At 46.7% G+C, this 132,092-nt stretch overlaps 4 protein-coding genes, 1 non-coding gene and 1 pseudogene across 10 annotated transcripts in view; 5 read left to right on the top strand and 1 right to left on the bottom strand.

Annotated features, from left to right (window-relative positions):
- Bmp1 (bone morphogenetic protein 1) overlaps window positions 1-22,711 on the top strand; it is a 49,841-nt gene extending 27,130 nt beyond the window's left edge. For 3 of the 4 annotated variants that reach the window (XM_029469021.2, XM_021181280.2, XM_021181281.3), the window contains 12 exons: window positions 2,466-2,568; window positions 4,478-4,594; window positions 4,830-4,975; window positions 5,109-5,304; window positions 5,910-6,035; window positions 6,678-6,838; window positions 7,188-7,368; window positions 11,111-11,236; window positions 17,028-17,155; window positions 17,528-17,741; window positions 19,211-19,461; window positions 22,020-22,711. In XM_029469021.2, the coding sequence (XP_029324881.1) occupies window positions 2,466-2,568; window positions 4,478-4,594; window positions 4,830-4,975; window positions 5,109-5,304; window positions 5,910-6,035; window positions 6,678-6,838; window positions 7,188-7,368; window positions 11,111-11,236; window positions 17,028-17,155; window positions 17,528-17,741; window positions 19,211-19,461; window positions 22,020-22,154 (1,884 nt within the window). In that variant the 3' untranslated portion in view covers window positions 22,155-22,711. Of the gene's footprint in view, window positions 1-2,465; window positions 2,569-4,477; window positions 4,595-4,829; window positions 4,976-5,108; window positions 5,305-5,909; window positions 6,036-6,677; window positions 6,839-7,187; window positions 7,369-10,452; window positions 10,777-11,110; window positions 11,237-17,027; window positions 17,156-17,527; window positions 17,742-19,210; window positions 19,462-22,019 lie in introns of those variants that run through there. The other variant, XM_085828749.1, reaches the window with a different exon arrangement.
- Window positions 22,712-28,458: 5,747 nt separating this feature from the next.
- Phyhip (phytanoyl-CoA 2-hydroxylase interacting protein) lies at window positions 28,459-54,122 on the bottom strand. 2 transcript variants are annotated; one of them, XM_085828748.1, is made up of 7 exons: window positions 53,899-54,122; window positions 46,265-46,495; window positions 42,315-42,413; window positions 35,439-35,623; window positions 33,916-34,090; window positions 31,679-31,796; window positions 28,459-30,469 (listed from the first exon to the last, which is right to left on the bottom strand). In XM_085828748.1, exons 2-7 carry the CDS (start codon window positions 46,335-46,337, stop codon window positions 29,935-29,937), a joined length of 1,185 nt encoding a protein of 394 aa, XP_085684874.1. In that variant the 5' UTR covers window positions 46,338-46,495; window positions 53,899-54,122; the 3' UTR covers window positions 28,459-29,934. The 2 variants fall into 2 exon arrangements, with proteins under 2 accessions (XP_085684874.1, XP_021037939.1); XM_021182280.3 differs by lacking the exons at window positions 42,315-42,413; window positions 46,265-46,495; window positions 53,899-54,122 and adding an exon at window positions 39,477-40,023.
- Polr3d (RNA polymerase III subunit D) lies at window positions 54,090-58,780 on the top strand. Of its 2 annotated transcripts, none has more exons than XM_021181858.3 (9): window positions 54,090-54,226; window positions 54,438-54,607; window positions 55,167-55,210; window positions 56,098-56,249; window positions 56,392-56,516; window positions 56,785-56,953; window positions 57,266-57,531; window positions 57,675-57,827; window positions 57,965-58,780. In XM_021181858.3, exons 2-9 carry the CDS (start codon window positions 54,443-54,445, stop codon window positions 58,085-58,087), a joined length of 1,197 nt encoding a protein of 398 aa, XP_021037517.1. In that variant the 5' UTR covers window positions 54,090-54,226; window positions 54,438-54,442; the 3' UTR covers window positions 58,088-58,780. The 2 variants fall into 2 exon arrangements, with proteins under 2 accessions (XP_021037517.1, XP_021037519.1); XM_021181860.3 differs by having other exon boundaries at window positions 54,125-54,253.
- Window positions 58,781-68,620: 9,840 nt separating this feature from the next.
- Piwil2 (piwi like RNA-mediated gene silencing 2) lies at window positions 68,621-126,007 on the top strand. The gene is made up of 23 exons (XM_021182115.3): window positions 68,621-68,760; window positions 70,959-71,195; window positions 74,440-74,527; window positions 74,656-74,794; window positions 75,770-75,976; window positions 76,683-76,793; window positions 87,396-87,513; window positions 88,139-88,263; window positions 89,264-89,344; window positions 89,623-89,736; window positions 96,844-97,032; window positions 97,536-97,620; window positions 99,197-99,286; window positions 100,746-100,886; window positions 103,050-103,163; window positions 104,307-104,495; window positions 105,926-106,027; window positions 107,070-107,186; window positions 107,719-107,807; window positions 108,334-108,439; window positions 120,347-120,600; window positions 121,414-121,521; window positions 123,783-126,007. Exons 2-23 carry the CDS (start codon window positions 71,004-71,006, stop codon window positions 123,937-123,939), a joined length of 2,916 nt encoding a protein of 971 aa, XP_021037774.1. The 5' UTR covers window positions 68,621-68,760; window positions 70,959-71,003; the 3' UTR covers window positions 123,940-126,007.
- On the top strand, window positions 69,107-69,285 carry LOC115029289 (U11 spliceosomal RNA). Its single transcript, XR_003834864.1, has one exon. It is a non-coding gene; the product is annotated as a U11 spliceosomal RNA (small nuclear RNA).
- LOC115029278 (small nucleolar RNA SNORA70) lies at window positions 75,140-75,252 on the top strand (annotated as a pseudogene).
- Window positions 126,008-132,092: the final 6,085 nt, after the last annotated feature.

Below are 132,092 nucleotides of genomic sequence, written 5' to 3'. Positions count from 1 at the left end.
TTTTGGTTTTGGTTTTTTGAGACAGGGTTTCTCTGTATAGCTCTGGCTGTCCTGGAACACACTTTGTAGACCAGGCTGTCCTGGAACTCAGAAATCCGCCTGTCTCTGCCTCCCGAGTGCTGGGATTAAAGGCTTGCGCCACCACTGCCCGGCAGCAGCTTCACTTCTCAAAAATGCCGATGTTAGTAGTGATAGCAATAACTTTCCATAATAATGAAGGATAATTTTGCACACATACAATTCACTTCAAAAATAAAGTTCATTCCGATGCATCTGAAGTTACTACAATTGACAAAACTTACATGAATACAGTAAGAAACAATAGTGAGTAGAGACTGTGGACCAAGGATCGGGCAAGGAGGAGTGATAGAAACATCTTAGTCTTGTTTGGTCACGGTGGGAACTTCTGGCAGGGTAAGCTAGGAAAGATGGAGAGCTGAGATGGGAGCAGGGTCCTAGGAGTGGAGACTATGGAAGGAGTGTGTGCTCATGAATGAGCCTAGGGCATGGTGTGCTGGGGTGTGGTCCAGAGGGACACAGAGACTAGGACAGATGCCATGGAATGAGAGGCCTGGCAAAAGGGCTGAGTAGGTGATGATTAAAAGCACTCAGTAGGGCTAGCAAAATGACTTTACACCAAGTTTGTCAACTTGAGTTTGATACTCGGAACCCATATGATGGAACAAGAGAACTGACTCCTGAGAGCTGTCCTCTGACCTCCACATGCCTGTGTGTATGCACACTAAAGAAATAAAAAAAACCCAACATACATCCAGACCCAGCACTGACAAAGCTGGCTCAGGAGAGCATCCAGGGACCAGTCCTGTTGACGGTGATGCAGACCTTGGGTCCTAATGCTTGCCTTGGAATCTGTCTTATTCTATCCTCTGCTGATGCACTCAGCATTTAGCTTTCCACTGAAGCCCGGGGCGGGGGCAGCAGGGTGTGTGTGGCTCTGTCCCTTCTTTAGCAGGAAAGGCCACTAGCTGAGTATCCAACCACACATACCCCACAGGTCACAACAACCTGACCCTGGAACCTTTCAGGAACTCTGACAGCACAGGGGCCTTAGGGATCCCTCTGGATATTTCCAAGCAAGCTCATTCCCTTATAGGGAAAGCCTCTGCCTTTTAAAAATCCATTGTCCTGGGGCTGGAGAGATAGCTCAGCACTTAGGAGACCCAAGTTTGATTCACAGTACCCGCATGAGTTGGCTCACAACCACCTGTAATTCTAGTTTGAGGGACTCATGCCTTCTTCTGGCCACTGCAGGCAATTCACAAACATGTGATACATACACATATACTCAGGTACACACAGGTACACATAAACTAAACTTGATTTTTATATATTATCTCTCTGTGTATTCCCACCTGCCCTAGAACTCAATATGTAGACCAGGCTGGCCTCATACTCACGGATATCCTCCTGCCTCTGCCTCTCCAGTTCTGAGACTAAAGGCATGCGCTACTATGCTCAGCTCTAAAGTAAAATCTTTTTTAAAAAGTTCTTGGCAGCTGGGCATGATGGCACACACCTTTAATTCCAGCACTTGGGAGGCAGAGGCAGGTGAATTTCTGAGTTCAAGGACAGCTTGGTCTATAGAGTGAGTTCCAGGACAGTCAGGGCTACACAGAGAAACCCTGTCTCAAAAAACCAAAAAAAAAAAAAAAAAAAAAACCCAAAAAGAACAAAACAAAGCAAAACAGTTCTTGGTTATGGTTATGGAGCCTTGAGACTTACCAAAGGGCTATGGCCATTGTCAGGATGGTGGTAGGATTCTTTCTGTCTCCAGGGAATACTGTGGTGTCAAAGGCTATCGTGGGAGCTGGCTGACCCTAGGGCTTAAAAGGAAATATAGGGCTGATTCAAACCAAGGCCCTTGGGCTGGAGTTTACATTTTTTTTTTCCGTACAGTCGTCATACTTATGTACTCCTGTTCATATGCTCCATAAGGACAGAGATATATATTAAACCCATTCCCCAGAAGGACTGTGATCTGACATTAGTCCCTGCAGATACCATGCTCCTTCTAGAAATCAGGGCCCAGGGAATTTGTATGACTGGTGTCTCAACTTTTGTCCTGGCCCCTTCTTTCCCATCTCAGTACCCTCACACTCTTCTGAGCCCTTCCTGGCCCTGCTCTCTTCCCTAAGGACATTATTATTAATATTGACTGTGAGGAAACCTGACTGGCTATTTAAGCCAGCACAGTAGCTCTATACTGGGGAGGGGAGTGCAAGGCAGTGGAAGCCCTGAGCCCCCATGGTGTTTGGTAATGGGAACGGCAGACAGGTGTTTTCAGTTAGTCTGATGAGGGCCGTATGTGTACAATGCTGTCCGTGGCTGGTGATGGCCAACTTTCCCTCCTGCTAGGCAGTGGACATGAACCTGACTGACCCCAGGGGCAGGCACAGAGTGGGAGCCATGTAACCTTCTCTCCTCACCCTTTATTCTTCCCCTAGATTATTCTAAACTTCACATCCATGGACCTGTACCGTAGCCGCCTGTGCTGGTATGACTATGTGGAGGTGCGGGATGGCTTCTGGAGAAAGGCGCCCCTCCGAGGTAAAGGGCCCCTTAGCCTCTTCAGCCACCTGGTTCTTTGTTGGAACCCATTGGGGCTCAATACTCTAAGCAGGGTGACATCCCCATATGAGATCTACAAACTCTGATGTAGTTTGTCCCAGCTAGTCCCAACACTAATTAGTGCCGTGACAGTGGGCGAATTCTGTTTGGGATGCCACAGGCTTTCAGTTCTTGGTGCTGGCTTTAGGTCTACCCTCTGGAAATGTTCTTTCACTGTTAGGGTTGGGGAGTCAAAGGAATATACAAAGATGTCTGGCAGGCTGCTCTTCACATCCTGTAGCTCTAGGCTCACACCCTCACTGGGATTTCCTTGATCTATAAGGTCCAACTTTTGGGTGTCCATGATAATGGCCTGGCTTTTAACCTACTATGGCTGGCCCCTTAACTCACCTTGATAACTACAGGCCTGGAACAGTGGCCTGGCTCTGTTTGTTCAAGATACTTTGTCACTAATTGTGTATGTGTTTGCACACACACACACACACACACACACACACACACACACACATGAATGAAGTAAGTGGGATAGAGATTGTGCAAAACCACAGGGCAAAGCAAGGCGTAGTAGTGTCGTACTTCTAACTCTGGGGAAGCCAGAAGCAGAATGATCCTGAGTTTGAGGATAGCCTGGGCTACATAGCAAGATCCTATCTTAACAAGAATGAAATCTAAAGCACCATTGGACACAAAGGCAGCCCAGTGGACATAAAATTAGAGCAAAGAAAACATCTGCATCAAGCCTGAAGTATTGTGTGACGCTGCCCATTGTTCTGTCTGTAGTCAGAAGTGATTGGGGGCTACCTACCCACCTCAGCATCTTTGTCCCATTGTCTGGGAGAAGCAGCCACATGCTTTCGGATGGTTATCCCCTCACTTCTGCTTCTGATATCCTAGTAGACCTGTTAGTCACCCAAAGCAACTGAGGTGACATCTCCTCTGCTGTGTGTTAGGTCTCTGAGATTACAATTTCTTTCTCATAACTGACATCCCTAGGCCAGCACCCACTTTCTGTCCCTTGCTTGAAATGTGAGAAAGCACTGTCTTTCGGGAACACACAAATCATCTCCAATTAGTTCTTGACTGCAAAGAATTTTACAGATAACAAGCCTCACCCCTCGTGTTGATTCTTATTGAGTTTGATTTGCACGGGATTGCCTTCTGGTCCTGTCCAAAGATTCTGGAGTTTGGGCTCCAAAGGCATTCCCTGGATTTGGTCCAGTGGTGTCATGCCTGGAAGAGCATGCTATGACATTACCTGAAGAGAAAGCTGTCTCTTATTTCCCTCTCATTTCTTCTTTGCATGGAGGTCTCATAAAGATCAGTAACGATGGTAAATTTACTTTAAAAATGTCAGTAATGCCGGGCAGTGGTGGCACACGCCTTTAATCCCAGCACTCAGGAGGGAGGCGAATCTCTGTGAATTTGAGGCCAGCCAAGGCTACACGGAGAAACTCTGTCTTGAAAAACCAAAATAAATAAGTAAACAAACAAAAAAATAGGTCAATAAAACTTTAATCCAGGACTTTGGAGGCTGAGACCAGAAGTTCAAGGCCAGGGTCTAGAGTGTGGCTCATCTGATAGAGTATTTGCACAAAGCCATGCTTCAGTTAAGTTGCTGAGGTCTATAATCTCAGCACTGGGGAGGCTGAAGCCTTGAGCTTTTGATTCAAGGCTAGCCTGGCCAAAACAGTGAGACCTTTTCTAAAACAAACAACAAAAATATCCTCCAAACACCCACCCCCCCATACCAACACAAAGCAAACCAGTAAAACATGTCCTTCAGCTCCTGCCCTGTCTCTTAAAGGGTTTCTGAGTCTTTCTCCTAGAAAGTTGGGGCTTATCTGAGGATACCTGGAACTCGAGCATCATTTGTTTTTACTGTCTGCAGGTCGGTTCTGTGGGGGCAAACTCCCTGAGCCCATCGTTTCCACTGACAGCCGCCTCTGGGTGGAATTCCGAAGCAGCAGCAACTGGGTTGGAAAGGGCTTCTTTGCTGTCTATGAAGGTACTGAGGGAGAGGAAGGGGGCCCTTGGACATTCCAGAGCCACTCCCTCCTGTTGCCTCCAGGGCCCCTGCTGGGGGTTCTCCAGCAGGGACGGCGGGGGGGGGGGGGGGTAGGGGGGGAGCAAGTGGGGTTACGTTGGGAGAGTGGGGAAGGGGCCCTTAGGCACGAGTGAGCCTGCTGACCACCATTATCCTGCGCTCCATCTCATTGCCACCCTATCCTGTGTTCCCATAGCCATTTGCGGTGGCGATGTGAAAAAGGATAATGGCCATATCCAGTCACCCAATTACCCAGACGATTACCGGCCCAGCAAAGTCTGCATCTGGCGGATCCAGGTGTCTGAGGGTTTCCACGTGGGCCTCACGTTCCAGTCCTTTGAGGTAGCCACGGACCCTTTAATCCACTCTACCATGCCTATGTTGGTTTCCAGGACAGTCTACCTTCCTGAAGGCTCTAGGGATGGGGGTCCTGGAAACCAGAGCCCCTTTCCCTGACAGAGCCCCTGACTCCTAGATTGAGCGTCACGACAGTTGTGCCTATGACTACCTGGAAGTCCGTGATGGGCACAGCGAGAGCAGCAACCTCATTGGGCGCTACTGTGGCTATGAGAAGCCTGATGACATCAAAAGCACATCCAGTCGGCTCTGGCTCAAGTTCGTCTCTGACGGGTCCATTAACAAAGCGGGCTTCGCCGTCAACTTTTTCAAAGGTACTCCCTCCCCTGTCCCACGTTCTCCTTCTGTGGATGCTCAGTCCCTTATCTCTTTATTCTTCACTCATTCAATGTGAAGACACCGTGAGAGAGAGATAGGTGCAGGGATACTGTTAAAACCCTGTGGATAAACGCTAGCAAAGGTCACAGGTTATCCCCGTGAGGCCCAGCACTGTGGAGGGAAAGAGCAGGACAGGAGTATGTTTTTAAACCGATGTGGCCTAGGCCATTCTATTTCTTCAAGCCTCAACTCTTCGCCTGTACAGTGGATACAGTAGCTACCCTTATACTAGGCGTCATGAAGTTAATGAAGGAGAAACGAGAGGGCAGTACTTTGGTGGGACTGGTACATAGGAGGTGAGATGGCTGCCAGCTAGCCTGAATGATCGGAAGAGGGTTCTGTAGGATTCCCTTGTGGGTTCTCAGCTGCCACCGAAATAGTGGGGTAGCTAAGGGCTAAACAGACAAGTAAGGCTTTTTGGTTCACTCCTCTCTGCAACATGGGGAGAGGGGTCACAGGAACTTGAACCTCAAGCTCAGAGCAGGAGGAAGGAGTGAAGTCCAGCCTGTGGTTGGTGACACCCGTTCTCTCTTCCCCATAGAGGTGGATGAGTGTTCAAGACCCAACCGTGGGGGCTGTGAGCAGCGGTGCCTGAATACCCTGGGCAGCTACAAGTGCAGCTGTGACCCTGGCTATGAGCTGGCCCCAGACAAGCGTCGGTGTGAGGGTGAGTGCCCCACTATCCAGAGCTATTGGCTTCTTTCCTGTATCCTTGGTCAAGCAAAGTTCAGGACAAGCTAGAGAGGTTCTCTAGTGCCATTCTCAGCCATGAATGAGAAAGATGTCCTACACGCCAGCCCCCAGAACACTGGCAGGGTGTGATACACACTGGCGTTAGGGGCTTTCATTCTGACTGCTTTGTTAATATTGATCTTGACCTGGTAATTGATGTCACCATCTTGCAAAAGGGTCGTGAGCCACAGTTTAATGCCACTGTTTGCAGAGTCTCAGCCTGTATGCTAGTGGCAACACTTCAGGATAGCAATTCCAGATCAGGCTGGTCTTACTGCCTTGGGCCAGCTCCTCTGGATGCCTCCCAGGACTGCCCATTTATACACATTTTCCAGGCCCTTCTGTGTCCCCTCCCATCAGATTCCTGGCCCATCTTCCAGAAGAGGAAGTAGAAATGATTATATACACACACCCTCTGCTCTTAAAATTTGGGCTCACCTTCCAAGGCCCCTACTATCTGCCCCATGCCTCCGAATTGTGGTCCCACAGACTCACATCTCCCCCTGACGGCTACCCAACCTTGGGCCCCTAGAGTGGGGACTCTTGGTGGGTGATGCCACCTCCCTTGTCCCTCCAGCTGCCTGTGGTGGATTCCTCACCAAGCTCAATGGCTCCATCACCAGCCCCGGTTGGCCCAAAGAGTACCCTCCCAACAAAAACTGCATCTGGCAGTTGGTGGCCCCCACCCAGTACCGTATCTCCCTGCAATTTGACTTCTTCGAGACTGAGGGCAATGATGTAAGTGCCTCTGGAGCCAAGGTGGGTAGGAAGGTGGGGTGTAGGGGCTTGGCTCAGTGCCTGCCTCCTACCATTGGGAGAATTAGATAATAGGGCTCTGAGAACAGAAACTTCCCAGTACACAGAAGCCCAGAGGGCTTGCGGGGTCGCAAAGGAGGATCTGCAGATGAGGATGGACGTTAGTTGGAAGCCTGTGGAATGAGGAAGGGTTGGGGCCAGCTGCCCTGGGGCTCTGCAGTACACACAGCAGTGTTTTGTTGGGGAGCGCAGATGCTTAGCCTGACACTTTCCCAGGGAGGGAGTGAGTAGTCCAGAGAGAGGCAGCCTCCAGAGCTAGGCTCTCCTGCAGGTGTGCAAGTATGACTTCGTGGAGGTGCGCAGTGGACTCACGGCGGACTCTAAGCTGCATGGCAAGTTCTGCGGCTCCGAGAAGCCAGAGGTCATCACTTCCCAGTACAACAATATGCGTGTGGAGTTCAAGTCTGACAATACTGTGTCCAAAAAGGGCTTCAAGGCCCACTTCTTTTCAGGTAACTCTGGAGTCCTTGCTCTCTAGCCCCGCCTCCCCAAAACTCCCCCGCCTTCCCTGGTCTCCTAAGCCCCCTGTCTCCCCAACTTATTATCCTCCATCAGTACAGCCCCTGGGGCATCTGAATATCTTTATTGGGTAGCCCTTAGAATCTTAGTTATGCCAGGCCTAGGGAGGGGCAGAGCATTTAAGTGCAGAAATGAGGAGGCTGGCAAGCCAAGGCCTGAAAGGGGAGGTCCTAGGACAGGGAGTTCAATTGCCTGAGAATGCGGGGATAGAGAAGAGGGAGGTGTCTGCCTTGGACTGTGTTGGGCAGTTCATCTTGCTGCAGCTGCACTTCTAATCAGGCCCCGCCCACCCAAGCCCACTGGGTTCATGCCAGGCCCTCCCAAAAGAGGAGTTGCCTCTGCCCTTTCATAACAAAACTGCCCATTCCCCTGCCCGTGGAAGGCCTGGCTTCATCCATCCCTTAGCTTTATCTGGCCCTCTTGCAGTCCCTCTCTGGGTGGTCCAAACCCAGCCTTCCCAAGCTGGACCTCTGGGGTCTTGGGAGACCTCTCCCCTGCTCTAAGAATCCCTAAGTCTTTGGCCCCTCAGGCCAGTAGGAGGTCAGGAGCAAAAGGGCCCAGACTCAGCAGTGAATGGTGGAAATGCTCTCCAGTGGGGTGTGGAAAGAGCAGGAAGCCACTGGGCAGGCTGGAGCAGGTGGCTTGTGGAAGGGTGGGTTAGGGACCTTCAGCCTGACTTCTCCTGGCGGGGTGGACATAGGGTGGGCAGGACCAGGAAGCCCATGACTTCGTCCATGCTGCCTCCCTTCTCCCCTCCTTACCCAGGGTCCTGCATCCTTCAGCCCCCTATGTGGCTGCCCTGCACCCTTGCCTGTCCCACCCAGATGCCATGCACCTGTCCCCGTGCACTGGTTCCCTGCTTGGCACTGCCAGCTGCCCTGCTCTGCTTAACATGTTCTGTTGAGCCAATGACCCCAGTCCCCTGCCCCACCGCTTGCTAAGACCCTCTCCGTGTAACACCAAGCCCATCCTTCCCTAGGCCCACTTAGACCAAAAGAAAAAGTCCTTTCCGGAGGGCTGAGGGGATAGAACACCTGCCAGGGTGGCCTTCTTAGAGAGACCATTACCTGCTTACTCTTGTCTGTCTCTGCCCTTCTGCTGCTCCAGTCTTGGAGAGGATATGGGGGATACCCGTGTTTGTTTGGAGCCTCTGCCTTGTCTTCCTACCACATAGTACTCAACACCATGCAAGGGATGTACATGCATGTACATGTGCTCACACCATATGCATACACACATGCACACACACACGTGCACACAATATGCATTGCTCCTTGCACAAGAAACCTGCAGAGGACTCTCATCGATGGGCATCAGAGTTCAGCCTCGGGGCCTGGGGCATGTGACTCTGGCCCCCAGGAGGGGGCTGTGTGGACTATTGGGACACCCATCGAGGAGACCCTAAGACAAGAAGGAGAAGCAAGACCCTGAAGACCTTCAGTCTGACCCCAGCACCTCCAGGGCATTTGGGCACTGTAGGGTGAGTGCCATCTCCTTGTTGGGGTCTGTGCCACCTCCCTTGCCCCGATCCCCTGCAATGTCTTCTCCAGTCACAGAATGGGCCGTCCACTCTTCAGGGTGGGCCAGAGCCCTATCCCAGATGTTCAGGCAGCCATCCACAGAACTGACATCCCTACACATTACTTTAGTCTTTCACTTACCCATCCATTCATTGGCTTAACAGTTTTCTTTTGCCCCACCTGTGTCCCAAGCGCTGGACTAGATATTTGGGGGAGCATACGTGAAGAAGGCACGAGGGTCCAAACATACTAGGGAAGCCATGGCTTACTTCGTGAGCTGAGCTCCCTGGAGCTCCTACCAGAGTCCCAGGAGAGGCACCACACACACCTTAGGGCCTGTCTCATGGATGGGAACAATGGCAGCTCTCTTGGCCAGGCTCTGCTCTCCTGAGGAGGCGCCTCTGGCAAGGGGCTTGACAACTCTACAAGTCTAGCCCACCTGAGCATGAAATAGGGCCTTCTGGGAGTCAGGGCTGCAGCCCTCAGGGTCCTGCCCTCAGCTTAAGAACTGTCCACTTACCACAAAGCTGCCTTGTCAGTGGAATGCCAACAGCCATCTTCCCACTTTATGGCTCATCTCTGGAATTCTGGGTGTAATTGGGATCCACACACTTGTCCTGAGTGCCTGCTCCTATGCTAGGCACATGGGCTTAGAACAATGGTGTGGCACACAGAAGTCTGTAACTGTGTGCCTGTGTGTGCCTGTCAGCAAGCGAGCAGCTCTACGTGTAAATGCCCACATGATGGGCTTGAACACACTCTGCATGTATGTGTGTCTGTATTCACATTGGGTCCTTGTGTCGCCGTGTATGCAGGTTTGTCCATCTTCCTATATGTGCCTGCTCCTGCTCGTGCGTTTCTCTCTCTGTATGCTTCCACACACATATAGAATAGGTCACATGGGTCTTGTGTCTACACCCACACACAGATGGTTGTGTGTGCATGACTATGGCTTTGTGTCTGAGCCTTCGTGGTATACTATAGGTGTCTGCCTCTGTGTGTGTGTGTGTGTGTGTGTGTGTGTGTGATACCTAACATGTGTACATGTTTACCTGTGTTTCCATGTTTGTACAGCAGACCTTTCATGCACAGGGCTGTGTTTACGGTTGTGTTCTTGGGTGTGCATGTCTGTGTCTCACACACTCTGTAGGCAGCTGTCACAAGGAGGGTGAGCAGTGAGCCCTTTCCACCGCTCCCCTCTACCAGCGACTCTGAGTTTCTCTTCCCCCGTGTGCACACCTCAGAGTGTGCCATCCCTCCAGCCCTACTTCTTGCCACAGCCTCAGTCTTGTCCCCTGTTGCTGTGCCTCCTGCTAACCCAGCTGTAGTGACATGGCCGTTCTGCATGTGGGTCTGCCTGCCCTCCTGCCCTCTTCCCTGTCCGCCTGTCTGGAGACCCTGGGTCTAGTTTTTATTGATTTCCTTCCCTGGTTCCTGCCCTCCACCCTCGTCACCCCCACTCCTTTGTCCCTTTTCTCCTTCTCTCTCTCATTTCAGAAAAGAGGCCAGCTCTGCAGCCCCCTCGGGGACGCCCCCACCAGCTCAAATTCCGAGTGCAGAAAAGAAACCGGACCCCCCAATGAGGCCTGCCAGGCCCCCAGACCCTTCATTACTCAGGAAGCTCACCTCGGACGGAGTGGGCTGGGGGCTTCGGAGCCCACCCGTTCCCTGCCTCCACTCTGCCATTCCGGCCGCCTCCTTTGGCTGGACAGAACTGGTGCTCTCCTCTTCCCCCCGCCCCCTCCCATTTTGATGGTGTCTGTGACATTTCCTGTTGTGAAGTAAAAGAGGGACCCCTGCGTCCTGCTCCTTTCTCTTGCAGTCTGCTTGTCCCTGTGTCTGTTTTTCCACTTGTCCGTCTGTCCAGTAAGCAGGTAATGGTAGAGGTTCCCATGCTGGTCAGCTCCAGACCCCAGCCCTCCCTCCACCCTTCTGCCCACCTCTACCTTCTCTGCCCAGAGCGGAGGCCCACCCAGCTGGCCCCACTGAAGCAGTGACCAGAGCTCCATCGTCACCCTCACCTCCCACTCTGCACCCAGCTCCCCTGTGCGAGCACACCCTCCCACAGGAGGAAGCCCCAGCAGGCCTCCCACTTCCCCTGGGGTGAGCAGACCTCAGCCCACACAGACCCACTGCTCTTGTTTGCACCCTACAGACAAGGATGAATGTTCCAAGGACAATGGTGGCTGCCAGCAAGACTGTGTGAACACATTCGGCAGCTACGAGTGTCAGTGCCGCAGTGGCTTCGTCCTTCACGACAACAAACATGACTGTAAAGAAGGTAAGACCTGCGTAGAGGGCGAGGAGGATGGCTTGCTGGGCACCTCACACTGCCCAGAGACTTCCCCATCCTGAGCAAGGGAAAGCTAGCACCTCCCGTGTGGTGCACGGACCACCCTCCCTCACTGTGGTACCCTGGTCACATGCACAGGTCCTCTCCCCTGGTCCACATCAGGAGAAGAGTCTTACGGACGCTGAAGGTCCGTTTCTAGGATTCTTAAAACCTGAATCTAGCCTGGGTGTGGTGGCACGTGTCTCTAATCCCAGCACTTGGTAGGCAGAGATTGATGGATCTCTGTGAGTTCGAGGCCAACCTGGTCTACATAGTTCCAGGACAGCCAGAGCTACACAGAGAAACCCTATCTTGAACCCTGCCCCCTCAAAAAGATAAAAAACAAAACAGAAAAACCCTGAATCCAAGACTTCCTGTTTGTTATGGCCTCCTCTGACACACAGCACAGATAAGATAACAGCTAAGAACACAGACTCTGAGGCTAGGCGGCCTGGCCTGGATCTGTCACTTGGGTAACTGTGTGTGTGCTCTTGAGTGGCCTGCTGTGCAAAATGAAGATCATGCTCATTCCTAAAAGAGAGCGGCGAGTGGGGCTGGGAAGTTTTGGAGTTGTCCCAGCCACACAGTTAAGTGGATTGCCATCACCCGCCGGCCACACTTTTCACCCTGGGGACTCCGAGCTGGGCTGCCACTTTCCGATGAGCACTGATCCTGAATATACATGATAAGCACCCCAACCTGAATATTCAAAATCCAGAATGTTCTAAAAATCTGACCCTTTTTGAACACTATCATGTTACTACAAATAGGAGATTCTACCCCTAACCTCATGCGATTGGTTGTAATCAAATCACAGGCACACAAAAATATGATGGAAAATACCTTCATTCAGAGATTGGCAAGATGGCTCAGCCTGAGTTCATCCCTAGAAACCTGCATAAGGTAGAAGCAGAGAACCAACTCCATAGAATTGCCCTCGATGATGATGATGATATTATTATTATTTTTTTTATTTTATTTTTAATTGGGGGGGCATGCATGTGCACATGACTGCAGTTACCAGTGGAGGCCAGAAGAGGGCATTGGATTCTCCTGAAGCTGGAAACGATGTGGATGCTGGGAGCTGAACTTTGACCCTCTGGAAGAGCAGTATGTGTTCTTAGCCAATAAGCCATCTCTTTAGCCCCAAATTTTACAAAGTTAAGAAGTAGCTTCAGGCTGTGTTCATAGGGTAGATATGAAATGTGAATGAATTTAGTTGAGACTTGAGTGCCGTCCTTATTGCTCGTTACCTACTCCCCTCCACTGCAAACCCTTCTAGTCACAAGCATTTTGCATAAGGGATGTTCAGACTATTTAAAGGCATCTCCCCTCCCAACACACAAAGCACCCCGTGCCTCTTTGGACATGATACAATACTACTGTTCTGACTCCTAAGTTCTGTGCCCTGTACTGGTAGGCTTGAGCAATTGCAATCCCAACAGCCTAACACCCTGTCTCCACCACTGAATGTGTGACTCCGAGGGGTGAATCATTTAACCCCTCAGAGGCTGTTTCTTCATTCACTGCACGATAAACAAACAAAAACCCTGCTCTTCCGAGCCCTGAGCCGTATAGCTATTATTATTCTGCTCACTTTGGTGGTCGCTAACAAAGGACTCTTCGCTATCATTAAGTGAACAGCCCAAGTATAAATAAAGGCACGTCTGAGCAGAATTAAGAGAACTGAAGCACCCGATGGTGAAGCTGGGTGAAGTTCAGAGCTTCCACCAAGCACGGAGGGTGCCCGGGTCTGGAACTTCTGACTCACAGAGCACCCGCTGCTCTAAGTGAACCCAGTCCTCTGCATTTCTAAACCACGTTCTCCTCCTACAGTTTAGATAGAAAGGGATGGTGGCTTGCTTCTCAGTGCACCTTCTGGCACACTCAGAAACACTCACGCTTCCTCCCTTGGAGGTAGGCTAATGCAGATCAGATCTCATGCCTGGCCCCCATGGAAGAACTAATTCTGCTAAAGGTTCTTTTGGGGCTTGTGCACAGAGATCGCACCCAGCCTGAGAAGAAATGTGAGCACGCAAGGGAGGTAGAACAGGAAAGCCCGTGTAGAGGTGGGGTGGACAGAGTGGCCACCAGAAGCTGCAGGTGAGTGGTGGGGACAGCCCCCCCCCCAACAGCAAAGAGTCAGGTTCTACACACACACACACACACACACACACACTCACATACAGAGAGAGAGAGAGAGAGAGAGAGAGAATGATTAGAGGACTTAAGAGTTAGATGAACCTCGACTCTGGTCTCCATGTGTAGCCTGGGTCTACCTGTCTCTTTTCCCTTGACAACCCCACCACACATTGATGGATTGCTTTCTGCATCTAGCTTTGTATCACTCAAAAACTATCTGAAGAAAAGAACTTAAAGAGGGCAAGTTTTATCTTGGCTCAGGAAAGGTTTGGTCCATAGATAGTCCCTTGGCTCCATCACTTTGAACTTCAGGCAAGGCCAAAACCATGGCAAGAAGTTCATGATGGAGCAAGGAGCAAAGCTGCTCAACTTATGGTGACCCAGAAGGGTATGGGGGAGCAGAGAGGCAGAAAGAGGCATCAGTGGCCAGGAACAAGGTATGAGTCCTTCAAGGACACATCCTTACAAGGATGCTTTCTCCAGGCTCCACCCCCAAGAGTTTTCAATCCCCTTCCCACCCAACTGTTTGGTTATAAACACATCAGTGGATCAATCCATTGAGGAGATCAGATTCCCTCACGATCCAGTGACAGTACAAAAGTCATATTGCTGCCCTGGGTACAAAACCTTTATCTCTAGAGTATATAGGGGACATTTAGATCTGAATCATACACTTGCCTCTAAGGGTTCCGCCACTCTATGTTCATGAATAGATCTGATCATTGGCTTTTGCTTTGTTTTGGGATGGGGCCTCACACCATGGTCTAGGCCAGCCTTTACCTGACCTTGCGGCAGTGAGCATTGGCTTTTAAATGTGTGTTTGGGAGGCTGCCGTGCTTTGTGTGGATGTAGATAGAGGAGGTATAGGTGAGGAGCTTGTGATGGTGGGGAGATACTGGGGAGAGCAGCCGGGAAGAAAAAAGCAAGAGACATGGGACAGTGACTTCAGGAGTTCACGGTCTCCAGAAGTGGGAGGAGGTGATCCTCTTTGTGTAAGTGTTCCCTGGCTACTGACAACAGTGAACCCCAGCTTCCAAAAGGACAGTCCATTTCCATTGAGAGGTGGACTCTCAGAGGCCCCAGGATAGGAGGAAAGAAGAGTCAAGGAGGGCTCTCATCTGAGGGCCTCGTTTCTTCATGCCTCAGGAGGGAGACTGACCCGCTGCTAGGAGGGAAGGTACTGGAGACGGTAGATTGATCAGGCTGGAGGTTTGGGACAGTTGCTGATAGATGGACTTAGTGTGGGACTGATGTATCTAATGATCTGGGGGCCCTGGTGAGACAGGACACCACAAATGGCCTTTCTATTTCTTTATTTATTTTGTCTGTGTATGTGTTCAAGTGTGTGTGTGTGTGTGTGTTTGCATGTGGATGCCACAGGTTGACATCAGGAGCCTCCCTCAATCACTCTCCACCATATTTTTTGAGATAGGGTCTTTTTTTTTTTTAAAGGTTTATTTATTTTATGTATGTGAGTACACTGTAGCTGTCTTTAGACACACCAGAAGAGGGCATCAGACCCCATTACAGATGGTTGTGAGCCACCATGTGGTTGCTGGAATTTAACTCAGGACCTCAGTAGTCAGTGCTCTTAACCACTGAGCCATCTCTCCAGCCCCCGAGACAGGGTCTTTTACTGAGCCTGGGGTCCAATGATTTGGCTAGACTAGATGGCCAGCAAGTTCCAGGGACCCTCCTGTCCATGCCACACCAGTGTTGAGATTTTAGATGTGTGATATCACACCTGGCTTTTATGTTGGGTGCTGGGGATTGAACTCTAGTATTTATATGGCAAACATGTATTTGTTTGTTTTTGGCTTTTTTTTTTTTTTTTGCCTTCAAGACAGGATTTCTCTGTATAGCCTTGGCTGTCCTGGAACTCACTCTGTAGACCAGGCTGGCCTCGAACTCAGAAATCCACCTGCCTCTGCCTCCCGAGTGCTGGGATTAAAGGCGTGCATCACCACTGCGTGGCTGGTGAGCACTTTATTAACTGAGCCACCCCTCTAGAATCCTCTTGCTTATTTGTGCATTTGCTTTGTATTGAAGATTGAACTTAGGGCCTTACACATCCCAGGCGAGTGTTCTACCACTGAGCTCCATTCCCAGGTCTCTTTTTGTTTTTTATTTTGAGGGAAACGTCTTGCTGAACTGCCTGATCTGGCTTTTAACTTACTCTGTAACTAGCTGGACTTGTGATCCTTCCTTCTTGACCTCCCTTGTAGCTGGATACAGCATATGCTGCCACCAGGCTAGCTGAATGGGCTCTCTAGCATGTCAGCTTTTTGGTGATCAGCCATGTAGTTCAGCTGCAGAGGGCAGCCAACTGGTCTATATACTACGGTGGAAGACAGACTTCTAGGTGATGGGTCTGTGCCCTGAATTCAAGCAACCTCTATCTGAAAATATAGTTAGTCCCATGATGGGTCCATCTGTATTAATGTGGCTCAGATTTTTTTTTCTTGTCATTATTCCTCTAACAGTGCAGTAAATTGCTGAATGTGGTGGTCCACAGCTGTAACCTCAGTGCTCAGGAGCCAAAAGGATTATGAGTTCGAGCCTTGTGTGAGCTATGTAGAAAGACCCCTAGCTAAACAAACAAATGAATAACCCATTTACATTATGTTAAATATGATATAAGGACCCCCAAGATTTAAAGTGCATAGAATGGGCTGAGAATATAGCTCAAAGTTTTTGCCCAGCACGCACAATGCCCTGGGTTTGATTCTCAGAACCATATAAACTGGTCATGATGGTCACCTGCCAACAATCCCGGCACTTAGGAGATGGAGGCAGGGACATTAGAAGTTCAAGAACATCCTGATCTATGTGAGACTGATAGGGTTGGAGGAGGGAGGAAAGGAAGAAGGGAGGGAGAGAGGGAGAGAGAGAGAGGAAAATTATGGGAAGGTATGTGTGGGGGTCTCTGCAAATATTACACCATTTTATGATAGACACTTGAGGTGGATTTTGGTAGTCGTGAGGGGTTCTAGATCAAATCCCGTGTGGAGAGAGGGACCTCTAAGCATGCTGGAAAAAAGAAAAACGCAAGAGGGTGATACATACTGGAAAAACCTAGAGTGAGGTTGTAAGGAGAGATAAGAACCAGAAAAACTGAGAAAATCAGAAGTCAGAGAGGCCATGATGGGTGGCATCACTTGTCCGTTGCTGTCACCTGTGATGGAAGTGGGAGTGGAGTTTGGGGATGACTGAGTCAGGTGCCAAAGTCGCTGGTGACTGTGGAGGTCACTGGGGCCCAAAAGATGACAGGTCCTCACAGTGCACCTAGGTTCCCAGGTTGCTGAGCGGAGAAAGAGTGTGACAGTTGGGCAGAAGTGGTGTGGCCAGGAGGTCACAAAAGGGTAGTGGACCTCTCTGCTGACCTTAGGGTCAACTAAGACTTCATTAGAAACCAAGTCATTAAATTCCTCCAAGGGGTAACTGAATGGAGAAGAAATGGTGTGCATCTTCAGTCCGTTTTGTGAATGGAGGAGAAGAGGCAAAACCCCGGAGTGGACAGGAGGGGTGCCCCTTCTTCATAGGAGGCACCGGGGTGGGAGGTCCCTTGTCATCCCCTTGTGTCACTCACACCTTTCAGCTGGCTGTGAACACAAGGTGACATCCACCAGTGGCACCATCACCAGCCCCAACTGGCCTGACAAGTACCCCAGCAAGAAGGAGTGTACGTGGGCTATCTCCAGCACCCCTGGGCACCGGGTAAAGCTGGTAAGATACCACTTGACACCCTGTATGGACACCTTGACCCCCATGCCATGTGGCCATTTGCTTCTGCCATCTACAAAGACTTGTGTGAGTCCAAGGTATTGGCTGTACAGGGGGGCCTGGCAAAGCCTAGGGACATTCCCAACTATAGGGAAACAAGTCTTTTGGAATAGGAGCCCTCTTTCTTCTGAATAATATATTAGGGTGTCTCTGACACTGCCCATTCCTGAGTCCTCCCTCACCATCATCCCACAGCCCTTATTTCAACCATGGTTGTGTATGAGCTGGAGGCCAGAGGTGCAGAGATCTGAGGACTCCTCCCCACCAGCTGCCCTGGCCATGCCGCTCTCTAATCTGGACTCTTGTATCCTCCAGACTTTCGTGGAGATGGATATTGAGTCTCAGCCCGAGTGTGCTTATGACCACCTGGAGGTGTTCGATGGACGTGATGCCAAGGCGCCAGTCCTTGGCCGATTCTGTGGCAGTAAGAAGCCCGAGCCAGTCCTGGCTACAGGCAACCGCATGTTCTTGCGCTTCTACTCAGACAACTCAGTACAGAGGAAAGGTTTCCAGGCATCCCACTCCACAGGTGAGGCCAGCCTTGGGCTAGGCGACGCCCACCCCTACACTGCTGTTTGCTCTGGGTACACTGCTGACTCTGGTTGCCAACCTTGGCCTTGAGTTTACAAAAAAGGGCCTTTGTGGGTCCATAGAGCAGAGCCCTGTAGCCCCAGGACCGGTATTGTGTTCTGAGGACGAGATCATCGGATCATCGGAGTGAACACTCAGGGGCTGAGAAGAAGTTGTAGGGATTACAAAAGTCATTAAATAGAGTTCTGCAACAGCAATCAGAGGAACCTAGGAGCGAGGAGAGCATCATTCTAAGTACAGGTCAGAAAATGAGCCTAGCAGGAGCCAATCCCAGCCCGGGAGGAGCTTGCCCTGCTTTTGTCTGTTTGACCAAGTGTCAGTCAATGAACCGCCACCCACCCCAGGAACTCCCAGTCTAGCAGAGAGATAAGCCAGGCACTGATGATTATAGTCTAAGACAAAGCATGACGAGGGTAAAAAGAAACAGGAAAAAAAAAAAAAAAAAAAAAACCCGACCTCAGAGAGCTGGTTAGAGTCATTCCACATGGTGGGGGAGAGGATGCAGAGTTCCAGCGGGGCTCAGGGTACACACAGGTGGGCAGCAAGTCACCTGGTCTGACTAGAGCAGAGAGGGTGTGGGGTGACAGTGGGGATGCAGAGAGAAGCTAGGGACCAGTCCTGGGGTGGGGGGCCAGAAGGCAGGCCAAGGATATCCGTATTAGATTTCCTTGTCTACTGGTGGGTCCTTGGCATCCCAGAACTGATAGGTCCACAGGCACACACCCCCCACCGTTCTCTGTGCCTCTTTCAAGGCTCCCTTTCCACCTCTCCCACAGAAACGGAGCCTAGTGTGTAAGAGGAAGTTCAGGGACACACAGGGGAGAGTGGCTGCTGTGATCAGGCCTTGCTTACTATTTGCCTTGCCCAGCACAAGTTCACAAACCAGAGGCTGGAACTCCATCTGGCTTGCAAACTTCAGCGTTTGAGCTGCCGTGGAGGAGTTGGGTTTATTTGTTTGTTGTTGTTGTTTGGTTGATGTGTGTTTTGTTTGTTTGTTTAAACTTGAGCCAACCCTTAAAGACCAGTTCACACACCAAACCCAAAGGCATAGCTTTTCTTTTCCATGCTAGCCCTCAGCTAGAACACAGAAGCAGTTTCTTCTCAAGTAAAGCCAGCCTCTCCCGACACCACTGCTTGACGCTACCTCTCACTTAGGGTCCCACCCTAGAGTGTCCCCTAGCCTCCTCCTTGGGTTTCCATCCAGAGGTGGCATAGCAAGGGCATTTGCTTGAGGCTAAGCCAGATCCCACCCAGCACTGGCCACATGGCCTCCTGTAGTGGGAACCTGTCTCTGTAGTTTGGGATGGTACTGCACAGGACTGGGAATGTGGTGGTCAGCCTTGTGACCAATCATCACACACTGATCGGTCATTAGTGGTGATCAATCTTGTCATCCACTCCCTGCAGAGTGTGGGGGCCAAGTGCGGGCAGATGTGAAGACCAAAGACCTTTATTCCCATGCCCAGTTCGGCGATAACAACTACCCTGGAGGGGTGGACTGCGAGTGGGTCATCGTGGCCGAGGAAGGCTATGGCGTGGAGCTGGTGTTCCAGACCTTCGAGGTGGAGGAGGAGACTGACTGTGGCTATGACTACATAGAGCTCTTTGATGGCTACGACAGCACAGCTCCCAGACTGGGGCGCTACTGTGGTTCTGGGGTGAGCACCCTTCTCACCCCATATTGCCTTTGAACCCTCACCCAAACCCCCAGCACGGATGCAGCTAGCATCCCTGGAGACCTAGGTACTAGGCTGAGTAGAGGGGCTTGCCTATCCCTCTGAGAAGCTAATAGGCAAAACCTGGGGCCACTCACAGAGACACCTGGGCATCCTTACCCAGGAAACCAGGGTCCTTTCGGGGTAGTGTAAAGGTTTCTACCAACTCCTGGCCTGGGCCCCACCCAGACCTAGACTCCAATGGGACCAGTTTGGTCTGACTTGCAGAACTGCATGAATCTGGAAATGGGGGTGATAGGGTTCTTCCTGAACCACTCAACCCTTGACCCCATCGCCACCACTTCCCTGGGCTGAACTGGTTGGGGGATGAAGGACAGAGGTTAGGGCCGGAACCAGAAGCAGGGGCCCTGAGCTAGGCCACACCATTGTGTCTTTCCCATGGTGAGAGCCTATTGTGTCCTAAAGCCTTTGCTGCTGCTATTCTAGCAGGGCCCTAGGGGTTGCTTCTGAGTCTGTCTAGAGAGGGTCTGCTGAAGCTATGTGCACAATCACTTTGGCAGGTTTGTAAGAAAGACCAGGCCCAGCCCATGGATACATTTATCTTCCTCCTAGTAACAGATTAGGGTCTCTGTCTCTGTTTCTGTCTCTCTCTCTGTTTTCTTCCCTCCCTCCCCTTCCCTTCCCTCCTTCCTCCCGCCATCCTTCACCACTTCCCTCACATGTATCCATGCTCCCTGTCCCCTGCCCCTCTCTCCTCTCATTTGCTGCCCCAAGAAAGGCTAAACTTCCCTGGCACAGTCTCAGCTGCCAGACCCAGCCCTGGCTGGACCTCCCCTTAGGGGCTGAGCTGCAGCCTAGCATGAGCAGCAGAGACTGGGCCAAAGAAGAACAGGCTGTGGGGGGGCGGGCGGGGGGGAAGAGAGGCTATCCATGTACAGCTGTCAGCCCACCTATGTCTCTGGCATCTCTGGCTGCCAAATTAGTGCTTCCTACCTGCATAGACATACAACAAATGAAATGTCTCCAGGGGGACTCTTCCAGGGACATCCCCAGGCTTGGGCCAGCAGAGGGGATGTGGGAGAGGAACTCAGGCAGGGCTTCTTCTTGGCACAGTTCCTGGAAATGTCTTCAAGGCTGTGGAGAATGGCTCCTTCTATGATTGGAGGGCCAAGGCATAAAGTCACTTCAGAAGGACATTGCCTGTCTCCCTCAGTCCCTGGCCCTTGACTTGAGGCAACTCTTCAGGATCTGGAGTCAGAGCAAACATTGGGTCTAGAGCCATAACTGGGGCAGGAGTGGAATGAAGTCAAGGACAGCAGAGCCCATACTTGGGATCCCTGCCTAGCCTGATAGACAGAGAAGGGGTGACCCATCCTCTTTGAGTGGCATGTGCTTGGAATCCCAGAACCAGAGAGGCAGAAACAGGCAGACCCCTGGGGCTCACTGGTCAACCACTACGTGGCAAGTTCCAGGCCAGTGGAATCCTATCTCACTAATTAATTAATTATGATTGGCACCTGAGGATAGAGGTTACCCTCTAACCCTCTACACACACAGAGTGAGAGAGAGACACAGAGACAGAGAGACAGAGAGAATACGTAAGTAAATAAATGAATAAATAAATAAAAGCAATGGCTGGCTCTGAGCTTAGCTTGGTGAGTTGGTTTTGTTTTGAGGCAGGGTGTCACTATGTAAACCTGGCTGGACTTAAACTTATTATGTAGACCAGGCTGACCTTGAACGTACAGAGATCTGCCTGCCTCTGCTTCCTAAGCGTCCCAAATGCAGAGATAAAGGCCACTGCACCTGCCCAGCTCTGATTCTGATCTTCAAACAAGCTACCATCTTCCAGATTTCACCTTAAAATCCTGGTAGCATGAAACTGCTTCATTTAAAAAGAATATTTTTAATTGTGTGGGTGGGGCCGGGGAGGGGCACTTGTGCAGTACCTGAAAAGGCTAGACAGAGGCACCGGATCCTCGAGAACTAGAGTTATAGGTGGTTGTGAGCCACCCATTGTGGGAACTGAACTCAGGGTCTCTAGAGATAAGGAAGTACTCTTAACTACTGAGCCATCCCTTCAGCCCTACATTCATCAATCTTGATTTCTTTTCTTTTTTTCTCTTCTCTTCTCTTCTCTTCTCTTCTCTTCTCTTCTCTTCTCTTCTCTTCTCTTCTCTTCTCTCCTCTCCTCTCCTCTCCTCTCCTCTCCTCTCCTCTCCTCTCCTCTCCTCTCCTCTCCTCTCCCCTCCCCTCCCCTTCCCTTTTCTTGCTTCCTTCCTTCCTTCCTTCCTTCCTTCCTTCTTTCTTTCTCCCATCCTAACACACGCACACACACACACACACACACACACACACACACAAGTGGTCTCATTCTCACTGGAGAGCCCAGACTGTTCTCCAGAATGTCTTGAGTGCTGGGATTGCAGGCAAGCACCACCTGCTTCATGGGGAATCTTGAGACATCCAGGACCTCAGGGAGGGAAGCCACCAAGCACAGTCCCATCCCAACTCCTCATGTCCATCCTTCTCCCTGGCAGCCTCCCGAGGAAGTGTACTCGGCGGGAGATTCTGTCCTGGTGAAGTTCCACTCTGACGACACCATCTCCAAGAAAGGCTTCCACCTGCGGTACACAAGCACCAAGTTCCAGGACACACTCCACAGCAGGAAGTGACCTCTGCCCCTGCTTGGTAGCGGGAACTGGAGTCCTGCTTCCCTCAATCACCCAGACTGGACAGCAGGGGTGACAGGCAGATGGTGACACATTGTCCCTCACCCCCAGGCACCAGGGCCAGTGGGCCAGGTGTCAACAGGAGGCAGGGGACTTGGACTCCCTGTAAGCCAGTTCCCCACGTCCTCCCGTCAGTGGGGCTGGGGAACCTGAGCTTTCACTGAGACACTTGAAGTGACCATTCCTCCTTGGGACCCTGCCTGGGGTAAGACAGTCTCTGTGCAGGACCCTGTGGGCTTCTCTGCCGTCTCTACACACTGTATTGTGTATAGCCGGTGTCCCTAATCTTTATTGTAACGTACATTTCCTGCCCCTTCTCCAGCCTCGATTTGGTTTTATTTTGACCCACCACTTCTATGCTTCCTGGGTATCCCCTGGGAGCCGTGATGGGGAGCTAGAGAAGAGGGAGTGGATGAATAAGACAGGGCTTCTCTTAGGCCCACTGGCTCATCAGCCACACCAGGGCACCCCAGCCAATAAACAGAAAGTGTTACAGCCAATATCCTGTGCCAGATGCTGTCTATGATGCGGGGGCATGGTGGTTTCTTCCAGATGTTCTAGCTTTCTGGGTGTCTGAAGACAGTATGGAGCCAAAACACCTGGTTTTGCTGGCTGCCCTTCCCTCTCAACATTCCAGAACTCCTAAGGGTGTGATTTCGCACTGGGGTGGACACACACACGCGCACACACATACACACACACACACACACACTGCTTATAGTTCTCCCACACAACAGGAGTAGAACATTCTATAAAGAGGCTGTCTGGAGGAGGGAGGAGGCATATAAAAGAGGCTTAGGGTATGTTTGTCCATCTGGCTCTTCTGGCTCTTGGTCTGGGGAGGGAGGGAAGAGGGGGTGAGAATGTCTAGCTGGCGAGCCCACTAGAAGTGGAAGGTCTACATCAGCTAAGACAGGTCCGTTCCTGACCCGCAGATGCTGAGTGCCAGCTGGAGAGAGAGTAGCCAGGACGGTTCAGCAGTCACTGAGTAAACATTCCAGCTTGGGCCCCTCTCCCCAGGCGACAAAGGGTGCTGTCCTGTCCAGTCTCCTCCTCCCTGCTGTTGCCAACAGTGAGGCCCAGACTGGAGCCTGGAGAAGCCAGAAGAGAACCCTGCCCCCTCCTTTCCCAGGAGGCTCCCCCTAGGATTTTCACAGGGAAAAGAAAGTGGGACAAGGCTTGACTCCCCCTATTCTCGCTATACCCTGATGCTGGAGGAAGCCAGGGGATGGCCCCGAGGCAGAACTCCCTGAGAGGCTAGGATTCTTCCATCAGTCCCAAGCTCCACCCTGTGGCAGATGTAGGCACTCTACCAGGCCATCTGGACCATCCCTAGGGAGCAGCACAGCGCAGTGGACCTCATATAGGCCTTTAATGCAGAAAGCAGAGGTGGAAAGTAGACAGTACACCCGGGTCCTTCCAAAACACCAAATGCTTCCTGCCAGCCTGAAGCCATCCCCCCTAGACACCTATAGATGAGGAGGCTCTGGAGACCTGCATGTATACAGGAGATGCCCAGAGGTGCAATCGCTTATCCTTAATCCCCGTCCTGTGGCAGGAATGCTCAACACAGCCTGTAGGGCCACAAGCAGAAGTCAAGGATTCCTGAATGATAGGAGTCAAGTCACTTGGCATCTCCCATAGCCTCTGATCACCTACTGACTCCTTCAGGAAAGAATATGTGGTCAGTGGTCACAGTCCTCCTTACCAGCTTTTCAGGTTCTTATAAAATTCCAGCTCTCAAGGCCTATGCCCAGAGGAGCCAAGAAGTCACAGCCTTGTCTAAACCCAGAGGCTGCCAGCCACTGAGATGCACGTGTTCTTCCACTCTGGGGCTGGGGGAGGGAATGGGCGTGGGTTCTCATGAATAACAACAATAGCATGGCTAGAGGCAGATGACTTCCCAGGCACGTGTCCTAAAACTCCAGCACCCAAGAAGACTAGTGTTCCTCTGAGGACTCCAGCATGAGCCTCCAGACCTTTTCTGGGCCCATCAGAGACTGCCAGTGGGGCTATCGCGTCTCAGTTCCGGGAAATGACCAACAGGGGATGTTGTACCAATAATAGAAGGTGCAGATCATCATGGAGACCTACGTAGCTTCTGTGTAGGACCAGAGCCACACAGTATGGGTTCCCAATCAAGTGTGTGGAATAGATATGAAGTAAAGAGCACAGAGTAGGTCCTTGGAGCTGGTTCAAGGGTCTCTGTCACTGTTGCCGTCTGGCAATGGTATACCAAAGCATGGGTGAGGAGCAGACAGTGATGGTGAGGGAGGAGAAGGAGGAAGAGGAGGGGGAAGAGGGGGAGCAGGAGGAGGAGGAGGGGGAGCAGGAGGAGGAGGAGCAGGAGGAGGAGTGGGGAGAGGAGGAAGAGGAGGACTTTAAGGACACTATAGCAGAGTAAGAAGATGGTAGAGAAGGATGCAGGGCAGTGTTCTCCTCCTTAGGGAACTATTCCAAGCTGACTGCAGGATGTGGAAACTTTTGTTTAAAAAAATAAGTTAGGGTTTTTTTTTAAAAAGATTTATTTATTTTATGCATATGAGTACACTGCAGCTATCTTCAGACACACCAGAAGAGGGCATCAGTTCCCATTACAGATGGTTGGGAGCTACCATGTGATTGGTGGGAATTGAACTCAGGACCTCTGCAAGAGCAGTCAGCGCTCTTAACTGAAGCCAGTTCTCCAGCCCCATAGAAATGTTGTTTTAGGAGTTGAGTAAATCCTGGTGCTCCCCAGGACCAGCCCATTACCCATAAATACCTAAAATCCCAACTGGGTCAACTCCAGTGCAATACCTGTGATGCCACGGCTGAGGAAGGCCCAGTGGCTCCTTTACTGTCTCCACGAGTGTCCCAAGGACCTACATACCCAGCTATGGAAAAGCCAGGAAGGAGCTCCACCACACCTTCAGTCCCAGAGTCAGGAGGAGAGAAGTCAGCCACAGAGCCTCCCAACTGTGCTGTCTGGGAGCCGCAGCAATCCTTGGCAGTGAGGCCAACACACCCTAAAGAAGATAACCTCTGTGACACTGACCAGGTGACCCACTTCTGGAAGTAGAAAGGTCCCAAGCTTCAACACCACCAGCACATTGTCGGACCCTAGTTCTATTTCTGGGTGCTGTGTAATGTTGGGTGATGACTCGTTTAACCTCTCTGAGACTGGGTCGTGTCATACCATCATGCTAATGGCAGGAACACCTGAAGTGGTAATGGAGAAGGAAGGAAGAGTTCTCTGAAGACAGCCTGTCACCCTGTCTGGCCAATAGTAGGCTCTTAATGATCAGGCTTTCTCTGGCAAGTAGGTGCTCATTCGCCCTTCTCTCTATTCCTGCTCTGAATACACACCTCCGGGTGCACTGGTTTCTGCCAGGGTGGGAGGATACCTATCCTGTAGCAAGGAGGTGCCTGTGGGGCAGCAAGGACATATTTCTAGCCAGCTGGTAGCCTTTCTGGGTACCTCCCAAGTTCCATCCTGTGCCTGATTGTCCCTACGCGCAAAGTGGATTCTAGAATCTGTGAAAAGTTTGGCTGCTCCAGTTTGCAAAAACAGTGGCGCCTGCCTTGGAGAAATGGGGGGAAGAGGGCAGCCAGGTGTTCTCCCCAGAGTGACACGCGCTACACCACTGCTCCCCACACACACACAACCCAGCCTCCTCCTGACCAGAACGCTGTTCCTGCCTGCCGCTCTCCCTGCCCCCAATCCTGGAACATCTGGTTCCAATCTTCTCCAGATGCTGTGGCCACACTTTTATGGGCAATCACCTCAGCTCAGCTTCCTAAATCAGGCCTCCCTGCATTTCAGGGTATAGTCCCTCTTTGTCCCTTTCCTTGGGACCTCCAGCTACCTCTTTCCCTAACATCAGAGAAGCCACAAACAGAAGGCAGAGGAAATTCTGAAGCCCTTGAAACCGGTCTTCTGTTCCTCTGCTTTAACAGTCAGAACTCTTTTCCACCGAGAACTAAAAGCATAGATACTGGCCAGGCAGGAAAGAGGAGGTAGAGAAGTTGGACTCACAGCAGTGCAGAGAATGTGGGGGTCGTATTGCTTTGGAGGGAAAGGGGTATGGCCACGTGTGTGTGTGTGTGTGTGTGCCTGCACAATGGGAACAGCCACCTACATCCCTGAGATTAGCCTTTAGTTCCCTTTATAATCAGCGCTGGAGACAAACTCAGGTCCCTCAGCTGCAGTCCACCTTGGGCCTTACCTTGAGTTTCCTATGCTTCTTCCAAGGACATCCCAAGGAAGGTGTGTATGTTCCTAGATGGATGGTGTGTGTGTAGTATGCAACCCCTTCTACTGGGTCGATTTAGACCCTAAGCTAGAAAGAATGCCAGCGCAGACTGTAGTGGATCCTCTGACACTTTCTTCTCTGCTGGTACTGAGTGGCCAGTCATCCAGATGGAGAAAGAAGCAGGCTTACTTCTGTTCTCCACCCTCGTCCCCTGGAATAAGGACTGAAAGCCAGTCCCTCTTTCCAAGAGACCCAGAAGGGTGTTCAAACGGAAGACAGAAGCCCACCCTTCTTAAGGACTCTGAGAATCCACACTGCCCAGAGGCAAAAGAATCCACTCCCCATCCTTCAATCCTGAGCTCACGGCTACCCACGCCTTTAAAATAAGCCTCTGTGACATTTGTGACTCTATAGCGCCCCCTGGTGTCATTCTGGGTTAGCTGAAAGAGCAGGCGAAAGGGCCACTATGTGGGAGATTAGGACCTGCCTGGTTCTAACTGTCTCATAAACTCTAAAGGAGGCAGCCACAGGGGTTGATGAATGTAAGATCCCAGTTTCTGAACTGGCACAGTCATGTACAAGCCTCTAAGTTTTGTGCCTCAGTTTCTTATTTGTGAGGTCGGCATAATGCCGGGTCATGTAGACAAGCCCACTTGCTGTGTGGAAGGAGCAACACGTTTGCCAGCCCAGGCTCTCAGCTGAGGTGAACTGCCCTTCAGTTTTTCTTTATCTCAAGGTGGCCATGCCCCATGATGTATGTAAACCTGGCCCTGACTCAGGCGGTGTTGTTAAGGTGCCTCTGACAGTTCTGGAACATTTCCACTGCAGCCGAGAACCATTTTAATAAGCCTATAATAATAGGCACAGAGGTGACTCAGATCTGCAACCGAGGAGTCCTGCCAGGGAGGAGGGGACACAGAGCTCTTGGGAGAGGGAAATTCAGTGGCACCTGGGTCTGAGTGGTGGCAGGCTGGGACTGCAGAGAGGACTCCATCAGGGGCCCAGGGGTTTTAGGCACACTCCCCTAAGAGGCTTCCCTAGATATCTCCCTGCAGTATCTGGGAAGTACAGGGTGAGACCACATGATCTCCAGTCTCTTCCACGGGTAAAGCTGTGCCCCTGTATTCTCAGCTCTGCCACCCACTGTAAGGATGCTACTGGGTTTGCTATTGGGGCATGCCCATGTGGCTTCAGGTGGCATCCCTATGTGAGCTCTCTGGTGAACAGAGCAACTCAGCCACTCCATCCACTTCTCAGGCTCAGAGGCACTGCTGTGATTGCCCTGCGTATGCCCGAACCCAAAGCTCATGTCAAAACTCAACGTCCATGGTGATGGGTTCAGGAGGCTTTGCCTTCCTTAAGGGTGGGGCCTTGTGAATGAGATTAGTGCCCTTACAAAAGAAGCTGGGTGCTTGAGGGTGGGGGTGGAGGTGAGGGGGGAGGGGAGGCTGAGATGTGGCTCAGCAGAATGCTTGTCTAGTATGCAAAAATCCCTGGATTCAGTCTCAGCTTCTTATAAACCAGATGTGGCGGCACATGCCTGGAACCCCAGCACTGTAGGGGCAGAAAAAGTACAAGTGCATCTCACATAGGGAGTTGGACACTAACTTGGTTAGAAACCCTATCTTTTAAAAAGAGGGCCTGCTGGAGAGATGGCTCAGCATTTAAGGGCACTGGCTACTCTTCCAGAGGACCCAGGTTCAAATCCCAGCACTTACATGGTGGTTTACAGTCCTCAGGGCCTTCTTTTGGCCAGGTACCAGGCATGGACACAGTATACTGACGTGTTCATAAAATGAAAAACGAAATTTAAGGCTAGGGAAACGTATTCACCCCTTCCATCCTAGTGGGGGTGTAGGGCACACAGAAATGAGGCAAAGATGGCTGTCTATGATCAGAAAGCAGGATCTTCCCAGACATCACATCTGAAGACACCGTGGTTTTTAGAATTCTCAGTTTCTAGAATGGTGAGAGTTTGCAAGTCTGTGACATTTCATTGTAGCCGCCTAAATGGACCAAGACAGACGGAGCCCTTGGGCCATTGTGGTTTATTGATGCTCATGGCAAGCACAGCACAGAAGGGTGTGCCCCACCCGGGGAAAGAAGACAAGGCAGCAGGCCACGACCACAACAATGCTGTCAGCAGAGGGGAAGGGCGCGGTTCCCAGGATCCCAGATCTCTTGGCCCATCCCATGAGGTACCTGACTGTCTACCAGCCCTGTCTCTGGTAGCCAGTCATTCACCGGTCCCTCAGAGGTGTGACCCTGTGGGTCTGCCAGCTCCTCTGTTCTTCACAGAAGTCCAGCTGCCTGTGTATCATCTCTGTCACCTCGGAAAATGTTACTGTGACAATCCCTCCCTCTAATCTGTCTCCACCTGCTTGTCCTGTTTCAGGGAGTCCACCCTCCCCGCCCTCCTGATCCAAACAACAGTAAGAACAAAATGAAAACACAGGGAGCTGGGGGGGGGGATTCATCAGGAACTCCCCAGGGGATCAGCCCAGAGAGCAAGGGGTGGTGTGATAGAGAGCCGAAGATCTGGCTCACATGGCACAGAACAGTCATGACTCTCAGGCAGAGCTGGCGGGCGGGCGGGCGGGCGTGTGAGCGAGCAAAGTGCACAGCTGGGCAGGGTGCCAGGGCCCTGTGGTCACACTCAGTTCTCTCACTCTGTCAGACCCATCAAGACATGAGGTGACCCGCTTCTGGCTGAGGAACAGGTCTCAGGGGTCTCCTTCCCCCTCCTCGACCCCAGCGCTGTTTTGTGCCTACCTGGGTGCTCTCTGAGCGAGGGAGAAGATTTGCTGAGGAATGTATCATCCCTGGATAGAAGAAAGGAAAATCTCAAGAAACCAGCGCGAGCCCTCCAAACTAGAAAACGAGAGAGGGTACTTTTCCAGAGAGTGGGAGGGCATCTCAAGTGGGTCAGTGACAGTGACAGAAGGTATGGACGGTTCTCCCATGCGGGAATTGGGCTCTGGGGGGATCAGGGGCAGCCAGGGCAAGACAGCAGTGCAGGAGGTTATTTATAGAGAGAGGAGTCTGGCACGGAGGAGTCAAAGCCCTCAGGCCCAGCTGAGTGAGAAGGGGGCTGTCTGGGGTAGCCCTGAGTGGGGTGGGTGGGGCTAGGAAGGAGGAACCCCACAGCTTTCTGCATCTATATGGAGGCCAGGCTACACATGGGCATTGGCCCGAGAGGCAGGGAGGACTCTGGGAGATGCCCGAGGACTCAGAGAGGCCTGCTTGAGGTCAAAAACCAGAAGAGGGAAACAGAAAAAGAGGTTATCACCTGCTGAGAAGCCCCCCCTATCTCCAGGTCCACCAGGCCCGGACTGTGCCATGCTAAGACCTTCCGTTGTCTCCAACGTAGGGGGGAGGGGGGAGTGGACAGAGTGGAGAGAGCAGGGAGAGGGGAGAGAAAGCCAGGTCCCCAAACCTAAGCCACACATCACGCCCCACCCTCCTGCCCTCCGGCTCCCCAGGAGTCCCTAGCGGCCCACGCTGATGTTGCAGGTCTTGCAGCTGGGATCTTTCTTGGCGTCCGCAGTGGACAGGCTCATGAGCTGGTGCCCGCTGATCTCTCCCAGGGTGCCCAGGGACAGGTCGACAGGCTCGGTGTAGATGATCTCCAGGATGAGGTCCTGAGCGTGGCGGAAGATCAGCTCTCCATCCTCCACACTGCAGGTCAGGAACTTGTTGCAGGCAATGTCCAGGAGGGGCAGCCGGTCACGACAGAAGCGGTCCCCCAGGGAGCCTTTGGGTGCCAGCACCAGGATGGCATAGTGGTAGGCTGTGTACATACAGTAGAAGTCCGCAAAGTAGAGGTTGGTGCTGGGGTTGAAGAGGCGCTGGGCAGGGATCTGGAAGCGCCAGCGGCCGTAAGGGGAGTCCTGTGGGGGCTGGCCTGTGTTGAACTCCGTGTTGCAGCTGAAGAAGACCCCGTGCAGCATGCCGCTGGTGGGGGAGCCGTGGCTGCCACTGTTGTCCTTCAGGTAAGGCTGCAGTACGTTCCCACAGTGGGTCCTGCCCAGCAGGGAGGAACACCAAAGAAAGGGGGAAATGCCACGGGTTAGCACTCTGGAGTTAAGAAGATAGTGAACCAACCCAACTCCCAGCATTCCTGCTAGCTCGCAGCCTCCACAACTCGCAGCTGTCTCCCTGACTAGACTCTGAGGATGAAAGTAGCCTCTGCCTTACTCTTGTGTGCAGCCACCTAATAGGGAGCCTGGCACGGGGTGGAGGTGGGGTGGGTAGGGGTGGGGTGGGTGCACTTTGTCTCTCATTCTGAAGAAAAAAAAAAAACACCCAAAAGGAGCCTAAACAGGACCCTTGCCTCTTTAATACAAATACCAAAGATTCCAGTTCTTTGCTGCTTTCTTAGGGCAAGTGGGGAACGCCCCACCCCAGCTGCCAGTAATGATAAAGACAGTAACAGTGGCAGATTGCCCTGACCTAGCTTAGAAGGACGTGGACGTGAAGCAGCCATGGGGGAGGGTAGACAAGCCCTGGCCCAGTCTCACGCTGGCATGGTCCTGGCTGTCCTGAGACAAGTGACTTGCTGGCCTTTGGTGCCTTGAGCTCAACATCAGAAGGCTGAAGTACTAGACCTGCTCTGTCTGTCTGTCTTTCTGTCTGTCTGTCTCTCTCCCCTGCTCCCTTTCTCTCCTCCCAAGGAAACCATAGACATGTGGGCAAATAAGACTGGGGCTACTGTGGTTGGACCATGTGTGTGGGACCCTCCAAGCCCTATCCTTTGGCTTCCTCATACCCGATTCTCATCCGTATCCTAAAAGATTTGCCCCAGAGACTCCTCTGTACTCAACTTGGAAGCTAAAAAACTGAGATTCCCCCAGAGCCTTCCATGCTCAAGAGTTTTTCATTTTGCCCCCTGCCCCACTCCTCTGTGCTCCTGGGTCCTGTGATGGAGAGATAACTAACAGTGTGTGACAGACCCCGGCAAAGGAACTGTCCCAGAAGGCAGGGTCACACCCAGAATGTATTATGTGATCCTGCCTTGCCAGCGGGGGTCCTCTGCCAGGAAGCCCTACTTCAATGTCCTTGACCTTTCTTTAGTCTCAACCCCAAAGTAGCAGTCACTTAAAAAAATTATTTTTTTAATAAAAAATTATTAAGTAGCCCAGGCTAGCCCCAAACTTGCTAGCTATACTTTTGCCTCAGCATTCTGGGGTGGAGGAGGATCTGGAAGGATCTAGCAGTTCTGACTTGCCCTACCTGGCATGCTGGAAGTACTCCTTGTGATGGTTGCGGTAGAACACAGAGAAGCGGAGCATGCGGCCAGCGATCTGCTCAGCCTTCTCCTGCAGCTGGGCAAGGTGTTCCTTGGCATAGTCTGTAAGAGTCCAGGCAGAGTGAGGAGAGCGAACGATCAGCTGGCTACAGAATCACAACCTCTTTCTCCTTACACCGCCCACTGAGCCTGCAGGCAGCCTCACCCTCACCAAGACGGGGAGCTTCTGACACAGCCTGGACTCAGGGGCAACAGGTCAACTGGCCTTCGCTGTGAACATGAAGAACTGCTTGCTGGTCTCCTCACTACAGTGACAGCGTTGCCAGAGGCCCAGGGCCCTCTGAGTCCAGAAAAGGACTGAGGACTGCCTGTTATCATGCTAGGGGCTCTAAGACTGTCATCCCAGGACACCCTTATGTGAAAAGAGGGCCGATAGGAAACATAAAGACTCAAGAAGGAGAATACAAGGTCCTTTGGGGGGAGGGGAAGGCCCTTAAATACAGGAGGTGAGAGCCTGTCCCACAACTAATATGGTGGCTAAGTGTAACCATGAGTGGGAGTTAATGATGAATCAAAGGACAAAGTCTAGATTTGGTGAGTGTTTACGTAGAAGAAGGACTGAGGCACTAGCTGTCTACTTGAGCTCTCTATTTGGGAGAAATAAAGAAGACTGATACCAGGACAGGAAATATGCCTGACCCCCTCAACCCCCATACCATGGAAGCTGAGCCTAGGGCCTTGGGATCAGATGTAGACAGTGCCTTGAAACAAAGCCCTCTGCTTGTTGCAGCCACTACATTTCCATTTGCTTGGTCTCTGGAAAAAGGAAGGTGGACCCAGCTATAGCATTTTCAGATCCCCAATTTAAATAAAACACTCACTGTGTATTCAGTTCTGTGGGGCAGGGTGGGGCGAACCAAGATACCTCTCCTTCAAAGCACACAAGGCACCTCTCTAGTAGAGAAAGGTATATCTGCAACTCAAGGAGACTGGGGGCACAGCTTTTGGCAGAGGACGGAGCCAGCAGCCTTGGAGGCCCCAGGGCAAAGAATGTTCCCTGCCCCTTCCCTGTGACAGAGAGCAATCTGGAGCAGATCTCACATGGACACCGAAGGGATAGAACATTTGGGGGCAGCTCCTTGGCTATCGGCAACAAGCATACGCAAAGTGGCTTTCGTCCATGCTAGAATTTGCAAGTTATGCTCCACCTAAGAGACCTTACAAGGCCATCAGATGGGACCATTTTTCCAGGTTAAGGGGAGACTTAGGACAAACAACATGTCATCGCCCTACCAAATGATCACTGGTAGACTACTGAAAAACAACAAAAAAGTGATCTATCCAATGCAACAAAATACTGCTTACCCTTAAGTGAGAGGGAAACGCTGACAAATGATACCTATGGCTATTACTGATCATCTGGTAAAGGGAATGAGCGGAAGCTGGTCACCAGAGGACAAACACTTGATTTCACTCATGGGTCACCTTACATAGTCAAAGACCAGAAAGACAGAAAGAATAGAGGTAGGGATGGATGGCCCAGAGGACAGAAAATGGGAAGCGACGGCTCTGAGAGCGTACTGTTCCAGCTTTGCAAGATGGAGACGTTCAGACAATAGGTTGTACAATAACAGTATAAACCGCTCACGACCTCCATATTTAGAAATGGTTCGGATGGTCAGCTTGATGTTACACCTATTTCCCACAATTACAAATATATATTCTCGGAGCTAACGAGGACTTAGCGGTTAGGAGCTCCTGCTGCTCTTGCAGAGGACCAGAGTCCAATTCCCAGCACCAATGTGGGGTAGCTCACAACCACCTGTAACCCTAGCTCCAAGGGACCCAACACCCTCATCTGGTCTCTGTGGGGACACAGATGTACAATGTGTGCGTACCCACACAGATGCATGTAAATAAAAACAAAGTGACTTTTAAAATGTACGGGTATGTAATTTGTTCCCCCTTTGGCCCAGGCCAGAAAAGTAGGTGGTATTGCCAACGTGCAGAGTGTCTATCTGTCTAGGCAGGCTCTGTATCTTCCCTCTGGGCCTAAACATAGCACCCAGAGTACAGCAGGTATCTCTGAGTATGCTGGGCTGCGATGAAGAGCTCCCCCTTACTTGCCCTCAATAACCCAACCAAGTATGGAGATGGGTATTAACATCATCTTACCCCCAGAGTAGATGTGTTATGGAGATGGGTATTAGCACAGCCTTACCCCCAGTGCAGAACTCCACAGTCTCACTCCAGCCGGACACTAGGTACTCTCCGTCACTCTGCTTCACCGCAGTCTGCACTGCCACACTGTACTCTGTCCGGGGACTCAGAAACCAGTGGCCTCTCACCGTCATGGGCAGAGGCACGGCCTTGGCCACAAGCTTGGTGGGGACATCCTAAGAAGTGAGGTACAGACGGAGAACCAAGCATCAGTCTTGAAGTCACACCTGATCTTGGCCTCATTCCAGGTCTCCCCTCTTCCTCCCAAGGAGGCTCAGAGTTTCAGAGACTCCACAGCTCTATATCCCAGGTACCATTTCACTACAGAAGCAAGCAGTGGCTTGGGGGGAACCTCCTTCAAGCCCCCGGATGCCCCATTTTCTTGAGAACTAGTGGGAAAGGCCAACTGGGAGGAGAGCCCCAAAGTTGAAGGTGGCAAGACCTTCATTTTTGAGGGAGACTTCGAGAAATCTGCACACTGCAGTGCTGTCTCCACAGCAACAGCAAATGCTGGGAAGCCAGGGAGGAAGAGAAAAATATGCCTTATTCTCTGGGGGGAGGGCCAAGGGGGTGGTGCTGAACATTCACGTCACCGTGGCAACTGGCCTGCCAAAAGACTCCCAGATCTAGGGAGCCAGATCCAGAGAGAGAGAGGGAGAAGGAGAGAGAGGAAGGGAGGGAGGGAGGGAGGTAGAGAGGGAGAGGAAGAGAAAGGGAGAGAGGGAGAGAGGGAGGGAGGGAGAGATGGAGAGAGGGAGAGGGAGGGAGGGAGAGAGGGAGAGAAAGAAAATGGAAAAGAGAGAGGGAGGGAGGGAAGGAGAGAGAGAGAGAGAGAGAGAGAGAGAGAGCACCCACACCAAGGCTGTCACCCTGGGAGCCAGCTTCTTTGCACTGAACTCTTCCCAGCTTCTGCATGCAGCTGGAGGAGAGGTTTCCTCCCACCTGCTCCTATGGTGGCTTTTAACCTGGGGAAAGGACACACTGAGGAGAGACTTCCTCCATGCCTTTTCTATCCCCAGGAAACAGACCAGTGGGCAGAGAAGGAGCAGAGAATCCCTAGGACTGTGTACAGCATCCTATGCCCAGCTAAAGGGGGTTATATTGCCTGCCCGCCCAACCACAACTCCTGGGCTTTATCAAGGTTTGGAACTCTATCTGTGAGGTCGTGGGTTCTGCCCACACATCCATGTGCTCTGTTCCTGTCTGAAGTTCTAGCCACGGAGAGAAGAACAGCATTGGAGCTGTGCGATCGGAGCTGTGCCAGGCATTGGACCAAAGAGTACGAAAACATCTCTCGTGGAATCTTTTCCACAGCTCTACAAGGGGTGGTGTGATCATTCCATTTTTACCAAGGAAGACGGGAAGGCTCTGAATGGTTCGATCACTTTGGCAGGATGACCCTGTGAGAAGGATCTGAACTCTGGCCAGGCCTCTGCCTCTTCCCGATCTGTCTAGGGAGACCATCAATTCGCTCCCTTATAGAACAGGGGCTGGGGGAGAGGGGCCAGGTCGTCCCTTACTCACTCGGTGCTTGAACTTGTTGGAATTCTTATTCTCCTTCTTGTTCAGGTCAATAAAATAATGGGTGACCCTCTCCAGGTCACTGTCCTCCATGGCCCAGGAGATACGGAAAGAGTCACAGGTGATATTGTTGATCTCGATGCTGTGGGGGGTAGACAGAAGCTCCATGTTCCCCTCTGGTTTGGCTCCTGTGGGGATCGAGGGCCAGAGGACAGATCAGCACCTCCGGCCCATCACGGAGCTTTCTAGAATGTGGTGCCCCCCCCCACACACACACCATGCTTTGGTGAGGTGGAAACCCATCAAATACCGCAGCCTCATAAATGCTATAGAAAAGCTTGAAGTGGGTCTAGACTGGATAGGAGGGACCCAAGGTAAGATGGGGTATCCTCGGGAGGGACCTCTTGGCTCTCCGTACAGGGTCCTCAGAGCAGCCGGCCCCTGACAGGTGGCCGAGGCAGTGGGAATGTTGCAAACACTGGGCAGAGGGACAGATTTGCAGCAGATGGAGCTGAGGAGGGAGGGGCCCTCAGCCAGCAGGCGTGAAAAGAGAAAGGGTGGGAGGGGAGAGGATGGGGAGGAGGAGGCACAGAGGAAGCACCTGCTGAGGGGCTGAAACCTGAGGACTGGGGCAGGTGGCAGGTCAGGGGCAGCCAAGAGTCCACAGGTGCCAAGACCCTGGGCCCACTCAGGCCTCTCTCCTCCCTGGGAGTGACTGGAGGGAGCAGTGAGGGGCTCTGCTGTGCAGGGACAAATGCTGTGCATATATCTTTGGTGGGTCGGGGTGGTATGGGTCACAGCCTGCTTTAAGCTCTTCTTTGCCCATTACTTTAACATATAGTTTCTGTTTTCACAGTTTTCAGCTGAATTTTCTTTCTCCTGTCTTTTAATCTTATATCTTTCTTTCCCGAGATGTGTGCAGCCCCTGGCTCCAAACTCATTATCCTCCTGCCTCAGCCACCCAAGTGCTAAGATGACAGTGTGTGCTCACTTTGCTCTTTTAAAGAACTACTTTTGGTCTTTTTTTGGGGGGAAGGGGGGGTCAAAACAGGTGTTTTCCTGGCTGTCCTGGAACTTGATCTTTAGACCAGGCTGGCCTCAAACTCACAGAGATTCTCCTATCTCTGAGTCTGGAGTGCTGGGATTAAAGGTTTACATCACCACAGTCCAGGTCACTTTTGGTCTCTTTGAGACAGGGTTTCTCTGTGTAGCTTTAGCTGTCCTGGAACCCTGTAGATCAGGCTGGTCTCCAACTCAGAGATCTGCCTCTCCCTCCCGAGTATGGGATTGAAGGTGTGTACCACCATGCTCAGCTTAAAGAATTACTTTAACACTGACACCTATCGGGGGCCGACATAAACTAATGACATCTCACACAAGACTGGTGATATACAGGTACTATTATTCTCCTTATTTTATTTTACAGACAGGTAACCAAAGTTGGGGATGCTGACATAGCCAAGGGCGCACAGCCAGCAAATTACTTACACTCTGAGGCTGAGTTCTTTATTATGGACTAAGATTGTGTGCGTGTGCATGTGTGTGTGTGCATGCGTGTGTGCGTGTGCATGTGTGCGTGTGTGCGTGTGTGCACGAACACGCATGTGTAGTGTCCACATGACATATGGCTGTTCCTGTTGTTTACTTATCTCTTCTTCCTGTCAGTGTTTTTCAAGCGACTGAATTTTCCCTAGCCTTCTACTGCCATTCCCTTAGCTCTGGTCTGACTTGGTGCCATCTAGTCATGAAAGGACTACGCCATTATTTCTCTTGACTGTGCTTAGCTGCACTAGAGTTAGTTGGTCTTGTCTATGGCCTGGTTCTCCCAGGAATGGGGAGCCTGGGGGTGGGGGGAGATACACAGCTATGGATGGACTCACTCAGGGCCCTTCCTGGCTTCTCTCTTACAGCTCATCTCGTACCAACTCCTTCCCTGCTTTCTCTCTCCCTTTCCCTCTCCCTCTCTTCCTCTTTTTCTTCTCCTTCCCTTGCCCAGGAGCTAGGGTGAGGGCACCTTGTGCCTACAAAATCAGGTACTTTTATTTATAGCTCCCAGAAAATCCAACCCACATTTTCCTGTCAATTAAGCATGCTTCAGTGCCTGGCACCACTACATTAACCTGTGGCCTGCCTGGGTGGTAGAACAGAGAGAAGTGAGGGGACCGTTGATGACCTTACCTGCCCAGGTGGTCCTCAAAGTCCACTATTAACTCAGCTTCCCACCCTGTAGCCCAATGTCTCTGGTTTCATGCACAGGAAATCTATAGTCAGAGGATCATGGGAGTCTTACCAGGTCTTCACCAAACTGAGACAAATGGGATTGGCTATGTGGAAACAACCCCACAACAAGCAATCCTACCGTATAAAATTTGGGGAAGAGGTGTGGAGCAGCAAGGAGTTAACAAAGCCCTGGATACCGACAAGACACTTCGGAGAGAGCTTTTTTGCACCCACGAACATGAACGCATACTCCCACTTGAGGACTTGAGAGTGGTTCCCACCCACATCCAGCCTACACCTGCCCCGAGCAGACACCTGTCCTGCCTTGATCCCTCCTTACTTCTGAGTCTTCCTAGAGGCCGGGGTAGCTCTGGTGGTGGGTGGGTGGAGACTCCAGGCCAGGCCCTCACTCATCTCTTCTTCTCTCCCTTTTTGGGAGAGCTGCTCTCCACACCCTAGCCTAAGGTCTGTGAGAGTGGGGGCAGCTGGCACTACAAGGGCAGCCAGCCAGCATGGACGAAGGGTGGGTGTCAACCCAGCTTCTCTACACCCAGATGCCTAGGGAAGGGCAGCCGGTGAGGGACAGGTTGAGGCAGCACCCTAGGAACACCCACACTGCCATGTGAATCCACCCTAAGCAAGCATGTACACACCCCCACGCAGGCAGGCATGCACACATACACATGCGCAAGGGGTGCCCACATACCTCAGCATATGCCTTCATAGACATCCTCATTCCTCCACACTCACCTACGCATAGATGTGCCCCCCCTCCACCTTGCACATTCTAAGAATGCCCCAGTATTTCCCCTGCGAGAGCTGTTGCCTTCATGCCAACCCACCCGTGCTCTCGTCCATACATACCCACATGCATGTGTCCCTCATTGTCACAAGCCATATTTGAGGAAACGAGGAAGCCATGGGCACCAACACATATGCATGCCACTTCCCGCAAGAGGACAGGCAACCCACACGGCTGCCTGTGCACACATGTATATCTGAGTGCCCGTCAATCCTTGCCTGGATTCTGGTATTCTCTCCATGGAGCCTTTTTGTAGGTTCCAAGACACAGACTTTGAAAACATGTTTGCTCCTGGCCACACTGGGTCAGCCTGATTCTTCGCAGGCCAACAGGTTTGCACACCTACTCAAGTCTACCCACAGCTAGAGGTCTGTGCCCACACTTCCCACCTACCTACCTCCTACTGCTTCGAATTGCCCCTCCCCACATAGAAACAGCCTGGTTGCTACAGTACTCCCTCAACATGTACTCCCACCCACATGACAAGTGACATGTCCACCCCCTAAAAATACTGCCTCTTGGGGCCCCTACCACATATACCCACAGGCTACTCAGATAAATGCTGCCCCCGCACACATGCACCTCACGCGGAAAAATGTTCTGAAACATGCTACAAGCCGGTCAGAAACCCCAAAGGAATCTAACTGCGTGGAGACAGACCTATCTACGCAAGCTAGCCTCCAGCCTCCTCCCAACCATGCAGACACGTTGTACACACCGGGCCCCCTTCCCCAAGCCCATTTCAAAAAGCTACTGGCATGCCAGAGGGAAGGCTCCCCCACCCGGCTGAACCTTTTGGCTTTGCCGACTGCGCAGAATGGTCACGGGGTAACTAACTGTGTCGCCCCGGAGACCAGATCCAGCTGTTAAGCTCTTTGCCAAGGACTTAGGGGAAAGGGGACAAGGTCGCCAGGCCTGGCAACCCAGGTGGACAGCCAGGACAGTAGCGAGACCCTGGTGGCCGCAGCTCTTAACCTCCCAGAATAGGCAGGATGGTTTGGGGGGAGAAGCGCACTTACCTGGCTTCAGCCGGCCCTGCAGAGGGATACTTGGAAGAGAAGGAAGAGAGAGACTCTGTGTAGATGATGATCTCTCAGGCAGGGGACAGCAGCCTGACGCCTGGGGTCACAGGCAGCGGGGCTCGCTCGCTCCTCTCTGGGCTACTGGGAAGTCGGCTTCCATGCCCCACAGGCAGCGCCTGTCTGGCTCTGCAGCTATAGCTACTGCTCCCGGCAAGAAAACGGCGGCGTTGCTGGGAACCCAGCGAGTGAGCGCGCAAGAAGAGAGGCAGGAGCGAAATCAAAGCAGCGTGGAGGAGAGAGAGAGGCAGAGAAGGAACAGGAGAGCCAGACCGAATCTGGCTCCACCAATGGGATCAGTGGCTGCTCAGCGTCAGGTGATAACAAGCAAGCTTGGTCCCTGCTCGCCCAGGCTTGTGGGAGGGGGAAAGGGCAGAGGGTCCCCTGGGAGCTATACAGATGTCCTTGGAGGCAGCAGCTGTAGCTTCTGCCACCTTTCCCCCATTCTTCCAGGACAAGATGCCTCCTGAAGTCCGTTCAACACACCTCCTACTTGGAAATCTCGGGCTTGAATTCAGCCCCCAAACTTTAAGGTGCTCAGAGAGGGGTGGAGCTTAACCCACGGGCTCAGGAGGCTGAGTAAGGGAAGGGTCTCAAAAGAAGTGTCAGAGCTGGGGTTGGTGGGACCTTATCCTCAGTCTAGGTGGTCTCCTAGGAGACCTTCACTGATGCACGGCACAATTTTCTTACCAACTCTTATCAAGAGAAACCAGCCCAACAGCTTTAGAGACTCTGGAGTGTCCAAGGAGAATCTTCTAGCAGCTTAAGTGTCCCTAAGTAAAGGAGTGGGAGAGAGGCAGGCGTTGTAAAATAGGGAGGGATGCACAGAGGCAAGAATGTGGAGGGTGGAAGGATACACAGAGCTTTGAGTGTTCTCATTCCAACCACCCTCCAGGCTCAGGCCAGCAAAGCCCTGAGATTGCAGTCAGAAAGGACCATCAGCCGGAGGCTTGTCTATAACCTAGAACTGAGGGTGGTTGGAGTCCCCCCACCCCCCTCCCCCCAAAAAAAACACTCAAGGGAATTTGACGGAAGCAACAGTGACCAAGAGACGATACAATGATGAAAAGGACAGGTTTTGTAATCTGATGGAGATAGGAACAATTTCATCTCTATAGTTTTCCAGCTAGGTGACCTCGGTCGGCGGCTGTCTCATTTGTGAAGTGGGCTGATAATACAAATTTATTGTTATCGTGGAATGAGATCATTATGTAAATCACTTAGCTCTGGGCTTGGCACCTGAGAAATGTCAGGCAAGTAGTGAGAGTTGCTATCTTTCTCATGGTGACAGTCTCTGCCCCTGCAAAGAGTCTGCAGGCTTCTAAGGAGTAGGAGAGGCACTTGCAGGATACACGGAAGAGAATAAGGAGCGTCTGGTTGACCCCTCTGTACCTACTGATACAACCAAGGACCACAAATATGTCTTAGGGGCTGGGGAGATGGCTCAGAAGAACACTTGCAAAGAACTCAAGTTCTAGTCCCAGCTCAGGACCATCTTTAACTCCAGCTCCAGGGCATCCCATTGTCCCCTTCTGGTCCCTGCTGACACTGTACTCATGTGGTGCTGTTGTATAATAGTTTCCTCCAGGATTGAAACATTCTACCCTGCAGGGAAGCTCCTTAAGCAGGAAGGTGACCAACTCAAAATAGATTCAGGAAGTCCCTGAAACTGACCAGAATCACTGGGCCCCCTTGACCAGAATCACCCTCTCTACCAGAGTAAGCAATAATAGCCTGAGACTTCCTCTCAGAGGAGCAAGGCTGAGCTGCAAAGAAGACTCTCTGACAAACCAAGAGGACTCTGAAACCAAATCAGTTCCCTGGGGAAAACAAAAACAGAAACTAGCTGGACAGCTGGGAAGAGGTTTAGACCAACTGAGAAACGTGGAAAAGATACCCTCTAACCTGCTGGGCAGTCTGCAGGCTGTGCAGTGTGCTCCAGGTTCCTGGCTTTGAGATCTGTCACCCATGTTGGGGGTGGGCTTTCTGTTGGGGTGGGCTTTGGAGATGCAGCAGTCTTTGAGTCTTTTCTGCTCCATTAAGTAAGCCCTCACCCATAGTCCTGTAAGTAGCCCCAGTAAAACTCATTGCTTTACCAAGTTGGGCTTTGGAGGCTTCTGTACCTTGGTCTATCATGGGCTCCCTATCTAGGGTAAGAAAATGTGTGTGTTCTCTCTCTCCAAGAAAAGTTTTGTCACACAACATGTGCATCGACATACATGCAGGCAAAACACCCATACACACACAATAAAATAAAATTTAGAACTTTTTCTTCTGATGGACAGTGGTAGCACACATTTGTGATCCCAGCACTTGGGAGGAAGAGGCAGCCCAGTCACTGAGTTTGAGTCTAGCCTGGTATATAGAACAAGTTCTAGGACAGCCAGGGATACACAGAGAGACCCTATCTTGAAACAAACAAACAAACAACAAAACCTTTTTTTTTTCCATATTGAATTTGTGGTGATAGGGATTTTGCTCAGTTGGCAGAGTACTTGAACACTGCACAGAATATACAAAGTTCACACCAGGAGTGGCACTGCATGCACGTAATCTAGTGCTAGGGAGGTAGAGACAGAAGAAAATCAAGAAATTCAAGATTATCCTTAGCTACATAGGGAGTTTGAAGCTAGCCTGAGCTATGTAAAATTTAATTGTGTTTGTGTTAAACATGTACAGACTTTTAGTTTTATTTCTTAAACCTCATGTAGTTTTTAGATTGTATTAGGTATTAGTAAATTATGGAAGATAGACATAAGCTGCATACAGATTCCATACCGGTTGTTGTATAAAGTACTTGAATATCCTCTGGGTTGGTATCTGTGGAGATGTTGAATCCAAGCCCATCGGTGCTTAGAGATGGCGTCCGGCAAAGTTCTGGGGACAGAGCAGGAAGAGAGGTCAGCACCCACAGAGGAGATGGCAAAGGAGAAGGGGTAAGGGATGGAGAGGGGGTGATGTGGGACAGTGGATGACAGGACTGAGGACCTCAATGCAGAAAGCATGAGCTGTGCATCAAGGGACTTGTATGGAGAGCAACGTGGGGTCTGTGGATCCTGGCAGTGTCGATGACAAGCAGAAGCCAGCCTGCCTTAAATGGGCGTGAGAACCTGAGCGAGTCTGGTCAGATCATGAACCACAGAATGTGGAGTGGTGTGTCACACAGGCAGGATTAAGCACCCCTTCGGCCAAACGCAAGGGCCCGGCCCCTCACACACCCACACTGAGATGTTGAAACTCAGAGGAGATTTGAGACATCACCGCCCAGTTAGGAACAGTTTCAGTTGTCTAGCCTAAAACCCTAAGACCAGTCTGAAGGGCAGCACGGGGGAAAGGGAAGATTCTCTGTGACTTAGTTTCTCTTCCTGAAACAGGAAGAGTCCTGAACTATCTATGCTTCTCACCCTTTCAAGGTGGCACCTGAAGTCCGCCTGGGATCATGAGCTACGGTGGGGGATGGGGTGGGTTAGCAGCCGCATGAATGACCCTTTGTGCAGATCTGTGCCCGTGAGCCAGACGAGCAGGTGAGGACACAACCCCTGTGTCATGCCTCTTCTTGCCTCAAAGGACTCCTCTCAGAACAGGAGGGAAACTCACGGTCAGAACAAAGCAAAGCCAAGTGTAACCAGCTACACACAGAAAAACGATCAGCCAACCAAGTGTATGCCCCGCTACGTTGGTTCTGTTTGGTCTTCTTGTTGTTTTTAGACAAGGTTTCACTATGAAGCCTATGCCTGGCCTGGAACTCATTATATAGGCTTTGACCTCACAGAGATCTGCCTGTCTCTGCTTCCAGACTGCTGGGATTAAAGATGTGCGCCACCCTGCCTAGCCAACTATGTTGGGTTAGTAATCTTTCCTTACACAAGTCACACATGGACACTGTAGAAGGATTTAGGCACTTCACTGTAAAAAATTAAGAGGGAATTAAAGTCACGAGTTTCCCCGCCTTTCAGAGATAGGTATATGATATGTGCGTGTGATTTGTTACCAAAAGTGGAAGGGTTATAACCTGCTTTTCTGATTTAACAATGCCATTTGATTTATGATACGGTCTAAATTGCTGTCTTGGGTTCCACTGTCAGGTCCTTTTTGGAAGCAACTCTCTACTCTTCTGTCTCTCTCTCTCTCTCTCTCTGTGTTTCTAAACAATACTAAACTGAACATGTTTATAACAAAATTTCTTCTCATGCCTCAATCACACTTTTAATAAATATGAAAATTTAAGTATGATATCAAAATGCAGATTTAATAAACTTTTTTTTTTTTTTTTAAAATATCAGACAGTTGTGATGGCCCAGACCTCCAGCACTTGTGAGACTTCAACAGAAGAATTGGCTTGAGTTCTATCCAGGTCAGCCTGGGCTACAAGGTGAGATTATGTCCATTAAAAAAAAAAAGTCAGAATCAAACCAAAGCAAACAGAACAAAATCACTACCCATACTAAACAACCCATTTATGTGACAATTGAAGGGACTGACATTTTTTGTTTGCTGTTTGTTTGTTTGTTTGTTTGAGACAGGGTTTCTTTGTGTAGCCCCGGCTGTCTTGGAACTCACTGGGTAGCTCAAGCTGGCTTTGAACTCAGAGATCTCTCTGCCTTTGCCTCCCGAATGTTGAGATTAAAGGGGTTCGTCACCTCCACCGGACTAAAGTCCTTATTCTTTAGAAACATATGTTGTAATACTTATAAATTAATAACATAATACATATGATTTGTTTCAAAATGATCTTTTGGGTGGTGACTGAGTGGATAATTACTATTAAAACCAGGCTCTTGGAGATCTAATGAGCTATTTTCCTCTACTTTTGTGCATTGCTGGATGTTTCCACATTAAACATTATACCTAAGCCAAGACTGCAACAACAACAAAGGCTCTTATTAAGCACCAAGACACCGTGCCATGCATGGGATTCGGAAGGCAGACATGAGAGGCTGCTTTGTCAACCTCATAATCGAAAGGCTAATGGAAAGCAGGCCCAGCCCCAAAGTTATAAAACCAGCATGAGGTTTCAGATCTCAATGCAAAGACTCTATTCTACATAGTAGTGACCAGCAAATGCAGTTTGATACACTATAGAAAGAGCCTTAAAAAATAAACCATAGATTTTATTAATTTTATGAGTGTTTTGCCAGCATGTATGGATGTGCATCCTACAAGTGGTTGGGAGCCACCACGTGTGTGCTAGGAACTAAACCTGGGTTTTCTCCAAGAACAGCAAGCAGTCTTAACTGCTAAGCTGTATAACCAGCTCCAGCCTTAATACTGCTTATGCACTTTGTAAAATCAAAAACGTAGATCTTCTTTCTAGGTGAGCTGAGTATGGAGATCCCAAGAGCCAACAAAGCACACACAACCCCTTGGTCCCTTCACTTGGGCTCACAGTGAAAGGCAGGAGGAACGGCTGGCTAGGAGTAGCGCAGGAGTCCACACCACTGACTTACATTTACCCTCTGAGGCTGCATTTGGATATCTTGCAGCTTTCAGTGACTGTGCTTTTCATGATCTAGAGAGAAAATCAAGGAGTTGAGCCTAGTGTGGTACAGCTAATTTAGAGGATGAAGCTAGAAGATCACCAATTTGATGCTAACCTGGGCAGTTAAAAAAAAAAATCCTGCCTCTGTGTGGTGGTTTCACTTTTAATGTGGTCTAATCTGCCCTACATCTGCATCACCAAAGTAGAGAAAAAGCCTGCCATTGATGACACCATGCACTTAGGACATGGGACTCAGAGGACCCGGGCTGGACCTGACCTGAAAGCCTCCTCCCTGAGGACTAGCCTCCATGGTACCTGAAGGCAATGAGAGGGGAGCAGCCAGCACTATACTGCTCTGCTATGAGGTCTGTCAAGTACAAGATCAGCATGGCACAAGAGGAATGCTAAGGGTGGGGTAGTTGATGCTCACACTTGGGTGGCAACTAACAGCTCTCTAGTTGGATCTAAGGCTCACTCAACAAGAGAGAACCCATACCTGGTACTGGAAATCTGCCAACTATTTGAAGCTAGTGAAGTCATAGGTCTTGGAGAAGAGTCTACAACCACCAAACTACTAAACCAGCATAATCCCTGTTTTAGTCAGGGTTTCTATTCCTGTACAAACATCATGACCAAGAAGCAAGTTGGGGAGGAAAGGGTTTATTCGGCTTACACTTCCATACTGCTGTTCATCACCAAAGGAAGTCAGGACTGGAACTCAAGCAGGTCAGAAAGCAGGAGCTGATGCAGAGGCCATGGAGGGATGTTCTTTACTGGCTTGCCTCCCCTGGCTTGCTCAGCCTGCTCTCTTATAGAACCCAAGACTACCAGCCCAGGGATGGTCCCACCCACAAGGGGCCTTTCCCCCTTGATCACTAATTGAGGAAATGCCTTACAGTTGGATCTCATGGAGGCATTTCCTCAACTGAAGCTCCTTTCTCTGTGATAACTCCAGCTGTGTCAAGTTGACAAAAAAATAGCCAGTACAACCCCTAACTACATTCTAATTATTTATCCTAATGCCTATAGATTAACTATAGTTCTAACCCCTCATCAATGTAACTTCTCTTTACAATAGATGGGGACCATTCAGAAACTCACAACTGATTAAAATACAGTCGTGGAGTCTAACATCAGTTGATACATCCACAGCACAGCGCCTGCACCTAAGACTCAGGGATCGTTGCAGAAGAGGAGGCAGAAAGACTGTAAGAGCCAGAGGACCAGGGAGTTTAGTGTGAGGTCGTACCTCCTAGGCAAGTCCATGAAGTCTCACCAACAGACTTGTTCCTTGGTCTCAGCACCAACTGGAATCCATCCATTCCAGTTTAAAAGGTCTGTTGGGAACTCATTATGTAGCAGACACTGTTTCAGGTAGGATCGAATAGATGATGAACATCTATCCCACAACCAAGATACTCTTCTCATGGGGCTGATGTCCCAGTAGGAAGTGGACACAGAAACAAGCAGATGCTATAGCCTGTTTGGTGGGATAGAGAAAAATAAGTCAGGAAATAGAAGGAGTCAGGGGAGAGTTGTTTTGGGTTGGATTTTACAATTTTAAATAAGAGCCAGGGAATGGTGGCACATGCAGGCAGATCACTTGAGTTTGAGGTCAACCTGGTCTACAGAGTGAGTTCCAGGACATCCAGAGCTACACAGAGAAACCCTATCTTGAAAAAAAATAAAAAAATAAAAAGGCCAGCAGAGAAGGCTTCTGTGCGATGGTAACTGGGGGATCAAGGAAGGAAGAGGCCATGTAGCATTCTAAGAGAAAAGAGAGTTCCAAGCAGCAGGTTTGGGAGCCCTGAAGCAGCAGTGGGCCTGGAGTAAGAGGGACAGTCTGTGAGGCCAAAGAGAACATGTGGCTGCATGGCCAGATGATGTGGAGCCAGGGAGGCCACCCTAGGTCTGTTCTTCTGAAACAGACATCCATTGGGAGGTATAAGCACAGATGTGACCTGATGGGGACTATCTCACTTGTGCTGTTGAGACTAGACCACAGAGGCCCACCTGGAAGGGAGTCCAGGCAGGAGCTTATTATAAGAGGAGTCACCAAAAGTGAAGGTGGCCTGCACCAGAAAGGTGGTAGCTGTGTGGTAAGATTCTGGAAAATCTAGAAAAGCTGGCCTGGTGTGGGAGTCTGCAAGAGAAGGGGTTTTCCATTGAGCTGGAAATACAGCTAGCCTAGTGTGTCCAGCATGCTTCATGCCCTGGCTTTAATCCCCACTGTGGGCTTGGAGGGCAGATTTTTGCTATAACAACTAGAGGAACATAGGTGCTGTTCAGTAAAATGGGGCCTCTTTGTTGTCGTTTCAGGAATACCTAAAAACCTGTATGTGGACCTCGGTTTTAGATGGCTGCAGACACCCAAGTGGCAGTGTGGACAGACCAGGATACATAGGTGAGGCAAGGAGACATCTCTACTAGAGCCCCGAGGAATGCATCCAGTATCTGTTTTGAAACCGATCAATGGAGGAAAGTGAGCCACCTGAGTTCTCGGAACTGACTGTAAAGAGAACAAGTTGTCCTCTGACCTTCACACTCAGGCTGTGACACTCATGTGCCCAGACTTACACAGTGATGATCAATTTTAAAAATTAGAGTAATACAAATATGAAACAGATTAATTAGACAATGGTAATAAAGGACATACAGGGTAAAGGGGGGGGCAGGGAGACCCTGAGAACTAAATGTCTAGAAGTCCAGGCACACGAGGAGGGACCAGATCTCTAATCACCTGCAAGGGAAAGCAAACGAATTAGGATAAATAACACATGGGAAATGAGAGACAGCCTGAACTCAGGCAGCATTCCCTACCACACATTCCTTTTATTTTAAGGCGAAGTATTTAAAGATTTCTTACTTGGTATTTCTGATGCCCGTTAAGAATTCACAGCCATGTGGTTTTTACAGAATCTGGTTATAATGTCCTAAGCCAACCTACAGTCAGACTCCTCAAATGATGGCTGAGTTTGTTAGTTACATATCAGTAAGCATGATGACTATACTGACGATGACATTCATGAGCATAACATGCAAGAAGAGGTTATTAATAACAAAATTAGGTCTCCTAGGATCACATCCATGATGCAGGATTCAGCTAAAAATACTTTACAAGGTTCCGCTGAGGCTAGATGAAAGAATCCAAGCCCTCAATCTTTGGGAGAAAATAGAGAGAGGGATGGGAACAAAGTATTCAAAGTCTATAGTTTAATTAAAGGAAAACTGGAGAATGTCCCTAGACAGATTATAATAACCACTGCTAGGAAGTTAATTTCTAAAATGTCAAAAAAAATATGGCTGGGGATGTTGTTCAGTTGGTAAGGATACTTGCCAAGTACACCCAACATCCTGGGTCCCATTTCTATAAACTAAGCATGGTGGCTGCCATGGCTAGTTTTATGTTAACCTGAAACAAGCTAAAGTCATCGGAGGAGAGAACCTCAACTGAAAAAAATGCCTCCATAAGATCAGGCTGTAGGCAAGCCTATGGGGCATTTTCTTAATTAGTGATAGACAAGAGAGGGCTCCAGCCTATTTCGGATAGGGATACCCCTGGGCTGGTGGTCTTGGGTTCTATATGAAAACAGGCTGAGCAATCCAAGAGAAGCAAGCACTGCCTCTCTGTGGCCTCTGTATCAGCTCCTGCCTACAGGATCTTGCCCTATTTAAGTTACTGTGTTGGCTTCCCTCAATGGACTGTAATTTAGGGGTACGTAAGCCAAACAAACCATTTCCTCTCTAAGTTACTTTTGATCATAATGTTTCATCACAGCGGTAAAAAAATAACTAAAGTACATACCTATAATCCCAGGTATTCAGGAGGTAGAGACGACAGGATCATAAGTTCAAGGTCATAAATGGCTACTTAACAAGTTAGAGATCAGTTTGGAAACAAAAGAACCTATCTAAACAAATAAACAGTACATGAAATATCTGATTTAAGTTTTCTTTCTAGAAATTCCATAAGCATTGCCAGAGATTTGATCATACATTTTGATCACAGTCATTTCCCCCATCCCATTTGTCCCACTCTCTGTCTGTCTTAGGGTTACTAGTGCTGTGACGGAACACCATGAACAAAGAAACTTGAGGAGAGAAGGGATTCTCAGCTTATGCTTTCACATCACAGTTCCGCATCAAAGGAAGTTAGGACAGGAACTCAAGCAGGGCAGGAACCAGAGGGAGGCAGGAACTGATGCAGAAGCCATAGAGGGGTACTGCTTACTGGCTTGCTCCTCATGATTTGCTCAACATTTCTTATAGAGCCCAGGACCTCCATCCTAGGGATGGCACCACCCACAACAGGCTGTTTCCCACCCCCATCACTAATTAAGGAAATGCCCCAGAGGCTGGCCTACAGCTTGATCTTATAGAGGCATTTTTCTCATCTGAGGTGCCCTCTTCTCCAATGCCTCTATCTTGTGTCACGTTGACATTAAAACTAGCCAGGATGGGCTGGAAAGATGGCTCAGCGGTTAAGAGCACCCACTGGTCTTCCAGAGGTCCTGAGTTCAATTCCCAGCAACCACCCGGTGGCTCACAAACATAGGTAAAGGGAGTCAATGCCCTCTTCTGGTGTGTCTGAAGACAGCTACATTTTACTCCTATACATAAAATAAATAAATCTTAAACAAACAAACAAAAAACCGACAACAACTAGCCAGGACTCTGGCCCACTATTCTTCTTCCCAGCCAGTTGCCATTCTTCTATTTCTGTGTGTGGTTCAACGAGCGTCACTGGGGCTGTGCAAAAGAACATGAACATCTTACCAATGGCTACACCACTGAAAGAACATGTCTTACCTTTCCTCCCTTCAACTTTTAACCACCTGGAAAGTCTTCAGAGAGGAGTGGAGATCTATCAGGCTCTTCCTCTATTTCTATTTCCCCCACACCCCGGACCCCATCCCCATTCACTCCAGCCCTGCTCTGGCCATATTTATTTCATATATGTGGGTACACTGTCACTGTCTTCAGACACAGCAGAAGATGGCTTCAGGTGCCCATTACAGATGGCTATGAGCCACCATGTGGTTGCTGGGAATTGAACTCAGGACCTCTGGAAGAGCAGTCATGGTCTTAACTGCTGAGCCATCTCTCCAGCCCCCTCTATTTTTATTCTTACATTTTTAGTAGTCATACATCTTAGCACAGTATTATTTATTTATTTATTTATTTATTTATTTTCTGAGACAGGGTTTCTTTGTGTAGCCCTTGCTGTCCTGAACTCTCTCTGTAGACCAGTCTGGCCTCGAACTCAGAAATCTGCCTGCCTCTGCCTCCCGAGTGCTGCGATTAAAGGTGTGCACCACTACGGCTGGCTTAACTCAGTACTTTTTTAAAGGGGGATTTATTTGTTCTGAGTTCTACGTGCATAAATGATTTTTGCCTGCATGTGTGCCTGTGCATTGTGAGCTTGCCTGGTGCCCTTGGAGGCTGAAAGAGGGCACCAAATCCCCTGACACTGGAATTATAGACAGCTGAGAGCCACTACGTGCAAGCTGGGAATAAGGGCAGCAAGTCTCTTAACCACTCGGGCATCTCCAGTGCTCTAGCATAAGCACTTCTTGAAAACAATTTAGTAGCGTTGATAATGAACCACAAAATACTCTTCGAAAATAGTCTAGCCACTGCAAAAGCCGGTTTGTTGTTCTTGTTTCCAAGATTAATCATACAGTCATACCTACCAACAGGTGCACTCATTCCAGAGACGTGGACATTTGTATTGACACAAAGAGCTGCACATTTATCCACAGCAACTTTATTCACAATAGACACAAACTAAGCAACCCAGATGTCTTTCAAAGGATGACTAAATAAACCATAGAAATGCAGTAGGAAAAGGAATAAACTAATGATATGTACCACTTGGATAGTAGCCACAAAATTATGGGGATAAAAGAGTAGCCACTCCAGAAGATGTCCCAACCGGTAAAAAGGACACATGCTCCACTATGTTCATAGCAGCCCTATTTATAATAGCCAGAAGCTGGAAAGAACCCAGATGTCCCTCAACAGAGGAATGGATACAGAAATTATGGTACATTTACACAATGGAGTACTACTCAGCTATTAAAAAGAATGAATTTATGAAATTCCTAGCCAAATGGATGGACCTGGAGGGCATCATCTTGAGTGAAATCACACAATCACAAAAGAACTCACACAATATGTATTCACTGATAAGTGGATATTAGCCCAAAACTTAGGATACCCAAGATATAAGATACAATTTGATAAATGCATGAAACTCAAGAAGAATGAAGACCAAAGTGTGGACACTGTGCACCTTCTTAGAATTGGGAACAAAACACCCAGGGAAGGAGTTACAGAGACAAAGTTCGTAGCTGTGATGAAAGGATGGACCATTTAGAGACTGCCGTATCCAGGGATCCATCCCATAATCAGCTTCTAAACGCTGACACCATTGCATACACTAGCAAGATTTTGCTGAAAGGACCCAAATATAGCTGTCTCTTGTGAGACGATGCCGGGGCCTAGCAAACACAGGAGTGGATGTTCACAGTCAGCTATTGGATGTATCACAGGGCTCCCAATGGAGAAGCTAGAGAAAGTACCCAAGGAGCTAAAGGGATCTGCAACCCTATTGTTGGAACAACATGATGTACTAACCAGAACCCCGGAGCTCTTGTCTCTAGCTGCATATGTATCGAAAGATGGCCTAGTCGGCCATCAATGGAAAGAGAGGCCCATTGGACTTGCAAACTTTATATGCCCCAATATAGGGGAATGCCAGGGCCAAAAGAATGGGAATGGGTGGGTAGGGAAGTGGGGGGCGCTATGGGGGACTTTTGGGATAGCATTGGAAATGTAATTGAGGAAAATATGTAATAAAAATATTAAAAAAAAAAAAAAAGAGTAGCCACAAGGGCTGGAGAGATAAGAGCACGGACTGCTCTTCCAAAGGTCCTGAGTTCAAATCCCAGCAACCACATGGTGGCTTACAACCATCTGTAATGAGATCTGATGCCCTCTTCTGGTGTGTCTGAAGAAAGCTATAGTGTACTCGTCATATACATGAAATAAATAAAATCTAAAATAAATTAAATAAATTTTAAAAAAAGTAGCCACAGAAGCTGGGCACGAGGGCACATTCCCTCAATCCTAGCACTGCCGAGGCAGACACTTTCCTGAGTGTTTGAAGTCAAGTCTTGTCTCTACGGTGAGTTTCAGGTCAACTAGAGGTATATAACAAGATGACTCCGTCTCTTCAACAACAATTCAAGTCACATACCATATGAGTCCATCTTTAGAATACTTTTGAAATAACAACAGTTTAGAAACGGAGAACAGATTAGTGGGGGGAGGAGTGGGAGGAAGAGAAGGCTCAGCAGTAAGGGAGGCTGTATCTGAAAGGGCGGCTTCAGGGATTCCTGTCATGCTGAAATGTCTTGTACCATGACTGCAAAAATGTCAATATTCTGGCTTTGATATAAGTGCTAGATCTTACTATTTCGGAAAACAAAGTAAACAGAATTGGGGCTCTGCTGAATCATTATCATCATCATCATCATCACCATCAGTGTCTCACTTTGTAGTCCAAGCTGGTGTAAACTCAGAGACCTGTCTGCTCTTTCCTCCCAAGTTCTGGGTTTATAGGCATGCACCAACATGCCTAGCTTGTCACACAATTTTTCCTTTTTTTTTTAATAACTGCATATGTATGACATCAAAATGAAGTTTATTTATTTATTATTTTATTTTACTTATTTATTTTGGTTTTTCGAGACAGGGTTTCTCTGTGTAGCCCTGGCTGTCCTGGAACTCACTCTGTAGACCAGGCTGGCCTCAAACTCAGAAATCCACCTGCCTCTGCCTCCCGAGTGCTGGGATTAAAGGCATGTGCCACTGCCCAGCAAAGTTTACTTTTAATATGTACATTTTCTGAAACTCTTTCCCAGGGATATAATCTACAAGAAAACAAAAAGGTTAGATGTATCAAATGTACACTAGCTATTTCTAACAATACACCTATTTAAATTAAGTGCCCCATTAAGGAAACAAATTACGATATATACATATAAATATGCACATATATATCCTCCCATTGGTCATTTGTCTCCGACAAAGAATACAGTATTGTGTGGCACAATATTACAGTACATCACAAATATTTTAATGCTAGCAGCCTATGGAATTCCAGCATATTGGTTCCTTCCCTAGAATTACATACCTTTTTTATTTGTATTGGGGTCGCTGTGGTGTAACATTAAATGACTCCCCCCCCCCCAGATTAGATTGCAACCATCCATTACAATAAAAAAATTTTTCAGCTGGGATTGGTGGTGCACATCTGTAATCCCTACAACTGAGGGATGAGTGAAGAGACAGGACTGCTGCAAATTCGAGGCCAGCCTGGTCTACTTAAGTTCCAGACTAGATAGGGTTACAGAGCAGGGTTGTCTTAAAAATACCCCCGCCTCCCAACCAAAAAAAAAAAAAAAAAAAAAAAAAAAAAAACCAAAAAAACAAAAAACAAAAACCCTTCCAGTTGAAGAGTAAACTTCAGTTCCAAAGGCTTCCCAGATTTGACTAAGCAGTCATGGGCCCAGGTAGGTGAGAAGAGCTATTGGCTGCTCTGTCCAAACTGCGTTAAGGGTGACACCCCAAGACTCCAGGGACCGGCAAGGGAAGGCGCACGCGAGCAAAGGGTCGAGCCCGAAGGTGCAATGACCACGCCAAGGTCAACGCAGGGAGGCTGCTGCCAGCCTCGGCCTCTGGGTTCTAAGCTCCCTATGTCCGGAGCCCCATCCCGAGCGGCGACCCCACTGCTCCCATAGGCTGCGCAGTGTGGACTCCACATACAGCAGGTAGGCGACCTTGGAGCCCCTCCACCCCGGACCCCGAGGACCGCACCTCTACTCCCTGCCAGGGGCCGAGACACGCCCCCACGAGTCACACCCCGGCACAGCTCACAGTCCATCCCCCACATCCTTTTTCGCCCTCTCAACCCAGCTTTTCCCGACTCCGGGAAGAACCGGGAAGAGAAGGCGGAGGGCGGCGAGGCACCGTCGGATAAATACTATGGTCAGATCACGCCCCCTTGATGTCACTTCCGCCCCAGGGTAAGATGGCAGCGCCCGGTCCTTGCCACGCAGACTTCCGCCCTGCCCGGAGCTCCGCGGCCTGTGGTTGCTCTCGTCGGAGATGAGGTTGTGATACTCGGCGCAGAGCCTCCACGCAGGTGCGTCACGCAGTCCCCGGGGAAAGGGTAGGTGACGGAGTCCAAGGCTAGGGGCGGGGCGCTCCGGGAAGCCTCGCCACGTGGGACGGGGAGGAGCTGAGCTGCAGCGAGAGCGACGCAGGGCGGGGGGCGGGAGGCCACGTGGGTGCGGTTCCGCCCAGGGTCCTCGCGTCCAGCCCTTGGAGTCACTTTGTTGCCTACTTTCTTCCAGGAACCATGTCGGAAGGAAACGCGGCGGGCGAGCCCAGCAATCCTGGAGGGCCGCGACCCCTTCTCTCTGGGGGCCGGGGGCTGATCGGCCGGCGGCCCGCACCCCCGCTTACGCCGGGTCGCCTTCCCTCCATCCGCTCCCGGGACCTCACCCTTGGCGGAGTCAAGAAGGTACCTGCGAGCGCATTTGTATAGAAACCCAAATACCCTGAGTTCCAGGCCGTAGGGAGGCAACTGGTGATGTTCATTCATGCACGGCCTTGGGCCCCTGGTGGGATGTCAGCCTTTAGAGAGACCTGCAAGCCTAGGTGCTGATACAGGACACTGACAGGGTCTCCTAGGCAATTAAAAGACAGTGAACCTAGTTGATTCAAGACATCCGGAAGTGCTTATTATGTTCTGGGCTCCTTACAAAATCCCTTGAAAGCCAGACAAAATTGCTTTACTTACAATTTTGAGTGTTCATAACTCTGTGGATGTCAGTATTGAAAACTAATAATCTAGTATGTGATGAATGTTAGGCATGCCGGTAACTGCTCTTTGTCCCCTCCTGTTATGTGTGTAACAGTAGATGTAACTCTGTAACGAGTAGCTCTGAAAAGGAATAGCAAACACAGGATAAAACATTTTAGCTTTGCCTTGGGGGCTACTGATGATAGTCTACCTGTCTCTCTAAGCCATCCCAGGACTGTCGGATATTGAAAATATAGTACTGTGTTTTACTTTTCAGAAAACCTTCACCCCAAATATCATCAGTCGGAAGATCAAAGAAGAGTAAGTAATGAATGGACACTACTCACCCCGGTTAGCTCTGAATTTGGGGACATAATTAGGTTGTGTGGCCTAGAGATTTTAACTTACGCTATTAGCTTATTCACCAGTGGTTCTCATCCTTCAATCCCAAGTTATGTAGGGGCATGTTTCTTTTTGAGACAGTGTCTCGCTACATGGCCTTGCATGTCCTGGAACTCACTATGTAGGTTGCTGGCCTAGAACTCCCAGAGATGTGCTTGCCTCTCAGACCTGTGTCCTGAGCGCTGGGATTGAGATGTGTATGCAACTCCACGCTTAGCTCCAGGGCACTTTGCATTAGAGGGTCTTTTTGTTTTGTTTTGTTTTCTGTAATAAATAGCTGAGATAATTGACTTACAGAAAGGGACATTTTGTTTTGGAGATTTTAGTCCATGATCAGGTGGTTCTTGCTTTTGGGTGGATGGTATGGCAATGAATGCAGTCAGAATACCCGAGGGAAGAAGGAAATTAAGGAGAGGAAAGGGCTGAGTTTCTATTCTCCTTCAGGAGCTGGGCAACCACCCAGTAGGCTCCATCTCTTACAGTTTCAGCTACCGTCTGTTTCTGCCGAGGTGGGGCTGAACTCTCCATATTTTGCCTTAAGTTCCTCTGCTCTCCAGCCTTTCTACTTTTAGGGGGTTAAAAAAAACCAACAAACAAAACAAAAAGCCCACATTTTGACAAGACAGTAAAGTAAAAGGAAATTAAGGGCCGTGCTTTATGGGAGATGTCAAAGGTATAGCGAAGGGCTGGGTGCCGATTCTCGTAGTGTACTTACTGGCTCACAAGCTCTGCTCAGCGGGCTGAAAGGGGCAGGCGAGGAGGCTCCATTTCCTGAGGCAGACCCTTTTGTCTGTCCTCATTCCCAGGCCAAAAGAAGAAGTAACTATGAAGAAGGAAAAGCGTGAACGGGACAGGGACCGCCAGCGTGAGGGTCACGGACGGGGACGTGGCCGCCCGGAAGTGATCCAGTCCCATTCTATCTTCGAGCAGGGTCCAGCAGAAATGATGAAAAAAAAAGGTACCAGGAAGGGATCTGGTCTGGATTGCCGTTCAGACTGCCTGAGAAGGCAGAGCGTGGGAGTCTCCATTCCAAGTTTGGCTTTCCTCGCTGTGGGCAGTCTTCCTTATTGAACCCTAGTGAACAGCATGATTTTCCGCAGGGAACTGGGATAAGACCGTGGATATGTCCGACATGGGACCTTCTCATATCATCAACATCAAAAAAGAGAAGAGAGAAACGGACGAAGAGACCAAGCAAATCCTGCGCATGCTGGAGAAGGATGACGTAGGTGCCAGGAGTCTAGGGGACAGGTTCCTTTGTAGCTGCTAAAGAGGGCTTTGAGGGAGCCAGGCCAGGGACATGTTCAAGCTTTTGGCTACAGGAGCACTAAAGAGGGGCTGGGGGTGCAGCTCAGTGGAGAGAGTGCTTGCCTCCGTGTGTGAGATGTACATATATGCAAAGAAAAGAGAGAGGAACAAGTCCCAAAATGGGCTGTGATGTAAGCACACGTGCTGACATTTCATGTGATCCCCACCCCCCAACTCTTTGGCAGTTCATCGATGACCCGGGGCTAAAGAACGACACACGAAACATGCCAGTGCAGCTGCCACTGGCTCATTCAGGGTGGCTTTTTAAGGAGGAGAGTGAAGAGCCAGAGGCTAAGCCTTTTTCGGCTGGCCCCAAGGAAGAAGACATGGAGGTGGACGTGCCTGCTGTAAAAGGTAACCTGTGTCAGCCAACTTCCCTTCTTCCCTAGCTCTCCCCAGAAGCCCTCAGCAGTGTCTCCTTCCCCTTCCCACTCAAAAGTACAGGCACAGAATCAAGACATAAGTTTCTGCCTCAGACCACATGTCTGTGTGCCAGTACGCCCGGCCTCAGAGAAGTCGCTCTTGAATTTCTTTGCTGTTCCTCTATGTAACTTCTGGCTCAGCAACAGTGGAGCCCACGGATATGAAGGATTGGGAATAGAGAATTGACTTAGTGGGTAGGGCTACTTATACTTGCTGTTGTTTGCTCTTTCTCACTTTGGGCAGTGAAAGAGGAGCCACGAGATGAGGAAGAGGAGGCCAAGGTGAAAGCCCCTCCAAGAGCAGCCCGGAAGACTCCTGGCCTCCCAAAGGACGTGTCGGTGGCAGAGCTGCTCAGAGAATTGAGCCTCATGAAGGATGAGGAGCTGCTGTTCCTTCAGCTGCCTGACACCCTCCCCGGGCAGCCACCCACTCAGGACATCAAGCCTGTCAAGACGGAGGTTCAGGGCGAGGATGGACAGATGGTAGTCATAAAGCAGGAAAAAGACCGGGTATGCTCAAGAGCGAGGTCTGGGGAAATTCTAGGCTGATAGCTCCAGGATTTCTGCTGCTGCTGCAGTTCTCCCTGGGAAACAGAAATGGAGTCATTCATGAAAGCTGTTGCCTAGTAACCACCTGTGGCTTCTCTCCCCAGGAAGCCAGGCTAGCGGAGAATGCTTGTACCTTGGCTGACCTGACAGAGGGTCAAGTGGGCAAACTGCTCATCCGTAAGTCAGGGAAGGTGCAACTCCTCCTGGGCAAGGTGACTCTGGATGTGACCATGGGAACGACCTGTTCTTTCCTGCAGGTACGACCCCGATGGGCCAGGGAGAGGCTTAGGGAAATATTAAACAGCCTGTGCTGAGGTGGAGGAGCTTCTGGGTCACTGCACTGAGGACTAGATGTGGGTGTGTGCTTCTCACTGATGTCTCTGTTGAATGGCAGGAACTGGTGTCTGTGGGCCTCGGAGACAGCAGAACAGGGGAGATGACAGTCCTGGGACATGTGAAGCACAAACTTGTATGTTCTCCTGATTTTGAATCTCTCTTGGACCACAAACACCGGTGAAATGGACAGATGGAGGAGCACGGTGACTGTGCCCACGACCGCACATGTTCTCAAATACATGCAGCCCAGAAGGGCCTCTTTAGCCCACCCGTTGCAGCCTTTGGCTGTAGTCCCAGTTTCCCCCGACTAGGGCCATGCTGCCCCTCACCCCAGCTGTGAATGGGACCTCACACGGTCTGGGTATGGAAGGCACATCCTCACCTCTGGGAACGTGACCCTGCTATTTATTTTTTATTTATGTCTTAATCCTCAACTGACTGCATTCTCCCAGAGTAGGATGGGGCAGGTTTCTTTTTGGGGAGCCGTGGGCTACGGGGATAGGAAGGGAAGGGGCTCAGGCAGGTAAGAAAGAACAGGGATGTGAAGGAACTGAAGGCTTAAAACTCAGCCCCAGCTCCCTGGTTTCTAGCTCTGTGTCCTTAAACTATCTAATCTTTCTGAGCCTCATATTCCTCACCCGACAAACATGAGGACAATACCTACCTCGCAGGGTTGGTGTGAGCAGCACAGGGAATGTTGTAGATGGGAACTCCTTGCACAAGACTGGATATACATTATATAAGGGGTGTGTGTATGTATACACATGCATACACATATATGTGTATATATATATATATGTGTATATATATATATATATATACATGTGTACATAACTATAGGCGCTCAATAAATGTTAGTTTTCCTTTCCTTTGAGTCTATTTCCAAATAAATGAACTTTATACTCGGAAGAAGTAAGTGGTTCTGCTCACGTCCCTACTTTTGTGACTCCATTGTTTTTTAATTTTTAACTCTTTTCAGTGCTGAGCCTGAGACCTGGAGCATGCTAGGCAAGTGCCCTACCACTGAGCCATAAGCCCCAGCTCTCCTTCATCCTTACTCTGCACCCATCCCACCCTGGGCTGATGGAGTGAATGAATGTCCATGTCAGCTCTTCTGTAGCTTCTATCCCCTGCTGTCTTAGCCACTTGCTTCCCCTTGGAGTTTCTGTTAGAAGAAGTTGGAGGAGCCTTAAGGCACCCTGCAGGGGCCTTTAGGTGATGTGGTAGGAGGACTGCTTACTCTGCACCCTCTCCTGCAGAAAGTGTCTCGTAGACTAACTCCCATAAAGATATGGGTCAAGAGAAACATCTGGCCAGAATTCTCACTACACCTCATCCAATGGTGCTTAAAAGAGCAAAGCTGCCTTGGTGAGATTGGGGTTGGCACTTAGAGGCTTGGTGTTTGAGCTGTTCTCTTCTGCCTCCTAGCGTCACCAGGTCAGCCTGTCATGCCTGCTTCCCACTGCCATGCCTATGCTGCCTCCCCTGCTTCCTTCGCTGGGGTCATTGTGCTGCCTGTGCTGCCTGGGAGAACATCTGCTTGCTTGTCAGCAGGGCTGAGACATTTTCATGTTGGAGCAAAGACACTCCCAGCATTAGCATCTACAGGGATGAAGCCCAGACTCAGTACTGACTGCCAGCTGGCTCTGGATCAGTTAGGTACTTCTTGTAATCTCTCTTCCCTTTCTCCTCTGGTCTGTGGTTTATTGAGCACCACCGGGGCCTTTCCTGCAGAGCCTCTTGGGCTACCTAACCAGCTACCGGGAAGAGATGGAATAGTAACTGCATTGTCTTGGAACCAAAAGCTCACACTCGCTCTGTCAGGTGGTGGTATTTGTCTAGTTCATCAAGAACAGGAGAGGAAGGGGCTCCCTGGGAGTGTATGCCGTGTAGACCATGGAAATCCTGCCTGCTCTAAGGAGCTGTGGTGAGCTCTGGGCTCCTGCCCTTTGTGCTTTTAAATAGCTGATGACTGCGCTTGGGTGTCAGTGGGATCCTCTGTTCTCATCCAGAACCTCCTGCTTTTCTTGGTTTTCCCCCCTTTCTTTTTGGAGTAACCTAATGGTCTTGGGTCTGAAGATGTTTGGTATTTTGCAATCCATAGTTCTTTGGGATTTTTAAGTGTTTTTTTGCTGTTTTTGTTTTTTGGGTTTTTGTTGTATTTAAGTGAGATAATATCTCTACATAGTTCATTCTGGCCTCAAAGTTTCAACCCTGCCTTGGCCCTCTGAGTGCTTTAATTATAGGCATGCACCAACCATGGACCGTTGGTTTTTTTTGTTTTGGTTTTTTTTTTTTTTTTTTTTGGTTTTTGGTTTTTTTGAGACAGGGTTTCTCTGTATAGCCCTGGCTGTCCTGGAACTCACTTTGCAGACCAGGCTGGCCTCGAACTCATTAATCCGCCTGCCTCTGCCTCCCAAGTGCTGGGATCCACTGCCCGGCAACCCTTGGGTTCTTTGAGTCTTCCAAGAAGATGGTGTATGGCCTCCTCCGTTCACGGTCTGAAGTGCCTGTACAGCAAAGCTTCCCACTGTGTTAGTTCTCACCACCTGTCTCTAGGTCCCAGATGCACAAGTTAGAGAGCTGTCAGTAGGAGGCTGGGAAGTGAGACCAGGCTGCTTTCCTGGCTGAGCCTCTGAAGGGAAGCATCCATTTCTACCAACAAATATGTGCAAATAACGGGAGGGGGGGCAGTTGATACAGGGTGCAAATGAATGCAAATGTATTACTACCTGCATCTGTGTGTATGTATTTTGTGTTAGAAACAGAAAGAACTAAAGACTTGTTCATTTCTTTGTGTAAAGTGGCTCTGTAGGCTTCAGTCAGCCTTGGGATTGGCTTCAATTCCACAAGTAACCTTGGAGAGAAAAAAAAGTCACTTGTCTTCCCTCAGTTTATTTTTCTTAATTTTTTTTTAAACAGAAGAATGTTATCACCATAGCTCTTTTTGCACAGTGTTGTTTTTTTTTTAATTAAAATGGTTACTTTGCATGAGTTGGGGGTACGTAGATGTGGAGATCAATTTTTAGGAGTCAGCTCTCAACTTTATGCCCTGTTGATACAGGATCTCTTGTTTCTGCTGCTGCTTTGAATGTGGGGTTCAAGTTACCAAGTGCAGCCAAGGACTTTTACCCACTGAACCAGTTTTCTAGTTTGCTTTTATTTTTTTATAAAAAGATTTGAGTGTTTGAGTAATTTGCCTGTATGTATGTGTGTGTGCTAAGTGTTTGCCTGGTGTCTGGAGGTTAAAAGAGGACATTCGATTTCCTGGAACTTCAGTTATGGATGGTTGGGAGCTACCACATGGATACTGGGAACCCAAACCAGGTCTGCTGCAAGAATACGTGCTCTTAATCTGAGCCATCTCTCTAGTCCCTGTCCCTTCCCCTTTTACTTTTAAATTAGACTGAATGTAAAGACTTTATTGAGTATCAGATAAGTCCAGTAAGAGACATGTGTGACCAGCAAGCTTTTATTAAGCCAATATGTGTTGTTTATGCTTTATAAAGCATAGAACCCTTCTGTGATTTCTGCATCTTTTCCCAGCCACACAGACCTTGCTGCCCTGTCACAGTGGGCAAGCTGCACCCTTCCCCCACCCCGTGTCCTTTCCCTCAGGTCTAGACTCAACTTTATCCAGATGTTTCTAGGTCTTACTTCTGAAATCCTTCAGTTCTCTGAGATTCCCTGGCCACTCTACATAAATTAACTAACTCAGGTGCAGTGTGCTCCGCTTGTTGCCAGCACTTAGGATGCTATAGCCAGCGGGTATGAGTTTGAGGCTAGCCTGTGTTACAGAGTCAGGGCCAGGTAAATCTAAAACTCACCCCTCTGGTGCTTTTTGCTCCTCTTCACTGTTTCCCTTCTCTCCACAGCATTTGTCATCCTTTCATTTCTTATCTGAGATTCCCACTGATAGTCTGTGACCATAGACTGAGTCTTAGGTGAGTCTTAGGCATGAACTATATTTTAGTACATAAAATAGTTCCTTGAACATGATGGATGCAGTAAGTTGTGGTTAAAAGAATAAAGAAATGTGCAAATCGCATGTGTTTTGGTCAACACCTACAATACTAAACAAATATGTGAGAAAATCAGTCCAACTGAAATGCCCCTCCCTCTTCTAGAAAGAAGAAAGGATCAGGCCAACCTTGTGGGTTGGGCTTTGAGCAGGTTCGGCCCTTGTGACTTTGCCTTGTAGGTGTATTGTGTTTTACTTTAATGTGCCATATGAGCTCATGATCGCAAAGTGATTGTGGCAGGTGGGAATTGTATTTGCATCCTTGGGACCTCACAACCAGTTCAGTTAGTAACTGAACTAAGTCTTTGGTTGGCCCTTTGCTGCCTATAGCACGGTTAAAGGCAGGTAGCCTCCATAGGGTGGTGGTTCTATGATGGTGTTGGGATTTGCTGCCTCTCTGATGAGAATAAGAAGTACTTCTTTTTTTTTTTTTTTTCTTCTTTGTCTTTTGAAACAGAATTTCATGTAGCTCAGACTTGCTTTGAACTTGTTATGTAGAAGAAGCTGGCCTTGAACTCCTGATCATCCTCACTTTGCCTCAAAGTGCTAGCATTAGAGGCATTGTACCACCACACCCAGCTGACATAATCCATTTGGAAACAACTCTTTAAGATTGCTTCTAGGTTCTCATTAAAATTTAACACTTAGGGTCAGGGCAGTGCTGCGCTTCAGTGGGTAAAGGTACCTCTTGCCTAGTCTAAAGCCTAAATTTAATTCCTGGGACTTAACTACATGGTAGAAGGAGAGAGAACCAATTTTGTGGTTCTGTCTCAAACCTCCACACATGTGCCATGACATATGCACACACATATATAAAAAAAAATAATTAGCCGGGCGTGGTGGCGCACGCCTTTGATCCCAGCACTCGGGAGGCAGAGGCAGGTGGATTTCTGAGTTCCAGGCCAGCCTGGTCTACAAAGTTGAGTGCCAGGACAGCCAGGGCTACACAGAGAAACTCTGTTTCGAAAAACCAAAAAAAAAAAAAAAAAAAAAAAAAACCACTTGACAAGGTGTCCCAGCTTGTACCTGCCAAGGCTTCATGACAGATATTCCCCTTCTGGGGTGGCCTAACTGATTCAACATCTAGTAATATGTGAATAGCCCAACCAACCTATCATATCACACAATATTGGAGTACACTGGCCTGGCATTCTGCTCTGTAGGTGTGGGGACTGGGAGGAGGGAAGGCAGTTGTCCCTTTGGTAAAATTTATCCTCTGCTCCACAGCCCCAAACAAAGCCACTGTCTCATGAAACTCCCAATTCACAGAGGTTCCCTTATATGCCAGACCCTGGCTCACTGACGTTTGCTAAGCTGAAACCAGCTCTGCTCCCGAGGGCCACCACACTAGAGGTGTGGATTGGAAAATGGATGTGTTTTCTCCACTCAGTGGACAGAACTCAAAAGTTGTTCTCATAGCACTGTCTCAGACTGTTGATACTAGCCTACCCACTTGGTCTGCCATTTGGAAAACTACAGACTGGCAGGTTAAAGATTTCCCTTTTTGGACACACGAATCATGGAAACAAAGCTGAGAGGCCCATCTGGGTTGATCTTAGATTGACCATAGTGAGGGTTCTTTCTCTAGTGAAACCAACTAGCATCTGAGCATGGGCTGAAGCTGTACCAACCAGGTTGTCACCTTTGCTACTTGGGTTCATTGTGACCTAGACATGGTAGCACACCCATCACCATAGATTGAGCATCAAGTGAAGGGTCCATGTTTCTTTTTGCTTTTTTAAAGATTTCTTTATTTCATATATGTGAGTACATCATCTCTGTCTTCAGGCACAGTAGAAGAGGGTGTCAGAGCCCATTACAGATGGTTGTGAACCACCATGTGATTGCTGGGAATTGAACTCATGACATCTGGAAGAGCAGTCAGTGACCTTAACTGCTGAGCCATCCTTCCAGCCCCAGGACCCATGTTTCATATGTGCAAGTTGCTACTGCACAGACCCAACTGCCACCTCTAAAAAAAAACTGTCAACCAGGCAGGGTAGCACACAACCTGTAATCTGAGCACTCAGGAGACTGAGGCAGGAGAGTTGCTGTAAGTTGAAGGTCAGCCTGGGATACATAGTGAGTTCCAGGCTAGTTTTGGATACAATGCAACTTTATCTTAAACAATCACTACCACCACACATACACACAAAATTGGGGGTTGGGGGGAGTTGGGCTGTGCACATAACTCACACTTACCTTGCATTCTCAAAGCCCAGGTTTGACCCAGCACTTCGTAAACAGTGTGATAGTACATGCTTATAACCCTAGCACTCTGGAGGTGGAGGTAGAAGGTTCAGAAGTTCAAGGTTAACCTCAAACTCAAGGCCAGTCTGGGATACACGAGATCTATGTGTCACACAAATACATAAAGTGTGTTTTGGTAAGGGAGACACAGCAGAACATAAGGTTCTTGAGTTTTTCTGTGTTAGCTTTCATTGCTGAAGAAGCTGAGTGTTGGTGACACACATCTTTAATCCCAGCATTTAAGAGGCTGAGACAGGTGGACCTTTGAGTTCCAGGCCAACCTGGTCTACAGAATAAGTTCCAGGACAGTCAGGGCTAACTGTCTCAACAAACAAACAAAACAACAACAAAACAAAACATATTCAGTAGAAACAATCAAAAGGAACTTAAAGATCACAGTCCAGGACAGCTGGCTCCATTGTCTCTGGATGCTTAGTGCGAAAGATGAAGTGGAACAGAGGTGTGCACTTACGAAGCAGAGCCAAAAAGGAACTAGGTGGATTCTTTCTTCTTCTTCTTCTTCTTCTTCTTCTTCTTCTTCTTCTTCTTCTTCTTCTTCTTCTTCTTTCTTCGACTTCCTCCTCCTTCCTCCTCCTCTCCTTCTCTTCCTCCTCCTCCTCCTCCTTCTTCTTCTTAAAAATATTTACTTTCTGTGTATGAGCATTTTGCCTGCATGCATTTAAGTGCACCATATATATGCCTAATACTTGGGAGTCCAGAAGAGGATTACTGACTTCTTGAAACAGACATTACAGACAGTTGTGACACACCATGTGGGAATCCAACTTAAGTCCCCCGCAAGAGCAACAACTTCTTAACTGTAATTGCTGAGACTTCTTTCCAGTTCCAACACACCCTCAATGGCCAACTTCCTCCCACTAGGCTCTACCTCCTGAGCCTCAGGAGCTTCCTAGTAGGGCTATTGGGTTAAGAACTCATCAACATATGTTACTGTTACTAATGAAATCAGAGCCTTTATGATCCAATTCCAAAGGACTATCAGCTGACAACCTTGAAACAAATGAACCTTTTACGGGTTCATTTCATATTAAGACCATAATATCACCCAGCCTTTAACAGCCTTGAGGCTGCTAACTCACTTTTGTGGGTGCTTTTTCAGGTTCTGTTCTTGCTGTCCCAGTCCAGTGAGGTGACTTTGGCCACTCACTGTAGTTTCTGAAAATAATCTTACCACATTTTTCAACTTTGTAAACATTTTCAGCCAAACAAAGGCAAGTTCTGATTATAGTAATCTCTCCAGTCTTTCAGAGTTGCCAGCGAACATTGCTCACTCTACACAGATATCTGATTTTGTGGATCAAGGAAATGGCCTCTCCAGAATTCAACTCCAAACAGTTTCTAGCTGTGCCTTTGATTTGGTTGACTATCCCTTTGAAAATTCACGAAGAACATTTAACTACCATTAGGGCAGTATTGGGAAACAGGGACCATGGCTCCACTCTCTAAAACAGATGCATGCTGTTATCAAAAAACAGAGCCTGAGAAAGTGCCCATAGTAATGAGCTAGTAGCCTCAAGAGGGTGTCAAAGTTCAGTGATACAGTTTTAATATGAAATGAGGCCCCTATACACACTGACACAAGCTAGAGTTATCACAGAGAAAGGAGCCTCCCTTGAGGAAATGCCTCCATGAGATACAGCTGTATTTTCTCAATTGGTGATCATTTAGGTGGTGCCGTCCCTGGGCTGGTACTCCTGGGTTCTATAAGAAAGTAAGCTGAGCAAGCCAGGGGAAGCAATCTAGTAAGCAACACCCTCCACAGCCTCTGCATCAGCACCTGCCTAGTTTATGCCCTATGTGAGTTCTTGTCCTGATTTCCTTTGGTGATGAACAGCAATGTGGAAGTATATGCTAAATAAATCCTTTCCTCCCTAACTTGCTTCTTGGTCCTGATGTTTTGTGCAGGAATAGAAACCCTAAGTAAGACAAACTGGTACTGGGAGTGGGGTATTCCTGTGACAGCCTGACCATGGTTTTGAGAGGACTGTAGAAGGACTTTGGAACTTTGGGCTAGAAGAACCATGGGATGTTAAGAGCTCTGTGGGATGTCCTGTAGGAGTTTGGAAGACAATGTTCAGAACGGTGCAGAGGGAAGATTAAAGACTTATCAGGGCTGTTGCTGTTTTGACTGTGTGGTTTTGGTTAGCTGGGGCTGAAGAATTAGCTGCGATTAGCAAGATATCAGAACTAATAAAGTGAAATTTTTGCATTACTGGGATGATTGATGCTAGTTAGTTGGAGCTAAGAAATTAGTAGTGGTTAAGAAGATACCAGCATCACTATGGTGAATCTTCTGAGAGGTGTTTCCTGAGAGCATAGAGAAGTTGTGTTCTAGAGTCACCCATGGTTGTACCTTGAGTTGGAAACCAGACTTGGTAAAGTGTAAGAGTCACCCAGGTGGTATTGGTTTTGAAACATGAAGGGGTAGCACCTGATGCTTGGCACTGTGAGAGGCCAGGAGAGGCCATTGGTGAAGGTGCAGCCTCGGTGGCAGTTGAAGGTCCCGGTCTGAAGGGTTCATGTAGAGAAGTTGAGGCTTGGCACCATGAAAAGAGTCTATAAGAGGTTATTTGTGAAAGTGCAGTCCAGTTGCAGCAGAAGACAGCAGTGCTTTGGTGATGCCAGTACCATGGGATGACCACTAAGAACAACAGCAGCAGCAGCGGAGCACAGGCAGCTGGAGCCTAGGAGACAACATGTGTACTACAAGGGGCAGGGGTGGAGAAGTGACCCAAGCCCTTGGAGGAGTCCAAGAAGATCACGAGTCAACCCCAGTCCTTGGATGGTCAGAGTTTGATTTTGCTTTTTTTTTTTTTAAATGTTTATTTATTTATTATATGTAAGTACGCTGTTGTTGTCTTCAGACGGACCAGAAGAGGGTGTCAGATCTCATTATGGATGGTTGTGAGCCACCATGAGTTTGCTGAGATTTGAACTCAGGACCTCTGGAAGAGCAGTCAGTGCTCTTAACCACTGAGCCATCTTTCCAGCCCTTGATTTTGCTTTTGATTGTGACTGTGCTCTGATATTTTTCCCTCTTGAAGTAAGAAAGTATTTTAGTGGAGCCCACAATTAAAAGACTTTGAATTGTAAACTTGGAATCTCAAAAGAGATTAGATATTTTAAAGGGACTGAAATTTTAACATGTAAGAACTTGTAAAGACTGTGGGACTCTTAAAGTTATTTAGATCTTGGTGATGAATAAAGTAAGGGTTGAGGCTTAAAGTGATGTGTTTGTGTGTCAAGTTGACTGGGAGTCAATTGTACTGGCTGGTTTTGTGTGTCAACTTGACACAAGCTAGAGTTATCTCAGAGAAAGGAGCCTCCCTTGAGGAAATGCCTCTATGAGATCCAGCTGTAAGGAATTTTCTCAGTGATCAAGCAGGGAGGGCCCAACCCATTTTGGGTGGTGCCATCCCTGGGATGGTACTCCTGGGTGCTATAAGAAAGCAAGCTGAGTAACCAGCTATAAGAAAGCAAACCAGTAAGTAATATCTCTCCATGGTCTCTGCATCAGCTCCTGCTTCCTGACCTGCTTGAGTTCCGTCCTGACCTCCTTTGGTGATGAAAAGCAATGTGGAAATGTAAGCTAAATAAATCCTTTCCTCCCCAACTTGCTTCTTGTTCATGATGTTATTTACCAATTGCACCTTAGGGCCTTTAACCTGGGAGGGCAGAGCAGCTCACTATCAGGATGAACATATTAGCTAAACTGTTTACAGGAGCAGCCCATTGAAAGGGATCCAGGGCAACCCCTATGCCTTCAAACTCACTTTAAAACGACTCCCATAACTTCTTTTGTTGGTGGTGGTGGTGTTTTTTTTTTGTTTTGTTTTGTTTTGTTTTTTGTTGTTTTTTTGTTTTTCGAGACAGGGTTTCTCTGTGTAGCCCTGGCTGCCCTGGAACTCACTCACTTTGTAGACCAGGCTGGCCTCGAACTCAGAAATCTGCCTGCCTCTGCCTCCCGAGTGCTGGGATTAAAGGCGTGCCACCTGTTCGAGAGCAGCCTCCACATAGCTAGACTGCCCGAAAGGGTGAGCCAATGAGGTGAGGGACTCTTTTGAGTGGCAGGTTGTTTGGCCAATGAGCTGAGCCCTTGAGCTAGGGAGATCCGGAAATCAGGACTTGGGGCACGTGGTTCATTCCAAGAGGCAGATGAGGCTGTGTTCTGCCTAGACAGGGGGCTTCAGGGCCCTGACGACCCTAGGCCAGGTAAGAGGGCGAGACTCAGGTGTGGACGGCTAGGAGGGTTGTTTTTAAAAAGTTCCGGCTCCTGGTGGCGAGCGGGGGGCGCTCTCAGCCAGGGCTCTCCCACCCTTTTGGGTTGGCATCTGCCCCACGCCCCTCCCCCACGGGCACGAGGTGGCCTGGGCGGGGTCAGGGTGGACTGGAATTCGTTATTCCAGGCCGAGTGTGTGGGAGGAACGCAGGGGCTGGAATAGGAGGGAAAGGAGGTGACTCCAGGAGAGAGCGAGAGAGGGAGCGCTCGCGTCGGGACTCAGTGGCACCAGACCTAAAAAGAAATCTAGGCAAGGCTCCGGCACAGTCCACTTGGTGGAAAGGTACTTTGCTGTCGCCGACCTTGGGTGGGATTTGCTTTGACGGACTTGGTCTCAGGTTAGGCCTGAGGCCTAGTGCCTCTGCCCAGAGGGCACACATGGAGACCTGGAGAAGCTAGGCCTGGCCTGGGACCCTTCACTGCTCGGTGGGTGAGATCTAACCCAGGAGAAAACCCGCTTGAAGGAAAGACCTTCTGGAGGAGGCGTCCAGTCTGTGAACGGGATAGTAGGAGGGTAAAAAGGATTCCAGAGATCTGTGCTGTCACACCCCTTCCTATGTGCCAGTTAGGCAACTGACTTCTAGATTCTTGGGTAAGGCTAGGGTGGTGTGGCAAAAACTGAGGAGGAAAAAAAGGGCTTCTGTCGTAGTGGCACACACAGGGCAACTCGATTGCTCTGTGTGCGGAATCGACATCTAGAGATTTCGGAAGCATAATTTCTTGGTATTTGGGAAGCTGGTAGAACGGAAAAAAAAAGATTGAGGGGGACTTTTAGCAATTGAGGAGTTGAGTATCTGTCGTCTTTCTATGCGAGACTGGATTTCTCTAGCTAATAATGCTGGCGGGTTTTCAAAAGCTCAGAAGAGATTCCTGAGGTTGGAGTGTAGCTCAAAGGTCTAATGCATGCTTAACATACATAAGGCCTTGGATCTGCTCCCCGGGATAAGAGGGAAAAAGGAAGAAAGAAAAAAAGATTCTTGAGGGACCAGGAACAGGTCAGGACAATCAAAGAACTCCTTTACAGAGTTAAGACTTGAAAGCCATTAAACGATTTTGAAGAGGCCTGATGGATCTTAGACTTGAGGTAGGCTCAGCAACTCCTCCCTAAGTTAGCAGAGGAGGGAAGGAATTCAATGGACCCCATGAAAGCCAGCAAGTAGTATAGACTCAAATCAACAACTTGGTACCCTGGAGACCTCAGGCCTGTTGGTGTTTTAAAATAAAACAAAAACTCCACCCCCCCAAAAAAAAAACAATAAAAAAAACTGGATAAAGATTCAGAAAAGCAACTAAATCCAATAAGTTGAATGCAGTTATAGATGAAAAACTGATATAGAAGAAAAACTAAAACCCAAACGTATTTGTTGACAGAATAATTTTGTGGTATGGAGGTATTAACTACAACAGAAGTCATCCCCATATGTAAAAATTGTTCCTTTCGACACTAGGTGGTTAGTTGATGGACGGTTCCCTGAGGGGTCCTTTAGGTAGAGCAGCTCAAGGTGCTTTGGTTAATGGAAGATGCTTAGAATGTCCTTAGCTCAAATCGGAGCCTTCATGGGGCACACAGGAGCTTATTCCTGTAATTCCAGCACACAGGAAGATGGCAAGTTCAAGGCTTGCCTGAGCTATGCAGCAAGATGCTTTCTTAAAAATAAGACAGGTATGGTGGTATATGCCTGTTTTCCCAGAACTTGGGAGCCTGAGGCAGGAGGATTGTCAAGCATTCAGGGCCAGATAGGGCTCCATATCGAGACTCTGGCCTGCCTCTAAAGAAAAAACTGGAGAGATGGCTCAGTGCCTAAGAGCACTGACTGCTCTTTCGAAGGTCTGAAATTCAAATCCCAGCAACCACATGGTGACTCACAACCATCTGTAATGAGATCTGACGCCCTCTTCTGGGGTGTCTGAAGACAGCTACAGTGTACTTACATATAATAAATAAATACATCTTAAAAAAAAAAAAAGAATTCTCTCTGTAGACCAGGCTTTCCTTGAATTCAGAGATTACTGTGTGGCGTTGCCACCCAGTAACACCTGTCAAATCAAATATGTGCTTCCCATACACTCCTGGACACATGGCCTTTCCCTGGAGCATGGTCAGTTGGTAAAGAGAAATGACTCCCCTTCTTCTGCTATCAGTTGCCAATAGCTCCTTGGCAGAGGGTGGGACTTCATGCCCACCTACCCTGTCCATGCTGGGAGGTGGTGCGGTGTGAGCAGTAATCAGTCACTTTTTGATTGTGTGTAAGTCCCATTACACAAGATGAAAGAAGCTGTGACTAGACAGGCCAGGAACATGTGACAAGACAGGTCCTAGGCCCTAGGGTAGACTTTATGACTGTTATTCTGCTTAATGGACATGGTTTTAAACTGACTCCTGATGAAGTGTTACAGCCATAGATTAATACATCTCTCCCATCAGAAAAGATTCTATTTACAGTAGATGGTGAATTTTTAATCCTTTGAAAATTCTGGCAGATAAGGAATTGGAACAGAACCAACAGTCGTTTCTACAGCCTCTCAATGGATCCTGTCAGGCCGTTGTTCAGGGGGCCCACCCCAGTCCACCCATCTCAGTGTGTGCGGATGCCTGGCTGTTGGCCTCAAGCTCCTAGACCTTTGGAACCAGCTTGGGGTAGGGCAGGACCTGCAGGCAGAGGCCTTGTGTTTAGAAAACCAGAAGAATCCAGCCCACCACTCCAGCCAGTACAAAAGGTAAGGCCACTCAGAGGGCTTAGGGAACTAGAAGGCTATCTGTATAATCAAGGGCTGTTATTTTTAATCTTTTGTTTGTGTTGACAAGTAATTGCATTTTGTGGTCGTGCAACTCAAGTCCTAGAGAAAGTGCCTCAAAGTAAACACTAGATGGACTTAAGGTTGGCTTCGAGCTTCAGTCCTCCACCCCATCATTTCTCCAGTTTGCCATCCTTGAATGTATAGTTGAAGGGTTTAAACACAAGCAGAAGTTGTCGAGTTTGCCATCCTTGAATGTATAGTTGAAGGGTTTAAACACAAGCAGAAGTTGTCGAGTTTGCCATCCTTGAATGTATAGTTGAAGGGTTTAAACACAAGCAGAAGTTGTCGAGTTTGCCATCCTTGAATGTAGAGTTGAAGGGTTTAAACACAAGCAGAAGTTGCTGCTTCTGAGTGTTCAGCTTCTTCTCGGGTTGGCTCTGTAGTACTGACAACAACAGAGAGCAGTGTTGTATGTTTAGTCAGATGAAATGCTTTTTGTCTGTTTGTAGCTTTTATTTGCCTAGCAGTTCTAACTGGCACAACAGCCAGCTTTCAGGACTACCACAGCAGTACAGTGATAGGGCTCATGGGATCGTGTTTAAGAATAAAAAACAAACAAACAAAAAAACCCCACAAGATGGGACCAAGGATGTAGCTCAGTTGGTAGAGCACCTCCCTGGCATGCACAGAACCTGGGATTTGATTCGAAGCACTATTTAAACCAGATGTGGATGCACAGATCTGTAACCCTAGAGCTATGGAGGTAGAGACAGGAGAATCAAGTTCACTATTCATCTTTGACTATATAGCAAGTTTGAGACCAGCCTGTTTAAAAAAAAAAAAAAAAAAGTAAAAAGACAAAACCCTAAACTTCTTATATCCTTAAATGATCTTTTTTTTTTTTTTTTCCTGTAAAATCTGTGAGCCAGTGTTCCCGTTCCCTTTAACCTTGGCTATATAGGTAGCTGAGTAAACTTTGAAAAGTGCTGGGGAGAAGGCTCAGCTGGGAAAGTGCTTGCTGTGTGAACATAAGGACCTGAGCTTGAATGTCCAGCAGCCTTGTAAAAGCTGGGCGAAGTGGTCCTCATCTGCAACCCATGTCTGTAATCCCGTCATTCCTGTTGGGATCTAGGAAGTAGAGGTGGGTGAGTCCACAGATGCTCGCAGGTGAGCTAACCTGGTGTATGCACCAGCTAACAAGCAACCAGAAACTGGTCTTGAAGGTGTCTCAAGGTTGTCCTCCAACTTGCATTCTGTGACACATATGTTTCCAGTCACACTAATGCACAAACAAAATAGAAAATAATTTTTAAAATTAAATTTAAAATTAATAATAAAATCAACCAACAAAACAAACAAAAACTGGAAACTGATAGATGGCTTATCAATTAAAAGTACATGTTAGTTTTATAGCAGTCTACAACTTCAGTGCCAGGGGGTCTGATGCCTTCTTCTGATCTTTATAGGGACCAACCAGCACACACTATACCCCCTTCCACACACCATATATATATACACACACACACACACATATGCAGGCAAACAAAGTCATACATATAAGATAAAAATAAATCTTTTGAAAATATAACTTGGTGGCTGGAAAGATGGCTCAGCAGTTAAGAGCACTGACTGCTCTTCCAAAGGTTCTGAGTTCAAATCCCAACAACCACATGGTGGCTCACAACCATCCATAATGAGATCTGATGCCCTTTTCTGGAGTGTCTTTTTTTTTTTTTTTAAATATTTTATTTATTTATTCATTATATGCAAGTACACTGTCGCTGTCTTCAGACACTCCAGAAGAGGGAGTCAGATTTCATTACAGATGGTTGTGAGCCACCATGTGGTTGCTGGGATTTGAACTCTGGACCTTTGGAAGAGCAGTCGGGTGCTCTTACCCACTGAGCCATCTCACCAGCCCCTTCTGGAGTGTCTTAAGACGGCTATGGTGTACTTACATGTAATACATAAATAAATCTTTAAAAAAAAAAGTAAATATAATTTACTGGGTAAGATGGAGCACACCTTTAATTTCAGCACTAATGAGGCAGAGTCTAGTGGATTTCTGTGAGTTTGAGGCCAGCCTGGTCTACATAGTAAGTTCCAGGTAAGCCAGAGCGGCATAGTGAGACCTTATTTTAAATAAAAATTAAAACCTGGAAAAACACAACTATTTTTTGGTATTATGCTATATATCAATTGATAGATTTTTTGTTTACTATTTGTTGTTGTTGAGACAGGCTGTCTCTATATAGCCTTGGCTGCCCTATGAACTCACTGTGTAGTCCAGACTGGCTTGAAACACACAGAAATCCACCTGCCTCTGCCTCCTGAGTGCCATGACTGTATGCTGCCAAGCCTAGCCAAATTTATAGACCTTTTTAATGTTTTTTTTCAGACTATATTAATATCAAGTTTATTGGGAAGCTGCTCTTGGGTGGGCAAGTTCACTGGCCCCAAGGACATAGGCCAAGGAAGTTGCCACGGGGAAAGGAAGGAGGGGAGGGAGAGTGAAAGAGAAAAGGCAAGCACACAGAGAAGAGGGGAAGAGGGGAGAACGAGAGTGTATTTATTATCGTATGTGTTTGGGTGCGTTGTCTGTGTGTAATTCTGTGCACCACACACATGATTGGGGTCAGAGCGGGCAGAAGAGAGCATTGGATCCCCTGCTGCCGTGTGGGCACTGGGAATTGAACCTGGATCTTCTGAAAGAGCAGCCAGTACACTTAACTGCAGAGCCATCTCTCCATCCATGTAAATTTTAGCTCAACTACACTTACTTTAAAGAATAATAAGATGTGGTATTATGTATTGAAAAAAATTATGAAATATTTTATCCATTTTAAAAAAATACTACCTTTGCATTTGTTTTGTATATACGTGTGTGTGCTTGTGTGTGTGTGTATATACATACATGTGTGTGCTTGTGTGTGTGTGTGTGTATACATGCTACAGCGTGTATGTGGAGGTCAGGAGACAACTTGTAGAAATGGTTCTTTCCCTCCACTATGTGGGTCCCGGGGATCAAACTCAGGTTCTCAGGTTTGGCAACAGGCCTTAGCAGTTTCTCCCATTAGTGCAGAATGGTCTCACCAGCTGATAGCTCTTATTCTTATAACATGGGTAGGATTTGGAGAAGGTGAGTTTTCATTTACAAAGCCATTATCTCTAGATTCTAATCCGTTTCTTAGGATAACCTTAGTAATTAATTACCTTTCCCTAGGATTCTGTAGGTTTGGTGTCCATGTTCCGTGGCATGGGTCTTGACACAGCGTTCCGGGCTCCTTCAAAACGAGAAGTGCCTCCTTTAGGTATGTAGACTTCAACTGGAAATATGGAGGAATGTGTGGTTTCTTAGTTCCTGTGTCCAATGGTCTTCAGAAACCTAACTGTGCAATATGGTCAGCTCACAGTAACTGCTGAGGTTTGACTCTTGCAGGTAGAGGAGTTCTAGGTCGAGGATTGTCTGCTAACATGGTCCGCAAGGACAGAGAAGAACCCCGTTCCTCTTTGCCTGATCCTTCGGTGCTGGCAGCTGGGGACAGCAAACTGGCAGAGGCTTCTGTTGGTTGGAGTAGGTGGGTAAAGTCACTTTGTCCTGTAACCTCAAGTGTCAGATGCAAAGAGAGGCTCTGAGACAGGTGTGTTCCCAATGAGTGTTCCTTAGACAGGCATCCACGGCGGTGGTTACTGGGAATGGTGACAGGGTGCTGCTCATCCAGGCTGTCATTGGGAAGGGAGAGTAGTTCCCACTGTACACCTCAGAGCTCCACTTACCTCGTTACAAGGTCCCCTGATAGTAGATAGGAGTCACATTCCCCTCAGTTCTGCCTAGGAAGGCAACTCTGAGAGGGCATACTGAGAGTGGCTAATGAATGGGTCATTATTTTAAGAGAATCTTAAGGCTGAGCTTGGGCTCCTTTGGGCATCCCCTTCAAGAAAAGAAAGGTGGGCCATAGCTGCACACAGGAGCCTCCTTGGGAGTGCATGTACCCTGTTGCCAACATGGTTGTCCTAGGAGACCTTGGAAACAATTTTGCAGAGGCTTTCATGTCTCTGATCTTAGTGCTATCTCCAGTCTAGGCTCCAGACAGGTATGTGTGGTACCCTTGGGAAGCCCCAGGGCTGTAGCCAAGGGTTCACACTGGCCAGGTCATCATGTCCATCCTCATCAAACTACAGAATAAGGAACATTTCATTGAGGTCCTGTGTAGAGCCAAGTTCAAGATCCCTGGGTGCCAGCAGATCCCTACCTCAAAGAAGACCCATGCTTCACTAAGTTTGATGCAGATGAATTTGAAGACATGGTAGCTGAGAAAGGGCCCATCATGGCTAGCTGTGGGGTCACATATACTCCAGTAATGATCCCCTGAACAAGAGGTGGGCCCTGCACTCCTGGGGGCTTCTCTGCATTGTCCTGCACCCCACCTAATCATATTCACTAATAAATTTCACATTTAATTTTTAAAAATAAAAGGAATGATAAACTTGAGGGGATAGTCTAGATGTGGTGCAGACTAGAAAAGCCTGGATTTCCCTCGTTCTCATTTCAGAATGCTGGGAAGAGGTAGTTCTGAGGTCTCTCTGTTACCACTGGGAAGAGCAGCCAGTAGTATAGGCAGAGGAATGGACAAACCTCCCAGTGCCTTTGGCCTCACAGCTCAGGATCCCCCACGGCTGCCACAGCCTCCAACTCTGTCTCCGACTTCACTGCACTCTGCCGATCCCCCTCCAGTCCTGACTATGGAACGAAAGGAAAAGTGAGTTAAGATCACCTGGTCTGAAGGAGGGATGGCAAGAAAGGGGTTCCCTGCAGCCTGCTCTCGGGCTGCTGGATAGAAATGTGGATATTGTTCTGAGTCCACATTGTTCTGGGGTGATAGGGGCCAGAGTGTTTTGCCTTTTGATAGAGGAGAGATAGATAAAGAGATTCCTGAAGAAGTCAGTAGGCTTTTAACAGTGAATATAAACGGTTGGGTGCTCCCAGTAAGCAGACTCACACCTTGTCACTTGCTTCCATGTGAGAGTGACAGATCTCGGTCATGTTGAAGATAAGGAAGTCACCTAGAAGGAGTATCAACGACACCTCATCTCATTCTAGGGACAAATCCTTTGTTCTTAAGTAGCTGGCCTTGTTTATTATAGTGAGATTGTAGGGCAGCCCGGATGACTTTGCTGTGTGATTAGACATGGCTGTGTTGGTATATCTTGACTCCCAGTTTGTGTATCTGTAAGTTAAGTGGACAAAAATTTTCCAGTTGATGGGGCTGCTTAGCTGGTTATTGACCCCAATATGATGTGTTTTGTTTTGTTTTTATGTAGTCCCAGGTGGCCTTGAACTCCAGGGCTCAAGGGATCTTCTACCTTAGCATCTAGAGTAGATAGAACTAAGTTGTATATTATCATGCCTGGCTTGTTCTCCCCCCACTCTTTCTTTCTCTTTTTCTTTCCTTTTTTTCCCCCCAGAGAGCTTTTGGTCAAGCAAGGATCAAAAGGAACTCCTCAGTCTTTGGGACTGAACCTCATCAAAATCCAGTGTCATAACGAAGCAGTTTATCAGTACCATGTGACTTTCAGGTGTGTACAGCTGTTTTGTTCCCTTGTGCACTTGCTAGAGGATAGGGATGGTTTAGATAACTCAGTACTACTGAGAACTACTCCCGACTGCTCTCCTGTAGGCTGGACTCATGGTTCTGGGGGAAGTCCACAGTATTCATGTGTGCTTTGGCTCATTTCCTAATTCAGGTTTGGATTTGATAGATTCAGGCTTGTGGTATGAAGCTAGAAATGGGTTTAATGTGGAGGTAATGGGCTGTAATCTCGGGGCCTATGGCTTGCATGGCTCTTCCAATGGCCTTTCTGTTGTTGTGGCTGTGCTGGTGCCTGAGCCCAGCGTTGCACACATGCTGGGCAAGTGCCACTACCAAACAGCACCTAGCACCCTTCCATCACTGCTTGGCTCATCCTCATAATATTTTTATTCCTTTTATTAAACTTCTACCACTTGTATAAGATCCATAACTCTGAATCCTGGGCCTTCCTGTACATATATTATCATAATCGACATTAGTGTCTCTCCAGCAACAGTCCAGGATTAAACTCAACGGTATGGGGATAGAGTCATGGCTCAGTGCTTAAAAGTATATGCTGCTCTTGCAGAGGACCCGAGCCTGGTTGCCAGCACCCTTCTGGGATAGCTCACAACCACCTGTAAGTTCAGCTCCAGGTGAACCTAACATCACACCTGAACATAGACACATACACACACAAATGATTAAAAGTAAAACCAATAAACCTTACAAATTAAACTCAGCTTGAAATCAAAGGAAAGAACTTTAATTTTATACCAACATTTTAGGATTTTTCCTACTTTTGAAGTGTTAAGGTTCATAGGAGTTTATGTTTTTTTTTGTTTTGTTTTTTTGTTTTTTGTTTGTTTGTTTGTTTTTGTAAGATCATAGGAAAGCCTGGGCTAGAGGTTATTGGCTGGAAGCATGAAAAACAAATGTTTTGAAATTTATTTGAAATGCAATGATAGAAACTTGCATTTTGCCGGGCGTGGTGGCGCATGCCTTTAATCCTAGCACTCGGGAGGCAGAGGCAGGTGGATTTCTGAGTTCCAGGCCAGCCTGGTCTACAAAGTGAGTTCTAGGACAGCCAGGGCTATACAGAGAAACCCTGTCTCGAAAAACCAAAAAAGAAAAAGAAACCTGCATTTTTCTTATAGTTATAACCTTGGAAGAGAACATGTTTTCCTTTGTGTACACGCTGTGACATTAACTGACATATCTAAGACATCACCTACTTGTGAGAACATGTAAGAGTCCCTTTAGCAGCATTTCCTAACTTACAGTCACATGCTCTAATGTGCTGTGGCATACTCACTGAGGCTCACTCTCCCAACCGAGCTCTGCTGTCTTGACAGGCAGCCCCCATTCCTCATCTCTTACCAGCATCACCCTACTCTGTATGGTTGCTTTTGTATTCCACCTGTAAGTGAGAGCTTTAACAAAGATTTTAAATTATGTGTATTTATGTGTCTCTGTGTGGGTATGTGCACATGTGTGCAGGTATACAAAGAGGTCAGAGATGTCAGATCCACTTGGAACTTAGAGGCAGCTGTGGACACAGGTTCTGGGAACAGAGCTCAAGTCCTCCTCAAGAACAGTACATGTTCTTTGTTGTTTTTTGTTTGTTTTGTTTTTTCCAGTCAGGGTATCCTGGCTATAGACCAGACTGGCCTTGAACTCAGAGATCTGTTTGCCTCTGCCTTATGAGTGCTGGGATTAAAGCCTTGTACCACCTAAGAACATGTTCTTGACCACTGGCTTATTTCACATAGGATAATGTCCTGTAGGCTCACCCATTCAGCAAATGACAGAGTCATTTTTACAACTGCAAAAATGAGATATAGACACATCCTGTAACCCCAGAACTTGAGGCTGTGTTACGATTCCTATTGCTGAGATGAAACACCATGCCCAGAAGCATGTTGGAGAGAAAAGGAGGATTTACACTGCCATATTGTTGTTCATTATTGAAGGAGGTCAGGACAGGAACTCAAACTTAGCAGGAACATGGAGGCAGGACTGATGCAGAGGTCACGCAGGGGTGCTGTTTACTGGCTCACTTCCCATGGCTTGCTCAGCCTGCTTTCTTATAGAACCCAGGATCACCAGTCCAGGGATGGGCCCCATCCACCATGGGCTAGGCTCTCCCCCATTGATCACCAATTGAGAAAATGCCTTACAGCTGGATCTCATGGAAGCATTTCCTTAACTGAGGCTCCTTCCTCTGTGGTGACTCTAGCTTGTGTCAAGGTGACATAAAACTAACCGTACAGAAGCCAAAGCAGAATTATTACTCATTCAAGGCCAGTCTGGCTACATAGTAAATTCCTGGCTAGAGTGAGATCTTGTCTCATATATGTGTGTATGCATGTATGTATGCATGTATAGATGTGTGTATATATATGTATATTTGATATACTCTGATAATTGGTCAGTGTTAAGAATTAAATGATAGTGAAATGCTCAGTTCTAACAAGATAATTATATCACTCCTACCATGCATCAACTAACAACATGGAAAAGGGGATGGAGAGAATGTAAGAGCCCATGGATAGAGAAGTATGTTGCTTAAAGAACTTCTAAACATGGCATGGCCATTGTGTTGATGATTTCATTGCAGGGTGGTCATCTTGCATAACAACACAAAATTGGCCTGGTAGCACTTTATCATGGAGGAGGAAGGGCTGATGAGAGGCCCTATGAGACACTGGTAGTTGATGGTCATTGGAAAAAGTGGTTTAATTTTCTTCACTGGTGTAGTCATTGAAAATTTGCCCATGTTCCAGTAAATAACATCATGCAAACAATCCCATGAAACTCAGTGGGCCATACACAAAGACATGACAGTTGGGGACTAGAGCTGTGCACCAAAGTTACAAGCACTGGCTGCTCTTTCAGAGGACCAGGGTTCAATTATATGTAAGGTGGCTCACAACCATCTGTAACTCTAGTCAAGGGATCTGATACTCTTCTGGCTTCTATGGGCACCAGACACATACATGGTACATAGATATATATGGACAGAACACATAATAAAAAGTTTTAAAATTTAAAAATTTTCCATGAAAGTAGGCAGGGGAACTTCTTTTTAAAATAAGAAGGAAACCCTTACTGGTTTTTGTTTGTTTTTTTATTGTGATGCTTTTTAAGCATTTATACAATTTTTAAAAATATATTCTTCTCTGATAAAATACATCCCAACCATGACTTCCCCTCTCTATTCCTTCCAGTCCCTGCCACCTTCCCTTTCCCCAGATCCACTGCCCTCTCTGCCTTTCCCAAGAAAAGAACAGGCCTCCCAAGGACATTAACTGAACATGACCCAATAAAATACAGTAAGACTAGGCACAAAACCCTCGCATCAATGCTAGGCAAAGCAACCTAGTAGAAAGAGAAGGGTCCAAAGAGCAGGCAAAGGAGTCAGAGACACCTTCACTCACATTGTTAGTCCATAAAACCTCCAAAGCCAACAAGGACAACAGATATGCAGAGGACCTAGCACAGACCCATACAGGCTCTACTATTGCTGTTCCAGCCTCTCTGAATTCCCAGCAGTCCTGCTTAGTCTATTCTGAGGACTGTGCTCTCTGCTGTCTTAGATACCTTTGGTTCCCACAATTCGTCACCCTCTTCTGCAGGGTACCCAGAGCTCTCAGGGAAGGGCCCAATGGAGACCTCCAATTTAGATAGTCTCTTTGCCTAATGTTTGGTGGTGGGTCTATGCATTTGCTTCTGTCAGCTGCTGGAGGCAGCCTCTCTGATGACGACTGAATTATGCGCTGATCTATGAGTATAACCTACTATCATTAGAAATAACTTAATTTAATAATTAATTTAGTTATTTACTGGCCAGTCATGTTTGATTCTATCCTAAGTCTTTGGGCTCTCTAGCCTCTGGTTCCTGCTAATCCAGACAGTGTCAGGCATGGGCTCCCTCTTTTGTGTGGGACTCAAGTTAGACCAGTCATTGGTTGGACACTCCTACAAGTTCTGTGCCACCAGCTGCCCCAGTACATCTTGCAGGCAGAATAGATTGTAGGTTGAAGGTTTTGTGGCTGGGTTGGTGTCTGAGTTCCACTACCTGTAACATTTCCTGGTTACGGAAGATGGATGGTTCAGGCTCTATATCCTCCATAAGTAGGAATCCTTGCTAGGGTTACTCTTCAAGATTTAGAGTGTTTCCTCTGCACTAGGTTTCCCATTCCCTTCCCTGCAATGCCCTCCAATTCCAGGCTTCTTTCTCTATGTTCTCTGTCTCCATCCCTCCCCACCCTACCTGATATCTCCCATTCCCATTCCCACTCATCCCCAGTCCAGCCACAAAATCTAATTTTTCTTCCCAGGAAGATCCATGCATCCCCTCTTGAGCCTTCCTTGTTGACTTAGCCTCTCAGGGTCTGTGGATTGTAGCATAGTCGTCATTTACTTAACAGCTAATGTCCACTTATGAGTATATACTGTGCTTATTTTTGGGGTCTGGGTTACCTCACTCAAGTTGACTTTTTTGTTATTGTTTGTTTCATCCATTTGCCTGCAAATTTCATGATGCCATTTTTTAAATAGCTGAGTAATACTCCATTGTGTAAATCTACCACATTTTGTAATTCATTTTTCAGTTTAGAGCTATCTAAGTTGTTTCCAGTTTCAGGCTGTTATGAATAAAGCTGCTATGAACATAGTTGAGCAAGTGTCCCTGTGGTAGGATGGAGTCCTTTGGGTATATGACAAGGAATAGCCTTGATTCAATTTGTGCCTAGTCTTACTGTATTTTATTGTGTCATGTTCAGTTAATGTCCTTGGGAGGCCTGCTCTTTTCTTGGGAAAAGCAGAGAGGGCAGTGGATCTGGGGGAGAGGGAAGGTGGTGGGGACTGGAAGGAGTAGAGCGGGGAAGCCATGGTTGGGATGTATTGTATCAGAGAAGAATATATTTTAAAAAATTGTATAAATGCTTAAGGGTTTGAGGTAGATCAATTTCCAATTTTTTGAGGAACTACCATATTGATTTGCATAGTGGCTGTGCAAGTTTTCACTCTTACTAGCAATGGAGGAGTGTTTCCCTTGCTCCACTTCCTCACCAGTGTGAGCTGTCCCTTGTATTTTTGATCTTAGCCATTCTGACACATGTAAGATGGAATCTCAAAATGACCTGCCTGGACTTCTGGTGGCCATCATAGCCTCTAGTGGAGCAGGGAATCTCTACTCCAGTTGAGGGCTGGCACATTGCCATGAGAAGGAAAGGGGAGATTGGGTAGAATGGAGGGCTACCAAGAGAGAGGGGGGGTCCATGAGTGGGTGGCTGGTCTGCTTGGGGTTCCAGAATGACTCTGGTGGAGCAGGGCGTCTCCACCCGAGTGCAGGAGGGAGTGTCTTAGAGGAAGAACCACTGTGCTGGAGAGGGGCAGGCCATGCGGGACGGTCCTGCCGTGAGAACTACTAAATTCATTATATTACATGCACAGAACTTTCAGAGGAATAATAAAGGATACAGCATGGAATTCATTCTGTTGTGTTTCACACTTTCTGTATCTACCTGCTGATAAATGTGTCTTAGCTGTCGTGAATTTGTAAAGCAAATCTAGGTATGTGTGTAGATGTTTCTTTGAAATAATCAGTTGTAGATCTTTTAGGTCTATATCCATAAGTAGAATTACTGGGTTATACATATTTTTAAATATATATCTCCATATGTGCACACATATAAAGTCCAGAAAACAACCTCAGGTGTCATCTTCAGGAAGGCCATTTACTTCTCTTAAAAAAAGGTCTTTCATTGGCCTGAATTTCACCAATTAGGCCAGAGTGTATGGCTAGCAGACCCCAGAGATCCTGCTGACCATGAGACTACAAGCACATGCCATGCAGGCCTGAGAGATGGGTGAATGGTTAAGCACACTGGCTGCTCTTCTAGAGGATGTGGGTTCAGTTTCTAACACCTACACAGTGGCTCACAACCATCTAGACCTCCAGTCCCAGTGTATCAGACACTGTGTCTGGCCTCCACAGGACCTGTACACACACATGGTGCGCACCCATCATGCCCTGTGTATTTACCTGGGTTCTGGGGTTGAATGCTTGTGCTTACAAGGAAAGAAGTTACCAACGAAGACACTGCCTCAAGATCCACCAGACTCTTCTCCAAAATGGCTCTACTAAGAAATGTGCATTTTGGAAGAACAGCTACTAAATGTGGAAAAAGTGGAATGGAAAAAGAGAAGAAATGATGGTTGGGAGGAAAGGACCCAGAAGTATTGTAACAACCCAAGAAAGGATCCATCTGGATGTGGGCAACATGATTGATTTAGACAAGAAAAACAAGAAAAAAATGAATTTGATTTGCTTTCAGTGTATTCTTGATAGTTTTCTGTGGACTCTATTAGAGTTACAGAGAAAATGCCTAAGATTAAAAGAACCAGGAAGAACATAGACCATAAGAAACAGCCAGTGAACCTACCACTCATTTCAAAAGCTGCAAAGAAGGATGATAAAGAAGGCAGCAAGATTTCCTACCAGGGAGCCGGGCAGTGCTGGTGCAAGCCTTTAATCCCAGCACACAGGAGGCAGAGGCAGGTGATCTCTGTGGTTCCAGTTTAGTCTACAAAGCAGCAAATACCAGGACAGCCAGGGCTGTCACACAGAGAATCCCTTTCTCCGAAACAGCAGCGGCAGCAGCAGCAACCACCTCCAACCACCACCTCCCATTTCCTACAAGGGAGAAGGAAACAGCACAACTCACATTTGATGGAAAGGGAAGGAGGCAGTGAAGACAGCCAATGGAATCCCTCTCACAGCAGGGACTGTGAGAGGAGGGCTGTATGTCAGAGGGAAGAATGGTTTTGTTAAGGACAGACTGTATTCTGATGAAGCAGGAAGGATTTCTTGCATTGACTAGGCCATAAAGAAGCCATGGGTTTGTAGGGCTGGAGATTTGTATGATCTAAGTGGTGTTTGTATGTGAGCATGCACTGCCTTGGGCAGTGTTCTCAGCTGCTATCAACCTTGTTTCTTAATCAGGCCCTCTTGAGTTCGAGGCCATCCTGGTCTACAGAGTGAGTTCCAGGACAGCCAAGACTACACAGAGAAACCCTGTTTCAAACAAACAAAAAACAAAAAAACACAGGCCCTCACTAGGACCTGTGGCTCTGCTTAGGTGAAGCCAAGGATCCACCTGTCTATATAGCTCCTAATTACTGGAATTACAAGTAAGCCACTGTGAGGGTTGATACAGTGTTATCCTGGTTAGTTTTATGTCAACTTGACAAGGAACCCCAGCTGAGGAAGTGCCCTCATTAGACTGCCTGTAGGCAAGTCTGGAGGGCATTTCTGATGGCCTGACATGGGAGGTCGCAGCCCACTGTGGGTAGTGGCATCTCTGTGTAGGTAGTTCCTGACAAACACTGGGTAGAATTCAGGGAATCGTGCTGAAGAGGGGGAGGGAGGATTGCAGGGGCCTGAGGGCTCAAGGACACCACAAGACAACTCAGAGACTCAACACACCTGGGTTCAGGCTCACTGAGGCTGAAACATCAGAGAGTCTGCATGGGGCTCATCCAGGACCTCGGTGTATGTGTTACAGTTGTGTAGCTTGTTGTTTTTGTGGGACTCCTGTTTGTGGCACTTGTATCTGCTTTTGGGACCCTTGCTATCCTACTGGGTTGTTGCTTTGTCCAGCCTTAATATGCAGGAAAATGCCTAATCTTATTGCAGCTTGATAGGCCGTTTAGGTTGACTACTCTGCAAGCCTGCTCTTTTTTTGAACGGAAATGGAAGAGTGGGTGGGGAGGGAGGATGTGGGGGAGGAAGGAGGGAGGGAGGAGAAACTGCCGTCTGGATGTAATATATGAGAGAAGAAATGAAGAAAACAGGAAGCAGACTAAGCAAGCCAGTAATCAGTACTCTTGCATGGGTCCTGCTTCAGTTTCTGCCTCTAACTTCCTGGCTTTAAGTCCTGCCCTAAATTTCCTTAGTGATGGGATGTGACCTGAGAGCTGTACGCTGGAATAAACTACCTCCTCCCTCAATTTGATTTTCGTCGTGGTGTTTTATCATAGCTATAAAAAAAAAAAAAAACAACAGCAAACTAGGGCAGGTTCAAGCATTTTACTGACTGAGCCTAGCCCCAGTTGGACTTTTGAAGCCATGGTGTGAAGGTGATGTAATCGAGAAGATACTGATAATATGGGAAACACTGATGTGGTACAGGAGTTGCCTGTAGCTTTGTTGCTTCCTCATGGAATAGGAACAGGGAGGGAATGCCAGAATGTTTCTCTAAATGTGCATAGGTGGGGTTTGTCCCAGTCTGAAAACCCCAAGTCTGAAATGCCCCAGAATCTAAACAGTTTTGAATGCGGACATGAAGCCCTAAGTAGAAAATTACACACCATGAAACTTCATATACAGACTTGTTAAAAGTATTATGTAAGGGGCTGGAGAAATGGCTCAGTGGCTAAGAACATTTGCTGTTCTTGCAGAAGGTCAAGGTGCTTTCCATCATCCACGTGGTTATTCACAAACATTGGTAACACCAGTCCACAGGGGTCCAGTACCCTCTTCTGACTTCCATGGTCATCAGGCACATATGTGTTACATATACATATAGTTATTCTGACCTCCATGGTCATCTGGCACATATGAGCTACATATACACGCAGTTAGGCAAAATATTCATATACACAAAACAAATCTGAGCCAGGTATAGTGGTGCAGGAAGCAGAGGCAGGCTGATAGCCACAAGGCCAAGGCTAACCTGGTCACACAGTGAGTTCCAAGCCAGCCAGGGCTACTAAATAAAGACCCTTTTTCAAAAGACAGTGACAACAAAACACCCCTAAACCTAAAAATGTTTCAAATATATAAAATTACCTCTAGACTTGGCATACACAAAACATGAGTGCATTTCATGTTTATACTTAGGTCTCATCCACAGGATATTTTATTATGTATATGCAAATACTCCAGGATCAAAATACTTTGGATTTAAGCATTTGGCATGAAATATACTCAATCTGCATATGAGATTTTTTTTGAGGGGAAATGTTACCATGTGAATATTTAATGTTAGGGATGCCAGTTGAATTTTGTTATGTCTTCCTATACTTGAACATACTTGGATCTTGTTTTTAATCTTGGATTTATTCACACTTTACAGTTGCAGAACAAGATTGTGCCTTAGTGTATATAGTAGAACAATCATTGATAATTAGGTAGCTGTTACAATTTTTTAAGCTGCCAATTTGCTGCAGTGAATAATATAAAGTTTAAATCACCATGAATTAAAAATGATTAAAATCTCATTTTAAAAGTACCTTATAGCAGGATATTGTGGTTCTTGACTTTAATCCCAGTACTTGAAAGTCAGAGGCAGGTGGATCTCTTTGAGTTCAAGGCCAGCTTGGTCTACAAGAGACTTTTGTCTCAACAACAAAACAAAAGCAGTTTAGGAGCTGGAGAGATGGTTTAGAGGTTAAAAAACAAAAGCTTGCTGTTCTTACAGAGGACTGAGTTCAGTCCAGCATCCATATCAAGTGGTTCACAACCCATATAATTCCTGCTCCAGGGAATCTGCTACCGTCTGCAGATACACATAGTCACATGCATATATACATAAAAATAAATCTCAAAAAGAATTCTTTAAACAAATGGAGGGGGGGACACTTTAAAAATGTGTGCCTCTGAAGATTGAGAGCAGGGATTGGCAGACCACAATCAGTCCATGGTCAGGCCTGGCTTGTTTAACTGTGAAATTGTATTGAACTTTGCCATACTCGTGAGATTCTATGCTATGATTTTGTGTTGTTATAGCACAGATGCAAGCGTGTATGGCCATGTAAAGTTTTAGATACAATATGGCCCCTTGCAGTGTTCTGATCCTCTGCTTAGAAGTCTAGAAGGATATACATGATGTGTAAAAGCAAGCTGTCTAGAATTAATGGATTTTTGTTTGTTTTGTTTTGTTTTGTTTTGTTTTTTGCCTTCCCTCCAGATCTTTATCAGTTGCTTATAGAGGTTTTAAACTGATGATCCCCCTGCCTCAGCCTCTCATGTAGCTGAACTCATGCATATATTCCAAGCCTGGTAGATTAGTTACATTTTCTAATGTTTCTACTCCAGCAGGTATCCTTGAGTCATTCTTTAGTTAGCTGTGTAATTATAAATATGACCACTAGGTGGAGTGCAGGTACCAAAAATGCTTCTTGCTTTTAATATTTTTTTTATTAGATATTTTCTTTATTTACATTTCAAATACTATCCCCTTTCCTAGTTTCCTCTCCGAAAGTTCCCTATACCCTTTCCAACCCACCTACTCCTGCTTCCTGGCCCTGGCATTCCCCTGTATTGGGCAAAAAATGCTTCTTTTTTTTTTTTTTTTTGGTTTTTCGAGACAGGGTTTCTCTGTATAGCCCTGGCTGTCCTGGAACTCACTTTGTAGACCAGGCTGGCCTCGAACTCAGAAATGCGCCTGCCTCTGCCTCCCGAGTGCTGGGATTAAAGGCATGTGCCACCACGCCCGGCCAAAAAATGCTTCTTAAAGTCGCATAACTTACTGCGCAGCTTTGGTAAAGATTGCTGTTTGAGTCAAACTGAACTAAAATCCCCTTTGTTATTTTGCAGCCCCAATGTGGAATGCAAAAGCATGCGGTTTGGCATGTTGAAGGACCACCAGTCTGTCACTGGAAACGTCACTGCTTTTGATGGCTCTATTCTTTATCTTCCTGTTAAGCTTCAACAAGTGAGACCCAGTGGAGAGTGTGGTGTGGGTGAAACTCCGGTGTGCTCTGATGGGTTGAATAGTGGCAAAGTACACATTTTCTGGACAGTTTGCTTGATAGAAGGCAGATTTCTGCAAAACACAGCAGGGATCAACCCCCAGCCCCACTCCAGCTTGTGTTTATAAAGTAATGTTTCTGATACATAAATGGACTGGTAGGAAGCATTGGGTCTCTGACAAATCACTCAGATTTTCAACGTCAGGGCTCAGCAGTAAAGCACACCTGATTCTTCCGCAGAGAGCCCAGTTCATTTCCTACCACCCATACTGGGTGATCCCGGTCATCCTCTCCAGTTCCAAGGATCCAAAGCCCTCTTCTGGCCTCCTTGGGTACCTGTATATACATGATACACACGTACATATACATAACATCAATTAAAAAACGAAACTAAAGATGTAAATGTTCAACTTTGATTCTTACTTATTTTGTGTGTTTGTTTGTTTGTTTGTATCACATTGATTTTGCCAGCACAGGCTGCAAAGTGAGGGGGAAGTAGAAGCTAGCTTTTGGGCTCTAGAACTCTGAGTTAGGGTTAAGGCTGTGTGGCTTTGTCATTTCTCGTTACTGTACTTGTTTATTTGTTAGGTTGTTGAGTTAAAAAGTCAGAGAAAAACTGACGATGCTGAGATCAGTATCAAGATTCAGCTGACGAAGATCCTGGAGCCGTGTTCTGACCTGTGCATCCCCTTCTACAATGTTGTCTTCCGGCGGTAAGGAAGCTGCTGCAGGCTGTGTCTGTAACTCACCATGGTGGGAATAAGGCTCCCCAGGAGGTGTGCGTGGTGCCACACACAGTGTCTGCCTGTGGGTGGGCTTGGAAGCACATAATTAGTGATCTTAGTATCATCTCATTCAAAAATTACCTCTCACTCGACAGGTCAGGCGTGGGTTCCTGAGTTAGGTGTGTGGGTAGCTGAGTAGGCAGATGGAGTCTTTTGGATTTGATTAAGAATTTTTCAGACCAGAGTTTGTTTTTGAGACAGGATTTTGTATAACTCAGGCTAGTCTCAAACTTGATGTGTAGCTGAGGATCACCCATCCTGACCCTCTTGCTTCAGCTTCCCTAATGCTGGGATTACAGTATGAGTGACCATACTCAACCAAAACAGACATTAACATGTGAAGGACTCCTCAGAGTATAGAGATATTTGATGAGAGATAGTTTCTACACTTTAAAAAATTATATATACTTCATAGTTGTTTATCTCCTTTTGAGGGGCTCTCAATTTTATACAAGAGTTAATTCCAAACTATCTCATTTGATGAACTAGAACCTACAGTGAGCTGCTGGAACAAACGCAGTTCCCTTGCTGGGCTGTTCACAAGTTGGAAACTAGTTCATCTGTATTCTCTTTAGTTCATGGTGGTCAGTAATATAATTAAGCTGGGAGATAGCCCTGGGTTCAGTGAGCTGGGTCCTGAGGGAGCCTTGAGTCACGTGTACACATTGCAGATGCATGCCTTTCTAGCTCCACTCTCCTATAGCAAGACTATCGTAACACAGACCACATTATCCAGAGAGCAGAAGCCCTTCTGCACTTCAGGCTTGCAGAGGAAACCATAGCTAAGACTGAAGGAGCTTTCTGACAGCTTTTCTGTTAGACTTAGGATGCAGCTTGAGGGTGAGTGCTTGCCTGGTGACTGTGTAGCTCCATGGCCCACCCAGTACTCGGAAGGAGACAGAGAGCTCACCTCCGCCATTCATTTCAGGGTAATGAAACTTCTGGATATGAAGCTTGTGGGGAGAAACTTCTATGACCCTACAAGTGCCATGGTACTGCAGCAACACAGGTTGGTGGGTTTTCTTCTCCTTCACTTCTGAATGTTCTGGAAGAAACTTTCATTACGTTCACTAAACATAGGACAATAACTTCAACAGTATTTTATTGTCATAAGTACAGTTTATCAACTAAACCTTTTTGTTTATTTATATTTCTAGTAAGTTTGTACTGATAACAATTTGGTTCCATTTTTCCCCACCCCAGCCTTCCTCATGACTATCAGGAAGGGCAGTGTCAGCATTGTGTAAAATAGGGGCCCTGATGCTCTTGGAACATCTCTCTCTTCAGATTGCAGATCTGGCCTGGCTACGCGGCTAGTATCCGGAGGACAGATGGGGGTCTCTTCCTGCTCGCTGATGTCTCTCATAAGGTCATTCGGAACGACTCTGTGCTGGATGTCATGTAAGGGAATAGAGGGATCCATCCACCTTTAACATCATGATGACCTTCCAAAGCTCAGAAATGGGTAGTTGGAGGCCAGGCTAGACCCTGTTCTGTGTGTGTGTATGTGGGTGGGTTAATTATAAAATGTATTAAAAGAACTGGATCCAGGTATGATGACTCCCCCAGGGCTGAGGCAAGACGGCTACCTCAGGTTCAGTCCTGGCCTAGGCTACAAAGAGTTCCAGGCTGGCCTGAATACAGTGCAAGACCCTGTCTCAGAAAACAAAACAAAACCAAGCAGAGAGCTGAGAGGCTCTTCTCTGCTGAGTCTGCCGAGGTGAGCATCTGACTGGGCATGTGCTGTTCTCCTCGAGCTCATAGGTCATGGGTGAGTGAAATCAAATTAGTTCTTCTGAGCCTTGGTTTTAATTTTAAGTCTTGTCAGGCATCATCCCATCATGTCACACAGAGACTGAGGCGACTGGTGGTGGTGGTGGTTGTTTGTTTTTGTACTTTTGAGACAGTATTATTAATCTGTCTGTATTGCAGGCTAGCCTGGAACTCATGTTATGATCTTCACTAGCTCTTAATATGACCGCAGTACAAAGCCACCCAGCTCTAGAGCAGGAAAGCTTCTACTGTCATGGCCGCTTTCATCCTCTGGACCTTTTGTGTACTTGCAGACTCCAGGAAACTGCCAAGGAGAAGTTATTTTCCTGGAGGTCAGAGCTGCTCAGGCTTTAGAAATAGTAGATTTCCCCGATTACAGGAATAACTTCTGTGCTTCGAAATGATGGCAAGCAAATAGGTTTTTCTGGTGGGCTCAGTGTTATATGTTGCTGTTACATTCACAGTAACCGGTGTCCTGATTATCCCAGTGGGGTTCAGGACCATCTTCAAGGTCTGCTAAATGATGGTGGAGTTGGCTTGGCTTGGGGGGATCCGCCTACCTCCTTCCCTATGCTGCCGCCTGTTGAGTCTCCGAGCTAAGACCACCTGTGCTGTCCCCGGCTCTGGTGCAGGGCATGCCGTCCATTATCTCCTTCGAGAGGGTACATAGGAAGAAATGCTGTGAGCCTCAGGGTTGCCGTAGATTGAGTGGTGCTCTAGGCAGGAGGGTCTTTCCCTCAGAATCAGGGCAGTGCTGCTTTCCAGTGGCCCCCTTTTCTGTGAGCAGAGCCATACTAAGTTCTGTTTCCCGAGTACTCAGGTGTTCTCTTACTGTGCTTCCTGTCTCTTTAGAAGGTCTACAAACTTCCTTTTTTGTTGTTTTTGTTTTTTTGAAGTTTTCTCTGTGTAGCCCTCCCTCTGTAGACCAGGCTGGCCTTGAACTCACAGAGATCTGCCTGCCTCTGCCTCGCAAGTGCTGGGAAAAGGTCTGCACAACTATACCTGGCGCCTTCTTGTTGTCTTATTAGCATATATTGATTACAGATAATGGGGTTTTGTGATATTTCATGTGTGTATATGATGTATTTGGTCAGTTTGCCCTACCACCTGTTCTTCTACTCCTGTTTATTCCTTGCCTCTTTCTGACCAGTTACTCTTCTCCCCTCTTATGTGTGATTTTGTTGAGCATATTTTTTGTGACCCAGCAGGTTCAGGGTTATGTGAGCATGGATGAAGGCTGATTTACCAGGAGCCATGTACCACTAAAGAAAATCCTTTCTAATCCCCCAGCAGTCATTGGGTCCTCACAGAGGGATAGGACCTCGAGAGCCCCTCCCCATCAACAGCTTTAACTTCTGTAACCTCCGGTCAGAGTGGTCCATCGCTCCCTAGGATGGAATGTTGACTGGCTCAATCTCCTGCAGGTTTCTCTGTAGTCTCCTCAAATATTAGTTCTATGTTCCTTTCTGTACATTTTAGGGTTCTCTTTGGGGTAATTTTCTTCTTGCCTGAAGTATAGTACTCCATTTGGTTTAGAATTTACTGATGGCAATTTAGATGTTTATCTAAAACTATCATTCTGCATTTTATTTTATTTTATTTTATTTTTAAAGATTTATTTATTATATATAAGTACACTGTAGCTGTCTTCAGACTCTCCAGAAGAGGGCGCCAGATCTCGTTGTGGATGGTTGTGAGCCACCATGTGGTTGCTGGGATTTGAACTCTGGACCTTCGGAAGAGCAGTCGGGTGCTCTTAACCACTGAGCCATCTCACCAGCCCCTCATTCTTCATTTTAAACTAAAGTTTGTAATTGGTAGATATATTCTTCTAATGTTTTGTCTATATTTCATTGTCTTCTAGCTTATACTGTTAGTATTCACAAATCAGCTGCCCATGTTACAATTATCATTTTTTTTTAAATTATCCTTAAATTTTGTCTTTTTCCAAAGTTTTATTATACTTTATCTAGTTATAGTCTCTGTTAAAGAATAAATTGGGACACCTGTTTAGAATAGTAAAGTAGAGTTTGTGAGGACCATGGTGGGGACCACTGTGATGGTGGGAGGGATGGACTTAAAGACTGGTCACTGTGTTAGGTGGCCGTTCACTATGTTGCCTAGGCTGGTCCAAACTCCTAGCTGGGCAGAAGCAATCCTGCATACAGGCTTACACTTAACATGTCCACTTGGGAAGTGTAAATCTATAAAACATTAGCAGTGCTGAGAGACTAGAAGGTAGTTCCTAACAGGGAAACACCATGTGGAGGGATTGTAGCCAAGGAGACTGAAGAGAATCACCTGGAGGGATGACAGGAATGAAGGCTGATCAGATCTGGAAGGCAATCAAATATCAAGTCTGGAATTCTGGCTAGACTGACTCAGTAAGATTCTTGCTGAAATGGGTGAGTGTGGTGGGTGGTGAGAGAAGCCTGGTTAAGAAGAACCCAGCTAAGATTTGGTCAAGGAGAGGCTCTTCCTTACATTTAATAATGGTGTACTCTGCAGTCCTCTCTGCTTGAGTGTGGGCTGGACTTTCCCACACATCTCAATGAATAAAATATGTGGGAGGTAGAGTATGAGAAGACTGCTTTCTGTTTAGGGTGTGCGCTCTTACTGACCCTTGGATCACCCACTGAAGGGAAGCCAGAGGCCATGTTATGGGGCAGCCTTTAGAGTGGCTCACTTAAGTGATCTTGGTAACACATCTTGTCTCAGTTCAACCTTGAGGTGGATGCAGCTGGGCTGAAAACCTTGCCTGCAGCCTTGTCAGAGTTGCCTTAATTCCTGACCCACAAAAGCCTGAAATAAGCCGGGCAGTGGTGGTGCATGTCTTTAATCCCAGCACTTGGGAGGCGGAAACAGGCAGATTTCTGAGTTCCAGGGCAGCCTGGTCTACAGAGTTAAGTTCCAGGATAGCCAGGGCTACACAGAGAAACCCTGTCTTGAAAAACCAAAACCAACCAAACAAAAAACCCAACCTGAGATAATAAGCGTATGTCTAGTCTATTATTGTTATTATTATCATTGTGACTCTGGAGACAGAACTTAAGGCCTCCTGCATGTTAGGCTAGCATCCCCACACTAAGCTACATTCCTGCTTGTGTATGGTTTTTCACACATCTGTTTATTTGTGTGGATGTATATGTGTATGTGTGAAGGTCAGCGGACAGTTTGAAGGAGTAGATTTTTCTCCCTCCACCTTCCAGATCCAGGAATCAAACTCAAGTCTTCAGATTTGGCAGCAAGTGCCTTAACCCACTGAGCCATCTAACTAACCCCAGTGTGACCTAATTAAACAGCTTTATTGAGATACAGACTAAAATATACTCATTTGGAGGGTGCTGTTCTGTGGCTGTTGGCTTATCCATGGTGTATGCTGTATATTATCACTGCAGTCAGTTGTAGGACATTTTCATCCCTGCAGAGAGAAGCCCATACCCTTGGGCATGAGTTTCCTTCTTTGCCCTCAGACCTAGAGAAACCATCAGTCTGGTGTGTGTGTGTGTGTGTGTGTGTCCTCTGACCCAAGCAGCAAACACACCTACACACACACACACACACACAAATAAAACATTTTAATATCACTTTTAAAAAGAAAGAAAAAGAGATAGTTCAGTGGTTAAGATCACTTGCTGCTTTTCCAGAGAACCAGAGATTAGCATCCATGGTTGACAGCATACAGTCACAGCATACAGCATACAGGGTCCCACCCCTTCCTCTCTTCCTATTTTTTTTCATTGTTTAAGATAAGATCTTGCCGGCTTATTCATGTTGGCCTCAAATTTGTAATCCTTTTACCTAACTAATCTGTTTTCTAACTATTTCAAACATTCCATATGAAAAACAATCTTTGTATAATATTCTGTCTTGATATGATTTCAAGATATATCCAGGTTATAAGCATGATACAGAGTTCCTTTTTGCATTGAAACAATACTCCAGCATGTTGTTATACTATATTTTTCTTTTTAAAGATATTTATTTTTATTTTACTATGTTTGTATAAGTATATGCTGTGTATGTGTGCCAGTGAAAGTCAGAAGAAGATGCCAGGTCCCCTGGACCTGGAGATACAGGAGACTGTATGCTGTCAACCATGGATGCTAATCTCTGGTTCTCTGGAAAAGCAGCAAGTGATCTTAACCACTGAACTATCTCTTTTTCTTTCTTTTTAAAAGTGATATTAAAATGTTTTATTTGTGTGTATGTGTGTGTGTGTGTAGGTGTGTTTGCTGCTTGGGTCAGAGGACAACTTTGTGAAGTTTGTTCTCTCTTCCACCTTTTCTTGGGTCCCAGGGATCAAGCTCAGGTTGATAGGCTGGGTAGCAAGAGCCCTTGTCTTCTAAGCCACTTTGCTGACCTTGCCATATTTATTACTCAGCTGTTTGAGGGATACTTTGTAGTGTTCACTGTTTGCCTGTGCACTTCATGTCCAGATAGATTTTGGTGTGTGTATTGCCATTTCTGTGAGCTCTATTTTTATCCTTTACTTAACCCAAGGACAGCTTGGCACTTCTCATGTTCCCAACAGAGGTGTGTGAAGGCTCCAGTTCACCTGCAGCCTCACTTGCTGGCATCTGTTTCTATTATAACCACCTTTGCATGTAAAATGAGTAACTGTGGCTTTGATTGCATTTCTCTCATGACTCATGATACTGAGCAGTTTTTTCTGCACCTTTTGGCCATTTGAATATCTTTGTGAAATATTTAGATCTTTGATCCACTTTTAAAATGCATTTTTAAAAGTATTTCTTTTATTTCACATGCATTGTTGTTTTTCCTGCATGTATGTCTGTATGAGGGTGTCAGATCCTAGAACTGGACTTACAGACAACTATGATCTTCCATGTGGATGGTGGGAATTGAACCTGAATCCTCTGCAAGAGCAGCCAGTGTACTTAACTGCTGAGTGATCTCTCCAGCCTCTAAAATATATTATTTAATTGTAAAATTTTTGTATTTTAGGTACAGATATCTTGTCAAGTACGTAATTTGAGATACTTTCTCTTATATGAATTGTCTTCCCTGTCTTAGTTAGGGTTTCTATTTCTGTGATGAAACATAAAAGCAACTTTAGGAGGAAAGGGTTTATTCAGTTTATACTTCAGTCAGCATCTCTTATTTACCATCAAAGAAAGTATGGACAGAAACTCAAACAGGGCAGGAGTCTGGAGGCAGGAGCTGATACAGAGGCCGTGGAGGGTACTGTTTACTGTCTTGCTACCCATGGCTTGTTCAACCTGCTTTCTCATAGAACCCAGGACCACTAACCCAAGAATGGCCCCGCTCATAGTGGGTTGGGCTCTTTCCTATAAATCATTAATTAAGAAATTGCCTTGTAGATAACTCTAATTGTGTCTCGAGTTGACATGAGACTAGCCAGCACATTTCCTTCCTCCCTTTCTTCCTTCTTTCCTTCTCTCTCTCTCTCTCTCTCTCTCTCTCTCTCTCTCTCTCTCTCTCTCTCTCTTCTTTCTTGCTGAGACAGGATCTTGTTATGTAGTTCAGGCTGACCAGGAATTTACCGTGTAGATAACGCTGGCCTCAAACTCACAGAGTCACTCACGCTACTTTAGCTTGATGTAAGAAACGTATTACAACAATAATTCAAAGTTCACCAGAGGTACCCACAAATCCCTTTGCCCCATATGCACATCCTCAAAGAAGGGCTTCTCTGTGAGCCAGAGCAGCCTTACAGAATCATAAGATGCAGATGGCCTTTCTCTGAACTATTCAGTAATGTTGCTTTAGGCCTCCCACGTGTGGTTTGATTTGTGATTTAAAAGAGAAGTTATGGACATGTTACAAAACTTTTCACTGTTGTATTTGGAAGTCATGAAAATTTGATTAAAATCTCTAAAATTTTATTTTATGTGTCTGGGTGTTTTGCCTGTGTATATACCTGTGCACCATGTGAATGCCTTGAGGCCAGATGATGGTGTCAGGTCCCCTGGAATTTGAGTCACAGATGGTTTTGAACCCCTACCCCCAGATGGGGCTGGGACTTTAACCTGGGTCCTCTGTAAGGCCAATCTGTGCCCTACACCACTGTAAGGCCAGTCTGTGCCCTACACCACTGTAAGGCCAATCTGTGCCCTACACCACTGAGCTTTCTTGCTAGCCTGGATCTTTTTTTTTAAAACAATGCAAGTGATTTTCCTTTGGGAGACCTCAGTTAAAAACAAACAACAGTTGAGTGTGGTGGCACAGGCCTTTGATCACAGGACTCCTGAGGTAGATAGAGGTAGACAGATCTCTGTGAGTTCAAGTCCATCCTGGTCTCATAGTAAGCTCCAAACCAGTCAAGGCTACGTCACTGAGACCATGTTTCAAAAAGAGGAAGTGAGTTGGGGTTGGCTGGAGAGATGATGCAGCAGTTAAGAACACTTCCTGTTCTTTTAAATGAACCGAGTGGGAATGTGGTTCCAGCACCCACATCAGATAGCTCACAAGCTCCTGTAGCTCCAGCTCCGGGGACCTGATGCCTCTGGCCTCCTTGGGCACTTGCACTCACGTGTGCATACAGGCATACACATACCACATTGCACATAATTAAAGTAATAAAAATAAATCCTACAAAACGATCATTGGTTCATGAGATGAGTACAGCTAATGAGGGGTAAAAGATGAGATCCAACCCTTGGGTCCTTACTTCAGTTTCTGGAGCCCCGTCCCTCTCTTAGGAGCCTGAGTGTATGGATGCCAACCAGAGTCTCTTGCCTCTTCCCAAAGGCATGCTATCTACCAGCAGAACAAGGAGCACTTCCAGGATGAGTGCAGCAAGCTTCTGGTTGGCAGCATTGTCATCACGCGCTACAACAATCGTACCTACCGAATCGACGATGTGGACTGGAACAAGACTCCTAAAGACAGCTTTGTCATGTCGGACGGGAAGGAAATCACATTCCTGGAGTACTACAGGTACAGACGAGAGACTGCACTTGGTCTGAGGGTAGGGGTGGGACGTGCTCTCCAGACTCTGGGTGGTGAGCACACTTAATGATGTGGTGCCTGACACTGTACAGCTCTGTAAGCTGATCATAAAAACACCCGAGACCACATGAGCTTATTTGTGAGTCTGGCCTGTATAAGTGATTTTGGGGGTGTCTGTTGTATTTCTCTTGTTGGCTTTGTCTGGTGAGAGAATTGAAGTTCTCATCTTTAATCACTAGACTTTTATTTCTGAATCCTTTAGCTTGATGCACTTTCCACAAGCTTCTCTCCTGGGCTGTACATAGAGCCTTTGTTCTCTGTCCATCAGCAAGGAAGCTGTAGCCTGCATTTCCCACTTACATATACTGTGATTAGTGTCTGATGGATTCTCAGTGAGGGGACTTTGCAAATTGTAAGCTGCAGTAGCACTGAAGAGGACTGGAGGGGTTGTGGTAGGAGTGGTGACACTCTCTTGCTCTGTCCTGCTTTAGCAAAAACTATGGGATCACAGTCAAGGAAGATGACCAGCCACTGCTGATCCACCGGCCCAGTGAGAGACAGAATAACCATGGCATGGTGAGTGGCTCCCCTCCCAGCGGTCCTCCTCCTGCTGCTGCTGCCCTGGCTCTGTCTGCGCTAATCGGCTTACACAGCGTGCAGTGTGGTGGAACACCTGGGCATGGTTGTATTTTCCCTGTAGTCAGAGTTGCCAGGAGGAGATAAATACCTCCATGAACAATTTAGGGTAAAGATGTAAAGAGAGTTCCTTGTATCTAAGGATTAAAAACTCTGGAGCCTGGGGAGATGGTAGAGTGGTTAAGAACACTGGCTACTCTTCCAAAGGACCTGGGTTCTATTCTCACCACCCACATGGCAGCTCACAACTGTCCCTCCAGTTCCAAGGGATCATGGGCCTTTTCTGGCCCTCTGTGGGCACCAGATACATATATACATACAGGTAAAACACTCTTACATATACAAAAAAAGTAAAACTCTGACATGAGTGTGAAAGCACACGCCTACAATCCTAGTACTTTAGGAGGCAGAGGTGTGGTCATCTCAGAGGTCAACCTTAGCCTAGTCTATGTAGCGAGTTCCAGGCCAGTCAGCGCTAAGTAGTGAGACATCACCTCAAAAAAAAAAAAAAAAGTTTGTGGGGGCTGGGAAGATGGTGCAGTGGTTCAGAGCACTGACTGCTCTTCCTGAGGATCCGAGCTTGACTTCCAGTATCCACATTAGGAGACTTGCAACTGCATATAACCCGGCTCTAGAGACTGACGCTTTTGGCCTCTGGGCACTGCATTCACGTGCATATACCATCCTCCCCGCCCCTAAACACACAATTAAAATAATAAAAATAAATCTTAAAAAAACAAAAATCTATAGATTCAAGAGAGAGGTATAGACATTTATCAGAAGGGCCCAGAGAATTGCCTTGATACCACACTTGGTCTCTTTGTTTTTAATAAAAAACTTTAGATTTATTATTTTATGTATATGAATGTTTTGCTTGCATGTATATCTATATACCATATGCATTCCTGATGCCCACTAAGGTCAGAAAAAAACGTGTCTGAGCTCCTGAAACTGGGTTTTGAGCCGTTATGTGGGTTCTGTGAGCCAAACCCCATTTCTCTTGAAGAGCGACCGTGTTTCTAACTGCTGAGCCATGTCTAGCCAGCACCTCTTCTTGGCCATTCCCTTAGTCTCTTCTCCATCCCCTGTTCCTTCATTTCTTGTAGACAGGATAAATTTTGGGTGGAAGTTTTGTGGGTAGGTTGGTATGGCTCCACTAGGGTTCCTGCCTGGCTACTTGAGGTGGTCTGTTCAGGTTTCCTATCCCCAATGCTGTGAGTCACAGCTAAGGTCACCCCATTGATCCTTGGGTGCCTCCCTTATCCCAGGTCTCAGGTATATCCTTGAGATGCCCCCCACCCCTCTGCCTCATCAGTTGCAGGTCTTTCTTCTTATGAGAGCCTCCCTCCTTGTGACAGAGAACATGGAGGGCAGAATACACAGTGTTTCCGGTCCTATTGTCCTCTCTCTTGGGGTTTCATAAAAGTTTCTCAGTGGCAGGTTTATTACTACAGACCTGGACCCATCTTGACTGGGCCCTGGGATCACTCACTTTCTCTCTGTTTTCTTGACTAAGTTGCTGAAGGGTGAGATCCTGCTGCTGCCCGAGCTCTCCTTCATGACGGGGATCCCTGAGAAGATGAAGAAGGACTTCAGGGCCATGAAGGTTGGAGTCTTGCTGTTTGGGGGGGTGCCTGCTGTTTTGGGGAGATGCCTGCTTCAAGTGACCACCTTTGGGATAGCAGCCTGGGCTAGAAGTAGGGTGCAGCTCTGACTTGCTGGATGAGCCTTTTCTTTTGGGCTCCAGTTTTTCTTTCTGTAGACTGTCATCCACATACTTTACCATAGAAAGGATGCTACATGTTACAGCTTTGGACAGCCTTAGAACAGTGTAGGCTCTGGATTCCAAGTGAAAAAGAACAGCCCTGTCCTCATCCTTCCCAGTAGATAGATGCACAGTGGTTAACTAGCTACAGAACCATAAATGAGACTCCTTGAGAACACCAACTTACTGTAGTGCTTCTCTGCACCATGAGTCTGTATGAGAAGTGAAGCTCTGGGGTCCTGGAGCACCATCAGCTCAGTCCTGGGAGTTCTGAGAGGCCCCTGGCCATGTACAGCCAGACCTTCACTGCTGCCTTCCCCGGATGGTCTGTGCTTTAGCTGTCCTCTGCCCCCTTATTTTTCTGGTTTGCCTCAGACCCACATGCCATGTAAGGTTTTGTTTTGAGTAGCATTATAGAGAACTAAGGAAGCAGAAAGGCTCTGCGAGATATTTCTTTCATGTTTTCCTTCCCAACAACTGCCAAAAACCTGATGCCCTTATGATCTCTTTGGTGTCTGTACATCTATACCGATATACCTATCGTTGTATGGTTTATGAGTCTCAGAAGCACAAAGAACTCTTACATGATTTAGATTCCTTACACACACATCTGTTAAGTATCCCTCAAAGTGCCTATAATGTGACAATACTGTGGCTAGTTAAGTAGCCTTAAGGTGGCATTGACTTTCTAATGTGGAAAGAAAAAGTGTGAGCCTGAATGTGGTTTACTGTCCTAGGGTAAACATGTGGCTTGTCTTCCACCCCACCCCCCCACCCCCCTCCATCCTCCCCCCCCTCCAGTATTTCCCCAGAGTTTAAATATGTATAATCAAGCCCACTTTGTTCCTGTGTTCCTGTTCTTAGACTCTCTTAGGAATTTTAAATTCAAAATATGTTTTGAAAAAAGAATCAGATGTCATGGAGCAGAACCAGTAGCTTTAAAAAAAATCAATTATTTTGAGACAGGATCTCATTATACAGCCCTGGTTGGCCTTGACCTCTCAGAAATCTACCTCCCTTTGCTTCATAGGCCCTGGTATTAAAGGTGTGTACTGCCATACCCAGAAAGAAGGAGGTTCAGTAACTGCTGAAAGTTATTCATTTTATTATTAATTTTTCTCCATGTACCTCATTCACATTTCTGAGAAATATTTAGAAAAGTCCTTGGCTGTTTTTGACGTTTTCCATGGATTTCACTGAGTCTGAGATTGCTCACAGACACATTGGAAAGCGTTGTTTCATTAGTCTCCTGCTAGGGGGACAATGCTTAGAAGTTGCTATCCTGTGTTTATGTGTCTAGGACTTGACTCAGCAGATTAACCTGAGCCCCAAGCAGCACCACGGTGCTTTGGAATGCCTGCTGCAGAGAATTTCACAAAACGAGACAGCCAGCAATGAGCTGACCCGCTGGGGGCTCAGTCTGCATAAAGATGTCCACAAGGTAAACCAGAGGCCCATGGGGGGCAGAGCACTGGAACCTGGGGTGGGTGCGGTGGGGTAAGGCCTGGCGTTGTGTGAAACATGAGGACATCCTCTTGTTTTACTGTGGAGTTTGGCTCTGCTCTCCATTTTGTTTTTTGTTTATTTCATGTGCTGTGCACGTTTTGTCTGCATTTATGAATGGGTGTTACATTCCTGCCTGGTGCTTGCAGAGGCTGGAAGAGTGCTGGAGTTGCAGATGGATGTGAGCCATCACATGAGTGCTGCAAACTGAACGCAGAGCTCTGACAGAGCAGCCACTGAGCTGTCTCTCCAGTCCTTTGACTCTTCTTTTTCCTGGTCATAGTTTTATTCCGAATAAATCACTGTTAAAAGGTGCAGAGGACAAACATGAGCATGTGAGGAAACAGCCTGGGTGCCCGAGCCCTTGACTTCATTCTTAATCTTTTTTTACATGTTAGTCATGGTATCCGAATCTCCCTTGACTTAATCTGCTAGCCTCATATGCAGACTTTTCTTCTGTATTTCCAAAAGATCAGAGTTACTAATTTCTGGTCAAATAGGAAGCAAGCAAAGCATTAACTTACAACTGTGCTCATTTTAATTTTCCAATACAAAGGTATTTGCATATTTTGAAACAGGGTCTCACTGTGTAGCCGTAGTTGGACTGGAAGTCGATATATAGACTAGGCTGGTCCCCAGCTCAGTGAGATCCACCTGCCTATGCCTCCTGAGTGCTGGGATTAAAATGATGTACCACCCCCACCCTCGCCTAGCCTCCAGATTCCTTTTTATATGATTTTAATGTTTTTGTCTTTCATTTATCTATTTTATATGTCTTGTTTATTTACTTATATTTATATTTATTTGTTTGTTTATATATTTACTGTGTGTGTATAGCACATGCTGTGGTGCATGTGTGGTGGTCAGAAGACATGTGCAGGATCAGTTCTCTCCTTCCATCTTGTGGCCAGGCAGTGATGGCTCACGCCTTTAATCCCAGCACTCGGGAGGCAGAGGCAGGCAGAGTTCTGAGTTCGAGGCCAGTTTGGTCTACAAAGTAATTTCCAGGACAGCCAGGGCTACACAGAGAAACCCTGTCTCGAAAAATGAAAACAAACAAACAAACAAAAAAGAAAAGAAAAGAAACCACCTTGTGGTATTTGGGGATCAGACTTAGTCAGACAAGTGCCTTTTCCTGCTGAGCATTTATTTTTGCCAGCCCTGTTTTAATTTTTTAGCCTATTTTTCTGTGGTGCTAGAGATTGAGCCTAACCTATATTTTTCTTAGAGTTCTGGGTCTTTCCTTTTTTATTGTTTTAAAAAAATTTTGTGCTAGGCAGTGGTGACAAACTCCTTTGGTTGTAGCACTCAGGCAGAGGCAGGAGGATTTCTGAGTTTGAGGCCTGGTCTCCAGAGTAAGTTCCAGGACAGCCAGGGCTACACAGAGAAACCCTGTCTTGAAAACAGTGTATTATATTCTATTTATTGTGAGTGTGTGGGGGTGGGAGGACAATGCACAGGAGTGGGCTCTCCTTCCATACATGGGTCCTGGGGGTAAAAACTTAGACCATCATGTCCTGAAGTACAAGAAACCTGAGTTTAATTCTGAATCATGCCTGGTGGTGTGTATAGACAGGCAGATTCCCACTGCTCCTGACCACCAGCCAGCAAGATAACCTGCCTCAAGAATAAGGTGGACAGCTATAGAGAAACCATCTGATATGAACCACTGGCCTACACACACATACACACAAACACATACATATGCAGCATGTATACACAAACATACTTGCATACATATTAAACATACACAGAGTTGTTTTTTTTTAATATTAGAAAATGATGCCAGTGATGCTAGCAGGTACATACACTTGCTGGCAAATCTGACAACTAAGTTTTGGTCAGTCTTGAGCCACAGTACAGAGACCATGTGGTGTGGCGGTGTGATGGCTGTTTTTGCATTGACCCTCCATTCACCAAGCAGCAAATCAGAGCCCAGCAAGAAAAGAAAAACAGAGAAAAGGAAATAAAAGAGAGAAAGAAAAAGGTGTGGGGATGTAATAGGTGCAGTGTGTGGCTGAGAAGTTGGAGTCAGCAAGACCATTGTTTCCTTGATGACTGTAGCAGGCCCCACATCAGCAGCACTTTATTTCCTGTGTAGATTGAAGGTCGGCTTCTGCCAATGGAGAGGATCAACTTAAGGAACACTTCATTTGTCACATCGGAGGACCTGAACTGGGTTAAGGAAGTGACCAGAGATGCTTCCATCCTAACTGTGAGTGAACTCTGAAGTGCTGGAGAATCAGTGTTGCAGACTGTGGAAATGGGTGATCTGGTGTCTCCTCTGAGAGAAAGAGTCATCCAGACTCCACCCTGAGTGACTTGCTCAGCCAGGCTTTGTAGCAGAGCAGTGCTGGAGGGAAGCCTTTTGACCACAGGCTGAAGGGAAAGAAAGAACTATGCTACCATGGTGATCCCTCTGCATCAGCCTATTTTTTTCTTCTCTCTTCCTCTTTTTTTTTTTTTTTTTTTTTTTTTTTTGGTTTTTTTCAAGACAGGGTTTCTCTGTGTAGCCTTGGCTGTCCTGGGACTCACTCTGTAGACCAGGCTGGCCTCAAACTCAGAAATCCACCTGCCTCTGCCTCCCAAGTGCTGGGATTAAAGGCATGCGCCACCACTGCCTGGTCTCTCTTCCTCTTTGCCCCTGGGAATTCCCAGGGTTATTTTTCCCCATAGAAGACAGTCAAAACAGTGCTCCTCTAAAGCAACGAACGAGGTGTCAGTTATTTGCATCAGGTATAAAATAGTAGACAGTTATTTCTGAATATTTCAACCAACATTCTGAAGGTTGGTTGTTGTGGCCATATGTAAAAAGCATCAACTCTTAAAGATTTATTGAAATCTTTAAACAAATCTATAAACAAAAAAGCATACTTGATTTTTACAAATTAAATAGACCTATATAACCAACACCAAGGGTTAAAAAGCAGAAATTTATAGATGCACTCAACCCCTCACCATATTTCCTGATTATTGCCACCCCCATTCCCTGGGAATAACAAGTGTTCTGACAAGCATAGATTCTTTTTGACTGTTTTTGTACTGTGTGTGTATGAGCAAGTATGTTTATGTGTATGTGTATGCGTGTGTATGTGTGTGTATCAGAATTAGAGTGAATAGTCTTTTATGTCTGACTTCTTTCTTTAACCTTGTGTTCATGAATTTCCTTCCTATTATTGGGTGTGTTGTAGATGAGTTTTTAATGTTGTATTCCATTATAAGACTGTCAATATTTATAAGTCTATGAGAATTATAAAAATTATATAAGACAGAAGGACTCAAGCAGATGGAGTATAAAGTTATTTCTCCTTTATAGTAAAATCTCCCAAGTCTAAATATACCATGTTCTTGTTCCTAGATTCCTATGCATTTCTGGGCACTCTTTTATCCAAAGAGAGCGATGGACCAAGCCAGAGAACTGGTTAACATGTTGGAAAAGATTGCCGGGCCCATTGGCATGCGCATAAGCCCCCCAGCCTGGGTTGAGCTGAAGGATGACCGAATAGAGACCTATATCAGGACCATTCAGTCCTTACTGGGAGTTGAGGTAATAAAGTAACTTAATTGGAGTGAACTTACAAGATCTCTGAAAGTACTTGGATTCTCAATCTCAAATTATCTGGATTATCAGTCTATTAATGATGCCCAGGAGCCCGCGTCCTTCTCATTTTCCCATGAAACTGTATTCTTCACGCCCTTTGGCTATTTGCATTTCTCATTCTGTCTTAGTTTATCCGTGTGTGCTCTTTAGCCTTTTCCTTATGAAACTGGCTGAAAGAACAGCTTACTTAGTTAATTATCTGTAGAACATGTTGTGCTCAGGAACCAACTACTTGAGCCAAGTGCTGTCTTTCTGGATGCAGTTCTGAGTTGTAGTAGAATGGTCTGGCCCACGATGCACTTTGCCACGGTGATGAACTTGGCCATAGACACATTAGCTAATCCTGATAGCTGATCAGAACACTGGATGTGAGTACTCCCATTTCAGCTTCCAGACTTCGCCTTCTTACTTCTTTGTAAATAAAAATATTTACAAAATTTACAAAAAACATTTACATTTACAAATAATGTGTGTGAGTGTCTTGCCTGCATGCATGTCAGTCCAGTGTGTGTGCTTGGCACCTGAGGGTGCCAAAGCAGGGTTCAGAATACCTGGAACAGGAGTTAGAGACTTCTGTGAGCTCCTGTGTGGGCTTTAGGACTTGTACCCAGGTCCTCTGCAAGAGTGGCAAGAACAGCCTGTGCTCCTGACCACTGAGCATCTATCTCTCCAGCCCTTGTAACAAAGGAGGAAGTCAAAGAGAGGATAGAGGCAGAAGAAAAGTCTTTGGAAATAAATTAGCTTTGAGCCCAAGAGTCTGGTGAATGGAATTGTCCTGGGAGAAGATCAGTCCTGAAGTTGGAGTCTCTTAGCATTGTGGTATTCTCTGTTTGACATCCCCCTCTTGGAAGGTCCTCTTTTGATATTGGCTAAGAGTATTGGGAGATAGAGACTCCTGCCAGGGATGTTGCTGGCAGTGTCTGTTCTCCCTAAACAGAAAGTGAGGAATAGCTACTGTGAACCTGGCCCTGTTCCTTCTCTGTTTGACTCTGAGCACTTCCATTTAGACACACTTCTTCAGCTGACGTTCTGTGGTCTGACACATTGCTTAGTTCACTGAAGAGCACAGGAAAGCCACTGGGGGAAGTTAGAGAGGCAGTCATAGATAGGACCCTTGCATACTTCTAAGTCTGGCCCTTTTCTAGAATCTTGAGACTCCTTGTAAACAAACATTAGTAGTCATGTCAGCTCTAGGTGTAAGTAATGTATCACTTGTCTGTGAACAGCAGCCCCAAGCCAAATAATAGTTCAGATTCAAAGAATGATTCTGGTTGGAATGTCTACCATTTGTCTTTCAGTTCCTATCTACCTTATCTGTGTCCCAAGAAAGTCCCCAGAGTAATCAGATCCTAGAAGTATATTCTTGTCTCCTCTAGGGGAAGATACAAATGGTCGTTTGCATCATCATGGGCACACGTGATGATCTCTATGGAGCCATCAAGAAGCTGTGCTGCGTGCAGTCCCCAGTGCCCTCACAGGTGCGTGGAAATGGAGCGCATGGCCTTGAGCTCCAGGTAGAGTCTCAGTGAGTCTCCAGCTCAGTGTCTCTGAAGCTCTGGAAGCTGAAATAGCCATTTTAGGCTGGCGTGGGCAGAGCTTTATGCCGAAGATTCTGATTAAAAGGAGCCAGCTGCAGCAGGTAGCTCTTGTTCTTGAGAGCTCTTCTGCTACTCGAAATCCCTGGTGCTTCCTCGTGACTGAGGCTGGACTTGGAGGCTTCACTCTGAGAAGGGAAAATATTTTTCATAGGGAACTTAAAAATGTCAGTTTGAATAAGATAATTTTGAAAGTTCTTGTATGTTCATGTACCTATTATGTGCATATATACCTAGTGATGCTAGAATTAGAATTATTAATAACAGACATGCTATGTTGTATGTTCATGAGCCTATTATGTGCATATATGCCTGATGATGCTAGAATTAGAATTATTAATAAAAGACATGCTAATTTCAAGCTTCTTAATATAGTACATTCAGTCCTCACTATTAGTGGTCTTTGAGACAGTCTCATGTAGCCAAGGCTAGCCTCAAACTCACTATGTACACAAAGATGACCTTAAATTCCTGTTCCTCCTGCCTTTACCCACCTCCTCCACATACAAAAGTGCTGGCGTTACAAGCCTGCCGCCATGGCTGGCCTATCTGTGGATTCTTCATCAGCTGATTGACCAAACATAGTTTAAAACCCTTCTGAAAGAAAATTATACCTCTACTGAGCTCATCAAACTCAGAAGGGAAATGCTTGTGCTTATTCCCTAAACAATGCAGGATAGTAACTATTTACATACATAGTGATTACATTCCATCCTACAAATAATGAGGATCTGGGTATTACAGGAGGGTATGGGCTGCTGTCCACAGATACTGTGCCACTGAATGGGAAGGAGTTGAGCATCCTCTGATTTTGGTTTCCTTGTTGGAAGGGACAGAGGAAAGGCATGGAGCCAAGAGATGTTGATACTTTAGAACTGTTAACATTTCCTAAAAGGTTGATGATGTTCTGGTCCTGTCACGACAGGTCATCAATGTCCGAACCATTGGTCAACCCACCAGGCTTCGGAGCGTGGCTCAGAAAATTTTACTTCAGATGAACTGTAAACTGGGTGGTGAGCTCTGGGGAGTGGATATTCCGCTGGTGAGTGATACAGAGATGTGTCTGTTCAGTACCAGGCTCTTCCCCATCCTGCTCTGCTGTCACCGTGTTGCTCTCAGAGTTGCCACATGCTGCTAGACAGACCACGAGCTAAGCATGCACTTTACATTTGAGATGGTGAAAAAAGTAAGGGCACCATCTCCTGACATAGGACGACTGTGTGAAATTCAGGTCTCAGGAGTTACCTGTACTTTCTTTGGAACTCACAGCATTGGATGCATCTGCCTTCCATTGTAGTCATTGTGCAGAGTTACACAGGGTTCCTAGGGAGACTCTCAGCTCTCAAACCTGCAGTTTTACTTATTTATCCTTTTATAGGAAATATTTGCTGATTCCTGATCTAGATTTGGCTTTGTTCTTTGTTTAGAAAGTTGATTGCAGTCTTTGCTTCTTTGCAAAGCTTGTTTTCTTATGTAAATACGACAAGGCCTGTTTTGACCTTGACATAACAAAGATGGAACTTAGAGTGCTTGGGTTTGAGTTCTGCTTTTTGTGTGTTTGTTTTTTACCCTAGAAACAACTAATGGTCATTGGAATGGACGTGTACCACGACCCCAGCAGAGGCATGCGCTCTGTGGTCGGCTTCGTGGCCAGCATAAATCTGTAAGCAACTATAGCAGTATTATTGTTGCCTACCTCATTTTGATGCCTGATCTTACTAAAACATCCATCAGATGAGTCTTGGGTACTCTTTCCTAGTATATGAAGCGCTAAGCTCCTTCCTCTGTCCTCTCATATCTGTATTTGCAGTGTGATTGACACTCATCACAGGCACCAATCTGCTCCCTGTACTCTGCACCTTTGGCAAGGACAGAGGCTGCCAGTGCCTTGTGTTACTAGTCTTTTTAGAAATGTAGTTGTCATTGGGGAAGGTGTAGGGGAGGCACATGTTTGGAGGGCAGAGGACGACTTGTGGAGTCAGTTCATCCCTTCCCTCCTATGGTTTGGGGATTGAACTCATGTTGTTAGGTTTGTACTGATCCCAGAGAGCATTTGGCAGGTAGATGATATGTGTTGAGTTGATTTGAAAGGGACCCTGTGTGTGGATAACAGAGCACGGGCCTTTGTGTGGGAGTGGCTGCTCACTGTGCTCTCTCTGTGTCTCTCCTTCTCCTCCTCACCTGCCTAGCACACTCACCAAGTGGTACTCAAGGGTGGTGTTCCAGATGCCCCATCAGGAGATTGTGGACAGCCTGAAGCTCTGCCTGGTGGGTTCCTTGAAAAAGTATTATGAGGTGAGGAGACCAGAAATCCTAATATTACTACATTTTAAGGGACACCTATTTAAATTTTAAGTAGAGATCAGACATGGGGGAGGAGGGGAGGACATTATAGTGTCGGAAAGCCATAGCCTAGTAGGGAGCTCAGAATCCCTTTCAGGCTTCTGCTCTGGACAGCAGCTTGCAGAGCCCAGCAGTGCACCTTGCTTTGATAAGTAATAAAGGTTTGCCCGTTTGACCAGCTGGTGCCTGCAAACCTAATTCCCATGCCCTTACTGGCTGGGTTGGAAGTAAATTTCAGCAATTAAAACTTATTAATTTCCTCGACTGTTTATGACTGCCATTAGCTGCTGACTCTTCATTTTGGTTTAGGACAAAAGCTTGACTGTAATTCACTGTTCATAATGTCAAAGACGGCTCCCCAGGTGAATTGCTGTCATTAAGCTGAGACAAGGTCTAGAAGAGGAAGCAAACAAGGTTCTGAGTTTTGTGCAAGCCAAGACATCAAAGCAGTGATAAGTGGCTTCTATTCTTAGGGCCACTGTGGGTAGCGGGTAGGCCATTGGAAATTTATGATTCCATGTGACTGAAGTTAGTCTCTTATGGAATTAAGATTTTCATAGTGTCCATCACATATTGGACAATATGGATTTGTGTGTTTCAGGAGATCCAAATGATATGGTAATTTATCACCAAGTTCTGTTATTTCTTTTCTTACTACTGTTTCCTTGCAAGCTATCTGTCTTCTAGGGCCTAACTTGACAATGACTTGTGTGACACTTTTCCTTTTTTCCCTCACTGTTCCCTCTCTTGGTTAAAAGAATGAAGTTGTGCTTGTCTTCAAGGTTCTGGGTTGTGTGCTGTTTACTGGTTGTCACACTCTGCTAACTTAGCTGTGTTATTTATGTCATTGCCCACCCTTCTCTGTCTGGGTGGTATTTGGGATCAGACTCAGGGCTTTATCAGTATAAGCTAGATAAATGCCTTATGCTGAGCTACACTCCAGACCTCTCACAGGGGCTTTGTGGTTTTTTTGTTGTGTTTGGATTTTGTTTTTGTTTTTGTTTTTTGAGACAGGGTTTCTCTGTGTAGCCCTGGCTGTCCTGGAACTCACTCTGTAGACCAGGCTGGCCTCGAACTCAGAGATCCTCCTGCCTCCTCTTCCCAAGTGCTGGGATTAAAGGCGTGCATCACCACTGCCCAGCCGGATTTTGTTTTTTGAGACAAGGTCTCTCTCTGTGTGTGTACCCCTGGCTGTAGTGGAACTCCATATGTTCAACAGGCTACTGTTGAACTCATAGAATCTTACCTGCCTTAGCCTCACAAGTGCTTGGATAAAAGGCGTGTACCCGCATTTGGCTTCAAGGGCATTTTGCTGTTCTTTTTTTTTTTTTTTTTTGATGGGTTCCTCTTATTTGTTTCTTTTACTTTTTCTTATTTTCTAAATGAAAGTCTCCTAAATTTTTGTCTCCTGTTATTCATATCTAATGTTTTTTTCCTAGCAAATATTAATTTCAGAAATATCATTGTTGAAACAAGAATTTAGGGCTGAACAATGAAGTTTACTTTGCCCAGGCTTGCCCCACTTGGAAGTCCTACCAGCCAGAAGTTTGGTATGGTTTCCCAAATCTTGCTCAGTTTTGATAATTCACCAGAGATAAAGAACCCACTAAAAGCTGTTCTCTCCATGCTTGGGGACCATTTTAAGAAAGGATACAGATTATAGTCAGCTTGGAGAAGGAATGCACTGGCTGAATCAGGAAGTACTACACAAGGAACTTGAGTAGCTGTCTCCTCGTGAAGGCAGAACATTGTGTTTCCTGGCACCAAGATATGATAAGGCGTGTGGAGGACTGCCAGCCCTGCTCTCACCTGAGCCTTGGCATTCAGAGGCTCACTGCTTACATGGGTGTGGTGGTTGATTGCACTCTATAATCTTTGTAGTGTTGCTTACATGCAGTCTGTGATGCCTCTATTCTGATAGCTTAATAGCTAATGAATGGTGGAGTTGCTTCAAGGCTCCCACTGGCCTCGCATTCACTGTGTGGCCCAGGCTATGGGATTGTTCTGCTGAGCTGTCCGAGTGCTGGAGTACAAGTGTGTGCCTCTGAACCCAATCTCAGGGATTTTTCCTCTTCTTCCTGTCCCATGGCGCTGGCTGATTTTCGGTTACCATGGGGACAAGGCTGCAGTGGGGAAGGGGAAGCAGTAGAATAGGTTAAACACACCAGAGCCATCCCTGCACTCATAAGTTGGGGCGTGGCAACCATAGCAAGTTCAAGGCCAGCCAGGGCTATACAGCTACATAGTGAGACTCTCTCAAAACTGATTCTGCTGACCTTATCCACTGTTCTTGTTGTCTTCTTGGAGGTCCTTCTATAATTGAAATACTTTTTAGGAGTGCTCTTCACAGTCCATCAGTATTTGGGGGAGGGGGTAGTCAAAACACATATGAAGGCCAACAAATGGCCTAGTGGCTAAAGTCACTTGCCAACAACCTGACCATCTGAATTTGATCCCTGGAACCTCCATGGTAGACGAGAACCTGTTCCTGTAGCATACCCCACACCAACGCATGCACATAGATATCATAGCAGCACATTGTAACATACAGAGCCACCCACCCCCAATAAATAAATGTTAAAAAAGAATAAAGTTAATGAATAAATAAATACAACTTAAGATCTTCAAAGAGATAAAACACTTTGGACAATGAACTGAAAGCTTTGAAATCTACAATTTTTCCAATGTGAAAACTATAATAACTGAGATTGCACATTCCACAGATGTGTGTGTTATATGTTAAGGAGGCTAGAACAAAGTATCATGGGTGGAGGGCTCAAAGAGCAGACGCTTATTTCCTGAGGCAAGAACTTTCAGGTGAAGCTGACAGTGGGGCTGATTTCTCTTGTCTTCTTTCTTTATCCTGTAAAAAGATTTTCACACATTCTGACCTCTGTGTTTGTGTCATTATCTAAAATAAGAGTCATATTCTGAGAGGCTGAAGGGTAGGATGTCAGAAATTTCCTGGGGGTGGACAGAGATGCTACCATCCAAACAGTATATAACAGTGGTTTAAAATACAGGCAAAGAAAGGCAAGAAGAAAGTAATCAGATTGAAGTACAGAGATGCAAAAGCTAAAATCAAGCAAACAAAACAAAACAGGAAAGCCAGTAGATATGGGGAGCATGGGGTTGGAATACAGAATATGCATAGAAATGGTTCAAAGGCAGCAAAAAACAACAAAAATTCACAAGAGTCAAAGCAGTATCTGAGAAGGCAGCGTGAAGAATCACTGAGGATGCCAAATCATCAGTTGAGAAAGTCCAGCAAGTAGGCAGGCGCACGGTGCCCCTGCAGTCCCAACACTCAGGTGGTATATGCAGGAGGGTCCTGAGCACAAACTTAGCCAGCCTATACTAGGGTTCCTAGTGAGACCTGGTTGGTCAGTTCTCTCTGAGCTCTCTGCTCGCATTCATATTCTCTCTCTCTCTCTCTCTCTCTCTCTCTCTCTCTCTCTCTCTCTCTCTCTCTCACACACACACACACACACACACACAAAGCCCAACAAATCTCAGGAGATAAAATATGTGTGTGTACCTATTTGTGTATATACATGCAAAGATACAGTTAGACACATTATAAAAACTTGCTGGGAATAAGCATAAAGATACACATAAATTGGGAGAGCAAAGAAGAGGTTATATCTTTAATGGATTAATAGATAACTTGTAAACAGAAACAGTGAAGCCATAAGATATAAAGGAATGGCTTCAAAGTGATGAAAGACAGTGACCACCAACCCTGGATCCAGAGTCCATTTCCATTAATGAAGGTGAAAAATGTGCAGAAAAATGAGAAATAGAGATGCCATCCTTTCAGATTGACTCTGAAGTAAACTAAAATACGGCATTGTTCATGGGAAAAGGACACTCTAGGTAGACGCTAGAAATGGTTAAAGGAATAAGAGTTCAAGAACAGCCAGGGCTACACAGAAAAATTCTGTCTTAAAACAGCAACAACAGAGGCTGCAGACATGACTCAGTGATTTAATCTCCTACATGGCAGCTCACAACTGTCTGTAACTCCCATTCCAGGACTTCTGACACCCTCACAAGGACATACATGCAGGCAAAACTCCAACGGACACAAAAACTAAACTTAAAAAAAAAATACAGCAACAACAAAATGGGTTTCATGTATTCCAGGCTGGCCACAAACTGACTGTGTAAGCCAAGGACGATGGTGTAAGCCAAGGACGATGCTGAGTTTCTGATCATTTTGCCTCTTCCTCCCAAGCACAGGGGTTCCAGGAGTGCACCACCACGCATTCATTATGCAGTACTGGGATCAGACATGGGCTTGTGCATGCTAGGTTAGCACTCTACTAACTGAGCTATAGCCTCAGCCCACTACTTACATCTTGCTTTCATCTTGCAACTTTCAAACCATGAGATAACAAATGTCTGTTGTTTGGAGCCACCTAGTTTGTGGTTCTTGGGTAAGAGTAGTCATGGGGAAACTACAATTTTATTCTTCATCTTAGAGGAGAAGCAGCTAGCATTAAGTTTCTCATGGTGTAGAGGTTTTTCATGAAGGACCTGAGTAGGTGATGGTGGTGTTTTTAATCACATAGATTGAAGTCCCCTTCTGAATTAGACTTGCATAGCTTTATTTAGTAAAGCCACATTGTGGTTATACAACAGCAATAACCATGCTCACTGCAGACAAAGGTAGCTTCCTGTCCCTCTAGGTTTTGTTCATTGCAGCTTTATTTTAGAAGCCCTAACTGATGCAATAAAGAAAAAAAGACCAGCACTCGGGAGGCAGAGGCAGGCGGATTTCTGAGTTTGAGGCCAGCCTGGTCTACAAAGTGAGTGCCAGGACAGCCAGGGCTACACAGAGAAACCCTGTCTCGAAAAACCAAAAAAAAGAAAAAAAGAAACTGAGGTTTATGTCTCCTAAGTGTTGTCACTTTTAGTCCTGGTTGGCAGTGATATGTGTGATTTTTGTCTGAAGTTCAGTTCTAAATGAAGGGAAACAGCTGGGGGTGGGGAGATGTCTCAGTGGTCAAGAGCACTCACTGCTCCTGCAGAGGACCCATGTCCAGTTCCCAGCGCCCACATGGTAATTTACAACCATCCCTTTCCAGTTTCAGAGGATCTGACATCCTCTTCTGAACTCTGAGGGCACCTTTGATAAACAAATGGAGGCAAGTCAGTGGGAAACTGAAGTCCTCCAACAACAAATGCTGCTAGAGCAGATGGCCTTAAACATGCAGAAAAGGAGTAATAAATCTTTGCACAGCCTTTATTTCACAGACGTTAACTCACAGTGCCTCATATACCTATGCTTAGAGTGCAAGACCCAAAGGCTAGAGAGACAGCTCAATAGTTACAAGTTGACATTGCTCTTATAGGAGACTCAGTTCCTAACTTTGATTCCCAGCACCTTAATCAGGTGGTTCACAATCACCTGTAACTCCAGTTCCAGGGCAACTGGAATTGCCCTCTGTAGGCACCTAAAATAATGCACACACCCTGACACATAGACTCATACATGTAACTGAAAAGAAAAATGGTGACTCTTTCTAAAGATGCAAAACCCAGCCAGCTGCTTTTGCATTTTATACAAATCACTGGATGTCTCATGGCTGCAATCTATGTAATCCTGAACTTGGAGGACTGTGTTGAATGTTGGAGTCCAATCTGGCCTATGTTCAAGCTCCAGGGATCAGGGAAGTGGTGGAACATAACAGTTGGGCATGGTGGCTCACACCGGTAATCCTAGCACATGGGTTAAGGTAGAAGGATTTTTCCCTTGGCTTTAAGCCTCCCCCCACCCCAGTCCCCACCCTTTGCACCCTTTGTAAATACCAGGCCAGCCAAGGTTTGGCTACACACATAGGAAAGCCCAGTCTCACTACATTTCTCTTTCCTCCCAAATGGACAGAAGATCAGAATTGATGTGAAAGGTTGTCACCAGATGGCAAATAAGCATAGAGAAAGATTGTCAACCATGCCCTTAGAGTAACAGTGGTCTACTCTATTGTGGAAATGACACAGTCCGGGACTTGGAACAACAGAAGCTGGTGTAATCTAGAGCCATCAGAATACTTAGTTTGCCATTACACAACTAATCATAATCTCACCCCATGATCTAGGAATCTTGCTCAAACAAGTCGAAAATATAGGAGCCCACGATAAACTATGTAGAGACCTGGAAGCAGCCGGGGTGCCCTTCAGTGGGTAAATGGATAAATGACTGGCATAGCTAGACAATAAAAGCTTCCTCAGTGCTAAAAAGAGGCCAAGCAAAGTGGTGCATGTCTATAATCCCAGCACTCAGGAGGGTGAGGCTGGAGGATTACCAAAAGGGCCAGGCCTGCCTGGGTTACCAAGTACATTCAAGGCCATCGGGATGAGTTAGTGGGATTGTGATTCAGAAAGTCAAAAGAAGGCCAGGAACCTAACTCATAAGTAGAACACTTGCCCAGCATGTGGCCTGGGTTCAGTCCCTGCTAGTGAAGAAGAGGGAAGAAGAAAGGAAAGAAAGAAAATGTTTTAACTCTATGCTAAGAGTAGGAAGCGGGCAGATCAGAAGTCAGTCATGCTCAGGTACGTACAGAATTTGAAACCAGCCTGAGCTACATGAGACTGTGTCACAAAAACAAAAATACCAAGTTCGATGCATATTAGCGTAAATGACATTTCAAAGGAAAGGTAATTACTAAAGTTTGAGTGAGGAAAACTCCGGGTTTTTTTTTTTCTTTTAATGTTTGCAAATGGCTATATTTGACTTATGAGTTAGAAATATATACAGTAGCAGTGAGTCCCAGGACAGCTAGGACAACCCAGAGAAACTCTGTCTCAAAAAGCCAAAACCACAAAAACAAAGAGTTGGAAAACTACTACAGCCTACTGCAATACCACACATCATTTACTCTGCAAAGTACCATTGTAATTTATGTCAAAATTTCTCATGAAAACATCTCAGGATACTCTTAGGACGATGTTTAGTGACTGGTTTAATCTCCAGCAGGAGAGGAGGGGTTCCACAGAGCCCATCAGAGACCCCTTGTTTAGCATAGCCAGTTCATTGAGCTCCTAAAACTCGTGTCCAAGTAGCTACCTGGTCTCCATGTATGCTTCCTGGCTACTCCTAATGTCTGAGCACCAGTGTCACCTCCTACTCAGACAGAGTGGACACCTGCCTCTGCAGTTGTATCTCTCATGACTCAGCCCCCGGTCCTGACTTGACCTGTTATTTGATTTAACAGCTCTGGCCTGAGCTCTGACAATGCAAACTGAGATTGCTACAGAGGTGCCTCAGCCTCTGGCTGACTCAGCCTGGGGACTGGAGTATTTTTCTGCTTTACACTTACTTTGCTTTGTGTAGAGTCACAGTGTCTATGTGGGTCTCACTATGTTCCCACTCTGTCTTTGAGCCTTTTCTCTTTCTTTCTCTCTCTCTCCTTCCTTTCTTCCTTCCTTTCTTTCTTTCTTCCTTTCTTTATTTCTCCCACTCTCTCTCTCTCTTTCTCTCTTTTTTTCTTTCTTTCTTTCTATTATTACTATTATTATTACTATTTTTAATTTTTTACTTATTCACTCTACATCCTGCTCACTGTCCCCCTCCTGGTCAGCCCCTCCCACAATACTTCTCCCATTCCCCTTCTCCTTCTCTGAGTGGGAGGGAGCCTCCCTGGGTATCTCCCTACCCTGGCACTCCAAGTCTCTGTGAGGCTAGATGCTACCTCTCCCACTGAGGCCAGACAAGGCAGCCCAGCTAGAAGAATATATCCTACATTCAGTAAACAGCTTTTGGGATAGCTCCTGCTCCAGTTGCTCAGGACCCACAGAGAGGCCTAGGCCTCTGTATGCTCTTTGGTTGGTGGTTCAGACTCTGAGAGCCCCAGGGTCCAGGTTAGTTGATTGTGTTGGTCTTCCTGTGGGGTTCCTATCCCCTCTTGCATTAGCCTCCCAACTGATGGGACTAAAGTGGTCTGTGCTGTGTCTGGCTTCTGGGCGTTTCTGATGAACATCTGATCCTGGAGAGCAAAGCAGGGAAGTTCCTGTGGCCTGTGAGACAGTATTGTCTCTGCATTATAATCCCACTTGCCCTGTCCTCACATAATTGGGAGGGGCTTGTGGTTCAGTGTAACCTTAAGCAAATGATTGTTACCTGGGGTGGGGGTGGGGGTGGGGGATCCACATGACTCCTGTGTGCTCCTCTTTTGCCCAGCATTGTCAACAGCTTGTCTAGCCTTTCCTGTGCTGTTGGAAATGGAACCCATGCTAGGTGAACGAGCACCCTGAGCTCCTTCCAAGCCAACTCTGTCTGGTTCTTCTTGACCTAGTAAATGTTCCCAGACCTCATCTTCCTTCCTCTCTTCTTGAATTTGTCTGGACACCTTCCAAGTTCACTGTGTACTGTGACAGCTCCTCCCTCTAGAAGTCAATGAGACTAAAATTTAATGATTTTTTAATAGTCCCAATAAATAGGTCTGACTTAAAATTTTCTAATAGTACTACAGGAATGAAGATTTACTGTGTCTTTTTTCTTTTTCTCCTACCTGTAGTCTTACTGTTTAGCCCTGGATGGCCTCCTGCCTCAGCCTCTCCTATGCTGAGAGTATAAGTGTGTGCTGCCATCCTTAGCTCTTCTGTGTCTTTGGGACTCTAAAAGTTGAAGGGGTCACTTGGCAGCCTCTCTCCCTCCTCTTCAGCTTGTTCTTACAGTCTGTCAATGGAGGAGCCTTACAAGTAGAGCTGGCCATTTGGTCTCTCTTCAGCATCATGCCTCTTACAGCCACAGCCTAGCCTTAGTGCTGCTCACCTAATACTTTCCACTCTGGCTGCCTGAATTGTCTGTCACCTATATTCTGTATGCCCTGACATGGTCTTCCCCCTTATACACTTCCATTCCCTTAGCAGTTTATTTTTTCTTTTATTATTTTTGAAATAGGTTCTCAGGTAATGTTGGCTAGCCCCTAAAATCACTGTGTAGCTGAGACTGGCCTTGAACGTTTGACCCTTCTCCCTCCATTTCTTGAGTTCTGGGATTACAGGCATGCACCACTACACCTGGTTTTTATTTTATCTGGTGCTTGAGATGGAACCCAGGGCTTCGTGAATGCTGGGTAAGCACTGAACAGCTGAGCTTGTGCCCATCTTGTCTTACTTCTCTATGACAGTGTTTTCAGGGTGCTGGGGATGTTTGCTTTATGGTTCTGGCTCCCAGGGCTCATCTGAGCTCCATGAGTATTTAGATGGTATTAAAATAATTTTGCAGAGCCAAGAGAGTTAGGGGTAGAGACAGGATGATTAAGACTTCTAGGCAGCTGGGCAGTGGTGGCGCACATCTTTAATCCCAGCACTTGGGAGGCAGAAGCAGGCAGATTTCTGAGTTCGAGGCCAACCTGGTCTACAGAGTGAGTTCCAGGACAGCCAGGGCTACACAGAGAAACCCTGTCTCGAAAAAACAACAACAACAACAAAAGGGTTCTAGGCAAGCTTCAGTTACATAACTAAGTTTGAGGCCAGCCTGCACTAACTGGATGAGTCCCTGTCTCCAAATGGACAAACAAAATAAATTTTGCAATTTTCTGAGACAGTGCAATGACACATATTTAGTGGCCATTGCATGTTCATTTTGTGAGTGAGTATAGCTTCATGTAAAATAGCATTTAGTTCAGCAGCTGTACTGCCCACTGAACCTTCCCCACTGTGCCCAATGCCAGGAGCATCAGGATAGGTAAGCACAGGCCTCCACTGCCATTTAGTGTGCATGTGTCCAGAGCATCACGGGCTCTACAATATACATTTAACAGTTACCTTCTAGGCTTATGATTGGCCTTATATAGTAACCCTTCTTCCCTGACTATCCGTTTATAGCTTAGGAAGTAAGGACAGACTAGGTGACCCAGAGAATTTTAACATTGTTGCCTAGGGTTACATTGTGTCCATAGCTAGAAGCCGGTCTTTCAGTTTGGCTGGAAGCTGACATAGTCAGATGCCAAACACTCACTGACATGTTAGCATAGGCTAAACACCAAAGTGGTGGCAGAAAACACGACAGGTGAATTGAATTCCAATTTTTCACTCCACTCCCTACTGGGGCAGTTATCTAGAAACACTTCCACTTATGACAGGCAGAGACTTGGGACAGCAGTAAACACTGATCCACAGAGCACAGGGCAGCTCTAACAGTGAACACTCACCTATTTCTAAATGCTGGCCCTTTGGGGCTGAGAAACCCTGATTTAGGGGCTGGAGACTTTGAGGTCACTTTGTATACAAGACTGTCTGTTACTGGGATTGAAGTCCTGCCACAAAAGAGGAGGGGAATGTGAGGCAGAAAAAAAAAAGTACCATGAAAAGAGATAATAGCTCCAATGACAGTAAAGATGTTTGTAAATGTTGAAATATTTGCGGTATCTCAGAAAAGAGGACATTTATTGTTTTGTTGTTGTTTTGTTTTGTTTTGGAAATAGGGTCTCACTCTATAGCCCTGACTGATCTGGAACTCATTATGTAGACAATTTGGTCTTGAACTCAGAGGTACACTTGCTTCTGTATTTAGGTACTCTGCCTTTAGAGTGCTGGGGCTAACAGCATGCACCCCAATACACCCAGCTTGAACTAAAACTTTTAAAAGATAGCTGGAGGGAGGATGTTTGAGGCCAGATTTTGCCCCATAGCCTAGGCTAACCACAAATTTATTGTGCAGCCTATGCTGGCCTCAGAAAGGGACAAGGACCTAGAACTTGAGTATATTAACCTGTAATCAGAACTGAACCCAAGCAAATCAGTTTTGAGAGGATTTCTAACTTAAAATGGAACCAAATGCATCCTTAGCTAAGGTAGTGAGAACCCGCTTACTTTCTTCTCATAAATGGACTTAATATTCTGCTGGCTCAGAAGATAACTTTGGATGTTACTTATATGTCAAAATCTGAGCATATATTCATGTGTTAAACAAGTGGTTCTCAACTGTCCTAATGCTGCAACCCTTTAATAAGTTCCTCATATTGTGATAACCAACCATAAAATTATTTTTGGCCGGGCGTGGTGGTGCACACCTTTAATCCCAGCACTCGGGAGGCAGAGGCAGGAGGATTTCTGAGTTCGAGGCCAGCCTGGTCTACAGAGTGAGTTCCAGGACAGCCAGGGCTACACAGAGAAACCCTGTCTCAAAAAGCAAAAACAAAACAATACAAAATATTTTTGTTGTGACTTTATAACTTTATTTTGCTACTGTTGTGAATCATAATGTAAATATCTGATATGGAGAATATCTGATATGGGACTTCTGTGAAAGGGTCATTTGACCCCCCCAGAGTGGTCATAACCCACAAGTTGAAAACTGCAGTGTTAGACTTTCTGTAACATTTCTAGGTTCTTTTCCTGGACAGTTGTCAGCATTAAATCCAAGTCAAATAGCCACTGATTCATGGACACTATCTGTAAAAAACAATTGAGTCCTTGATTCCTCTATTCCTTCCTCTTTCCTTCCTTTTTTTTCTGGGACAAGATTTATATGGCCTGTACCCTAGAAATTATGGTGATCCTCCTGTCTCAGACTTTTCAGTGCTGGCATTGCAAGTGTGTACAACCACGTCTGGCTCCTGCTATTACCTTTAAATGTTGTACACTCTGTTTGAGGGTAGGTAGTGAGCATGTGACTTATATCTGCCATGACTTGCTTTCCTGCTTTATGGCAGCACTGTGGCTGCTTTAGGCCTGTTTGCTGCTCTGAGCAAATCTAGAGATGGTTGTTAACAAGCTTTGGCATGCTTGGCTGTCATGTATTCTGGAGCTTGTGCTAGAGTTCCCAACCGCCAAGTCTCCATCCCGCAGGATGAGTGTGAGCTTGGTTCACTGTAGCCCTGGAGTCACCTCCTCCATGTGTCATTTCAGGTGAACCATTGTCTCCCAGAGAAAATTGTGGTGTACCGAGATGGAGTGTCTGATGGCCAGCTAAAGACAGTTGCCAACTACGAGATCCCTCAGCTGCAGAAGTGCTTTGAAGCCTTTGATAACTACCACCCCAAGATGGTGGTGTTCGTAGTTCAGAAGAAAATCAGCACCAATCTGTACCTTGCAGCTCCTGATCACTTCGTAACCCCGTCCCCCGGGACTGTGGTTGATCACACCATAACCAGCTGTGAGTGGTAAGTAGGCCAAACAGGGACCCTCAGCTGCAGAAGAGTAAGCTGGAGACGTTGTCTGTTGCCTGGAGATTCCTGGACAGGTGTGGAATGGAATCCTCATATTTGTCTCAAAGAAAAGCAAGCTTTGGCTGAGCCCAGTGGTGGAGCTTAGTGTGACTATGGGCTCCCCTCATCAACCACAGATACGCACACACACACAAGTTCACAACTACATGCACACATATTTTGTCACTGGGGATTGAACCTTGTGCCTGGTAAATGTCAGACATTACCATGTCTACCATTAAACTGTGTCCAGAGCCCTCTTTTTTTTTTTTTTTTTTTTAAATAACAAAGTTTTGCTCTCAGCCAGACACACCCTCTCTGTGAGCCAACAAGCATGGCACTGCTAACAGAACCTTTGAATGCCTGAGATTCATCATCTTCCATTGTTGACTTGTAGCTCTGTGTTCTAGCAATAAACGCTCTTTATGCTAAAAAAAAATAAATAAATAAATAAAAAATTAAAAAAAAATAACAAAGTTTTTACTTTTTAGGTATATTCCCTCTCCTTTCTAACTTTTGAGGTAGGGTCTCATGTAACCTATACCATACCTCCCAAACTCTCTATGTAGCGCAGGCTGCCCTCAACAGATACATAACCTCCTCCTCAGCCTCCCCAGTACTGAGATTATATCCATGAGACACACACACACACACCCCAGTGTATATGTATTGACTTTGTCATTTTCCTTTCTGAGCCTTGCATGATGGGGCTACAGCGATCTCAGAATGCCTTCCAGTCATCTCAGAGTTGGTGCTCTTTCTTGATAGGGTGGATTTCTACCTTCTTGCCCATCATGTGCGACAGGGCTGTGGCATACCTACACACTACATCTGTGTTCTGAACACTGCAAATCTGAGCCCTGATCACATGCAGAGGTGAGTCCATCAGAAGTATGCTTGTTCTTGCTGTTTATCCTGACTAATAGCTAAGTCACTAGTCAATTTCCTTCAACATATTTTTCTCCTTTCATGTATGTGTATGTATGTGTGTGTGCACATGTGCATTGGTATTGAGGCTGAGGTCAATATCAAGTGTCTTAGCAGCTGCTTACCTTGGTTTATTGAGATAATATTTCTTACTGGGATCTAGAACTCAAATTAGACAAGGTCTCCATTTCCTGTGTTACGATTACAAGATCACCCCAAGTTGTTGCTGGGACTGAATTCAGGTCCCCATGCTTGTTTACCAACTGAGCCAGCTCCCTAGACCAATATTTTATCCCTTGCCACTCCCAGATCTTGATAATGGTGGTATGTTTTGAGGAATAATCTGTAATCCTGCTTTTACATTAAAAACATTCGAAGAGCTTTGAGAAGATAAGGATGACCAGCAGTCTTCATTGCTGTTCATCATAAAGTGTTAGTGTTAATTTAGTTTAGAAAAATAGTCTTATATGGGTGGAGAGACGGCTCACTGGTTAAAAGCACTGGCTGCTCTTCTAGAGGACCTGGGTTCAATTTTCAGTACCTGCATGGCAATTTACAACTGTCTGTAATTTCAGCCAGGCAGTGGAGGTGCATGCCTTTAATCCCAGCACTTGGGAGGCAGAGGCAAGTGGATTTCTGAGTTCGAGGCCAGCCAGGGTACAGAGAAACTACAGAGTGAGTTCCAGGACAGCCAGGGTTACACAGAGAAACCCTGACTCAAAAAACCAAAAAACAAAACAAAACAAAACAAAAAAATAAACCAATAAAAAACAGAACAAAAGAAAACAAAACAACAACAACAACAAAAAAAACTGTCTGTAATTTCAGTCCCAGGAATCAAACATCTTCACAAGGACATACATGTAGGCAGAACAATGCATATAAAATAAAAATATGTAAATCATTAAAGAAATAATTTGAAAAATTATCTTGCTACCTTGCTCATGCTGGTTTTGTCTTATTTTGTTTCATTTGTTTGTTTGTTTGTGTTTTGAGACAGGGTTTTTCTGTGTAGCCCTGGCTGTTCTGGAACTCACCCTACAGGCTGGCCTTGAACTCACAAAGATCCTGCCTGCCTCTGCCTCCTGAGTACTTGGATTAAAGGCCACTACACCTGGCTGGTCTCTTAGCTTTCTAAGTAGCAGGTTTACAGGGGCATACTACATGCTCCAGCTGCATGTGATAGCACATGTTTATAAATTATCACTCAGGAAGCTGAAGCCAGAGAAACATCTAGAATCATCAGCCTGAAGGATATAGTTAATTCCAGGCCAGTCACTGCTTCATAATAAGACCTTGTCTCAAAAACCTAGCTGGGTAGATAAGCCTGGCAGTGGTGGTGCATGCCTTTAATCCCAGCACTTGGGAGGCAGAGGCAGGCAGATTTCTGAGTTCAAGGCCAGCCTGGTCTACCGAGTGAGTTCCAGGACAACCAGGACTACACAGAGAAACCCTGTCTGGAAAAACTAAAACCAACCAACCAAACAAACAAAAACCTAGCTGGGTCACTAGCCAGATGGAAAGAAGGATAACCGCTGCAAATGACTATGGCATACTACCACAATTATCATGTATAGACCCAATAGACTGGTAAATGCCCTCTTATAGCCTTTTCCTTTGTGGCTTTTTCTGATTTTATTGTATTTTACACGTATGGCGTTTTGCCTGCATGCATATATGTATACCACATGTGTGTTTAGTACTTGTTGGAAGTCAGAAAATGGTGTCAGATCCCCTGGAACTGGAGTTACAAATGCTTGTGAGCTGCCTTATGGTTGCTGGGAACCAAACTGGGGTCCTCTGGATACCATCACACTGGTGCTGACTTACTTTACCCATCCTTTGGCATATGTGAAAATAGAAACAATTCCAGATGAAAAATAATGGTTTCTCTCTCGGACAGACCTAGTGGCTCACACCTACAGTTCCAGCACTTGAGAGGCTGAGGCAGGAAGATCACTGGCAACTCAAAGCCCACCTGGGCTAGTGGAGTTACTAGCCAGCATAAGCCAGATAGTTGAGAACCTGTACCCCAAACCAAACTAAAGAAAGAATTATAAAACTAACAATTCCTGAAAAGCAACAGTAGGTTTCCCAGAATCCCCCAGTCTGTTGGTAGGAGTGCTGTGTGTTGTATCCCCAAGAGAGTGAAATCCTTCCCACCCCTAGGTGGAGGTAGAAGTAATAACACATTTTCTTCTTAACTTTAGGTTGACTTTCAAACTATGCCACATGTACTGGAATTGGCCTGGTACCATCCGAGTTCCAGCTCCTTGCAAGTATGCCCACAAGCTAGCTTTCCTGTCCGGACAGATTTTGCATCATGAGCCAGCCATCCAGCTGTGTGAGAACCTGTTCTTCCTGTAACTGGGAACTTGGACACCGGCTGCAAGGAGCAACTGGACTCAGCTCAACTCCTTCTTACAGAATCAACAGAAATGGCAGTGGAAGTTTATGTTTGCATTTTCTCTTTCTCCATCCTTGTAGAATTAGATTTCTGTTCTTCTTTTAACCCTCATATCATAGTAGGGTGTTGTGGTACATGCCTTTTATCCCAGCACTTGGGAGACTGAAGCAGAAGTATCTTTAGTTCAAGGCCAGCCTAGACTACATGGTGAGTTCTAGGCTAGCCAAGATTACAGAGTGAGACCCTGTCTCAAAAAACAAAAGCAAACCACTGTCCCCTCAAAGCCTGGGGTCAAGGAAGCAAGTTTGTAGGTAGCCGCTGCCCGCTGCCTTCATGGAATGTGTGCTGTCAGCACTGCTCCTCAGCCGAGCATGGGGCTGTGGACAGGGCAGTGATGACATGTTCTTAGCATGTCAAATCCCCCTACCAAATAAGTCAAGCAAGGAAAAAATAGCCCCCAAGGCAGCCTGAGCATCAGTTCCTTAGAGGTTATGCCTACAGAACCATTCTATTTCTGGTGGCAGAAGTGACATGAAGTCATTGCAGACATCTTAAAGGAGAGTTACTGTGCAGCTGTCTGCATGTGTGAAAAACATGTAGAAAAATCAGTGTAGGGTACAGTCGGGCGTGTGAGCCCACCTGACCCAGGGCTGTGAGTCTGACTTCCCGAGAGTCTGGCTGGAGCTGCTTTTCTGGTCCTTTTGGTTATTTGCAGCCATCATCAGATTGCTTTCCTGCAGCCCGACTGACACACGCATGTGTGCGCACACACACTTTTGTTCTTTGTGACTAATCTTGAATAAATTCAATTAGAACACATGGAAAGGATTCAGCAGACTTAGGAACATTCTGGGTGGAGTGTAGTCTTTTCTGCAAAAGTCTGTAAATGAGATGATTACGCAAGAGTCTCTTCCAGCTGTGGGCTGGTGTTGCTTGGAAATTTTCAAAATCCCCAAGTTTCAGGCTTCCCAAAGTTGGCTTGGGAAAATGTGATAGTCTCACCTGAGTCTAGACATGTAGGAAGTTTTCCTAGGGCCTCTGGGCTTCAGTATTTGGGGGAAGCACTGGTTTTCTGTGTTATTTCTTTCCTTCTGTTTCAGAATCTTCAAGTTTCTTCAGGCTTAAGTGGGCCATCCCTTGCTTTACTGGGCTTTAAAAGCTAATTTTACTTAACCTTTTCAAATGTGTATGTATCTATGTTTTGGTGTGGTGGATGGATGGCAGGGGACTGAGTAAAAATAGTCATTTTAAATAACAGTGTGCTAGGAGAGCCTCAGTGTGAAGTCCTGAGGAGCAGCGGGGGCTGTGGGAGTCAGTGTCAGCCCTCACTCAGACAGGCCAGGCCTGGGCTCGAAGACAACATTGTCCAGGGAAGCCTTTAGTTTGCTGTACCACCCAGAGGTTGGGGAGGGATCAGGGTTAGGGTCCTCAAACTCACTCCTGGCTTTTGGAGTCTATGACCAAGGCCAGGCCGAGTCCTGAAATGTAAAAGCCATAGAATTAAACAGAACAGACTGAAAAAACGAGTCTTTAAGTTCCACTTTGTGGATTTCTCTGGAAGTCTTTTGAATTTGTCTTTAGAAGTTGCTGTTCCTAGCACTCCTTTTCTCTTTAGGTAGAACAGATACTCGACCATAATGCCAGAATGTACTTTCTCTGCCTTGTTTTTCTATGCCTTGTTGTTCAGTTTCAGGGCCAAACAATTGGGCCCTGTGGTGTAAAATAAAAACAATGTATGTGTATAGTTGTGTCTGAAAGAATATAGTTTGTTTATTAAGTGGCTTTTCCTTCAAAGAGAAGCAAAAGTTAGAGTTATTCCTTTATTATTGTGCATGTCAGGGGCAGCACCATTGGGAGCAAAGTGATTTCACCCTGAGCAAACTGGGAGGCCTGCATATCAATGCATGTAAGTTTGTGTATGTGTTTGAATCATTTGGGGCTTTGGGGAAATAAGAACCCTCACCAGCTTACTAAGAGAATATTCTCCACTAGTATATTTTCATCAGGGTGATAAAAAATAAATATAATTACTTACTTATTTTATTGATTGATTGATTGATTGATTGATTTTTCAAGGCAGGGTTTCTCTGTGTAGCCCTAGTTGACCTGGAACTCACTATGTAGAATGTAGTCCAGGCTGGCCTCAAACTCAGAGGTCCACCTGTTTCTGCCTCCCAAGTGCTGGAATCAAAGCTGTGTGCCAACACCACCTGGCTTGTTAGCTTTCTTTTCTTTCTATTTTTAAAATCAATTTATTTATTTTTATTTCATGTGCACTGGTGTTTTGCCTGCATGTATGCTTGCATGAAGGTGTCAGATCCTCTGAAACTGGAGTTACAGGCAGCTATAAGCTGCCATGTGAGTATTAGAAATTGATCCTGGGTCCTCTGGAAGAGCAGCCAGTGTTCTTGACTGCTGAGACATCTCTCCCTTTGTCAGTCTGTCTTAACAGTTACTGTTAGCTCAAGAAAGAACCAGTAAGCTTTCTCCACAAGTGACCTCTCTTACCATTAAGAATTTTTTTTTAAGTTACATTTATAATATGTAGGGAGGCAGGGAAATGTAGGTCAGGCCTCAAGGTCCAACACTTGGGAGGCAGAGTCAGGAGGATAAGGAGTTCTAGGTCACCTTTGACTATATATTGAGTTTGAGGCCAGGCTTCAGACATGAGACCCTATCTCAAAAAAAAGTACACCAGTAAGATAGCTTGCTGGATGAAGGAATGTTTTCTGAGACAGGGTTTTGTGGTGGTTTGAATAGGAATGACCCCCATAGACTCATGTGTTTGTATGCTTGGCCATAGGGAGTGGCACTATTAGGAGGTGTCCTTATTGGAGGAGATGTGGCCTTGTTGGAAGAAGTGTGTCACTGTGGAGGTGGGCTTTGAGGTCTTGTGAGAGCTCACTCAGTGGTTAAGAGCGCCAATGGTCTCCCAGAAGACTTGGGTTCAGTTATGAGCACACACGTGATGACTCACTACAATCTGTAACTCTGGTTTCAAAAGATCTGCTGCCTGCTGATCAAGCTGTAGAACTCCCAGTTCTAACAGCACCATGTCTGCCTAGAGGCCGCCATGCTTCCCACCGTGATGGCTAAAGCTCTGAAGCTGTAAGCCAGCCCCAATTAAATGTTTTCCTTTATAAGAGTTGCCTTGGTCATGGTGTCTCTTCATAACAATAAAATCCAAAGTGAAACAGTTTCTCTGTGTAGCTCTGGCTGTCCTGAAACTCACTCTGTAGAGTAGGCTGGCCTCAAAAGTCGGTCAGAGACCTGCCAGCCTCTGCTTCTTGGGTGTTAGGATTAAAGGTGTAGGCCACCATGCCCTGCTTTTCCTCACTTCTTAAATGAGGAAGTTCTTGATCTCAATCCAGGAAGTACCTTACACTTGCTGTGTTGGCTTTACTCCAGCAGCATTTTGTTGAATGAAGTGAAAAAGAACATTCTAGGAATGACTTACTCTTTTATCAAAAAACATTTTTGAAATCCCAGGTTTGAAGCCTGGGATTCACAGAGATCTGGGCTTGAAAAGACCCTGTTTACTATTTTTGAAAATAAGCTTAGTTTTATCTGAGCTCTTTAGTAACTTTCTGCCATGGATTTGTTTTTTGTTTTTGTTCTTTCTAAAATCAAGAGAGTATAAGAAAAGCCAAAGAACAGCCAGGCAGTGGTGGTGCACGCCTTTAATCCCAGCACTTGGGAGGCAGAGGCAGGCGGATTTCGGAGTTCAAGGCCAGCCTGGTCTACAGAGTGAGTTCCAGGACAGCCAGGGCTACACAGAGTAGAAAAAAAGAGAAAGAGGAAGGAAGGAAAAAGAAAAGAGAGAAAGAAAAGCCACAGAATTGAAGAAAATACTATTACCCAAAATACACATAGAATTGTCAAAAAGGAATAGTGGCCATTAATCTGAGCACTCTGGAAATAGAGGCAGACAGGCCTTGTGAATTTGAGGCTAACCTGGTCTACAAAGCTCAGTCGTTAAGAGTACCAATGGTCTCCCAGAAGACTTGGGTTCAATTCCAGCACACACATGGTAACTCACTACAATCTGTAACTCTAGTTTCAGGGGATCTGATGCCTTCTTCTGGCCTCCGTGGGTACTAAGCAACCACATGGCATGCAGACATGGGCAAAACATCCATATACACACCACACACACACACATATCACAGTAACAACAAGAGGCTGGAAGCATAGTTCAATGGTAAAGCCCTGACTTAGCATCTGTGGAGCTCTGAGTTCAATTCCCCAGTTTCTTTATGCTCCCAAATCTTTAAAAACTCAGGTGTTTATAATCCCAGTGCTCAGAGGTAGAGGCAGAAGGATCAGACAAAGATTATGACCTCAGTTACACAAGGGGTTTTCAGGCCTGAGCTATAAGAGACCTTACTTCAAAATAACCAAAACGTAATGATGCATCATAAGCAGCCGATGTGAACAGGTTATGTCATGTAGGTGGTTCCCACATAGACCATTCTGGAAATGAAAAACGACTGGAAACAGAATCCAAAGCAGGGAAAAGAAGTTTTATTTCTGACTGAGATTTAGCCTTCCAAATATGGTTTTGTTTCTAAGAGCTTTGAGGCTGGATAGTGCCTTTAGGAGGAAAAGGCAGGTAAAACTTAGGAGTTTAAACCCTACATGTCCAGTTCTAGGCCAACCAGAGCTATTCAGTGAGACCCTGCCTAAGGGGGTAGGGGGAGGAGAGATGGGAGGGAGGGAGGGAGGGAAGGAGGGAGGGTGGGAGGGAGAAAGAATAAGATGCTCTGAAGGACTGGAGATCTGGCTCAGCAGTTGAGAATGCTTGCTGTGTAATTATTTAATTATTAGAATTTGGATCCCAGCACCAGAGAATAAGCTGAGTGTCCTATACACACTTTAACTCCAGCTAGCAGGGGTAATAGCAGAAGGGCCTGTGGAGCTTGTGGAATCCAGCCTAGCCAAGAAAGTAAAAGTCCCTAGTTCAGAGGAAAGGGATGGACGGAGAGGCAGAGGCCACCTGGCCCCCTCTTCTGGTCTCCTCATCCACACACAGGTGTGTGCATCTGCACATACATACGCACACACAATCCCTAAAGATCTGAGCTCACAGGAGACAGAAGCAAGTGGATCAAGTTTATTGCTAGTCTGATCTAGAGAGTTCCAAATAAATAGGGCTAAGAAACAAAGCTCTGATTTAAATTGAGGGATCTAGAAGGATGGCTCAGTGGTTAAGAGCACTTGTTGCTCTTGGGAAGGACCTGGGTTTAGTTCCCAGCACCCACATAGTGACAACTACCTATTACTCCAGTCCCAACGGATTCAACATCCACTCTGGCCTCCTTGGACACCAGGCACGTACTTAGTGTGTGTGATGGTTTGTATATGCTAGGCAAAGGGAGTGGCACTATTAGAAGGTGTGGCCCGCTGTGGGCATGGGCTTTAAGACCCTCATCCTAGCTTCCTGGAAGTCAGTCTTCCACTAACAGCCTTCAGATGAAGATGTAGAACCCTAAGCTCTTCCTGCACCATGCCTGCCTGGACGCTGTCATGCTCCTGCCTTGATGATAATGGATTTAACTTCTGAACCTGTAAGCCAGCCCCACTTAAATGTTGTCCTTTATAAGACTTGCCTTGGTCATGGTGTCTGTTCACAGCAGTAAAACCCTAACTAAGACAAGTTGGTACCAGACACTGGGATATTGCTGTGATAGGCCTGACCATGCTTTTGTTTGGAAGAATGTGGATTTTGGGACCTTGGATTTGGAAAGCAGTGGAATGCTTTAACTGGGGCTTAATGGGCTATCCTAGTTGGAATATTAAAGACTTTGCTACTGAGAGTGATTTGAACTGTGTGGACCTGGCCTAAGAGGTTTTAGTGGAGAATTTCAATATGTGGTCTAGAGACTGTTTTTGTGGTATTTTGGTGAAGAATGTGGCTACTTTTTGCCCTTATCTGAAGAGTCTGCCTGAGGCAAAGGTGAAGAGAACAGATTAATTGCATTGACAAAGGAAGTCTCAGAAACATCATAGATTTGGTTCTCTGGTTAAGTCTCATGAAGAGTATTTTATTTTATTTTTTCCTTATTTTTTTTAATTAGATATTTCCTTTATTTACCTTTCAAATGTTATCCCCTTTCCTAGTTTCCCCTCCAAAATCCCCCTATTCCCTCCCTCTTCCCCCTGCTCACCAACCCACCCACTCCCACTTCCTGGTCCTGGGATTCCCCAATATTGGGGCATAGAACCTTCACAGGACCAAGGGCCTCTCCTTCCATTGATGACTAGGCCATTCTCTGCTACATATGCAACTGGAGCCATGAGTCTCACCATGTGTTTTCTTTGGTTGGTGGTTTAGTCCCAGGGAGCTTTGGGGGTACTGGTTAGTTCATATTGTTGTTCCTCCTATGGGACTGCAAACCCCTTCAGCTCCTTGGGTACTTTCTCTAGCTCCTTCATTGGGGACCCTGTGCTCAGTCCAATGGATGTCTGTGAGAATCCACTTCTGTATTTGTTAGGCACTGGCAGAGCCTCTCAGGAGACAGCTATACCATGCTCCTGTCAGCAGGCTCTTGTTGGCCTCCACAATAGTGTCTGGGTTTGGTGGCTGTATATGGGATGGTTCCCCAGGTGTGACAGTCTCTGGATGGTTATTCCTTCAGTCTCTGCTCCACACTTTGTCTCTATATCTCCTTCCATGGGTATTTTGGTCCCCCTTCTAAGAAAGATCAAAACATCCACACTTTGGTCTTCCTTCTTCTTAAGTTTCATGTGGTCTGTGAATTGTATCTTGGGTATTCCAAGATTCTGGGCTAATAACCACTTATCATTGAGTGCATATCATGTGTGTTCTTTGTGATTGGGTTACCTCACTCAGGATAATATCCTCCAGATTCATCCATTTGCCTAAGAATTTCATAAATTCATTGTTTTTAATAGCTGAGTAGTACTCCATTGTGTAAGTGTACCACATTTTCTGTATCTATTCCTCTGTTGAGGGACATCTGGGTTCTTTCCAGCTTCTGGCTATTATAAATAAGGCTGCTATGAACATAGTGGAACATGTGTCCTTATTACATGTTGGAGCGTCTTCTGGGTATATGCCCAGGAGTGGTATTGCTGGATCCTCTGGTAGTACTGTGTCCAATTTTCTGAGGAACCGCCAAACTGATTTCCAGAGTAGTTGTACCAGCCTACAATCCCACCAACAATGGAGGAGTGTTCCTCTTTCTCCACATCCTCAACCAGCATCTGCTGTCACCTGAATTTTTGATCTTAGCCATTCTGACTAGTGTAAGATGGAATCTCAGGGTTGTTTTGATTTGCATTTCCCTGATAACTAAGAATGTTGAACATTTTTTTTTAGGTGCTTCTCAGCTATTCGGTATTCCTCAGTTGAGAATTCTTTGTTTAGCTCTGTACTCCATTTTTTAATTGGGTTATTTGGTTCTCTGGAGTCTAACTTTTTGAATTCTTTGTATATATTGGATATTAGCCCTCTATCAGATTTAGGATTGGTAAAGATCTTTTCCCAATCTGTTGGTGGCCTTTTTGTCTTACTGACAGTGTCCTTTGCCTTACAGAAGCTTTGCAACTTTATGAGGTCCCATTTGTTGATTCTTGATTTTACAGCACAAGCCATTGGTGTTCTGTTCGGGAATTTTTCCTGTGCCCACATGTTCGAAACTCTTCCCCACTTTCTTCTCTATAAGTTTCAGTGTTGCAGGGCAGTGGTGGCGCATGCCTTTAATCCCAGCACTTGGGAGGCAGAGGCAGGTGGACTTCTGAGTTTGAGGCCAGCCTGGTCTACAGGTTAATAACCACTTATCAGATAAGTCTACAGTGTGAGTTCCAGAACAGCCAGGAATACACAGAGAAACCCTGTCTCTAAAAACCAAAAGAAGAAAAAAAAAGTTTCAGTGTCTCTGGTTTTATGTGGAGGTCCTTGATCCACTTGGACTTGAAGTTTGATAAGAATGAGTCAATTTGCATTTTTCTACATGCTGACCTCCAGTTGAACCAACACCATTTGTTGAAATGCTGTCTTTTTTCTCCTGGATGGTCTTAGCTCCTTTGTCAAAGATCAAGTGACCATAGAAGTATGTGAGTTCATTTCTGGGTATTCAATTCTATTCCA

The sequence above is a fragment of the Mus caroli genome, unplaced genomic scaffold, assembly GCF_978045245.1.
Source record: "Mus caroli unplaced genomic scaffold, Mus_caroli_1 scaffold_12, whole genome shotgun sequence".
Taxonomy (NCBI): Eukaryota; Metazoa; Chordata; class Mammalia; order Rodentia; family Muridae; genus Mus; species Mus caroli.
The sequence above is the reverse complement of the archived record's forward strand: the minus strand, read 5'-3'. Positions and strand labels throughout refer to the sequence as shown.

Coding starts and splice junctions, on each gene's coding strand:
- Polr3d (XM_021181858.3), top strand. CDS start 54,443: ATGTCGGAAGGAAACGCGGCGGGCGAGCCCAGCAATCCTGGAGGGCCG. Junction 56,954..57,265: donor GGACGTGCCTGCTGTAAAAG/GTAACCTGTGTC, acceptor CACTTTGGGCAG/TGAAAGAGGAGCCACGAGAT. Junction 57,828..57,964: donor CGACCTGTTCTTTCCTGCAG/GTACGACCCCGA, acceptor GTTGAATGGCAG/GAACTGGTGTCTGTGGGCCT.
- Phyhip (XM_085828748.1), bottom strand. CDS start 46,337: ATGGATGGATTCCAGTTGGTGCTGAGACCAAGGAACAAGTCTGTTGGT. Junction 42,414..46,264: donor TTCATGGACTTGCCTAGGAG/GTACGACCTCAC, acceptor CTCTGTCCCCAG/AACTTTGCCGGACGCCATCT. Junction 31,797..33,915: donor TGTGGAGTTCTGCACTGGGG/GTAAGGCTGTGC, acceptor GGACTCTTACAG/ACTATGCCAAGGAACACCTT.
- Piwil2 (XM_021182115.3), top strand. CDS start 71,004: ATGGATCCTGTCAGGCCGTTGTTCAGGGGGCCCACCCCAGTCCACCCA. Junction 74,795..75,769: donor GCTTCTGTTGGTTGGAGTAG/GTGGGTAAAGTC, acceptor TTCTCATTTCAG/AATGCTGGGAAGAGGTAGTT. Junction 97,621..99,196: donor GACAGAATAACCATGGCATG/GTGAGTGGCTCC, acceptor TTCTTGACTAAG/TTGCTGAAGGGTGAGATCCT.